Source organism: Oryx dammah, unplaced genomic scaffold (genome assembly GCF_014754425.2).
Source record: "Oryx dammah isolate SB20612 unplaced genomic scaffold, SCBI_Odam_1.1 HiC_scaffold_16, whole genome shotgun sequence".
NCBI lineage: Eukaryota > Metazoa > Chordata > Mammalia > Artiodactyla > Bovidae > Oryx > Oryx dammah.
Window position 1 is genome coordinate 44099829 of NW_024070200.1, and position 107948 is coordinate 44207776.

The following is a 107948-nucleotide window of genomic DNA, read 5'->3' on the forward strand; positions in this document are numbered from 1 at the left end:
CAGACAAGGGAACCCTCCTCCATGGATGCTTGGGATACAAATGGGGAACACCCACTCGGGAGGATACCGTGAGGATTTCTTCAGCCATGAAAATGAGAATGAAATTAGAAAACATCCTAACACCAAACACAAAATAAACACCAGAGAGCATAAATATCTAAATGTAATGATGGAAACTATGAAATCCTTGAGAAAAATATAAACAGGACACAATCTGACATAGAATGCAGCAAGTTCTTTATGGGTCCATCTCCTAGAATAATGAAAAATAAACCACAAATCAGAAAGTGGGACTGAATTAACCTTAAAAGCATTTGCATACCTAAAGGAAATCCTCAAGGAAAGGCAAGGATAATCCTCAAAATCAGTTCAGTTCATTTGCTCAGTCATGTCCAACTCTTTGTGACCCCATGGACTGCAGCATGCCAGGTCTCCCCATCCATCACCAACTCCTGGAGCTTACTCAAACTCATGTCCATCAAGTTGGTGATGCCATCCAACCATCTCATCCTCTGTCGTCCCCTTCTCTTCCCGCCTTCAATCTTTCCTAGCATCAGGGTCTTTTCAAATGAGTCAGTTCTTCGCATCAGGTGGCCAAAGTATTGGAGTTTCAGCTTCAGCATCAGTCCTTCCAATGAATATTCAGGACTGATCTCCGTTAGGATGGATTGGTTGGATCCCCTTGCAGTCCAAGGGACTCTCAAGAGTCTTCTCCAACACCACAGTTCAAAAGCATCAATTCTTCTTCACTCAGCTTTCTTCACAGTCCAACTCTCACATCCATACATGACCATTGAAAAACCATAGCTTTGATTAGACCGACCTTTGTTGGCAAAGTAATGTCTCTGCTTTTTAATATGCTGTCTTGGTTGGTCATAGCTTCCAAGGAGCAAGCATCTTTCAATTTCATGGCTGCAGTCACATCACATCTGCAGTGATTTTGGAGCTCCCCAAAATAAAATCTCTGTTTCCATTGTCTCCCCAAGTATTTGCCATGAAGTGACAGGACCAGATGCCATGATCTTCGTTTTTTGAATGTTGAGCTTTAAGCCAACTTTTTCACTCTCCTCTTTCCCTTTCATCAAGAGGCTCTTTAGTTCTTCTTCACTTTCTGCCATAAGGGTGGTATCATCTGCTTATCTGAGGTTATTGATATTTCTCCCAGGAATCTTGATTCCAGCCTGTGCTTCATCCAGCCCAGCGTTTCTCATGGTGTACTCTGCATATAAGTTAAAGAAGCAGGGTGGTGTACTCTTTTCCCAATTTGGAACCGGTCTGTTGTTTCATTCCATTTCTAACTGTTGCTTCTTGACCTGCATACAGATTTCTCAGGAGCCAGGTCAGGTGGTCTGGTATTCCCTTCTCTTTAAGGATTTTCCACAGTTTGTTTTGATCCACACAGTCAAAGGCTTTGGCTTTGTAGTCAATAAAGCAGAAGTAGATGTTTTTGTGGAACTCTCTTGCTTTTTTAATGATCCAGCAGATGTTGGCAATTTGATCTCTGGTTCCTCTGCCTTTTCTAAATCCAGCTGGAACAACTGGAAGTTCACTGTTCATGTACTGTTGAAGCCTCACGTGGAGAATTTTGAGCATTACTTTGCTAGCGTGTGAGATGAGTGCGATTGTGCGGTAGTTTGAGCATTCTTTGGCATTGCCTTTCTTTGGGATTGGAATGAAAACTGACCTTTTCCAGTCCTGTGGCCACTGCTGAGTTTTCCAAATGTGCTGGCATACTGAGTGCAGCACTTTCACAGTATTGTCTTTCAGGATTTGAAATAGTTCAACTGGAATTCCATCACCTCCACTAGCTTTGTTGATAGCAATGCTTCCTAAGGCCCACCTGACTTCGCATTCCGGGATGTCTGGCTCTGGGTGAATGATCACACCATCGTGATTATCTGGGTCATGAACATCTTTTTTGTATAGTTCTTCTGTGTATTCTTGCCACCTCCTCTTATTATCTTCTGCTTCTGTTAGGTCCATACCATTTCTGTCCTTTATTGTGCCCATCTTTGCATGAAATGTTCCCTTGGTGTGTCTAGTTTTCTTGAAGAGATCTCTAGTCTTTCCCTTCTATTGTTTTCCTCTATTTCTTTGCATTGATCACTGAGGAATGCTTTCTTCTCTCTCCTTGCTATTCTTTGGATCTCTGCATTCAAATGGGTATATCTTTCCTTTTCTCCTTTGCCTTTCACTTCTCTCCTTTTCTCAGCTGTTTATAAGGCCCCCTCAGGCAACCATTTTGCCTTTTTTGCAAAGGTTTCTTTTTCTTGGCAATGAACTGCCTCTTGTACAATGTCATGAACCTCCGTCCATAGTTCATCAGGCACTCTATCGATCAGATCTAGTCCCTTGAATCTATTTCTCACTTCCACTGTATAATCATAAGGGATTTGATTTAGGTCATACCTGTATGGTCTAGTGGTTTTCCCTACTTTCTTCAATTTAAGTCTGAATGTAGCACTAGGGAGTTCATGATCTGAGCTGACTGGGAGTCAGCTCCCAGTCTTGTTTTTGCTGACAGTATAGTGCTTCTCCATCTTTGGCTGCAAAGAATATAATCAATCTGATTTCAGTGTTGAACATCTGGTGATGTCCATATGTAGAGTCTTCTCTTGTGTTGTTGGAAGAGGGTGTTTGTTATGACCTGGGTGTTCTCTTGGCAAAACTCTGTTAGCTTTTTACCTGTTTCATTCATTCCAAGCCCAAACTTGCCTGTTACTCCCGGTATCTGTGGACTTCCTACTTTTTCATTCCAGTCTCCTGTAATGAAAAGGACATCTTTTTTGGGTGTTAGTTCTAGAAGGTCTTGTAGGTCTTCATAGAAATGTTCAACTTCAGCTTCTTCAGCATTACTGGTTGGAGCATAGACTTGGATTACTGTGATATGGAATGATTTGTCTTGGAAACAGAGATTATTCTATTTTTGAGATCAGGAATAAATTTTTGAAATAGGAAAAAATATTTGCCAAGGAAGATACCCAGAAGGGATTCATCTCCAAATCATAGGAACAGCTTGTGCAACTTAATATCAACAATACATACAACCAAGAACAAAATGGGGCAAAGATCCAAATGGTGATTTATCTCAGGAAGACCCACAGATTGCACTTAGGCACGTGAAACTATTCTCAGCATCACTAATTATGAGAAAAACACACATCCACGTCCAAGGAGCTAAGCACTCACATTGGTCAGAATGGTCATCTTAAAACATCTTGAAGAATAAATGCTAGGACGTCCCTGGTGGTGCAGTGTGAAGAATGTGCCTGGCGATGCAGGAGACGCGGATTGGAACCTTGGTCTCAGGAGATTCCACATCAGTGGGGCCACTAAGCCCACATGTGCCACAGCTGCGGACCCTGTGCTCTAGAGCCCTGGACTACAACTACTGAGGCCTCCCGCCGCGACTCCTGAAGCCTGGTGCTCTAGAGCCCGTGTTCTGCCGCCAGAAGCCACCACAATGAGGAGCCTCATTCTGACAGTGAAACTAGAGCGTAGCCCCGCTCACTGCAGATAGAGAGAGCTGGATTTCTGCAACCGAGGCCCAGTGCAACCAAAGACAAATGAATAAGTAAAATTATTTAGAAAAGAATAAATGCTGGAGAGGGTGTAGAGACAAGGAAGCCCTACTGCACTGTTGATCACAATGTACATAGGTCCCTTCAGTAGGGAGAACAGTATGGAGGGTCATTTGAAAAATAACATAGAAGTACTTTAGGACCCAGGAATCTAAATCCAGAGAAAATAAAAAAATGTAAAGGACACTCCTGCAATCATAGCCCAAAGATGCAACAGCCAAGTCTGGGAAGCGAGCTAACTGTAGAAATTTCAGATGAATGGATACAGATGATAGGGTACCTATACACAATGCAATATTTCTCAGCTATGAAGAGGTAGGAAACAATGCCAAGTCCAGTCACAGAAAAAGAAATTAGAGATGATCATTCAAAGTGAGGTAAGGGAGACAGGGACAGACAAGCATCATATGCGATCACTTCTAGGTGTAATCTAAAAATGGATGGAAATGAACTGCTTTTTCAAATAGACACAACCTCATAGACTTAGAAAAGAAACAACTGCTCCCCAACATAGAAGGCTATCGGTGAGGGAGAAACGAGCTGCTTGAGACTAATATATGCACACTGCCATTTATAAAGTCACCAGGACCTACTGTGTAACACAAGGAAACATATGCAACACTCTGTGGTTACCTACACATAAAAAACCGAAAAATAATGCATATCCATCTGTGTAGAAGTGAATCAAGTTATCCTAGACAACAACCCACTTGATTGTAATTCACCTATTTACTCCAGTTCAAATTATAGGATAAAAACATTAAAAAGAAAAATAAAAAGAAATGCTGACTCTATTCCCCTCAGGCCATAGTGACCTAGGCTGCTGTCACATCCCTGGAGCCTGACTGGCTTGGGTCCCAAGGCTGAGTGTCCTGGGGCTGAGGGAGCTGGGAGCATGTGGCAGGCAGTGTGCCTCCACAAAGAACCTAGAGTGCCTTGCCCTCTGCAGAGCCTCCAGATACAGGCATGAGAAATTAGGAGTTTGGAGTTAACATATACATATTAATATATAATCAAAAAGATGATCAAAAATTAATTGCTGAAAAGCAGAGGGAAGTTTATTGAACACACTGTAATCACCTATATGCAAAAAAGAACCTGAAAGAGAATGAATAAATATCCATATATCACTAAATTGAATTCCTGTACATCGGAAACAAATACCACATCAGAAAACGACTCTATTCCAATATAAAATAGCAACGAAATTACAGGTTAAAAAAAAAAAAATTGTGGCCTGAAGAAGTGCTGCCACCTTGTGGCCATTTTCTGTGATTACACGATGAAAAGTTAGGCCTTTGGGCATTTAACATTCACAAGGATTCAAGCTCTGTAAGGAAAAAACACACACATTTGAGGTCTTAGGACTGGACATCCAAAAAGAATTCAAAACAAAGCAGGTGTTCAAGTGGCCAATTTCAGGTAGTAAGTTTAACTCACACCCTTTAAAAAAATCACATTAAAATATGTCACCGTCACTAAATATTAGAGCAATGCAAATCAAAACTCCAATGAGGTATTTCCTCATATGATTCACAATTGCCATTGTCCAAAAGTCGACAAACCATAAATGCTAGAAAAAGTGTGGAAAAAGGAAACCCTCCTACACTGTTAGTGAAAATATAATTAAATTAGTAATAGACTATGGAGAATGGTGTGCAGGTTTTTAGAGATGATAATGAGAATGTAATTAGAATACCCCCTGGTGCATGCATAAAAATAAACTCCAAATAGATTAAAGACCTAAATAAAAGGACGGATATAATGACACTCTTGAGGAAAGGAGCAGAACACACTTTGACATAAAATGCAGCAAGTCCTTTTCCAACCCACGTCTTAAAATCATGAAGAATAAAACAGAAATAAATTAATGGGACCTGCTGCTGCTGCTAAGTCGCTTCAGTCGTGTCCGACTCCGTGCGACCCCAGAGATGGCAGCCCACCAGGCTCCGCCATCCCTGGAATTCTCCAGGCAAGAACACTGGAGTGGGTTGCCATTTCCTTCTCCAATGCATGAAAGTGAAAAGTGAAAGTGAAGTCCCTCAGCTGTGTCAGACTCTTTGCGACCCCATGGACTGCAGCCCACCAGGCTCCTCCACCCATGGGATTTTCCAGGCAAGAGTACTGGAGTGGTGTGCCACTGCCTTCTCTGTGTGTGTGTGTATGTGTTATAAACACTAATATTTATCAAACTGAAAATCAAATAGGCCCTACTGAATAGAACAGGGAACTCTACTGAAAAACTGTAATAACCTATATAAGGAAAAAACTGGATCAAGAATAGATATACTTCTATGTAGAATCAAATCAAGTTCCTGTACCAACAAGACAGTGGAAATCAACTCTACTCCACTGTAAAATAAATAAAAATTAAATTACCTGAGATTGGTGAAGGGGAAACCAGACAGTGGTGACCTATGAATTAGCATGTGATATGCTATGATATTAATATGACACCTCCAAACGTTTTCACTCAGCAGAACACAGAGCAGCAATCCACTCAAAGGTGCCTGACCTCAAGTGAATGCGACAGGGTGCAGAGAAGAAAAAGGACCACAGGTTAATCAGGGCAACACCCTCAATTCAGAAACTGGGAATCTCTGAGGAGACAGGACACACTGCAGGTAAAGAGCAGACATGGGGTCTCCGGGTACAGGAACCTGACCCATGTGGATGGGGGTGAACCCACACAATCCCCAGACCTGGGGTGCCATGACCCTTGGTTAGGTCACCAGGTCTCTGCCAATTGGGCCCCTAAAGTGGAAGCAAGTGTGTTCCTATAGCCCCCTGGGATGGTAGGAAGAAGTGTAAGGTCAGTCTCCTCTCTTCATACTTGTCCCAGAGAAGTCCTCCTCTTTTCCCTTTGGTTCTGTGTGATATTAACTGTTTCTACAGCTGTCATGATAATGTTGAACACACTACCTTGGTTCTGGCAGGCTCGGTCCTTTCTTGTTCCACTGAGGTGTTGAGAAAACATGCCAGACGCAGGGCTGGGAGACGAGGGGCAGGTCTGGTCTGTCCTGAGTAGGGATAGTTGACTGGAAGGAGAGCACAGCAGCAACCTCACCTGCTGCCCATTGGCCTTTTGTCTGATCTATGTGCCCTGCAATCAATTCACCAGGTGAACCTCCCTCCTCACTCCTGCCATGCTTGTGCTGGTGAATTGGAATAATTACCAGGTAGCCACCTGAGGAGTCTCCAGGAGCCCCAGGGAGGGTAAACCTCGCGGGGGTAAAGAGGCAGACAGGCACAGGCCTGTATAAAGTGAACACCGTAAAGCATGAATTCCTAAACACAAGTGAAGTGCCCCTGTATCCTTCCCTTTTTCCTAGTTGTCTGTGTGTGGTCTCTCTCTACACGTGATCCTGACCCATGCAGATGGGGTGAGACTCACACAGTCCCCAGACCTCCCACCTGGGGTCACACATCCCCTCTGTCAGGACAAGGACCCCATGGCTGCGGTTGGCGGGTTCCCAATGTGTAAACAAGCCAGGTTCCTGCGACCTCCAGGGACCCTAGAAAGAAGTCTAGGGTCAGTCTCCTCTCCCCTCAACTGTCCCTGAGAAGTCAGGCCCCTCCTGTTTTCACTTTGGATCTGTGTGATTTTTGCGGCTTTGAAAGCTCATGCTAGAGGTGAACACACTACCTTGGTTCTGGCAGGCTCTTTCTTGTCCCGCTGAGATGTTGAGAAAACAGGAGAGCTGGGCAGCTCTGTTTTCTTCAGAGGAGAGAGTCGACGGGAAGGAGAGCACACCCACAACCTCACCTGCTGCCCATTGACTTTATGCCCGATTCCTGTGCCCTGGAACCAATTCACCAGGTGAACCTGCCTCCCTACTCAACCTGAATGTGCTGGAACTTTGAAATGATTACCAGGTAGCCCACCTGAGGGGTCTCCAGGAGCCCCAGGGAAGGTGAATCTGGCGGGGGACAGACTAGGAGCCCAACCGCAGCACTGACCCCAGGAGGGCCAGGGAAGCCCACTCAGAGGAGAGCACGGTTCCCAGAGAAGCCCACCCAGCCCCAGAGCCCAGACACTTGAGCACTGACGCTCAGACGCAGGCACGGAGTTTCCAGACAGAGGCCAGGCCAGGCCTCCACCCGGGTCTCCACGTCCCAGTGCAGAGAGTACAAGGTCAGGGCTAAATCCCACTGCAGAAAGCGCACAGTCTTATCTAAACATAATCAGTGTGGACAGGACTTGGAGAGGTCTAAACCTACAATGTAGATGGAACTTGGTCAGGTTTAAACTAGTTTAAGGCTGGTCTCCCAGCAGGCACAGGTCACACACATGCAGGGTCTCTCATTGTTGGACGGGGGCTCACCCTCTTGTGGGAACTAGGATGTACATTTCTTGAAGAAAGCGTCACCAGGCTCCACACTTCACCCACATCAGGAACCTGAAAGGATCTGTGTCATTACACATTTCAGCAGGCAAAACAACAGTGTTATCAGTTTCTCTGGCCGCGTGATCATCAGGATGGAAGGGAGACCCAGGAATTGTTTAGAGTGCAGTCCAGTGTCCTATAAAGATACACTGGAAGTGGCCCGATCCCAGCATTCCAGGTCTCAAGCAGGAGGCGGCCACACTGGAAGTCTTCTGGAAAAGTACCTTCTTTATCAGAATAGAAATATGTTGTTGAAATTGCAAGCATTCTAGTTATTATTTGCAAACCTAAAATATTCTTAAAATCTTGGCACTCTGATCATTGTGTTTCCCATTGGTTCCTTTGTATTCAGATTTTCTGGGTAGAAATAAGCCATCATTTCAAATTAGTTTCTTCTAATTCTGTTTTGTTGTTATGTGAATGAAAGATCATATTTGAAAAAATATATAAAAATTTTCCCACAAACAATAGTGACTCAAAGAGCCCATAAGGGGCATGTACTTTATTTTCTAAGAGTTTCATTTTTCTCCTTGAAGATACCGAACAAATAGGCCTCCTGGTTTTTTTTGCTTCTCTGTTCCAACTGAGCTGAAAAAAATTAATATATCAAGATATAACAGTTTTTGAGTTTTGAAATATCATACCAGGGTAACAGGGGTTCAAGGAAGTGGAATGCTCCTATGCTATTGGCAGGGAAACCACATCCTTAAAATAAAGCTTTTGGATGTTGGTTCAAGTACATGCCAGAATATTGTGTGAAGTGTTAGTTACTCAGTCTGTCTCTTTGCAACCCCATGGACTGTATCCTGCCAGGGTCCTATGTTCATGGGATTCTCCAGGCAAGGATACTGGAGTGGGTAGCCATTCCCTTCTCCAGGGGATCGTCCCAACCCAGGGATCGAGCCCAGGTCTCCCATATTGCAGGCAGATTTTTTACCATCTGAGCCACCAAGGAAGCCCAGAATATTGTACAGACCCAAATTAAAACTATCTAAAATCATTGGCAGGGTCACCACCTTTGGGCATGAGGATGCCTTGTGGCAAATTCCCCCCAACAGCAGCCTTAAAGGTTTTGCTTTTGAGTACTTAATACTCACAAAAATTGCTGGGCTCTAAATGACAATCTCAAGAAATCTCCAGAGTTAAAGAATAAAAAATGCAGGGAAGATCCCACATGCCATGGAACAACTAAGCCTGTGTGCCACAACTACTGAGCTTGTACTCTAGAGCCTGCAAAACACAAGCACACAGCCCAGGCCCTGCAACTCCTGAAGCTCATGTGCGCTACAGCCTGTGCTCCGCAGCAACAAAAGCCACTGCATGAGCCCACCCGCTGCAATGAAGACCCTGCACAGCCCAAAATAAACAAATAAATTTCTTGTGAATTATTCATCAGGCTTGTTCCAATTCCACAAGGACTTCACCACAGTCACTAGGAGGAGAAAGATCACTGGTTTTCCATGTGCTCCTGTTTTGGCCTCTTCACGCAGAATATGAATCTTTTCTTTCAAATCCATCACAGCTGCATTTATATTATCTACCTTGAGAAAAGGAAATAAGCAAGAGCACATCTAAGATCATAAAAATACCAAATTATAGTATCATAAGACTTTGAAGAAACTTTGCGAACTCATGTGTCTAACGCCTATGCGTTTGTGCAGAACCATTCTTTAACCATCACAAAAATCAGCTTAATACTTCTAGAGACCAAAAAGGAGGTTGCTAAATTTTCCTAGGTGAAGAACGACATGCTTAAGAATTTTCTCCATTAGTCAACATTTCTCCTTATGACCTAAATGATGTCTGCTCCACTTCCTAGCGTGTTCTTGTGGCAGCATTATTGATGATTCTTCACAAATTCTTCTTCCTAAGAGCCTTGGGAGGAGGTCTGCCATATAAATGGCCAAGAGATCAAAACGAGATAACAGATAAGAAGCTCTTAGCACAGTTGATAGAAGGTACTCGACAAATGTGAGTGGTTCCCTGATCTCCAAACCTCCTTTCTGCTAAACTCTCTGGTTATTACTTTTATTTTGGCCATTCAGTGCGGCATGTGGGATCTTAGTTCTCCGACCAGGGAACTGTGAGCATTTCTAGGGAGTTACTGAGCATGAGGGTGGGTTTGTGCTCTGCTGTGCTTAGTCACTGAGTCATGTCTGACTCTTTGTGACCCTATGGGCTGCAGCACGCCGCTTCCCTGTCCTTCACTATCTCCCAGAGTTTGCTCAAACTCATGTTCATTGGGTCATTTCATCCAACCATCCCATCCTCTGTTGTCCCCTTCTCCTCCCACCTTCAGTCTTTCCCAGCATCAGGGTCTTTTCTAATGAGCTAGTTCTTCACATCAGGTGGTCAAAGTATTGGAGCTTCACCTTCAGCATCAGTCCTTCCAGTGAATATTCAGAGTTGATTTCCTTTAAGATTGACTGGTTTGATCTCATTTCAGCCCAACAGAATCTCAAGAGTCTTCTCCAGCACCACAATTTGAAAGCATCAATTTTCAGTGATGACTGTCTCTAAACTTTGCAGTCTGACTGATAGGTATATCAGTTAAAGTTTATATATAAATATATGCATGCATGTTAAGACACTTCAGTTGTGTCTGACTCTTTGTGACCCTAGGGACCATAGCCTGCCAGGCTCCTCAGTCCATGGGATTCTCCAGGCAAGAGTTATTGTAGGCGTGTATAGGTGCACATTTTGTCTGCTGTATGCATTATTTGCTTTTTTATTTAAGATGTCTTAGCAATTTTTCCATGTCAGTAAATAGAAGTCAACTTTTAACCTAGTACATAGTACCCTAAATAATTATTTCATAGAAATAAACAAGGTAATCTAATCATTCCCATAGTAATAAACATTTGGATTATAAGAAGGGAAGCGTGCTCTTCTCAATGGTTCAGTGATAAACTATGCTTCCCTGGTGTTGCTTGTTGAACAAGAGTTTTGTGTGAGTTTGTCGAAAACACTCCACTGGCATCTGAGGCCACATGCACACAGCAGGGATTGGCGGAGACAGATGTAAATATACTAGAGTGAAATTAAGAGATATGGAGGACTGCTTCAGATATTCTAACAAACCTGAGCTAAAGAAAAAGAGACCAGTGGGAGTAAGAGTAGAAATATTTGAAGAGATATCTGATAATCTTACATAACTGAAGAGAAATATGAGTTCTCAGATTAAAAGTACACTTGAGAATGAAGCAGGATTAAGATAAACCAATACTGATACATGTAATAGGAAAACTGAGTAACATCAAAGATACAAAGACTTATCTTAAGAGCTTTGCAAGGCAGGAACAGAGGCCGAGACATAGAGAATGGGCTTGTGGACACAGTTGGGGGAGGGGAGGGTGGGACGAACTGAGAGAGTAGCATTGACATATATACACTATCATGTGTCAAATAAATAGCCAGTGCAAAGCCGCTGTATGATACAAGGAACTCAGCTCGGTGCTCTGTGATGATCTAGAGGGGTGGGATGGGTGTGGAGGGTGAGAGGGAGGCTCAAGAGGGAGGGGATATATGTATGCATACAGCTGATTCGCATTGTTGTACAGCAGAGATTAACACAGCATTGTAAAGCAATTACATTCCAATAAAAAAAGAAAAACTATAAAGCAAACATTTTCCCAGTTGCTGATGATAAAATATAGCATGAACTTGTGGTTCTGTCACTCAGTCATGTCTGACTCTTTGCGACTCCACAGACTGCAGCACGCCAGGCTTCCCTGTCCTTCACTATCTCCTGGAATTGCTCAAACTCATGTCTGTTGAATTGATGACACCATCCAGCCATCTCATCCTCTGTCGCCCCCTTCTCCTCCTGCCCTCCATCTTTCCCAGCATCAGGGTCTTTGCCAATGAGTTGGCTCTTTGCATCAGGTAGCCAAAGTAGTGGAGCTCCAGCTTTGGCATCAGTCCTTCCAATGAATATTCAGGATTGATGTCCTTTAGGATTGACTGGTTTGATCTCCTTGCAGTACAATTTAGAAGCATCAGTTCTTTGGTGCTCAGCTTTCTTTACAGTCCAACTCTCACATCCATACGTGACTACTGGATAGCTTGAGCTGGCCCAACCAAATCTTTGTGTATCACTTCATGTCATTCATATGTGTACCTGATCTCAAGGCCATCTTCAATATGCTTAATCATATGCTCTGTACAACAGTAAAATGCCTTTAAAACTTTATTTTTAAAAATATTTAAATAATGTCATTGTACTTATGGGGACATAATACATGATTACTAATTGGATTGGTGTCTAATTATTCTCATTTTAAAGATGTAGAGTCTGATGCACAGAGTGATTAATTTTCTTGAGGTCATATGGAATCCATGAGTATAATTGGTGAGATATTTTGAGTTTCTCAGATAAGTAATATCATGGAAAAAAAGACCCCTGCTTATACTCCTCCCCCCGCCTCCCCGAACATAACTAAATGACAACAAAATACTCAAAGGAGATACAGCAACCAATGGCAATATGTGCCTACTATTGGGATTTTAATTCAAACAAAGACACTATAACAAATTTTACTATTAGATATTTCATGATATTAGAGGATTACCATTAATTTTGTCTTAGGAGCCATTATGATTTTGTATAAATATGTAAAAAATGCAATAAACACAAACATACAACTTAACTATAGATGAAATTACATAAGGTCTAGAAATGGCTTCACAGTAACATAAGGAGGAGGAAATGTGATGTGATGGAGAGAGTGTATATCAAAAGCAATAACCCTAGTATAATCATGAGAAAAATCGCAGACAAATCTCAGCTGAGGGACATTCTACAAAAAACCAACTAGTAATCCTGAAACATCAAGGCCATTCCAAACAAGCAATGCCAAGAAATCATCACAGTCAAGAACAGCCTCAGGAGACAAGGTAACTAAACCTAATGTGGTAGCTGGATGGGATCCAGGGCAGAAACTAAGAAAACCTGAATAAAGTATGTTTTAGTTGATAATGGAGTATCAATTTGGCTCATTTACTGTGACATAGGTACCATACTATTAATAGTAAAACATTAATATTAATAATATGTATTTTTAAAAGAACCTAAAGAGATTAACAACCATTTGTAATAAGTGAACCTTGTTTGGGTCTTAATTAGAACACATCACCTACAAGGACATTCGTGAATCAATCTAGTAAGCTTGATAAATTTGTGTATGATGCTGAAGCTGAAGCTCCAATACTTTGGCCATCTGATGTGAAGAGCTGACTCACTGGAAAAGACCCTAATTCAGGGAAATACCGAAGGCAAAAGGACAAAGGGGCAATGGAGGATGAGATGGTTAGATAGCATTACTGACTCAGTAGACACGAATATAAGCAAACCCTGGGAGATAGCGGAGGACGGGGTACCCTGGTGTGCTGCAATCCATGGGGTTGCAAAGAGTTGGACACAATTTTTCGACTGAAGAACAGTGGGCTCCAGCAAGTTTCTGTTGAATGCACTTCCACTTTCCTATGAACAAGAGTTTTAAAGTGGTCATCAGAGCATTCCTTAATCTTCTTCCATTTTACCTTATCTTCTAGAAACTTCTTAAAGCATTTAGTGTGTAGAAGGCTCTCTTTCTCAGTTCCCAGTGCTCCTGTAGATTTCCCCTAATTAAAAAAAAAAAAATTATCTGCTTCTACTGGGTGGAATTCCTGCTTTCTTCCTTCAAATCTTTATTCAAAAGTTAGAAGCTTATGAGAGAATTCTCAACAGTCACTGATTATCCTTGAGCCTTTCTTACCTGCAAAGTGGAAATCACCCTCTAAACCTGTCGTCAAGGTGAAAGGGGGTGTGGCATGGATTGGGATATTAAGATTGACACGTATACATAAGTATGTATACAATAGACAACTAACGAGAACCTACTGTATGGCACAAGGAACCCTACTCAAGGCTCTCTGGTGGCCTAAATGGGAAGGAATTCCAAAAAAGAGGGGATATATGTATACACGTAGCTGATTCACATTGCTGTACAGCAGAAACTAATGCAACTCTGTAGAAGCAACTATATACTTTAATAAAAAGCAAAAAAAAAAAGATTTAGTAATAGCATGTATGTAGAGTTAACACAGAGCCTGGAACATGTTAGTCGCTCAGTCGTGTCTGACTCTTTGTGACTCTATGGACTGTAGCACGCCAGGCTCCTCTGTCCATGGAATTCTCCAGGCAAGAATACTGGAGTGTGTTGCCATTTCCTTCTCCAGGGGTCTTCCTGATCCAGGGATAAAGAGCACTAGTCTCCGTCATTGCAGGCGGTCTTTGCCATCTGAGCCACCAGGCAAACCCACCTGGAGCATAGTGGAAACCTAAGAAACGACAACGGTTTTATTGTTCTATCTCTAATGGCATTATTTAAACCTCACCACGGAAGCACGGCTAGAAAGGTAGGAGTTTAGCAATTATTTGTAAAGAAAGCATACTGCAAACTTGCTTACTATAGAACAGAATTATATAACAGATACGCAACGTGTGCTCTTTAATCTGGCTACAAATACAAATTAAATTGTGAAAATGCCTCCTGTTTCTAAAAAGCATACATATCTAATTAACATGCCACACTACTCAATCAACAGTGTAGAATTTAATTCTGGGTGTTTGCATTTATTGCAGTTGGCCATGGATGACGGAAGCAGCCTGCAAGGTCCAGAAACATCAGGAAGCAATATACTTTCTTTACAGATTCTCTACATGAATCAGGTCAGGTCTTGAAAAATAATTTCAAAACCATTCTAATCAAGCTTTCAGGCTGAAGTTGAAATAATGTTAGTAATGGTGATGATGGTCATAACAATAGTTCATATATAACTGCTAAACTCCAACCTTTCTAGCCATGTGTCCCTGATGAGGTTTTAATAATAATACCATCACAGACACAGTAAAACACAGTTGCCGTTTTCAGGTTCCCACAATGCTCCAGGCACTGTGTAAACTCAACATACAGTCACCAATTCTTTTGTTTTCATTTTTATTGGAGCTCCCTGGGAAGTAGGCTGACTGCTGAGGGAGACCGCTCTGTATGATTGAATGCATGATCCCAGCCTGATCACAGGAAGGATTAAATGTTAGCGCTATCTTTCTTGAGATTCAACAAGGAAGACAAACTAAAGCTAATTATGATCAGTCTTATTAAATTTCTACCTTGCCAATTTGGAAACTGTGATAATGCAGACCTGATGTATGTGAAAGACAATTAAGATATACGATTCAGTGCTGTCAAGTGGAAATTTTCTATTAACGGTGCACCATTGGATGATACAGACCAATCATTCACGTGTTTATTGTTTAGTTGCTAAGTTGTATCTCACTCTTTTGCAACCCCATGGACTGTAATCCGCCAGGCTCCTCTGTCCACAGGATTTCCCAGGCAAGGATTCTTTACCACCAAGCTACCAGGAAAGCCCCTTATGTGAGTTTATCATCTCTCAATTTTGTGCACTTATTTTTTACAGATTTTCTTTTTTTGGTATGGTTCATTGGTAAAGAATCCATCTGCCAATGCAGGAGACTTGGGTTCAATCCCTGGGTTGAGAAGAACCCATGGAGAAAAGAATGGCAACCCACTCCAGTATTCTTGGCTGGGAAATTCCATGGACAGAGGGTGGGAAATTCCATGGACAGAGGAGTCTGGCAGGCTACAGATTGAGGGGTCTCAAGAGTCAGGACACAACTTATCAACTAAAACCACCACCACCATTTTTAAAGTCTTCATTAGATTTGTTACAATACTGCTTCTGCTTTGTGTTTTGACTTTTTGGCCATGAGACATGTGGGATCTTAGCTCCCTGAACACGGATCGAGCCTGAACTTCCTGCAATGGAAGCTGAAGTCTTAACCACTGGTCCACCAGGGAAGCCCTGTGCACTTATTTTTGACTCCTAAGTGCCATGTGCTTCAGTGTTATAGAGGTTCACCTCAGGCTGAAGGAATAATATTCATGTGCCACAAAACATCTGAGTGGTTTTAAGATGGAGAGGTTCATGAGGGCACAAGCAAGGATGCAGCAGGGGTGGCTTACAGAAGGGGTGTCAGTCTGTGCTGCACACGTCTTGGGAAGATGACCAAAATTCCAGAGCAGAGAGCTGAGCTGGTGAAACTCAGAGTCCCTCTGTGGGGATGATGTGGAAGCAACTCTCAGAAGTATGGCTCTAGGGTGCATCTAGATGGCCAGGGTTTAAGTACATACACACTGCTGATATATGTATAAAACAGAGTGGCTCAGCTGGTAAAGAATCTGCCTGCAATGCAGCAGACCCAGGTTCCATCTCTGGGTCAGGAAAATCCCCTGGAGAAGGAAATGGCAATCCACTCCATATTCTTGCCTGGGAAACCCCATGAACAGAGGAGCCTGGTGGGCTATAGTACACTGGGTTGCAAGAGTTGGACACAACTAAAGCGACTGAACACCATATAAAATAGATAACAAATGAGATAAGCTGCTGAACAGCTCAGGGAACTCTACTCAATGTTCTGTGGTGAACTAAATGTTAAGGAAAATTTTTAAAAGGGCATATATATATATATACACACACACATACACACACATATATAAATAAATGGGCTTCCCTGATGGCTCAGACAGTAGAGTCTGCCTGCAATTCAGGAGACTGGGGTTCAATCCCTGGATTGGGAAGATGCCCTGGAGAAGGGAATGGCAACTCACTCAAGTATTCTTGCCTGGAGAATCACATGAACGAAGGAGCCTGACGTCCATGGGGTCGCAGAGTCGGACACGAATGAGCCACTAACACTTTCACGTATGTATAGGTACAGGTGATTGATTTTGCTGTACAACAGAAACTAGCCCAACACTGTAAAACAACTGTGCTCCAATAAAAATTAATTTTAAAAACTGTGAAGAAAACAAAAATAAAAACAAAAACAAAAAAAAACAGAGCACCTGTTGAGCTCACTGGGGCCCTGAGTATCATCTGCCTGTGACCTCGCAGGGCAGTGGTTTCAGTGCAGCATAGAGAAAGCCTCTGTTCTCCTTGTTGGTTTAGCCATACAATACACAATCCTGTAAACAAATTAATTTCCCTGGGGACTTTTGAAAGCATCCTAACTGTATTATCATTTTTCTGCATAAAGGAAACAATTATGAAATGATCTCCAAATGGCCATCAAATAGAGATGGCAGTCCACAGACATGCTGGGGCGGGGTTGCGGGGGGGAGTTTCTCTTGTTAAATCCAGATTTGTTTATTCTGAAAGCTCGGTTGACCCTCTCTTGTTCTTTTTTCCCTTTGGGCAGAAATTCTTTGGCACCAGCGTTTAAAAAAAATTAAATGTCCACAGCCTTTGTGCTCTGTCCCCTCACTCCAACCTATTATCAAGGCCAAGGAATTCTCAAATTTGGCCTATTCTGCAATGAGCTGACCAGGCTGGGGCGGGGAGGATGAGTGGACAAGCCACTCCAGTATTCTTGCCTGGAGAATCCCGTGGACACAGGAGCCTGGTGGGCTACAGTCTATGGGTCTGCAAGGAGTCAGATGCTGACTGAGCAACTGAGCACACGTACACACACATAAACAAAAATAATGCTAAACCTCAATTAACTAGAACTTTGATTCAAAAACAGTGCCTCTGGCAACCCATTCCAGTATTCTAGCCTGGAATCTCGGACAGAGCAGCCTGGTGGGCCACAGTCCATGGCGTCACAAAGAGTCAGACACAACTGAGCAGCAAACACTTTTAGAAAAAAAGACAAGTAACAAAAAATAAAAGGATAATAGATATTTATTTATAATTCCAGGGGATGTCCCATATCAGTAAACTGCTCCATTTCTTGTCCCTTCTATGACTACTTTCAGTTACAATCATTCAGTGTAACACACTGGAGGCAACTGAAATACCTCAAGTGTCAGAAAACATTAACTTACCTCTGGCATACTGTGCTTTTCAAGGCAGAAGTATTTTCTGCAGTTGTATTTTCTAGCAAAACTGAAGAGTTTTTGCTGGTTAATCTTCAGTTTACCAGACCACACATTTCAGAGTTATTCCAGTTAACTGAGGTTTACAGTCTTAAGATCATATTATCAGAGAGGGAAAAATTTCCCTTTTCCTCAAGCCATTTTAAGAGACCTCTGCTGCCAACCCACCTCCCTATCTTCATGAAAATATCAAGTGAAATACTACTTTAGATGGAAATTTTATCCTAATTACCATTTAGAAAAAATTCTTTTTAAGTTGATACTAAAAAGAATTATGATTTCTGTACATCTTCCACAACTATTTGATAGAGCTTAATTATACATACATTTTTAATGAGATAATCATTTTCAAGGGAAAGAAAAAGGTTATTTATATAAAAATTTTGCTTTATAAAAGTGTATAAATATATCCTGCCAATATACTTCCCATCCCCTCCTAAGGCAGCTGCACCTGTGACAGTGAGGTCATAAATATTAAATCTTATTTCTTGGATAGAACTGTGTAGGTGTTCAGAAAGTGTATTTTCTAGCAGGTGTGATTCTGTTGGATATCAAAGCAGTTGTTAGAGATGTTAGTATTTCATTCCGTTCCTCCCTTTGTAAGATTATCACCAAATGTCGAATTGATGATGTCTGTTTAGCCAGGCACCACCACCATCACCATCATCATTTCAATTTTGGGAATTCTCAACAGCATGCCTCATTCAGAGATGGGTATAGTTTATATATACTATAAACTTTTAAGTGATAAAGAATCCAGTCTTAAAGTACACCTTTAGATCCTCTGTTCATAACAGATTACTGTGAATTTGTACAAATTCAATTTTATCGATTAAAACTGTACTATGTAATATATTACTAGACTATTATGAAATATTTTTTCTATAAATGCACTCAAAATTTTCTGAGGCATTTGTTAAGCCTATTTCTAGCACTATGCCAAATACTAACAACCAGATATTTCAAAACTCCAAAGATGAAGTCAGCTTTCTTCATTTTCTGAAAATTAACTTGAGTTAGTAGGAATTCTGTGGAAATACTGACCTACCTCATCTTATGTAACCTTCAAAATAGTTCAAACAAAAACAAACAAAAAACACAAACAAGCTACATAAAACAAGAATCTTTCGATTATAAAACTGCTGAAATATCATGAGTCAGCTGATCTAAGAAATTATACAAGATAAAGCTGAAATAGCTGTTTTTTTAAAAACAATTAAACCCATTCTTTTTTCCCTTAAGGTTATAAGAAAATGGAAATCACCCGTTAAATCATGCAGATATTAAGTCACATTTATTTACCTAAGAAACCAAAATGTCTCTTATCTTACAGTTATAAATATTCATAACACTCAATCTCTTTTTTGTGACCAGTTCTTTATGCCGTTGAGACTAGACTGCATGGTACTGTTTAGCCAGGATGTAGTGTAACGCTGAATTAGGTATTGTTCAGCTGGATTATATAAAGGTGAATTATGTATAAAATATTATTTCTGGTATTTGCCCATCTTCTATTGAAGTGCCATTATTATTGCCAGGAGAACTAAAAAAGAAAAAGACAGTCTTGCTAGCAGTAGGTGTTTCATGCACCACTTTCTTCAGTCCTTTTGTGCCGTAGTGGGAATCTGGACCCTAAATGAGAGCAAACGGTGCATTAGTAATTTTATTTAATAAGCACTCAACTGGACGTGGCATTTCAATTAGATTAACGATCTACTTTATTTCTTTATAGCTCTTGTATAAAAATGTATGCCAAGTCATTTACTGAAAAATGTTGTTTCTGCTACAAGCTAATTAATGACTAAAAATACTGAACGCAGAGCTCAGGTATTAGAGAACAGTAAAATTGTTTTAAGAAAAACTGTTTTATCTTCTATTAAACTTGCAATCTCCTGCTCAAAGGGGCTACTAGATTCTTGTGGAGAACTAACCATTTCTTCCCAAGCAGAGCTGTGCTGAGAGGCACTGCTTTTCTCAAAGCTGTGGTACAATTTAGCTTCCAGCTTCCTGCCTTCCCTGCTTCCGCCAAGGATGTATTTTGAGTGATTCTCAGCTGCTATTGAAACACGTGCTCTGCAACATGAAGGATGAAACCCCGGGCCCCGCAGCTCACCAGGCAGAACATTCGGGAAGACTCTTACTTTGAGTGTTGCGCATGCCATGTAGCACAAGTTGGGCAGGATCTCTATGGGTTCTTTGAACATGACCCTGAATGTGTTAGCAGTTCCGTCACAACTGAATCCAGTATCGTTTTGTCCCAGTGTTTGTTTTTTTTCATATTCAATGATCTGTAATTTTTAAAAGAAAAGTTAAATTTAAGTTACATCAACTGAAACAAAGTTTCCTAGAAAATAATATGAAGCCCTTAGGAACAGCACAGCAGGCTTCTACTTCTTTCTGTTGTCATTTTTCTCTGCCATCTCTAACCACCAAAGATGGCTTGAAACACGTGGTCAGAAAATGCATTCACCACAGTGAGGGTGGGAGGATGTCAGGTAACTGGGCCTTGGCTGTAGAAGAGGAGCTTCTAAAAAGGACACATGGCTTGGGAACTGGTGTTAAAGAATGTGTGGATTTTAGAAACCTGAGGGGAATGAGCCTTTACTCCTTGCTAGCCTCTGTCTTGTTTTTGGGAAATTCCTGTAACATCCTATGTGGATATTTAAAATATGATAATTCTGTCTGTCCCATAATCTGTGCCAGGCACTGAGACACCCTCAAGGAGCTTCTAGTCATGAGAAGACAAGTAAACAGGGACAATTCAGAACAGCACCTGCAGTAGGAGAGTTGTGCTTGAGATGAAGTGGAGGAGGACAGGAAACACTGATTTTGTCAGGAAGTGGTGAGGCTACACAGAAGAGTTTCAAAAGCTCAAGTCAGAGGTCCAGGTTATAAGAGAAAAGTCTTCATGCAAAGGCAGTATGTGTGGAAGCCAAGGCTCACAAAGCCATCTTTTTGCATACTTCAGATAAAAAGAGTAATAGGAACATAGGCTGAACCAGTACAAGCAGTGGAAGATCAGGACAGTGGCCACCTTGGGGGGAGAGAGACCAGAAAAAATCACACCGGATGTCTGGGGTGCTGTAATGCACTGATCCTTTATCAGGCTGCTGGTTACACAACTGAGTTCACAGTATATGAAAAGGAAGTCATACACTTATAACTATGTGTACTTTTCTGTATATACAATTGGCCCCTGTGGACGTGGAGGGCTGACTGTATAACACCATTTTATATAAGGGGCTTGAGTATCTATGGATTCTCATAACCACGTGGGGTCCTGGAACCAACCCCTCGAGGATACGAAGGGACCACACTGTATCACAGCTCAGTAAAAAATTTAAAAGAAACAAAAGACATGCTGGCACCCGGGAATAAAGTAGTGGAGACACAAGATTTGGTTGTGGCAATGTAACCTAGAGCAAGTCACTTCACTTCTCTGAACCTCAGTTTTATCTTTTAATTTGGGAAAAAATTTGTTTGCCTTCTTCCTAAGGCTACTGTGAGAATCAAATTATAAAACTAGAGCAACAATGATAGCAACAGACTCTGTTTCAAACACTTTACAGGCATCGTCTCAACTGGTCCTCAGAACATTATAATGGAAGTACTATGCCTATCAAAGTAAACAAGGAAACTGAGGCTTACAGGGGTCACATAATCTGCCCACAGTCACACCGTGGAGATAGCAGAGTTGAAATTCAAACCAAGGGAGATCTATCTGGTGATGTATCTAGAGGGTGCATAAGACCAGTCACTCAGTGGAAGAACATAAAGAGAAGTCCTATTTCTATTCATTTTCTATTTTATCAGCTAAGTACACCTATAACCCTGATGCCCTCCCTCAGTTTGTAAACAAGGGCTCTGGAGTCTCATGTAACAGGTGACAGGCACTGAAGGAAGAGAGGGCTCTTCAGCCATAGAGAATGATCGTGGGACCCTCGCTCTCTCAGGCCTGCAGATTACACAGCCTGCCTAAGTGGGTTTACAGATCCTATTAGATAGGATCTCAACAATATATAGAGTAAAACCGGGAGTGACCATGAAAATCTTTATACCCCTCAGAGGTCTTCTGTGATTTTTTATTTTCTAACCTTTAAAATCTCTCAGATAAAATTCAGTGGCTATTGAACCTATTTGTTAAAAATATTAAAACTGTAACTTTCTGATTTATAAGAGCAATGAATTGATATGAATGATATAAATTTATAGCTGAATTTCACTAGATTTTAGTGGACAGGATTTAAAAATGAGCATGATTTCATTAGCCCAGCCAATAAAACAATTCTTCCATTTGGAATGAGGTGTCTTTTTGAGGGGGCTTTCCTGATAGCTTAGTTGGTAAAGAATCCAACTGCAATGCAGGAGACCCCAGATTGATTCCTGGGTGGGGAAGATCCACTGGAGAAGGGATAGGCTACCCACTCCAGTATTCTTGGGCTTCCCTTGTGGCCCAGCTGGTAAAGAATCCACCTGCAATGTGGAAGACCTGGGTTTGATCCCTGGGTTGGGAAGATTCCCGGGAGAAAAGAAAGGCTACCCATTCCAGTATTCTGGCCTGGAGAATTCCATGGACTGTATAGTCCACAGGTTCACAAAGAGTTGGACGTGACTGAGCTACTTTGTGAGTCTTTGTGAAGAAGTGAAGGATCTTTCCTGGGTGTCATCAGACAAGGTCTTTGAATTGTTGTGTGGTCCTGAAGACTAATGATGTATTTTGATCACAAAGTTCACTCATGTTTTCACTATTAAAAATAGAATATTAATAATATTTTGGAGAGGGCAGTTTTTTCTGTTGATGGAAGTCTGAAATATTGTTTACTTCCTTTTTTCCTTTGTTTTGTGTTTTTATTTATGTATAAAATTAGTATAGTACTGCATAGGTGTATGTATATAGTAGATAAAAGTACAATGTGGATGTGTTTCAAAAATAATTTTACTAACTAGGGCATGCAATTGAAAGTGTGGAGAACACTGGTGGACTGGGAGGGAAGGAGAGAGGCACTTCACTTTCCTCAAGGGTAAGTGATCATGTCTTATCTGAAAAAAACAGGTGGAGCAGACCTAAGAATGGGGCAGGGCACAGTCAGACCATCAGAGACCAGAGATGTCACCAGGAGTTACAGGCAGTTTCAAGCTCTAGAGTTCAAGTATCATGAAGAAAGCAGGTGGGTGTTTGCAGATAGCCAATGCAGATAAGAAGGGCTAACAGAAGGGGTTCCTGGACAAAGGAGAGCTCCTTATAGTGAATGGTTCTGTTAAGAGCCCCAGGATCCCAATTTTCTGAAACCACAAACTTTAGATCACTTGTAAAAAGGAACCCTCTAGGTTTAAAATGCTACTAGTAGGCTTTCTGGTACCTTTGATAATTATACTGAAACTTGGATTTCATCAAAACAATACCTTACTGCAAAATTACACTTGTTATATACTTCAGATGGTATAGAGTGGGTGAAAAAAGTGTACCTGTATATTCACTTGATAATCCGTGGGGCCATGAATAGACCCATATAAACCAAATCCAACTATAGAGATTCTTCTGTTAACTGTGAACCTGAGGGAATGAGAACAAATATCAAATAATATACAAAATTCAATAAGCATTCATGTTCTAAAGACTTATACATTTTTTAAGTGTTACTCAGCACATCTAGGCTTATACATTTTTTAAGTGTTACTCAGCACATCTAACTTTACTAATAAAGAAAACTTAAAAATTAAACATCCTTAGAAATGTCTTCTGCTTACCAAAAACCTCTAGCTAGAGTAACTTAATGGGAACTTAACTAGAATCTGTTGCTTGCACTGTACACCTTTGAGTCAAGCATTTCAGCCTACATGCCCACTTCTGTTGTGATAATTTTAGTCCACATCTGCCTGCACATTTCCTTCATGAACACAGATGTGTTAACCAGCAGCAGCCCAAACTCTGACAATTCCTCAGCTAGATGACTACTTCAGTTCAGTTCAGTTGCTCAGCTGTGTCCGACTCTTTGCAACCCCATGAACTGAAGCACGCCAGGCCTCCCTGTCCATCACCAACTCTCAGAGTTCACTCAAACTCACGTCCATCGAGTCAGTGATGCCATCCAGCCATCTCATCCTCTGTCGTCCCCTTCTCCTCCTGTCCCCAATCCCTCCCAGCATCAGTCTTCTCCAATGAGTCAACTCTTCGCATCAGATGGCCAAAGTATTGGAGTTTCAGCTTTAGCATCAGTCCTTCCAAAGAACACCCAGGACTGATCTTTAGAATGGACTGGTTGGATGTCCTTGCAGTCCAAGGGACTCTCAAGAGTCTTCTCCAACACCACAGTGCAAAAGCATCAATTCTTTGGTGCTCAGCTTTCTTCACAGTCCAACTCTCATATCCATGCATGACCACTGGAAAAACCGTAGCCTTGACTAGACGGACCTTTGTTGGCAAAGTAATATCTCTGCTTTTGAATATGCTATCTAGGTTGGTCTAGTGAGGGCATATTAGACGGAGGCACTGTGCCTGGCCCTGCGGAAATAATGGTCAACAAGACAGTCTCCAGCCCTACTGTACTTATGTGGAGGACACTGATTATAGATAAGTAAACAAAGAGTTAAATCATTAATTATAAATTGTGCTAAGAATTGTGAAGGAAGCAGGCTGCTGTAACAGCATAGGTGGTGGAGGACTTGGGCACAGGACCTGAGTTACACCGGCAGATCAGAATGGGATTCCACACTATAACAACGAGCAGGTCCAGTCTGGTCACTATAGTAAAGAAACAGACCCACCTTACTCCATTTATAAACGTATGAAAACTAGCATCAAGCACAAATGGCACAAATGATTGTATAATAAGAAAGAATCTATAACATAAAGGAGTTATCCTCAACATTTCATGTTTCAAGAACTGAAGTCACAAGTTTAATTTTACTATTACTACTACCACAGCATTACCACTTTATGAGCACTTCCTGTGTTAGGCACTGAGCCCAGTTCTTTATATGAATTATTTCCTTTAGTCATAATAGTTCTATAAACTAAGTAACAGTATTACTTTTATCACTGTCAGTTTTTATAGTTGAAGAAACTGAGGTTTAGAGAAATCAACCTGCCTGGATCAAAATTGCATACCTGAGCTGGGACACAACCCCAGGGCTGCATGAATCAAAAGGTCACGCTCTTAAACATCATGCTAAAACTCCCAGTATGAGACTCTCCTTAAAATTTTAAAAATTTATAATATAGCTTTTATTATAAAAAAGAAATATACTATTTTAAAGAGTTAGAAAATGTAGCTAAACAAATAAGAGGAAAAATTTAAAGCATCTCTAAATATACTATCTAGAGATAACTTCATTTTTAATTTGGTGCATTTCCCTTTCAGACTTTTATGTCTATTTTTAAAGAACAGAAAAATAGACTTTTTTTCTGTGAATATACATGTGCTATTTTAAAAACCATGTCAGTATATATTTTTATAACTTCATATAAAAAGGTGAAAGATTATTACCAATTCATTATATTTAACTAATTCCTATATGTTAATCAAGGTTGTTTGCAATTTTTGTTGTTATATAACAATGCCATGATGAACAATCTTATAGCTAAATCATTTCACAGTGCCTTGACTATTTCCTAGAATAAATTCCTGTAAGGAGATTTTCTGGGGAAAATAAAAGGTATATTCTTAAGGCATTAGATGAACTTTATCAAACTGCTTTCTGGGCAGATCATAAAACTTTACACCCAAGAAGGAATCAAAATCACTGCTATCTCACTCTCAACTACAAGTATCATCTTTTTACTGTTGAGAAACTGATGACTGACAAATTCTATTTATATTTGATTAATGAGTTTGGGCTTCCCTCTTAGCTCAGTCAGTAGAGAATCTGTCTGCAATGCAGGAGACCTGGGTTTGATTCCTGGATCAGGAAGATCCCCTGGAGAAGGAAATGGCTACCCACTCTAGTACTCTTTCCTAGAGAATACCATGGACAGAGGAACCTGGTAGGCTACAGTCCATGGTGTCGCGACAGTTGGACACGACTTAGTGACTAAACCACCACTACCACCATTAATGAGTCAGCACATTTGCTTATATGCATACGGTCTACTGTATTTTCTCTTTTAATAAAAATCCCACTCATTTCTTTCCCCTTTTTCTTGGCTGAGGAGTGTCTTTTTCATGTGGATTTGAAAGTTCATGCTTTGTCAATAATATCCATTTCAGAAAGTTTCATTTGTCATTTATCTTTCAATTTTATGGTGGTTTTGGACATAAACATTCTGACTTATTTGTAGTCTAATTATGATCTATGCCAAGCTTAGAAAGGCCTATCTCATCCTTATAATAAATATTCTGTTCCAACACTTTCTCAGTTTCGTTTTTTTAATGTTAAAATTTTAATTTATGCAAATGCTGGAAGACGGCATCAGTAAAGACTGAACTTTATTTTTCCAGTGGTTAATTCTTGCCTCACATTCTGAATGTTCATTTTACATTAGATTGGTTTCTGAACTCTTTATATACACTGTCTTATTATAGCTTTACAATATTTTTCATATTAACACCACTCTCTTAAAAGAAATATTTATTTTTGCAGATTAATTTTAGAATAGTTTTGCCAACCCACCCCTCCCTACCAAAAACATGTGACCTCTATAAGGAACTGCATAACACAGAGTTAGTTTGGAAAGACACTGTCTGATTTTAGTCAAAGTTCTCCAGTTCTTTAGGTGGTATACCACACTGTACATTTCCTACAGGATTTAATTGCTACTTTGTTATTTGTTACTATTGCAGGTGGGTCTGTTTTTACTATTATAAATGAAAATTCAAACATTAAATTTCGGGGGGAGGGCTGTGCTGTGTGGCTGGCAGGATCTTAGCTTCCCTGACCGAGGATTGAAGCTGGGCCTCTGCAGTGAAAGTGCTAAGTTCTAACCACTGGACTGCCAGGCAATTCCCTAAAAATTTTTATTGTGGCAAAATATATAACAAAATGTACAATTTTAAGTATTATAAAGTCCCTAGTTCAGTGGTATTAAGCACATTCACACTGCTGCTAACCACCAGCACCATCCATCCCTGTAATGGAATTTTAATGACATGAGAACATCACTGGCTTTTGCAAATACATTTTGTAATTGACCACTATTCTTTTTTATTGATTCTAACAGATTTTTACTGATCCTGAAGCTGTCTGGGTTGAATACTTGTTCTCAAAAGGCTTTCCACCCCAAGGAGGTATGTTCCGTTTTCATGAGGATTATGAAGCACTACTAGCAGGCAGCCAGGGCCACCAGGTTTACTGCAATGCTTGGGACAGGCTCCCGAAAAAAAAGAACCCCAGTTAGTTCAAGTGTCCGGTCAGAATGCATGCAGATAAAACACCTGTTTTTAACTATGAGCTTTGAACCTAATTAAAACTTATTTATAGACCAAAGATTTTTATGGTAATTTTAATATTCACGGACTTTTACAAGAGGTGACTACAATTCAAATCAAGGAAGTAGAATTTTGGTCAATTCTCATTGTTTGTGGTAGTTATATTTTATAGTTTTCACAAACACAGAATCAGCAAATACTAAACCACTGCTCTTGGGGGAATATGTATACACACCCTCGGCTTCCCTGGAGGCTCCTGCCAATGCAGGAAATGAGGGTTCAATCCCTGGTTGAGAACATCCTCTGGAGAAGGAAATGGCAACCCACTCCAGTATTCTTGTCTGGGAAATCCCATGGACAAAGGAGCATGGAGGGCCACAGTCCATGGGGTCGCAAACGAGTCAGACATGACTTCGTGACTAAACAACAACACACACACCCAACTTATGTGGAGTATAATCTTAAATTCTATGAATGATTCAAATCTATCCTGGGAATGACTGAGAACGCACTACCGGTGTTGATTTGGGGGTCATAAATAAATTCTAGTGAGTGGATGAATTCTCAAATATGGAAAAATAGGATGGACTGTAATGTGCTTTGCTTGAAAACCTTTAAAGAAAATGACAAAATTAGCAGCACTCTGCATCCTGTTCTCTGCACCTGCAGCTGTCTCAGTGTGCTGGTGTGCACAGGTACTATGTCTGATTGCTTCTTGTCTTTTGTTGCTGCCCAAGTGCCTACATGTTGAGGTATGCATTTTATTTTACTATCAGTTACATTTATTTTCCTTTACATTATAACTAAGCCATTATACCACTTAAAAAAAAAGAAACACAGGCTTCCCTGGTGGCTCAGTGATAAAGAATCCACAGGGAACACGCGTTCAATCCCTGATCCGGGAATATTTCACATGTGCAGAGCAACTAAGGCCGTGCACCACAACTACTGAGCCAGTGCTCCAGAGCCTGTGCTCTGCAACAAGAGAAGCCACTGCAATAAGCCCAGGCACTGCAACTAGAGAATAGCTCCCGCTCATTGCAACAAGAGAAAAAGCTAAAACTAAATAATTATACAAGAAAAAATTACTCTTAAAAGAAAAAAAGAAAAAGAAACACATTATAAATTTCATTTCAGGTTACGAAAGGGGGAATACAAAATATTTATTATAAAAGAAGGAGAAATAGATCTGATGGAGTGCAGAACTACTAACACAGATGTTATCTGCAAAAAATGAAAAAGACTCTTCCTTTCCAATATTTATTTTATTTATATTGAAGTATACTTGATTCACAATGCTGTGCTAATTACTATGTTTCTTTATCCTTTATGCCTACATCAATCAAGTGTTAAAAGAATACTGCTGAAATCAGCAATGTTACCAGGCACCCTTATCTTGAGGGTTCAATAGTCTATTGTGTTAAAATAAGTATTCCTCTAGACCCAGCCTATTAATAGTTATACCTGGATTGAAGGTGAAATTTTATCAAAAGTTTTGACATCTATCCAAATACACTGTTTATTTTTCTTTGATCTGCTACCATGGTGAGTTAAAGTAACACGTTTCCTAGTATTGAGCCATTCTTTCAAACTCCTAACAAACTTTCCCTTTTATGGTTTCTTTGCACTCCTTTTCCATTGATGGACTTTTTCAGGAATAGCCCTACAAAACTCACTGTTGGATGGATGTTAGTTTAAAAGATGTTCAATGTATCGCTCAGTGTCCTCTTTCTAAGAAACCACAGGAGGAACTTAAGTCTCTGTATCTGAAATGGTCACCCTTCTCCTGAGCAATATGTGTGCCTTTCTTGTTATAAACACTTCAATTTCTATAACTTTACAGCTTCAGAACCAAACTTAAGATGTCAGAACTTGGATCTTGCATATTTATCTCCACTGGATGTATTTTTCCAACTCTGATTTATCTTTTTTTAAAATTGGAGTATAGTTTAGTTGATGAACACCTATTTCTGATTTACATCTACTTGCTTTTATAGTATTATCCTTGTGAGGTACTGCTAGATTCAATAAGCTATTTTAGGTAGGATGTCTTTTCTATATCAGTGAGCTTGTTAGATTCCTGTATAAGGGTTAGGCTTCCTTCAATAATTAACCAAGAAGTATTTTCTTCTTTGAATGTTCAAGGAAACAATTTGTTCCCTGAAGGTCTGATCAAACTCACCTGTCAAAACCACCTTGTGAAGGGACAGTTCTTTGATAACTTTTAATTTCTTCCATGGTAACTGGTCTAGTCAGGCTTTCTTCTTCAGTCAATTTTGATTATTTATATTTGCCTATAAAATGATCCATTCCATGAAGATGTTCAATTTATTAGCACAGAGTAAACTCAGAATTAAAATTAAAACGTCCTCAGTATATGATTATATTCCATTATTTGTAGATGTAGTTTCTTTATTACCTTTGCTAGAGGTTTACTTTATTGGTCTTTTTCAGGAACCAGTTTATGGATTAGCAATTCTACTGTTTTTAATTCATTAATTTCTATGTTTATCTATTTCTTTTCTCTTTTCATATGTTTTTTTGCTATTCATTTTCTAGCTTTGTGGGTGAAATGGTTAAATCATTTATTTCTACTCTATTTAGTAAAAGTAGTTAATTATTGCTAATTCTCTCTGTGATGCTTTGGCCTCATCCCCTAAGTTTTCATATATAGTATTCTCACTATGTGAATTACTACTAAATAGGCCACAAATGCATTTTTATTTCTATTTTAAACCAATATTTATAGGTGTCCTCTCCCCCTTGGGAGTTCTAGTTTTAAACAAACTTGGTGTTAGTTTCTAGTTTTATACCAAAGTGCTATTAACATTCAATAAGTGAAAAATCCAAAAGGTAGGTTTATGAAAACAGATACATATCCTATTTTCACATTTAGCCTAAGAAACACGGTAGGGAAAATATAAATTCCAAAAGGATTACATGCATACATCTTTTAAGATTAAAAATTTTTTTCCCATTCAAAATTGTTATAAATGTATACTGAGATATTTTCCATGTAACATCTATGCAAAGAAAAAACTTACACTAAACTGAGTTAATGTTCAATGTATTAAACTGTAGCCCTAAGACTCTTAAAACAGTGTTTGATCAATTAAGGTCTAGATTTCAGCTCCCCACCAGAGACAATCCTTACAAAACTCATAGACCATCCTTACAAAACTCATAGACCCATTCAACCCTTCCTTACTTTACTTGTTTCCTAAAAGGTTCCCTCGTTCATAATTCAGTAAGGAGACCAGTAAGCCTCCCTTATTGCTGTATCAAGTTAGACATGTATTAAATAAAGTATAAAATAAAATGTGGTTAATCATCTCCCAGGATATGAACAGAGAGTCAAAGGCTACCCACTGCCCTGCCCACTCCTGAGACTCCAATATGGCTGATACCTGATCCGGTCACTTGTGCCACTGTAGCCCCACCGGCTCTCTACTTGCTGAAACCTATTGATGCAGCACTCCTTTCCTCTGAGGCAGCATCTTGGTCGATCAATGTACTCAACACGGGGTTTAGGATTGACAGTGAAATGAAGAAAGAGATTGACCACCTCCCGATCTGACAGAATTCCAGACTGAGCAGGACCTGTAGAAATAAAAGCATAAACCTCAATAAAACTAACTTCACTACAATTCCTAACTGTGTATTCCACATAAGGTGAATTCAAATGGGAAAGATGTAAAGTAAAAATGAGGTAAAAAAAATCTTAGCATATGTTCAGTTCAGTTGCTCAGTCATGCCCAGCTCTTTGCGACCCCATGGACTGCAGCACGCCAAGCTTCCCTGTCCATCACCAACTCCCGGAACTTGCTCAATATGTAATTTTGTAATTACGTATTACACTGCCTGGAGAATCCCAGGGACAGGGGAGCCTGGTGGGCTGCCGTCTATGGGGTCACAGAGTCGGAAACGACTGAAGTGACTTAGCAGCATTATAATATGTAATTTTAGCATATATTTAAAACTTTTACTAAATTCATCTGAGGTTAACCTAATATATAAGTGTGCAAATCACTGATAAATCCAAGCTTAGGTGAAACCCTGAGATCAGAGAAAGATCTCTGGACTTTGCTATCCATTTATCCTCTCTGAGGATTCTGTTTACCAGAAAGGAAAAGTGAAGAAATGCTTACAGTGGTAGACAAGAGTTATCCTGACCTTTCCATTCCTCACCTGTCTGAGGCTATAATTGAACAATGGAATATGTACAGGTGGAAACAGATGGCACAGTGCTCTTTCACTGTGGGATTTTGAAATTAGCAGAGGGCAGGAGTTAAGACTTGGAAGAGTTGTGAAAGCAGCCTATCACATGCTATACTTCTCTCACTCACTGCTTCGGAGAAAACTCCAAACTGCTTAAAGTTACCAAGGAAGAAATGCTATTCCTCATAAAAGATGCCCGGAGATCTCTTCCAAGGCTGGAAAAACAATTTAGATAAGAGACTGCAATATACTAGAAATATGGTTTTAGTTCAAGTTCAGTTGCGTCCAACTCTTTGAGACCCCATGAATCACAGCACGCCAGGCCTCCCTGTCCATCACCAACTCTTGGAGTTTATCCAAACTCACGTCCATTGAGTCGTTGATGCCATCCAGCCATCTCATCCTCTATCGTCTCCTCCTCCTGCCCCCAATCCCTCCCAGCATCAGGGTCTTTTCCAATGAGTCAACTCTTTGCATGAGGTGGCCAAAGTACTGGAGTTCCAGCTTCAGCATCAGTCCTTCCAATGAACACCCAGGACTGATCTCCTTTAGGATAGACTGGCTGGATGTCCTTGCAGTCCAAGGGACTCTCAAGAGTCTTTTCTAACACCACAGTTCAAAAGCATCAGTTCTTCGGCACTGAGCTTTCTCCACAGTCCAACTCTCACATCCATACAAGACCCCTGGAAAGACCAGAGCCTTGACTAGATGGACCTTTGTTGGCAAAGTAGTGTCTCTGCTTTATAATATGCTGTCTAGGTTGCTCATAACTTTCCTTCCAAGGAGTAAGCGTCTTTTAATTACACGGCTGCAATCACCATCTGCAGTGAAATTTGGTTTAGGAAGCTATATATCAGATTTTAACAGAAAACACCCTAATTTTTAATAAAAAATTTTAAAATATCACACACAAAATATATCAACCTGCCAGACCTAGCACTGTGGTTCATTTGGAATCTCTGGATAGGGAATAGTCTGAATAGAGCTGTAAAGAAGAAAAAATACAATTACAAACTTAAAACATGCATTTTAGAGGGGAAAAAAAACAACGGAACTAGAACTATATAAGATCAAAAGAGAGATGGAGGTGAAAACTCATGTAACTTTCTGAGAATAACAAGAGGTAAGACAAAAGAATTAAAATGTTAAAGGTGATTAAAATGGATGATAGAAAGCAGAGATCAACATACAGTAACTAGCATTCCTAAGAACTAACAAAAATAGGATGATGCAATAATTCAAGGTACTGGCACATCTCACTGGTTTCGCAGATACATTTTCATTTTTTTACACAAATTAAAGGTTTGTGGCACCAAACAAGTCTATTGCCATCATTTTTCCAACAGCATTTGTTCACTTTGTGCCTCCGTGTCACATTTTGGTAATTCTTACAACAGTTCAAACTTTTTCATTATATTTGTTATGATGATCTGTGATCAGTTACCTTTGATGTTACTACTGTAATAGTTTTGAATCACACCCATAATAATACTGTGAACTTGACGGATAAATGTGTGTGTTCTGAATGCTCCACTGATCAGCCATTCCCATCTCCTCCTGAGATACCACAATAATGAAATAAGGCCAATTAACAACCCTACAGTGTCCTCCTAAGTGTTTCAAGAAAAAGCAACAGTCACACATGTCTCCTTTAAATCAAAAGCTAGAAATGATTAAGTTGAATGAGGAAGGCATGTCAAAAGCTAGATCTCTGGCACCAAACATTAGCCAGGCTGTGGATGCAAAGGAAAAAGTCTTGAAGAAAATTAAGTGTTTCTCCACTGAACATATAAATAATAAGAAAGCGATATAGCCTTAAAGCTGATATGGAGGAAGTCTGAGTGGTTTGGATAGAAGATCAAACCAGCCACAACAGTCCCTTAAGCCAGAGTCTAATCCAGAGCAAGGCCTAACTCTCTTCAATTTTGTGAAGACTGAGAGGAGTGAGGAGGCTGCAGAAGAAACATCTGAAGCCAGCAGAGGTTAGTTCAGGAGGTGTAAGGAAAGAAGTCGCCTCCTGACATAGAAGGGCAGGGTGAAGTAGCTGATACAGAAGATGAAATGAGTTATTTAGAAGATCTAATTAAGATAATTAATGAAGGTGACTACACAAAACAACAGATTTTCAATGCAGACAAACAGCCTTCCATTGAAAGAAGATGTCATCTAGGACTTTGACAGCTAGAGAGGAGAAGTCAATGCATGCCTTCAAAGGACAGGTTGACTCTCTTGCTAGGGATCAATACAGCTGGTGACATTCAGCTGAAGTCAAGGCTCATTCACCATTCTGAAAATCTTAGGGTCGCAAATTTATGCTAAATTTGGATCAAAGAGTGTAGAGTTTCAAGCCTTACTATTTAAGAAGTACATCTTGTAAAGCTACAGACAGTGATTCCTTTGATGCATCTGGGCAAAGTAAATTGAAAATCTGGAAAGGAGTCACCATTTTAAATGCTACTAAGAACATTTATGATTCATGGGAAGAGGTCAAAATACCAAAACCAAACAAAGTTTGGAGGAAGTAAACTGCAACCCTAATGCATAACGTTGAGAGGTTCAAAGACTTCAGTGGAGAAAGTAACTGCAGATGTGGTACAAACAGGAAGACAACTAGAATTAGAAGTGGAGCCTGAAAATGTGACTAAACTGCTGCACTTTCATGGTAAAACTTGAACACATAAGGAGCTGCTTCTACAGATGAGAAAAGAGGTTTCTTGAGAAGGAATCTCCTCCTGGTGAAGATGCTGTGAAGACTGTTGACATGACAACAAAAGATTTACAGTATTACATAAACGTGGTTGATAAAGCAATGGCAGAGTGTGAGAGGGTTGTCTCCAATTTTGAAAGAAGTTCTACTGTGGGTAAAATGCTATCCAACAGCACTGCCTACTACAGAGAAATCATCTGTGAAAGGAAACAATCTGTGAAAGGAATCAATGTGGCAGATTTCACTGCTGTCTTATTTTAAGAAATTGCCAAGGCCACCTTGATCTTCAGCAACCACCACCCTGATTAGCAAGCATCCATTAACATCAAGGCAAGACCCTCCACCAGCAAAAAAATTATGACTTGCTAAATGCTCTAGTGTTCTTTGGCAATAGTCTTTTTAAATGTAGTTATGCATTTGTTTTTTTAAGACATAATACTACTGCACACTTAATAGACAACCATATAGTGTAAATATAACTTTATATGCACTTGGAAACCAAACAATTTGTGTGACTCCCTCTATTGTGATATTCAATTTATTGCAGTGGTCTGGAATCTAACCCACACTATCTCCAAGGAATGCCTGTATAATAAAATTTCCTTAGTTGAAAAAAGAAGTCTTCAGATCATGAAAAACACTCTCAGATACATACCATATACCTATCTAAAGAAAGTAATCAGGAATACACTTGGGATGAGCTCTAAAACCAATACAACCTATAGTTAAGTCTAAGAGAGTTGTATTTTTGTAGCATGTTGTGTGGGTGTACAATCTACCTATAGTAGTCAAAGGGTGAAAGGATGAAACATCATACTAACATTCATATCTGAAATAGGGAAGGCAAATAAATACTGCTTTATTATGAAATGGAGAATTAAGAAAATTGAAGGGGAAAAAATTAAATGCACAATTTATTACTTCCTAATCTCTAGAAGGAAAAAAAAAGTGTTAAACACACAACAGCAAAATAGAGAATATAAAGGGAATTCTCTCCAAAACATTTTTGAAAAATATAATACAGAATAATATGCACAACAGAAAATAGCATGCATAACAGCAAAAGAATAAATGTTATTTGACTACATAAAATATTAAGAAGTCTGCAGGACGGAATAGCCTACGTTTGAGAACAACTACGGGCTTCGCTGGTGGCTCAGATGGTAAAGAATCCGACTGCAATGCAGGAGACCCAGTTTCGATCCCTGGGCCGGGAAGATACCCTGGAGAAGGGAATGGCTACCCACTCCAGTATTCTTGCCTGGAAAAATTACAGATGAAACAGTACATAAAACAGTTATTTCACATTAACAGTGAACAACTGAGACAGTAAACTGAGATTATGCCCTATATTTGTCATCACTTTCCCCTTGGAATATTTGCTGATCTGCTCCACAGAGCTTTAATGTCACACAGAAACGGGCAATCTAGAAACTACAGTAGTCCTCACTCAACTGAAGAGACAAAAAGCCACCAAGGCAGCCAGACAATGATCTGGAAAAGAATACTTAATAGACAAACAAGATCAACATCTTGTGCATCACTTCTCCTTGAAGTATTGGTCAATTTCTAAGCTATGTGCAAGCAAGAGAAAACCATGACACCAAGAAACCAAGCAGAATGGAGCTGCTAAGGTATAAACACTTAAACAGAAATTTCTGTCTTAATGTTGGGAAGAAAAATGCCCAAATATTTGAAAATTAAGCTATGTATTTATAGCCCTTGGATCAAGAAAAAAAATACCATGAAAATAATTTGTATTGAATGGCAATGAAAATACAACATATCAAAATTTCTGGGGGAAAAATGGATGTTTAGACAGAAAACTAGACATGAAAATAATAAAGTTGAAACCCATTGTTTGAGTATATCTCAAAAAGTCATAATGACTAAGTAAATAATTCCCAGCAAATTAAAATTAAAAGAAATAATAAATAAAAAAGCATAAATTAGTGAAATGGAAAACATATATACAATAAAGAAAATTAATAAAGCCAGACGTCAGTTCTTAGAAAAAATTAACAAAATGGATAAACTCCTAGGCAAGGCTGATTAAAGATACAATAAATCAGTATCAGAAATGAAATAGGGGACATAATTTAGATTTCACAGAGATAATAAAAGGATATTATGAAATTCACATTAATAAATTAAAGGTCTAGATGAAACTGTTACAAAAATAGGAAACCTGAAAAGTCCTACTCTATTCAAGAAATTGAATCTCTAATGAAAATACTTCCACAAAGAAAACACTAGATCCAGATAGCTTCACTGATGAGTTCCCCTAAACATTTAAAGAAAAATAGCATCATTTTTACATAAACTCTTGAATACTGAAAAAAGAAATATTCCTAAGTTTTGTATGAGTTCAGCGTAAACTTGATAATAAAAAATCTGATCATTTCATTACAAGAAAGGAAAATTATAGACTAATTTCTCTCATGAAGCAGTCCTAAAAATATTTTTTAAATTTAGTAAAGAGCATCTAGTGATATATAAAAAGAATAATGCATGACAACCAAGTCTGGTCTATGTAAGGAATCCAAAGGTTTAACTTGGAAAATCAAACAATGCATATTAAGAAAATTAAAGGGGAAAACTGCATCACTATCTCAACAGAGGAGAAACATTTGATAAAATTCATGATAAAACTCTTAGTAGAGTAGTAATAGTAGGAAACTTTCTTAATCCAATAAAGGCTATCTGCAAAAAATTTACAGCAAGCATAAATTCCTCTGTTGGGAAATACTGAAAACTTTCTGCCTAAGATGAAATAATACAAGATATTCACTTATCTGTACCTCTTAGCATGCTCAAGCTTCTAAGTCATACAGTAAGGCAAGAAAAAGAAATATCTAAGGATTAGAAGGGAAGAACAGAATTTTCATTGTTTGCAGATCACATAACTGTACATGTAGACTATGCACAATGAACTACAAATGAATTATTAGAATTTGTGAATTTAGCAAGGTCAATATAGGATACAAAGTCAATACAAGAAAACCAACTGCACTTCTACTGGCAAACAATTAATTAGGACATGAAAATTTAAAAACCAATCACTGTAATAACATTTAGCAAGTCAAACAGGTACAGAATAAACCTACCAAAAAAAAAATATGCAAGACCGCTACCAGAAAACTCAAAATATTAATACTACTAAGAGAAATTTTTAAAGACTTAAATCAAAGTTTACGGAATAGAAAACAGAGTATCATAAAAATATCAATTATCCCCACACCAATCAATGGATTCTATGCAACTCGAATCAGAAACCCATGGCTGTTTTTGGGTGGAAACTAACAAGCTGCTTAAAATGTTTATATGAAAATACTTAAGACCAAGAATAGCCAAGATAATCCAGAAGAACAAAGCTACAGGATTTTCACTATCAGATTTCAAGATTCACTTTAAAACTACAGAAATGAAAACTCCACAGATTTGGTTCAAGTATAAACAATACAACAGCAGAGTAAACATTACAGAAATAGATTCATTCATATATACTGAGATGATTTACAAAAGTTAGCATTGCCATAGCCCAGTTGGTAAAGAATCCGTCTGCAATGCAGGGGACCCCGGATTCATTCTTGGGTCGGGAATATCCGCTGGAGAAGGGATAGGTTACCCACTCCAGTATTCTTGGACTTCCCTTGTGGCTCAGCTGGTAAAGAATCCACCTGCAATGCAGGAGACTTGGGTTTGATCTCTGGGTTGGGAAGATCCGCTGGAGAAGGGAAAGGCTACCCAGTCCAGTATTCTGGCCTGGAGAATTAGTCCATGGGGTCACAAACAGTTGGATACTGAGCAAGTTTCACTTTCACTATCGCCACGTTTCACTTTCACTATTATTGTTGCTGGCTCAGACAGTAAAGAATCAGCCTGCAATGTGGGAGACGTAGGTTAGATCCCTGGATCAGGAAGATCCTCTGAAGGAAGAAATGGCAGCCCACTCCAGTATTCTTGCCTGGAAAATTCCATTGACAGAGGAACCTGGAGGGCTAAAGTCCATGGGGTTGCAAAGAGTCATACATAACTGAGCAACTAATACTTTCACTTTAGCACTGCTGGGCATGGGGGCAAGGATAGTTTTTAATATATACACACATGGGGAAAAAATGAATCTTGACCCCTAACCTCACACCACACACGTGTGGGAAAAAAACCACAAAAAACAAAAACCCAACTGGATTACAGACTGAAAAGTTAAATGAAAAACAATAAACTTCCTAGAAGAAAACCTAAGAGAATATCTTTTATCACCTTGAGGCAGGTAAAATTTCTTAAGGAAGACATAAAAAGCCTTGACCTTAAACAAAAAGACTGATAAATTAATTCATTAAAATTAAGATCTTCTATTTATAAAAAGACAACATTAACATAATGAAAAGACAATTCACAGACTGGGGGATATTAGCTGTATATACACACATTATATATGTGTCTAACATATTCTGGATACAAGTCTTTTGTCAGATTATATACATCGAACAAAGCTAGTGGAGGTGATGAAATTCCAGTTGAGCTATTTCAAATCGTGAAAGATGATACTGTGAAAGTGCTGCACTCAATATGCCAGCACATTTGGAAAACTCAGCAGTGGCCACAGGACTGGAAAAGGTCAGTTTTCATTCCAATCCCAAAGAAAGGCAATGTCAAAAAATGCTCAAACTACCGCACAATTGCACTCATCTCACATGCTAGCAAAGTAATCCTCAAAATTCTCCAAGCCAGGCTTCAACAATACGTGAACCGTGAACTTCCAGATGTTCAAGCTGGTCTTAGAAAAGGCAGAGGAACCAGAGATCAAACTGCCAACATCCACTGGATCATGGAAAAAGCAAGAGAGTTCCAGAAAAACATCTACTTCTGCTTTATTGAATATACCAAAGACTTTGACTGTGTGGATCACAAGGAACTGTGGAAAATTCAAAAAGAGCTGTGAATACCAGACCACCTGACCTGCCTCTTGAGAAACCTACATGCAGGTCAGGAAGCAACAGTTCAAACTGGACATGGAACAACAGACTGGTTCCAAATAGGAAAAGCAGTACGTCAAAGCTGTATATTGTCACCCTGCTTATTTAACTTATATGCACAGTACATCATGAGAAACGCTAGGCTGGAAGAAGCACAGGCTAGAATCAAGACTGCCAGGAGAAATATCAATAACCTCAGATATGCAGATGACACCACCCTTGTGGCAGAAAGTAAAGAGGAACTAAAAAGCCTCTTGATGAAAGTGAAAGAGGAGAGTGCAAAAGTTGGCTTAAATCTCAACATTCAGAAAACGAAGATCGTGGCATCTGGTCCCATCACTTCATGGCAAGTAGATGGGGAAACAGTGGAAACAGTGTCAGACTTTATTTTGGGGGGCTCCAAAATCACTGCAGATGGTGACTGCAGCCATGGAATTAAAAGACGCTTACTCCTTGGAAAGAAAGTTATGACCAACCTAGACAACATATTAAAAAGCAGAGACATTACTTTACCAACAAAGGTCCATCTAGTCAAGGCTATGGTTTTTCCAGTGTTCATGTATAGATGTGAGAGTTGGACTGTGAAGAAAGCTGAGCACTGAAGAATTGATGCTTTTGAACTGTGGTGTTGGAGAAGACTCTTGAGGGTCTCTTGGACTGCAAGGAGATCCAATAAGTCCATCCTAAAAGAAATCAGTCCTTGGTGTTCATTGGAAGGACTGATGCTGAGGCTGAAACTCCAATACTTTGGCCACCTCATGCGAAGAGTTGACTCATTGGAAAAGACCCTGATGCTGGGATGGATTGGGGGCAGGAGGAGAAGGGGACGACAGAGGATGAGATGGCATCACTGACTCAATGACATGAGTCTGGGTGAACTCCGGGAGTTGGTGATAGACAGGGAGGCCTGGTGTGCTGTGATTCATGGGGTCGCAAAGAGTCAGACACGACTGAGTGACTGAACTGAACTGAACTGAATGGAGAGGATATGAGACAACTGGAATGAACTCTTGACTAAGTTTGGTATTTGGCTGTGAACTGTTACAACTACTTTGGACCACTGTTTGGTAGGATCTACCAATGCCAACATATGTGCACTCTGCAACTTTGCAACTGTACTGCTCCCACTCAATAGAAATGTTCACATATAGACACCAAGCCACAGGTATAAGAATGTTCTCACTGGTGCCATAGAGAAACAACACAAATGTCCAACAGTAAAGTGGGTAAATAAACCATGGTCCATCCATACAGAGGATGCAGCAATGAAACAGTGTGTGACTTCATACACAGCCACAGAGATGAATCCAACAGACACAGTGTCAAGAGAAAGAGGCCACACACAAAGAATGCATGCTAAATGCATGGCTTCCTTTACAGTAAGTTTAAAAACAGACAAAACTCATTTATAGAAGCCAGAAAGAGTCATCTCTGGGAGGGAGATAAAAGACTAGGAGAGACATGCATGATGGAGACTGGAGGGATATGATAATGTATTATAAAGAGGTATGTGTGGTCACATAGATGTGTTCACAGTATTTATCCATTTTACTATGTAGATGTTATAAACAATTTACAGAAAGAAAAAAAAACAAATTATTCCAACCAGCAGAAACAACTTGGGAGAATACTGGAACATAATAAGAAAAATTTGAATACCTCAATAGAATAAAAGTCATGAATGTTAAGAAAAAAAATACAAATGGCCAATGAACATAAAGAAGTATAACTGTAAACAGTAATGAGTTTTTTTCTTTTAAATCAATCTGGCCATGACTTAGAAGCAGAAGATACTCAGTGTTGATATGGGAAATAAGAACTGGTCACAGAACTAAGAAGCATCACCCCTAAGAGTCAGAAAGATCTGTCATTGTAACTCTGGGTAAGGTGCTTAACCCCTCCCAATCTTAAACCTATAAGATACCGTTTAACTTCTATGTATTTATAATATTTTTTAAAGATATAAAATATATAATTTAAAAAATGCAAATATATAACCTACAATTTTATCTTCAAGGGCTACCAGGAGAACTGGAGGAAATTACACACACAAATGTATACACATAAATAGCTTCTTTCTCTCTCTCACACAGGGAGACTGACTGCCCACTGTAATAGTTTCAAGTAGATTTTGGACAAGTTATAGCCTTACCTGCCGCAAACTCCTCAATGGTCATCAGTGGGAAGCGGATCAAGGACAGTGCTTTCCCCAGCACTTTCTGCTTGTTTCCAAAGGTCATAGGCAATTGTTGTCTTTGACATTCTGCTTCTGCCCATCGTACAACAGCGCCAAAAAGTCGACATTCTCTAATACTAAGAGTGTCTCTTTCTAGAACTGCACAGAGTGTGTCTACAAGTAATTTACAAAAATAAGTCAAATTAGGAATATTTTGCTATTTAACAAAATACTGACAAATATACTTATATTAAAATTTCAACTCTCAATAAAAAATAGGTTACTTAAAAGCTATAGATTCTATATTTTAAAATATTAAAGAATTACAGGAACTGCAAAGAATTCTTTAAAAAATTACAATAAGGTTAATATTGAACTTACTGTCATATATGAAAGCCTACATACAGTATCTCCTTATATATTCATGCCATTTATAAGCAAACTCAAATATCCAAGATAAGAATAATAAGTCAGATAAAAAGGCTCCCAATCAGTAATAAGCAAATTCATAGATTTGAATTCATAGTTGAACAAGTTCAACTACAGATTACAGTTAATTAATTCATTCAGCAAATACTTCTGATTAATCACTCACAATGTGTCAGGTACTATTTTAGACACCAAGGATACATCATTAAACAAAAAAGTTTAAAAATTCTTTCCTTCATGGAGCTTACATTCTAATGGGGGAAACATTAAATAAACATAAGTAAGTTATAATGTGTCACATAATAAATGTAGGAAAAAATAGCAGGGTAAGTGGAATAATCAGAAATGTAGCTTAAAACAGGATAGTTTGGATTGGCCTCATTTGAGCTAAGATCTGAAGGAGGCTTTGGGTCAGGGTTGGTAGGCCAGATAGACATCTCGAGAGAAGCAGCACTCCAGGACCAGCCAGTGCGAAGGGTCTCTTATGAGGCTGTGCCTGGCGTGTCTGAGGAAGAACCAGGAGGCCAGTGTGGCGGGAAGTGAGTGAGCAAGAAGGGAAAGTAGGAGGTGAGGAAGCTATAACTCGGGGGAAGCACGATGCATTCAGAAGGCATCCTGCAGATCATTTGGCTTTGGAATGAAAAAGGGAACCTCTGGAGGGTATTGGGCTGTGACATTTTATGCTCTACAAGGACCACCCTGGAAGCTGTGATAAGACGAGATGGTAACAGAGGCAAGAGTGGAAACACTATCAGTAGGGAGGTGCTTGTGGGGTTCCAGGTGAGAGGTGATGGTGGCTTGGACCAGGCAGAAAGTGGTGAAAAATGATAGGATTCAGGGTATATTCTGACAGGAGACAGGAGACTTCCTAACAGATTGGATAAAGGGGTGACAGGAAGCCTAAGTCCAGGGTAACTCTCAGATTAATGGTAAGCAATGGTGGGCTGACAGTGGCACCAAGTGAGATGAGAGCAACTATGCAGAAGTGGGGTGGGGAGAGGAAGTGGCGAGAGGCTGAAGTTTAATTTTGGACATACTAAGTTTGAAGCCCTATTTGACATCTGAGTATAAATGTCATGACCGCAACTCAGGCCCTCACTCAGAATCCTTTTCCTCTTATCATGGGCAAAATTAAAACAGGCTGAGTTATTTTTAAGCTACAGTAGATCAGAAGCAGTAAGTTCAGAGAAAAGGGCTTTAGAGGTTAACTTATTAACATGAGATGACATGCTGCAATCTAACAGGGAGAAGAAGAGAGGAAAACTCTGAAAAGTAGACAGAAGTACTTGAAAAGAACAGTGTGGAGTCTTTTACACAAAGAGAAAGAGATGTTAAAAAAACTTCAGAGACCTGGCGGTTTCAGTTTACAATAACTGATACTGATAATAATGAGTACTAATAACCACAAGATTCCTAAATTATAGTCAATATGTATTGTTCAATAAGGACAAGCAAAATAAAACATTTTTTAGGTATCTTTCTCAAATGGCCAAAATGAAAGTCTTGTTTCTTTAAAAAAAAAAAAAAAAAAGATTGTTCAAGATGTACAGAAAAATTTCTTAGAGAACCTTTTTTTCTAAAGACCCTCAATATAGTAGGCACTATTATAAAATATCTAACAATTGTATTTTAAGTTTAAATAAAAACAAGGATACTATATTGCAGAAATCAATGAAATACAGTTAAATTGCCCAGAAACACACACCTCAGAAAAATTTTAAAAACAAAATTTTATTCTGCAGTGACCTACACATTCATACCAGAATCAAATATTGATTTAATAACAAACACAGGTATCATTCCAGCAAAGACGTCACAGTCCTTAGAACAGAGAAGGGGCTCAACAGTATGTTAAAAATGAAAAGGTTAAGCATAACCCTTTGATTTTTAAAAACTCAAGCTTTTTTCTTCTCTAACAGCTGAGTAGATGTGTATAAACTAAGGCCCCAGGAAAACCCAGAAAATGAATGTAAATCAATTAAATTAATATACCTCAACAGTTGTAGATTTAGGAAAACATCATTACCATAATATTTAATCATTCGATAGAAAAACAGACAACTTTCAACATACATGTTTCTACCCTGTATGCTAGTAACTGCAGTAAAGATAAACACAGAAACTTAAAGACTTGGAAAAAAAGGCACATTATACTGCCCCTGGCATAATGTAAATTGATTCTGTTCAACCAAAGGATGTATTATCTTTTTCCTTTGACAGAATGCTGTGAGAGAAACAGTATCTCACTACTTGTAAAAAGGTAAGCATATCCCTCTAGAGCACATATTCAAATGCCAAAGGAGAAAAAGCACCCCCAGAATGTAAAACAGCTGTTGAAAAAAAGCTCCTGAAGCCAGGGCTTGCTTCCTCTCAGCTCCTAGACTGCTCTTTCATTCCCAAGTCTTAACAAGTACACTTGAGACAAACTAGACTATGAGGTGAGAACACATAGGTTTTCTATTGACAGATGTGTTGTAATAAGAAATGACAGCTGAGAGCCTAATAAAGATCATGAAAGCACATAAGATTATATTTATATACATAATACAATACTGGGTTTAATATAAACCACTGCAAGTCAAATTCAATCAACAAATATTTATGGGGTTTTCATCCTGTGCAAGGAGCCTACTTCAAGACTTCCAGGACCCAATGGCATGACTAACGTAGAAGCTATTTACAAAACAGCTTCTTGGAGTGAGTCACCCTGATGCCGGCAGCATCATTTCACTTGAGAGTGGACTGAAGTGGAGCACCTGACGCCCCTTCAAAGGAAAGAAACTGGGATTGAGTCATGCTTCCTTGCCAATGGGTGGAGTGCTCAGGGCTCTCAAACATCCAGTAACTCAACAAAAACTCAAGAGCACACAATGTGCAGGTGCTGGGGAGGAACCTAATGTAGTGCCTGCCCGTCAGGATAATGTAGAAGAGTATAAATCTTTCCCATGATAATATGCAAGAGACAGGGAAACCGAGACAGAGATGTTACTGTAAACAGGAATATATTAAATTTCATGGAAGGGGGAGGGTAGCAGCTTTTAAGAAAGGAGTCTCTGCAGAGTTATAATCTGAGCCAAGACATGAAGACTGAGTAAGAACCAGCCAAGATGGGAAGGAACAGCAACATTCTAGACACAGCCAATCAGTCTAACAAATATTTACTGAACATGTATTGTGTTCTACTGCTTTCAGTGTTGGAGGTACAGTGGTAAATAAGACAAAGAAGTTTAGAGTTTAAGAAGTTTACAATCTAGAAGGGGAAGGTCGACAATCAACATATACATAAACAAAGCCCCAGACAAGATGTTCAGAGAGTGATACATATTAAGAGAAAAAGAAATCTGAGTAATGGAACAGGGATTGTTTAGGGGAATGTGGTATCTACTTTAAGTAGGTGTGAGATGGCACATCTCAGGTCTCCTTTAACCTAAGATCTGAATGATTAGAAAGAACGAGCCATATAAAGAAGCTCCAATACTCGGTCATCTGATGCGAAGAGCCAACTCATTGGAAAAGACCCTAATGCTGGGAAAAACTGAGGGCATGAGAAGGGGGTGACAGAGGATGAGATGGCTGGATGGCATCACTTACTCAATGGACAAGAGTCTGAGCAAACTTTGGGAAATAGTGAAGGACAGGGAAGCCCGGCATGCTGCAGTCCATGGGGTTGCAGAGTAAGACACGACTGAGTGACTGAACAACAATAATACAAAGATTTAGAGTGGGGAAAAGGATTCCAATCAAAAGGAATAGCAAATACAAAGGCTCAAAAAATAAAAATAACTGGCCAGGGTATATGGAACACAGCGAATGAGGAACAGAATGGCAGGGGACAGGTCAGAGAGAGAGAGTTAAGTAATGATTGCCAGCTCTTTACAAAACTTCTGTTTTCTCTTCTTCCTGGGATGTGGATCATCTGCATCTCCTCGCTTCCCCGAAGTGAGGAGGGGTCTGGTGACTGAATTCTGTCCAGCGAAGTAAGAGCCAAAACAAGGGTGCCATTTCAAGGCCAAAGCTCATAAAACGTTGGTGTTTTCCCATCTGTCAGCAAGGTACAGATAATAATTCAGCCTTGGGAAGTAGCAGAAAGCTAATCACCAGCCAGGGATACTGCCTCAGACTGCTGTGTGAGTGTGAAATCAATTTCTTTGTGTTGGAGTTTATCTGTGCAAATATGTTGAGCTTGCATTTTGGGGTATATCTGTTATCAACACCATGGCCAAGCGTAGCCTACCCTAATAAAAGGCCTAATCATGTAGGATCTTGTAAGCTTTGTAAGCGATTTGAACCTTACTCTAATTGCAATGGGAAGACACTGGAAGCCAAGGAGGTGATACAATTTGCTGCTATGTAGAGAATGGACAGGATGAAAGGAGGAGTGAGTGGACAAGATGAAAAGACAACCCTCAGGATGGGAGAAAATAACTGCAAATGAAGCAACAGACAGAGGATTAATTCCCAAAACTTAAGCAGCTCTTGCAGCTCATTATCAGAAACACAAACAACTCAATCAAAAAGTGGGCAGAAGACCTCAACAGACATTTCTCCGAAGAAGACATACAGATGGCCAACAAACACACAAAAAGATGCTCAAAATTGCTCATTATTAGACAAATGCAAATCAAAACCACAATGAGGTATCATCTCACACTGGTCAAAATGACCATCATCAAAAAATCTACAAACAATAAATGCTGGAGAGGGTGTGGAGAAAAGGGAACACTCTTGCATTGTTGGTGGGAATGTAAATTGATACAGCCACTATGGAGAACAGTGTGGAGATTCCTTTAAAAATTAGGAATAAAGCTATCCTATGACCCAGCTGGAGAAGGCTCTAAAAAGTTCCTTGAATAGCAAGGAGATCAAACCAGTCAATCCTAAACAAAATCAACCCTGAATATTCAATCCTGGAAGAACTGATGCTGAAGCTCCAATACTTTGGCCACTTGATGTGAAGAGCCAACTCACTGGAAAAGACCCTGATGCTGGGAGAGACTGAGGGCAGGAGGAGAAGGGGGTGACAGAGGATGAGATGGTTGCATGGCATCACTGACTCCATGGACATGAGTCTGAGCAAACTCCAGGAGACAGTGAAGGACAGGAAGCCTAGTGTGCTGCAGTTCATGGGGTCACAGTTGGATACAACTGAGCGACTGAACAACATGACCCAGCAATCCGACTACTGGGCATATACCATAAGAAAACCATAATTCAGAAATACTCCTGTACCCCAATGTTCACTGCAGCACTATTTATAACAGCCAGGACATGGATGCAACCTAGATGTCCACTGACAGATGAATGGATAAAGAAGCTGCAGTACCCATATACAATGGAATACTGCTCAGCCATAAAAAGGAAGAAACCTGAGTCAGTTGATCTGAGGTGGATGAACCCAGAGCCTGTTATACAGAGTGAAATGTCAGAAAGAGAAAAATAAATATTCATACATTAATGTATATATATGGACTGTAGAAAAATGGTATTGATGAACCTATCTGCAGGGCGGGAATCAGACAGATGTAGAGAACGAATTGTGGACACAATAGGGGAAGGAGAGGGTGGGATGGATTCAAAAAGTAGCACTGAAACATACACCTTATCATATGCAAAACAGATAGCCAGTGGGAAGATGCTGTATCGCACAGGGAGCACAGCTAGGTGCTCTGTGATGACCTAAAGGGGTAGGATGGGGGAGTGAGGGGTGGGAGGGAGGCACAAGAGGGAGGACACACACACACACACTGATAGCTGATTCACAATGTCATATGGTAGAAACCAATACAACATTGTAAAGCAATTATACTCTAATAAAAAATAAAAATAAAGTAAAAAAAAAAAAAAAAAAGTGAGTGGCAGCAGAGAGACAACAGGAGAGCACAGAGCTTACCCAGGTGAATGAGAGCAGTGACTTAGACCAGATGGGAGCAACAGACAAAGTAAGACATAGTCAGAACTAGGGATACTATTTTTTAGGGAGGTGGTGGGGTGTGGGCTGCACCATACAGCTTCTCATATTTTAGTTCTCCAACCAGGGACCGAACATGGGCCCAGCAATGAAAGCACCAATTCCTAGCCACTGGATCACCAGGAATTTCTCCAGCATACATTTTGACTAGAGAGCAGAGAACATATGCTGATAAAACTGCATGTGGGGTATGAAAGAGTAGTTAAAAATAACTTCTAGGTTTTTAGTTATGCATGGTGGTGCAATTAAGGAAGAGAAAAAAAAAAAAAACTGGAAAGGAACAGAAAAGATAATGGGGAGTATGGGACAATCACTGGCTTTCTTTTAGCTGTGCTATTGGAAATGCCTATAAGAGCTCCAAACGCAGATGTCAAGTAAATAGTTGGCTACACAAAATTTGGAGCCCAGAATAAGATAAAAGATATTCTGGGCTTATTAGATGACCATGATATTTAGAGTTATAGACTGGATCCGCTCTTTCTGCTACCCTACATGACAAAATTCAAACTCCTGAGCCTATGACTGCATGGCCCCCACACCCTGGATTTCACTTGCCCTGCACTGCCCATCCTCTACACACGCTTTCTTCATGTGGTTCTACCTGCCTCTAATGCCCTCCCCTCTTCATTACCCAAATACTATCCATTCCCTAAGGCCCATGTCAAAACTTCCTGTGCCAAGATTCTCCTAACATCCCATTATGAGGAGCTCTCTCCACATTTTGGATTTGCATAGTAATTATTTTCTATGTATCTAGTTCCAAAAAGGCAAAAAGACATTTTGCCATATGTCATCTTTTCTATGTAATGTCTTAATATTAATTTTCACATATTTCTTCCCTGATTCTCCAAATAGATGACAGTTTCCTAAAGAAAAAAAAAATCAAATCTTACCCTTCTTTGTATTTCTTATAGGGCCCTGATATAATGCTATGCATATGGTGAGCATGAAAATTTGTTTGATCTGATATCTTTTAAAAGGCAACGAGGTAGTTATTTTAGGACTATTTCAGCAAAATAAAGAAAGCAAAACTCTTAAAGAGGCAAACTTAAAATCACTTGGAAAAACCACTGATTTAAAAACAGCTCCTCTGCCAACAAGGCTCACTAGTAATGCACTACTGTACTTAAAAGGTTAACATTTTAATTCACAGTGAACTTACCTATGTCAATATCAGTAAACCCTTCTGCACTTATTGCATCCATTGTGTTTTTGTCTATTGTGTCTAGACAAAGACTAGCAAGCTGAGGTTCATCAAATAAACGAGCCTAAACATATAAAAAGATAGTTATTTTCACAGTTATTCTAACTTCAGGCTGTCCATATTCAAAGGTAATACTGTAAACAGTTATAACTGACAATTATATAAAAACTCATACTTAAAATACAATTATAATATGCTTAAAACTTTTCATTCCACAATCAGAAATAAAAGAGAAAAGCACAAATGTCCAAAAGATAACAATTCAATTACCATTAACAACTGTTATTTTTATATGCATATATATTACATATTTTGATCCTTAATGAAGCACTCTAGGGTAGATAAGGCAGACATCTTCCCATTATACAGATGAGAAAAGACAGGCTCAGAGAGGTGCACTGACTCTAGCCAGCTATGTTCCAAAGTGAAAGTGAAAATTGCTCGGCTGTGCCTGACTCTTTGCAACCCCATGGACTATACAGTCCATGGAATTCTCCAGGCCAGAATACTGGAGTGGGTAGCCTTTCCCTTCTCCAGGGGATCTTCCCAATCCAGGGATCGAACCCAGGTCGCCCGCATTGCAGGCGGATTCTTAACCAACTGAGCCACAGGAGAAGCCAGCCCTTAAATCCCAGTCTTAGGATCATTTCACTAAATGATAACATCAATTGTCAAGCATACCAGTACAAACAGATTTTCCCCCCATTTCCTGTTTGATTGGGGGGAAGAGAATAAAGTACAAAAATTTTAGAGCATTAAAGTTCTGGGAACCTAAGCAAAAACCAGGCCTAACAACAGAAAAGCAAATAAGTAAATCCACATGATAGAATATTATACAATGAGAACGAACAATCTACAACTACACACAGCAATAGGAATGAATCCCTAATGGTAAGCATAAGGAAGTACTGTATATGTTGAGCAAGAGAGTATACAGCTGACCCTTGAACAACTTGCAGGTTGGGGGCACTGACCTCTGTGCAGTTGAAATCCACACAGAACTTACAGTTGGACCTTTGCATCTGAGGTTCTTCCATATCCGCGGATTCAACCACAAATCATCTACTATTTACTACTGAAAAAATTACATATAGAAGTGGACCCACTAAGTTCAAGGCCATGTTGGTCGAGAGTCAACTGCTATATGATTTCAGCAAAGCTGAGCTTTAAGAAGTCAGAAGTCAAACTTATAATATGTGTTTTATCAGGATGTACATTATAATTCAAAAAACAAGTTTAAAAGTAAGTAAAATTCTAATGTTGGCAGATATTCTAGCTGGCCAACTCAGTGTTTATAGTTGAGTTAGTATTTATGCAGAAAAATGGATTGTTTTACTTTCAGGAAAAATAATTTTTGGCAAGTTATTTTATTCAGAGTAGGAATATTTTCAGTCATTCAATACGATATCATATTTACCTGGGAATCTACTGCTGCTACTTAGGAGTAAAATTAATTTTCTCTAAATTTGAGCACGGCGCCCCAGAGTGTTTTCCCTCTGTAATCCACGCTGGGACAGCACACTGGTTCTTTGTTTTAGAGGGACGCTGGCATAGGTCCTCTCAAGTAAATGAACATTCTCAGTTCAAATGATTCACTTGGCAGGAACAAGACATTCACATGACAATTCATGGGCTAACTCACATGACCCCACCAAAGAAAAATCTGGAGTAATGTTGAGTTCTAAGACCAACAAAGCACTGAAAAGTTCCTTTTTTCCTCAGTAACATATGTTAAGCCTTGCTACTCAAAATGTGGTTTAGAAGCACCAGCATCATCTAAAAGTCTGTTAGAAATGCAGACTTTCAGGCCCATATTGCTGTGTGTAGATCTAGAACAACAGGAATGAATCCCAGAAACTTAATGGTAAGCAAAAGAAAGTAAGATACATGTTGAGCAAAAGTATACAGCTGACTTTGGCTTACTGAACTAGAAAGTGGATTTTCATTGTCAAAGTTTAATTTATTGGCTTCTAATTTTTCTTTTTTTGGTCACGTCATGTAGCACATGGGATCCTAGTTTCCCAACCAGGAATCTATCTGACCCAAGCCCCCTGCAGTGGAAGCTCGGAGTCTTAACCACTGGACAGCTAGGGAAGCCCTACTGGTTTCTAAATTTTATGACTGAATTTAAAAAAATCAATGTGGTTAAGTGACCCTCTTCACACACAATAAAATTCTTCAGACAACAAAGAATCATGATTATCAACTTCTTTATTAGATTTTCATCACAAGTTCAGAAAAGGAAAAAGAAAATGCAAGTGGTAAAGAATCCACCTGCCAATGCAGGAGATGCAGGTTTGATTCCCCGGTCAGGAAGATGCCCTGGAGAAGGAAATGGCAACCCACTCCAGTATTTTTGCCTGGGAAATCCCATGGACAGAGGAGCCTGGAGGGCTTCACTCCATGGGGTCGCAAAAGAGTCGGACATTACTTAGCAACTGAACAACAGATATCGCTTGTTAGTTATATAATCTTTATTGAGTTATTTCACCTCTCTGTGCTTCTATATAAAAAGTGGATGATAAGAAAATCTTCACCGAGGATAGCTACAACTCCTAAAGTTATTGTAAAGATTAAATGAATTAATGCATACAAAGTAATTAGAATGGGACCTGGCATACACTAAGTCACTCAATACATTTTGCAGTTATTATCAATATCACCATACTCTATTGGTTTAAGGTTGAGACCTTTTACCACTTGCTATCTTACATTACGTTAGATATTTACCTCTTTTAGCTTCCATTTCATCTTTGAAAGGGGGATGATAATAATAATAAATAACATCACAGCTTAAAGAAGGAGTAAATGTGATAATATATACCAATGGAATAGCCTGTGTCTGGTGTACAATACACACAGACATGGAGTTCTGTGATTATGTCCAAGAAGAGGTGACATCAGCATGTTCTTTCTTCTGTAACTATAAATACTCAATGACCAAAGATTTACAAAAAGACGTATCATTAATCATTTGTGATGTGACAGAATGCATGCACAATGGGAAACAAGTCTGACTCCACCCAGCCTGTTGTGAGACTCTGGGCAGGTAGTTAACTAGTCAGGTTTTAGTTTTTTCATTTGGAAAATGAGAGGGTTAAGCTAAGGAATATTCATGATTATTTCCACTACTAGTATTCAACAGGATTACATATTATCAGCTTAGACATTCCCCACCCCCCTCATTTTACTCTCTCACCTCTGTAAAGACCCTATCTCCAAGTAAGGTCACATTCTGAGGGTCCTGGGGATTAAAATTTCAACACGTGAGAATTCACCCCCTGGCACTGAGTTATAGGCTAGCTTAGGATTTTTTTAAACAATTCGTAAAAGGGTATCATTACATTGTCTAAGAAGAAAAAAATCGATTTACTTATATCTCAAGTATGAAGCTCAGATTATAGGCATTAAACAAGTGCTAAATAGTGTATGTTGAGGACTGCTTAATGGTTCCATAAATGTGTTCAGTATGTAAACATTCAGACTATATACATATGACATGTGCATTTTTCTGTATTTATAGTATACATGTTGAAAACTTTTGTAAGTGTCAAAGAAAGAATATTCTTAAATTTTAATTCCTCCAAAATATCATATGACATCCCTTACATGTAGAATCAAGAAAAATGATACAAATGAACTTACTTTCAAAACAGAAAGAGACTCACAGAAAGATTTAGAAAATGAACTCATGGTTGCCTGGGGGAAGGTACAATTAAGGACTCTGGAAAAGTCATGTACACACTGCTATATTAAAAATGGATAACCAACAAAAACCTATTATATAGCACATGGAACTCTGCTCAATGTTATGTGCTAGTGTGGATGGGAGGGGAGTTTGAAGGAGGATGGATACATGTATATCTACAGCTGGGCCCCTTCACTGCTCACCTGAAGGTATCACAACACTGTTAACCGGCTATACCCCAATACAAAATGTTTTTGGTGTTCAAAAATAAAAATAAATTCTAAACCCTTCAGAAGTAGGTCACCAAGCTGACAGAATACAGTAAATCTTACAACTGCTCTGGACTTGAAATACTCAATGTTAATTTCGGACCCAACAAAAATAGAGCACTAAGGTCCAGAAAGCGTCATACTCTCTCAATCACAGCATCAACAATGCTGGACACTACTCTCAACTCCAATCCTAAACAGCTATATAACTTTACAGAGATGAAACACCTTATTTACATAAGGTTTGGCTCAGACGGTAAAGAACCTGTCTGTGATGCCTGCAATGCAGGAAACCTGGGTTTGATCCTTGGGGTCAGGAAGATCCCCTGCAGAAGGGAATGGCAACGCACTCCAGTATCCTTGCCTGGAGAATTCCAAGGACAGAGGAGCCTAACGGGCTACAGTCTGTGGGGTCTCAAAGAGTCGGACACAACTGAATGACTAACACTTTCTTCAGTTTCTTCACCTACATGATACATTAACTCTAATTTGTTTTTCTATTCTAAAATCACATGAACCTGATATATTTCCCTCAATGAAATCAAAAGATTTCATATGCTTTAAAAATAATGATCTTGGACTAATTCTCCAGGAAATACTAAATATTCATATACAGTTAAACCCAATTTTTAAAGTTAAAAGATACATACCTTAGCTACATCAACTTACCTGCGTAAGTAACATAAAGGCATTATCTGCCCTGAGATGTTTGGTGAGAAATTCCACACAATGCGCTTCCAAGGCTGGGACTGCATACTTCTTAGCCGTATAAAGAGTCGTCATAACTGTTTCTGGGCCGATTTGAACTTCATCTGAATACAGAAATCTGGGAAGCAAGTGGAAATTGCAGAGACGGTCAGGAGGGTTTTAGACAAGCAATCCATTGGAATTAAGTCTCTGAGGAATATTTGAAAAGATAATTAGCAAAGTGAAAAATAACTTGAAAAGCACATCAGACTTTCCAGGATTATTTGCACATACATCACCTCATTTTACTCTGACTCAATCCTGAGAGGTAGGCAGTCTCCATTTATAGAGGAGACTAAAGTTAAGTCTTCAAGCCAAATTTTTAAAGGCCTTTTAGCGCTCCATAGCAGCTTTCTCTCTTCTTCATCAAAAAATGTTCACTTAAGCAAACTTACAGACAGCTTAACTTCACATCTCTGAATATCAAAACATCCATTTATTTCCTGATGATGGTATCTTCTTATTCTGGGCATCTTTTAACCTTTCCTTATTATCCCAGAATTAGCATTATGACCAAAGACTAGAGTACGGGGGTTCAGAAGAATAAAACTGTTTAATGATATCTTAAATGGCCCCATATTGCTATGCACTTTTGAGTATATAGGTCCAATTTTCTCTCAAAATACTACCAGACCAATACCACCTTACCCATCACCTCAGGAGCTGATTCTGTTACTAGATAAGTCAGATTCCTACAAGTGCACATAGAGGATAAGAATCTCAGAGAGGGCCTGGGCAGTTCCTGCTGAATTATACTGAAGCTACTGCATATTCATTTTAGTTCCTCTGTGGTTCCTCAGAAACCCTTGAGCTTACTGCCCAATGCTCAGTTACACTCAGAGCAGCTGAGGGTGCTAGAGAAATAAGGCATTGAGAACAAGTATTTAATTTTAGCAATACGAATTAAGACTTAGAAACTTGAAAGCCCACGAATATCTTTCAGAACACTATAAAGTAGAGTGAGTGAGAAAGGAGGTTCTAGTTCACGTCCCTTCCCTCTGCTTTTCAATTTCTCTATTCTGGTGGCCAGAATCACCGTCCAGGATCAAATTCTAGCTGGTTACATCCCCCAACTTCCCACTTTAACCAAATGCTGGCATCCCTCTAATAAGATCATTATCCCTACAACTACTTCCAGTGGAAGCTGTTCACTTCCATCCTTCCCTGGTGGCTCAGATGGTAAAGAATCTGCCTGCAATGCAGGAGACCGGAATTTGATCCCTGGGTCGGGAAGACCCCCTGGAGAAGGGAATGGCTACCCACTCCAGTATTCTTGCCTGGAGAATCCCATGGACAGAGAAGCCTGGTGGGCTACAGTCCATCGGCTCACAAAAAGTCGGACATGACTGAGTGACTCCCTTACAACTCAGGTGCAAAAGTGAAGGTTGCTGTTTTTCAAGATTACACTGTTTTCAAACATTTTCCCAAAACCTTTCAAGCCAGCCATCTGTATCACCCTCGTAATACTCACTTAACGATACGTGCCATTTAGGGATGAGTGCACGGAATTAAGAAAAACCTTAAGTCTCTTATAGTCAGGGGTAGGGGGATGAATAAAAAGAGGAGGGAAAATTAGCATTTGTTGAGTTTCTATCATGTGACAGACGCCAATTCATTTAATCCTCTCACAAGGAAGGGAGGTGCTGCTACCTGTATTTTAAAGATGGGGAAACAGGCTGAAGAAACACAAGAGCTGTCTACCATAACACACCATTTCTGGGCTCCTGACTACTTTCAGTGTTAGACTCTCAGACCAGTCAGGTGGGAGCCCTCTTAATTTGTCTGGACTCAAGAAGAGATCCCTTGAGTTTGAATCTGTTCTATCATTGCTAGCTACATGACTTAGTTATCATTGTGCTCCTCTGTTAAGAGATGTGAACAACAGTACCTTCTACGTAATGCTCTGGTGAGGATTAGCATCAGTTAAAATACACACGAATAGTTAGTAAACATTAGCTATTTATTTTTTATACTGCTTCATTTTTTATCTCTGCTATTTTCCTCTGTATTTCACAAGATTTCAAGTGTTCCAGCCCTTCTATTTTTCCCCCAGCAATCATACAGTTAAATTTCTAAGAATTCTTGCTTCTTGAGTATTATTTTTAACTCCACAGTACCATGTCTCATTTTTACGGATGCGAAAAATGTTCTCAGTCTCCAAGTTTTAAAAGTTCCTTTCTGTTCCCTGGATTACCTACTTCCTCAAGGACCAGCTGTTCTTGGTCTTTATCATTCATATTCTGCCTTTCCTTATACGTCAAAAGTTTAATGATTATCTCCAGTGACCATTCCAGTAGCTGGTGTGTTTTCTTTGCTGTTGTGTAAGCAGGACTGCTTTCCAGCTAAAACCTTCTCCAAAATGGAGAGGTGGGTGGGGAGCTGTGTATGTGGGGAGCCCGTTGACTGACACCTGACCTGAGAGTGGGAAGCAGCCTTTAGGTCAGATTCCACACCTCCTCCACCCCTTGCAATGCCATTACCCTCAATTCCCTAAGATAAGCCAGCATCCTAGTTCTCCCCAGGTGGTTTGTCTAGTTTAAGTAAAGAGGAGTCTGTCAGCTATTGCGGAGGGGGGTGGGAGTGGGGAGTGGTGGCAGTGTGCAATGGTTAGCATACAAGAGCTGGTTGAGGGGATGACCTTCTCATTTCACCTTGCTCACCACCACCTCTCAACCGAGAGCCATGCTGGGGCTCAGCCAGGAAAGACAGCCCCCATCTCCACCACAGCTCCTCCTTCTCTGGATTCTGGGCTCCAGTCACTTCACTTCATTATCAACACACTTCCAACTGCCTTGTCCCTTTTCTACACTGGCTTCCAACCTCTCTCCCTTTTTTGTCTTCACTGTAATGCGTTTATTTCTTTTGTATTTCTCTATATAGTCATTTTAACTGGAACAGACAGAAGGCTAACAACATGCTCAATTCCCTTCTTAAACGAGAAACCGATTAAATTTTTAAGGAAGAGATAGGAAGAAGTCTTCATATATGTCTTAGTTTGTTTTCAGGCAAAAATTACTAGAGTTATAAACTATAGAGCTGAGATGCGGGGCCTTTATTACCATTGTTTGAATAGATTCAAGCATATGGTTCTGTAACAATCTATAATTGGTGTCCTTGACAAAAAGAGCTGGAAAAGGTTCCCACAAGAACTTCTACTTGAGATCCAAAACATGGAAAGAGGGCAGGAAGAACATCCCAGGAAGCAAAGAGTTGTGCTTTCAGACTGTACTACATGGCCCGCAGGGCTTCCCTGGTGGCTCAGTGGTGAGGAACCTGCCTGCAAGGCAGGAGGCCTGGCTTTGATCCCAAGGTCGGGAAGATTCCCTGGAGAAGGAAATGGCAAGGTACTTCAGTATTCTTGCCTGGGAAATCCCACAGACAGAGGAGCCTGGTGGGCTGCAGTCCACGGGGTCGCAGAGTTCGACATGACTGAGTCACTAACATATGGCCCACAACTCCATTCAAGTTGCCTTTCATGACCCAGATTAACCACAATGGTGTGATCACTCACCTAAAGCCAGACATCCTGGAATGCAAAGTCAAGTGGGCCTTAGGAAGCATCACTATGAACAAAGCTAGTGAAGGTGATGGAATTCCAGTTGAGCTATTTCAAATCCTAAAAGATGATGCTGTGAAAGTGCTGCACTCAATATGCCAAATTTGGAAAACTAAGCAGTGGCCACAGGACTAGAAAAGGTCAGTTTTCATTCCAATTCCAAAGAAAGGCAACACCAAAGAATGCTCAAACTACCACACAATTGCACTCATTTCATAGGCTAGCAAAGTACCGCTCAAAATTCTCCAAGCCAGGCTTCAGCAGTATGTGAACCGTGAATTGAACTTCCAGATGTTCAAGCTGGATTTAGAAAAGGCAGAGGAACCAGAGATCAAATTGCCAACATCCACTGGATCATCGAAAAAGCAAGAGAGTTCCAGAAAAACAACTTCTGCTTTATTGACTCTGCCAAAGCCTCTGACTGTGTGGATCACAACAAAGTACAGAAAATTCTGAAAGAGATGGGAATACCAGACCACCTTACTTGCCTCCTGAGAAATCTGTATGCAGGTCAAGAAGCAAGTTAGAACTGGACATGAACAACAGACTGGTTCCAAATCGGGAAAGGAGTACGTCAAGGCTGTATACTGTCACCCTGTTTATTTCACTTATATGCAGAGTACCTCATGCAAAATGCTGGGCTGGATGAAGCACAAGCTGTAATCAAGATTGCAGGGAGGAATATCAATAACCTCAGATAAGCAGATGATACTACCCTTATGGCAGAAAGCCAAGAACTAAAGAGCTTGATGAAACTGAAAGAGCAGAGTAGAAATGCTGGTTTAAAATTCAACATCCGGTCCCGTCACTTCATGGGAAATAGACAGGGAAATAGTGAGAGACTTTCATTTTGGGGGGCTTCACAATCACGGCAGATGGTAACTGTAGCCATGAAATTAAAAGATGCTTGCTCCTTGGAAGAAAAGCTATGACCAACCTAGACAGTATATTAAAAAGCAGAGACATTACTTTGCCAACAAAGGTCCGTCTAGTCAAAGCTATGGTTTTTCCAGTAGTCATGTATGGATGTGAGAGTTGGACTATAAAGAAAGCTGAGCGCCAAAGAATCGATGCTTTTGAACTGTGATGTTGGAGAAGACTCTTGAGAGTCCCTTGAACTGCAAGGACATCCAACCAGTCCATCCTAAAGGAGATCAGTCCTGAATATTCATTGGAAGGACTGATGCTGAAACTCCAATACTTTGGCCACCTGATGCAAAGAACTGACTCACTGGAAAAGACCCTGATGCTGGGAAAGATTGAGGGCAGGAGGAGAAGGGGATGACAGGATGAGATGGTTGGATGGCATCACCGACTCACTGGACATGAGTTTGGGTAAACTCCGGGAGTTGGTGATGGACAGGGAAGCCTGGCGTGCTGCAGTCCATGGGGTCGCAAAGAGTCGGACGTGACTGAGCGACTGAACTGAACTGAAACTATACCTTGGTAATATACCTTTGGCTTGAATATATTTAAGAAACATCTATATTATATCTAAAGATGTAGATTAAGGACACTATTCATCTCAGTAATGCCTTCTTTATGACGGGACGGCATCAGGAATTTTTTTTAACTGATCTTAGTATCAGATAAGAGTTGTGCATCTCTTAAGCAGTTGGCCTGTTTTTAACTGACAAACACTGTGAACTGTAACTGACTGGCCAGCTTTCCCTTTTTGTAATAGTTGCTAAAATGATCAAAATTAAGTCTATAGAGTATGCATAGCATGCATTTTTATATTAGCTTCATTTGACTGCTTTATTTCTTACCTCTGTGTTTCTTGTTAGACATTTTAAATTGTTTTTGGAGCAATGGAAGTTATAAATAAATACCAGACTATAAACTGTAAGAAAGGGAACTCTGTGTTTCTTATATTTTTTCCCATATCTTTCCCACAGCACCAGGCTCAGTTTGGGCACCTGGCAAAGATTTAATAAATACACGTTAGCCAACTACACAGCTCAGTACAAGTTTCTAGCTATTGATAGGGAAACCATTTTCATTTCTAGTAAGAAAAAAGGCTACTTAAAAATCCAAGAATCACCTTGATTCATATTTTACATACATGTTTTCCCCACATTTTATTTAATTACTAACACTGCTGCAAGTCAAAAAAACTCTGTAAGCCAATATTTACAAATTATAACTTAAAATTAAACATAATATTACCACAGTACTTTGCATTTTAAAATTAAAGTTCCTAATACACTACCTCTAAGAACCAGAGCACAGAGAAATAATTACAGGTCATCAAACTATTTCTGATTTTTTCCTGAAGATGAACGGCTTTCCAAAATATAAAACTCAGGTTACATTTAATCCAATTTAAAAATTAAACGACTAAGGTACAAACTTCATTGTAAATTAGAAAAATCATAAGATTATGTACAGGAAACTGTCACTATTGATTCATTCATTTTACTCAAAAACATTTACTGAGGGCTATATAATAATAGACAGGTCCTAGAAATACAAACACAGACAACACTGCTCATAAAAAGCTCATGGTCTGGTAATAAAATGATTAAAAAGTAATGTCATAATTATAACAGCATTATACATTAAGCATGATTTGATAACTATCTCTAAAGATGGCCCTAGTAAATCACGCTTTCAACGGTCCAGACCTTTACACAGAGGTGTCCCATAATGAATCTGGGCTCATCCTGTTCGATTCCCTTTAATCAACAGAACGTGGCAGAAGTAACACTATGCCAGCCTGGGGCCTAAACTCTGAGGATGCAGAAGCTCCTACTTTTGTGCTTTCAGGAGCCATGGCCTGCTGCTCGCCAGGAAGTCAGGCTAACCTTACAAAGATCAGCTGGAGGAGCTTTGGAGAGAGAGAGAGAGAGGCTCAGCCAAACCATAATCTGAGTCAAACCCCCAGATGACCCTTGCCCCAACTGCTATCAGACTGACTGCATGGGAGACCTGAAGAATATGCTAGAAGAACCTCTCACACAGCTGTGAAAGATAATAAGACTATGTTTAAGCCACTAAGTGTTGGAGTGGCTTGTTCTACAGCAACAGATAAAAAACGATACAAGACATTACATGAGGCAGCAAATCTGCCGGCAGCGATGTTTCATAAAGAGATAAAGCCTCAAGTATACCTGAAGGGTAATTATTAAGTCTGTAAACCTTCTAGGCAGACAAAGAAGTACAAAGGCAAGGAGGCATTAGAAAGCAAGTATTAAAATAAGAAAAAGACCATCAGCAGAACTGGGGTACTCAGTAGATGGGAGAGGAAGAGCAAGAGATATCAAATCATAAAGGTCTTGCATATCGGTTAAAATGTTTAAATGCATCCCATACGCAAAAAGAAGTCATTAAGAGATTCAGGGGAGTCCTGTAATAATGTCTAGATATCAGAGAGATAACTGTTAACAGCGTGAAGAATGAAGCGAGCTGAGTCTAAAGGCAGTGTGATCTGTTTGAAAAAATGCAAAAAAAAAAAAAAAAAATTGAGAGAATTGAGCAGAACCTTTAAGATTGGTCCAAACAGGATGAGAAACAAATGGAACATAATGGAACCAAACTACAGCCTGGAGCCAAGCCCACCTGAGTCATCCCCAACTGACCCACATAACAAGAATATTCAGAGGAAGAATACACGATTGCTTTTCTAAGCCCCTGATTTTTGGGGTGCTTTATAGCATTGTTATGACAAAAGCTGTCTGAGACAGGACATATGAAGTATGCCTGCCTCAAAGACTGTTCTGAAATTTGGGTTCACACAAGGTGCTCAGGAGCAACAGTAAGGAGAACATGGCAAGCACTCATTAAGTGTTAAGATATTTTTATTGTTGACAGGCCATCTGCATGTGTACTAAACAGACACTCATTTGTGATTGTCCAGCTGGAAACGGGGTTTGGGTTGAGCACAAGTTTCACGGTACCGCTGGGGCAGTATGTAGCGCCACAGGTTAATGGGAGAAAGGAAGACAACAGCTAAAGACAACCTGTGGAACAGCTGTCGCCTGCTCCTTTTACTCCTTCCACAGTCTAATCTCCAAACAACTGCCAGGAGTTTTTAAACCAGATCACAGCAACCCCTGATTCCATGGAGAGACAAGCTTGGCGGGCTATGCAGTCCTAGTAGGGCCACAAAGAATGGGACACTACTGGGTGACTAACACTCACTTTTCCTATCAACTCCCTGTTCAAAACCCTTCAAAGGATTCCCACTATAGACAGGGGAATCCAAGTCCTTCCATGGGCTCTACAGCTGTGCACAATCCCGGCCAGCCTATCTTGTTGACCTCATCTTCTACCACTTTGCCCCTTATTCTATCTGTTCAGATCACACTGGTTTACTCTTGCAGTTTGTCTAACAGGAGAAATTTGGGGCCTTAAACACGTTTTTCTTGCGATGAATGGTCCTTCTCCCACAGGTTGATCATCTTTCCTTAAAACACTTATTTGTACCTGACATTTTGTCTTTGTTTCTCCCTACTAGATGATTAACTCTGTGAGGGTAGGGACTTCCTCTTGTTCACTGCTATATCCGATATCTAAAACAGTACAAGGAAGGCAGTGTTTCTCAAATGAACAACTAAGAACATCACTTAAAGGTCTGGCAGATCAAAATGAGCAGTTTCTTAAAGTGCTTCAAAAGCCTTTAAGTAATGTTTAATTCAAGTTGTAAACATAAAAGTATGCCCAAGCTAACCTGCTTTTCAACCTCAGTAAGTACCATGACACATCTTTTTGTCACACAATAATAGGTAAATACACCATCTTTGCTTCACAACCAGCCAATAACCTAAGTTTAAAAATCAGTCCAGAGATCACTTTCAGAATAAAACAATGACTAGAGCCTGAAGAAGTATAAATACCATGACCACATTGAAACTAGAAAAATTTCAAGGACTCAGATGAATCCACTTATTTTCTATTCATGGGAAACAACAGACTGATTAACAGTTTCAGTGAAAACATGAAACCAGCATTTTCTCTCTACATTCTTATCCTAGCAATCTCTGTACTTTTTAAGAGAAAAAGTTACCCAACAATATTTAGATCAGTGGCTCTCAAACGTAGCCAATATCAGATTCAGGGAAAGAATTAAATACACTCTCAAGGTCCCACTGGCAAACATTACAATACTGTAAGGAGGAAGGAAGATAATTAAAAATTTAACAGGTGATTACAATGAAGGTGAACCAACAATTCATGAAAAAGTACTTCCAATTTAGAAAATCTAAAGAAGTAAAACCAATGCTCCCAGTCAACTTCAAACCAAATCCCAAAATGATCTAGATATTAGCTTTTGAGTTGTTGTTTTTCCTTTTATAAATGTAACTGAACTAAATTACAAAACATATGAGAAACAAATGAAAAACAAGTCAACACCATCTTGCCACTCCAACACAACTTTGGTTAGCATTTAGGTATATTTCCTCTCTCCCTTTCTCTAAGTATATCTTTGCTGTTTCTTGTCTCAGTTTTTAACTACTGTGAGAAATGTTTCAAATGCTAATTATACACACTTTTTTTTCCCACAATAATGTTATTATCTAGTCTTCATGACTATCATACTTAGCAGCTGCTGCTAAGCCACTTCAGTCAACTCTCTGCAACCCTATGGACCACAGCCCGCCAAACTCCTCTGTCCATGGGATTCTCCAGGCAAGAACACTGGAGTGGGTTTCAGTGCCCTGCTTAGCAGCTGCACCACATGCCATCAGATGGACCTACCACTGTTAAAACCATTCCCTCTGCTACACTACTTCCTCACTACTATAAATAGTCCCGCTTAAATATTTCTGTGTGGAACATTTTCAGTACTTGACTACTTCCTACCTGTGGGGAAAATAATTTACAATGCCAAACTGTTTTCCTACCACCTTTGTTGGAAAGGTCTTGCCAGATGTTAGCTTCACCAAAAAAAAAAAAAAAAACCCACACCAAAAAACTGGAGGGTTTGTAAGAAGAGGAAAAGTACTATACTTTTAATTTGCACTTCTTTAATTGTTAATGAGGTTAAACACTGGCTGCTAATTATACTTTTTCTTCCCTAAATGATCTATCCTGTCCTTTATTCATTTTTTAATGGGATTGTGGTATTACTTTCTACCTGTGTTAACTTTGTATACATTTCCTACTGATCTCACTGCGCTGTGAGCCTTTGTGGAGAACTTATCTGTTCCCTGACCTACCTGTTATGCCTCAGTACCATCCAAGCCTGTTGTTTTAACAATACATTCTATTCAGGCAGCTAAAACCATCTCATAATGAAACACACATGGTCTCTGGTATGGGCTGGCTCTGTTACCTCCGTCAAGTTACTTGACTTCTCTGGGCCTCAGTCTCATTATCAAAACTGTATAAAACAATACTTCAGTTCAGTTCAGTTCAGTGGCTCAGTCGTGTCCGACTCTTTGCGACCGCATGAATTGCAGCACGCCAGGCCTCCCTGTCCATCACCAACTCCCGGAGTTCACTCAAACTCACGTCCATCGAGTCGGCGATGCCATCCAGCCATCTCATCCTCTGTCGTCCCCTTCTCCTCCTGCCCCCAATCCCTCCCAGCATCAGGGTCTTTTCCAATGAGTCAACTCTTCGCATGAGGTGGCCAAGGTACTAGAGTTTCAGCTTTAGCATCATTCCTTCCAAAGAATACCCAGGACTGATCTCCTTCAGAACGGACTGGTTGGATGTCCTTGCAGTCCAAGGGACTCTCAAGAGTCTTCTCCAACACCACAGTTCAAAAGCATCAATTCTTCAGCGCTCAGCTTTCTTCACAATACTTACACCTTTCTAAAAGGACTTTTGTGAATAACCAGGTGATAATGCCAGACTATTAGCTCCCTCCATTAAATAATATTAATCAGAAGTCAATCTTCTATCCTCACATAATCAAAAAGCCAATTCTAACACTGATAGGAAGATTGTTTTTTTTAGCAAACATAATCTTGTCTGCTGGAAAGCAAGCTAGCTAGAACCAAACTTACTTGTTTAGGTGTTTACTTTCCTGGATCATGACAACTAACATTAATGAAAAAGGAGTAACAATTTAAAAAATAATAAAATTAAAAGGGCATCGGTCTTCCAAGATTCCGCAACTACCCCTCTCCCCCAACAAAACCCTAAAACGTAGCAAATAGGCCATCAGGGCGATCTGACCCAAACTCTGTTCTCATCACGTCCCTAATTCCCTAAAATCCCCGCTACTGGAAACGGGAAAACGCAGGCTCCTGGGCCCCAGACACTAGTGTTTACCCTAACGACAGGCAGGCAGCCGTCCCGGCTGACGAATGTCGGTTTCGACCTCCCCGAGCATCACCGACGCGGGAGGAAACTGAGGCCGGGGGTAAGCAGAGCCTCGCCCAAAGTCACGGCTGGGCGGCCGCCCTCACCTCAGCAGCGCCAGGAAGGCGGCGGGCTCCACGTCGGGCAGCTCGATCTCGGCCGACGTCGTGGCCATGCCGCCGTTGAACATGGCGTCGAAGACGGCGCTGCCGGCCGCCAGGACGAAGCGGTGGGCCGGGATGCGCTGCGGGCCCCCGGCAGCGCCGCCGCCGCGGCCCTTGCCCAGCACGAAGCGCACATCGCTCAGGAGCTCCGAGTTGAAGAGGAAGGCGAAACGCTCCTTCAGCGACGCCTTGGTCGCCTGCCAGTTGTACAGCGGCTCCCGCTTCAGGGGGAGCAGGGGCCCTAGAGAGGAAGTCGACGGCGGCGGCGGCCCCGCGGCGCCCGGCTCCGCTTCAGCCCCCGGGACCTGCTCGCCTGTAACTGCTGGTCCGAGCGAGGCCATCCTCCAGCGGCGCGGCTCCGCGGGCTAGAGAAAGCGGTGCCGCCGCCCAACCGCCATCGCCGAGGCCGGCGCCGCCTCCCTACCTTCCGGGAAAGGCGCTTCCGGAGGCCGCGCGCCTCCGCCGGCCCCTCCCCGAGCTGTCCGGCGCCCGTCCCCGCGCGGAGGCGCGTCCCCGCCGCGGGGCCGGAGGTGGGAGTTCTACCGGGCCTGAAACGCTGGCCCCTTCCTTCCCTTAGGCCCCTCCTCACCAACTGCAGCGCCTCCCACCTGTATCCAGGGCGAGTTCCTAGGCTCGCCTTCTGGGAGTTTCACGTCTGGAAGAGGAGGCGGAGGGCATGGCCAAGAAAGGTCGTGAGAGGAGAGAAGGTGATTTCACGTGGCCCCCTCCTCTAGGAATCCTCAAAGTCACCCCTCCAGAGGGGCACTGTTCCTGTGGTAATACTGGGAGCAAGCGTGGAGCCCTTCTACGTCTAACAGCCTCCCCCTATCCTCCTCCCTCTTTTGCCTCTATTTTTGGTATCTATATAGATCAGGGATTCTTTTTTCTTTCCTTTTCTTCTTCTTTTAAAAATGTGTTTGAATTACCAAAAATTGACCGTATTCTAAATCTCAAAAAACAAACAAAATCCCTCAAAGGTACCAAAGTAAATTAGAGCTCCCCTGGTGGCTCGTGGTAAAGAATCTGTCTGCAAAACAGGAGACCCAGGTTCGATCCCTGGGCCGGGAAGATCCCTTGCAGAAGGATTCTTGCCTGGGAAATGCCATGGACAGAGGAGTCTGGCAGGGCTACAGTCCACGGGGTCACAAAGAGTCAGGACTGAGCAACTGACACTTGTATCTGGTAAAGGACAATAAAATCATAATAGAAAAAATAAAGACACTGCATTATTAAAGCTTGTGGAATGTGATAAAAAATTGAGTGCAAAGAATAGCCAAAAGCACTTCTTGGCCAAGCTGAAAATAAAAATAAGTGAATTCGAGGATTCTGGGAAGATAGCAGAGTTTGGATCACCAGGAGTCTGTCTTCCTACGTAAACAATTTCACTAGCAGAATCTGTTTCTGTACTTATTTTAGAACTATGGACTCTGTTGAAGGCTGGTAACTTCTAGGGGAAGACTTGGAAAGCAAATTGCTGTTGATTTTGATCAGCTTCAGCTCTTTGCACAGCAGCTACATGTCCTCCACCACCAGCCACATGGTGGTACACAGCTCTGTCGCCTACAAATGGCACTTACCATCTACCTCTGCAAGGATCAAATTATGAGCCACTGCAGCTGCTGATGTTCAACACCCACTGAAAGGAGTTCAGGGTGGAGATCAGGAATGAGGCCCTCTGTGCTCTGGGAGAAACTGGCCGAACAGGTCTTCAGATAGATATTTTCAGGAGATGATTTTATGACCCCAATCCTTCCCTCTCCTTGTATCTAGAAAAGCACTAAAATCCTTCATGGTGACGCCTGCTCCTCGTGACTAACAGTAACCTTCTGCAAAATATATGTCCTTGATTGCATGTATTCCTCCCTTCACCAAAATCACATCTATATTGACTGTCCCTCCACTGCCCCCCCACCCCCCACCATGTCTCTTTGGAGCAGTTTCTCAAAGCTCTCTGAAATGCTGTCTCCCGGGCTATAGCCCTCATTTTGCCCCAAATAAAACAACTCACAACTCTCACACTGTGGATTTTTTTTTCAGTCGACAGCTTGTAGGAGCCAAGGAGGGCAAAAAGGCACCTATCCTCCAAATACTGGGGGTCTGTACTCAAGAGGATTTCTGCTTCTGAACACAAAGGCACAGACAAAGAGGGCGAGCTATTGTTGTTGGGGTACCTCTCTCCACTGCTGCAGGATGCTTAAGCTGAAGTGACTTCTAGGGGTTTTAAAGGACCAGCACCCTTCCCTATCCCTCCTTCATTTTCACTTTTTCCCTTTTGTGGAACCAGATAGTAAAGACTAGTGTATTAAAAAGCAACTGTACACATGGGAAAAATTAGAGTGACCATACATACCCAGGGAACGGCAGAGAAAATGCCTGAGAAGACCTTAAGTTTACATCTCAGGCAGGTCCTTGGCAAAGAGATAGATTTTAAAACAATCAATGCAGGAGACACAGGTTTGATCCCTGCTCCGGGAAGGTTCCACATGCCGCAGGGAAGTTAGGCCCAGGTGTGACAACTGCTGAAGCCCAAGTATCTAGAGCCCAGGCTCCACAACAATAGAAACCATGGCAATGAGAAGCCTGCGCACTGCAACTAGAGAGTAGCCCCCACTTGTCTCAGCTAGAGAAAGACTCTTTGCAGCAACAAAGACCCAGTGCAGGCAAAAATAAAATCAATAAATAAGATTAATAAAAAATTACTTAAAAAAATAGAAAACCCTGGGGGAAAGGAGAATCTGATTTCCAAAGTCACCATATTACTAGACTTGAATGTCCAATGTTCAACAACAACAAAATCACAAGTCATACAAAGAAATAAATGTTTGTTTGACCCATGCAAACAAAAAAATAAATCAGTAGAAAGAAACCACTTCTACAAAAGACCTAATGGCAAATATACTAGACAGACTTTAAAACAACTATTTTAAAGATGGTCAAAGAACTTAAGAAAATATGGATAAAATCAAGAAAATGATGTGTGAACAAAATGGAAGTATCAATAAAGAGATAGGAAACCTGAAAAGAAACCAAAAAGAAATTCCAGAGCAGAAAAGTACAACTCAAATAAAAAATTCACTAAAGGAATTTAAAGGTACATTTGAGCAAGCAGAAAAAAAAAAAAGAATCAGCAAACTTTAAGATAAGACAACAGAAATTATCAAGCAGAGAACAGAAATCAAAAAGCTTGAAGAAAAGCAGAGAAAAGAAAAGCAAACACCCTAAGGGAACTAGGGACTTGCCTGGAAGCTCAGATGGTAAAGAATCTGCCTGCAATGCAGGGCACCTTGGTTTGATCTCTGGTTGGGAAGATTCCCTGGAGAAGGAAATGGCAACCCACTCCAGTATCCTTGCCTGGAGAGACCCATGGACAGAGGAGCTTGGAGGGCTACAGTCCATGAGATCGCAAAAAGTCAGACACTACTGAACGACTAACACTTTCACTTTAAGAGAACTATGGCCCCTCATTGACTTCCCTGGTGGCTCAGACTGTAAAGCATCTGCCTGCGGTACAGGAGACCTAGGTTCGATCCCTGGGTTGGGAAGATCCCCTGGAGAAGGAAATGGCAACTGACTCCAGTACTCTTGCCTGGAAAATTCCATGGACTGAGGAGCCTGGTAGGCTACAGTCCATGGGATCTCAAAAAGAGTCGGACATGACTGAGCAACTTCACTTTCACTTTCATGGCCCCTCATTAAACAGACAATGTTGTGGGATTCCTAAAGGGAGAAAAGAGAGCAAAAGTGGCAGAGAGAACACTTGAAGAAATAATGGCTGAAAACTTAGGAAGCAAAAACTGAAAGAATTGAAGGGAGAAATAGATGGCTTTACAGTAATAGTTGGAGCCATCAATATCCCACTCACAGTAATGGACAGAGCAACCAGACAGAAGATAAGTAAGGAAATAGAGGACTTAACAAAATAAACCAACTAGATCTGACAGACATATACAGAACACTTCATTCAACAACAGCAGCACGCACATTCTTCCCAGGTGCACGTGGACTACGTCTTCTCCGACCACAGAGAGATGCAGTTAGAAGTTAATAACAAAGGGAAAACTGGGAAATTCATAAAATTGTGGAAATTAAGCAACATACTTTTAAAATATTTATTTTTATTTTTTAAATTTACTTGGCTGCACAGGGTCTTAGTTGCAGCATTCGGGATCTAGTTTCCTGACCAGGAATCAAACCCAGGCCCCTTGCATTGGGAGTTCAGAGTCTTTGCCACTGGACCACCAGGGAAGACCCTGATATTCTCACTAAGTTATTTATAACTTAGAGAATTCTTGCTAAGACTGAGTTAGGCAGGCCAAAGACAGGCCTGGGACCACAGCTGAGGCACAGTTGAGAAGCAGGCTCAGAGGAGCCTGACTGAGTTTGGTCAAAGAGACTTTGTCAGCAGTAAATAATAAATATTGCAGATAAGACTTGAGGGACTAGGGTCCTAAAGAGAAGGGAAGCACATGAGATTTACTCCTGCTTTTTCCCTGAGGGTATTTTCTAATTTATTGCTTGTTTCTTAAGCAGAAACATCTTTCCCAGTGACTCAGACGATAAAGAATCTGCCTGCAATGTTGGAGACCCAGGTTCAATCCCTGGATCCAGAAGATTTCCTGGAGAAGGAAATGGCAACCCACTCCAGTATTCTTGCCTGGAGAATTCCATGGACAGATGAACCTGGAGGGCTATAGTCCATGGCGTTGCAAAGAGTTAGACACAACTGAGCGACTAACACTTTCACTTTCTTAAGCAGAAAGAATTCAAGAGACAGACTATGAAACTGCCAAAGTTGGAGCAGAGTCCTCGAAAAGAGGGAACTATGAAGATTTTCCCTTCCTAAAAGGGAACCCCAAAATCGTCATATAAATTAACTTCATGCTATTGGATAATTTCTAAGTTGTGCATGTACAAGGAGAAACAATAGCAGCTGAGAGAATAGAGATAAGTAGAGGCTTCACATGTGCTACAGTGTTAGGGAGACAGAAGTTTTAGTTCAAGCTCCACTAAAATGAAAGTCTTAGTAATTAGATTGAGATCTCATAAGGACATGCCCTAGAAGAAAGGGTTACATGCTAGCAATATGAAAAAAATTAGCTAGTGTGAAATCAGTCTTTTGACAGGGTCAAGGTGATATGTAGGAGCTGCTGCAAGGAAATTCAATTCTATTTGAAGAAAGATATGCCTGGAGAACCCCAGGGACAGGGGAGCCTGGTGGGCTGCCATCTATGGGGTCGCACAGAGTTGGACACGGCTGAAGCGACTTAGCAGCAGCAGCAGCAGCAGCATACCATCCAGAGAGTCAACTTTTTTTTTTCTACAATGTTGTCAGGAAAAAAATGAAAATTATGAGGCATGTTAAAAAACAGAGAGAGAGAAGGAGAAAGAAGAAATAACAGAAATCAGTTTTATGGATGATTAAGTTCTATGGACAACAGAATCAGTTCTATGGATAAATCCAATCAGTTCTATTGGATTTATCAGACAAGGACTGTGAAATAGCTATGATTAATATGATGAGGAAAACAGAAGTTGGAGAATAATTTCACCAGAAAGTTAGAATCCATGAAAAAAGAGTCAGAGATTCTTGATTGGAAAGGCACTATAACAAATTGTGTTTAACAGCAAAACAGATGACTAGTATAACTAGAAGGCAAGTCAGTAGAAGATGTACAAATTGAAACAGAGAGAAAAAAGGACAGAAAATACAGAAAAGAGTATGTATCTATTAATCATCTGAGACAGAATGAAAAAATGGACTATTACAAGGAGAATGAGAATGAGGCAGAACAGTATTTAGAGAAATTCTGGTTGGAAATTTCCCAGAGGTACTGTCCCAAGAAAACCAGGTGGAGATGCATAATTTTTTTAGACCTAGCCTCAAAAGTCACGCAAATGAAGGGCCATATCCATTATATTCAACTGATTACAAATGATTCGCTAAGACCAGTCCAAATTCAAGGAGGGGGCACACATACCCTTCCTTTATGGAGTAGTATCAAAGAATTCATGGGCATATTTGAAAACCACCACCCTACTGATGGACCTATTTGTAGGACAGGAATAGTGATGCAAATGTAGGGAATGGACATGTGGGCACAGCGGGGGGAAGGAAAGGGTGGGACAAACGGAGAGAGTAGCATTGACGTATACACACAACTGTGTGTACCAGGGCTTCCCGGGCGGCTCAATGGCTAACAACCTGTCTGCCAACGCAGGAGACGCTAGAGATGCGAGTCTGATACCCTGGAGTAGGAAGCGGCACCCTACTCCACTATTCTTGCCTAGAAAATTCCATGGACAGAGGAGCCTGCCAGGCTACAGTCCCTGGAGCTGCAAAGAGTCGGACATAACTGAGTGACTGAGCACACTGGGAAGCTGCTGCATGGCACAGGGAGCTCAGCTTGGTGCTCTGTGATGAGCTAGAGGGGTGGGATGGGGGGAGGGGGGAAGGGGATGCAAGAGAGAGCGGATATATGTATACTTATAGCTCATTCACATTGTTGTACAGCAGAAACTATCACCACGTTGTAAAGCAATTACACTTCAATTAAAAAAAAATAAAACCACCACCCTACTAAAACTAAACATACCTATATCCTGTGACTTAGCCATTCCACTCCTAGGTATATATCCAACAGAAACGAGTACTTATGCCTACCAAAAGAAGTACATGAATGTGCATAGCTGCTTTATTCATAATAAATGAACAAATGATGACCAGTGCTAGAATGGATAAATGGTGGTATATTTCTACAATGGATGAAAAAGAACAAACCCAAATACTGAAATAATATGAATTTCATGTTGAGCAGAAGAAGCCAGCCATATCATGATTCTAATTATATCAAACTTCACCATAGCAAAACTAATGTGGTGCTAGTGGTCAGAATAGCACTTAAGCTTTTGGACGGTTGTTGAATGGAAGGGTGCATGAGGGAACCTTCTAGGGTAACAGAAATGTTATGTATACAGTGGTAGTTACATGGGTGTTGTTCTGGCTCTTAATTACTGTGTAACAAACCTGTCCAAAACCTAGTGGCTTAAAACAACAATTATTGGGGTCTTCCCTGGTGACTCAATAATAAAGAATCTACCTGTCAATGCAGGAGACAAGGGTTTGATACCTTGTTTGGGAAGATCCCACATGCCGTGGAGCAACTAAGCCCATGTGTCACAACTATGAAGCCCGTGCTCTAGAGCCTGGAAGCCACAACTACTGAGCTCATATGGTGCAACTATGGAAGCCTATGTGCCCCAAAGCCCATGCTCTGCAACAAGAGAAGCCACGGCAATGAGAACCCTGTGTCCCTTAACCAGAAAAAAGCCCGAGCAGCAGTGAAGACCCAGCACAGCCCCCGTTTTAAAAACAAATAGCATTTTTAAAAAAATGAGTTATGAAGCTGAAATAATACAAAATCTACTAGGCACTATAGTATATAGCAAAAAGACAATGTGACAGTGTATTGTCCAACTGTTGGCCTTGACCTCTCTCTACTTTAGTCTCCTTTCAATTCAGTTCAGTTCAGTCGCTCAGTCGTGTCTGACTCTTTGTGACCCCATGAATCACAGCACCCCAGGCCTCCCTGTCCATCACCAGCTCCAGGAATTTACTGAGACTCATGTCTGTCAAGTTGGTGATGCCATTCAGCCATCTCATCCTCTGTTGTCCCCTTCTCCTCCTGCCCCCAATCCCTCTCAGCATCAGAGACTTTTCCAATGAGTCAACTCTTCGCATCAGGTGGCCAAAGTATTGGAGTTTCAGCTTTAGCATCAGTCCTTCCAATGAACACCCAGGACTGATCTCCTTTAGGATGGACTGGTTGGATCTCCTTGCAGTCCAAGGGACTCTCAAGAGTCTTCTCCAACATCACAGTTCAAAAGCATCAAGTCTTTGGTGCTCAGCTTTCTTTATAGTCCGACTCTCACATCCATACATGACTACTGGAAAAACCATAGCCTTGACTAGATGGACCTTTGTTGGCAAAGTAATGTCTCTGCTTTTTAATATGCTGTCTAGGTTGGTCATAACTTTCCTTCCAAGGAGTAAGTGTCTTTTAATTTCATGGCTGCAGTCACCATGTGCAGTGACTGTGGAGCCCAGACAAATAAAGTCAGCCACTGTTTCCACTGTTTCCCCATCTATTTCCCATGAAGTGATGGGACCAGATGCCATGAACTTAGTTTTCTGAATGTTGAGTTTTAAGCCAACTTTTTCACTCTCCTCTTTCACCTTCATCAAGAGGCTCTTTAGTTCCTCTTCACTTTCTGCCATAAGGGTGGTGTCATCTGCATATCTGAGGTTATTGATATTTCTCCAGGCAATCTTGATTCTAGCCTGTGCTTCCTCCAGCCCAGCGTTTCTCATGATGTACTCTGCATATGAGTTAAATAAGCAGGGTGACAATATACAGCCTTGACGTACTCCTTTTCCTATTTGGAACCAGTCTGTTGTTCCATGTCCAGTTCGAACTGTTGCTTCCTGACCTGCATGTAGGTTTCTCAAGAGGCAGGTCAGGTGGTCTGGTATTCCCATCTCTTTCAGATTTTTTCACAGTTTATTGTGATCCACATAGTCAAAGGCTTTGGCATAGTCAATAAAGCAGAAATAGATGTCTTTCTGGAACTCTCTTGCTTTTTCCATGATCCAGCGGATGTTGGCAATTTGATCTCTGGTTCCTCTGCCTTTTCTAAAACCAGCTTGAACATCTGGAAGTTCATGGTTCACGTATTGCTGAAGCCTGGCTTGGAGAATTTTAAGCATTACTTTACTAGCATGTGAGATGAGTGCAATTGTGCGGTAGTTTGAGCATTTTTTGGCATTGCCTTTCTTTGGGATTGGGATGAAAACTGACCTTTTCCAGTCCTGTGGCCACTGCTGAGTTTTCCAAATGTGCTGGCATATTGAGTGCAGCACTTTCACAGCATCGTCTTTCAAGATTTGAAACAGCTCAACTGGAATTCCATCACCTCCACTAGCTTTGTTCATAGTGATGCTTCCTAAGGCCCACTTGACTTCACATTCCAGGATGTCTGGCTCTAGATGAGTGATCACACCATTGTGATTATCTGGGTCATGAAGATCTTTTTTGTACAGTTCTTCTGTGTATTCTTGCCACCTCTTCTTAATATCTTCTGCTTCTGTTAGATCCATACCATTTCTGTCCTTTATCGAGCCCATCTTTGCATGAAATGTTCCCTTGGTATCTCTGATTTTCTTGAAGAGATCTCTAGTCTTTCCCATTCTGTTGTTTTCCTCTATTTCTTTGCATTGATTCCTGAGGAAGGCTTTCTTATCTCTCCTTGCTATTCTTTGAAACTCTGCATTCAGATGCTTGTATCTTTCCTTTCCTCCTTTGCTTTTCGCTTCTCTTCTTTTCACTGCCATTTGTAAGGCCTCCTTAGACAGCCATTTTGCTTTTTTGCATTTCTTTTTCTTGGGGATGGTCTTGACCCCTGTCTCCTGTACAATGTCATGAACCTCTGTCCATAGTTCATCAGGCACTTTGTCTATCAGATCTAGTTACTTAAGTCTATTTCTCACTTCCACCCTAGTCCCTTAAATCTATTTCTCACTTCCATTGTATAATCATAAGTGATTTGATTTAGGTCATACCTGAATGGTCTAGTGGTTTTCCCTACTTTCTTCAATTTCAGTCTGAATTTGGCAATAAGGAGTTCATCATCCAAGCCACAGTCAGCTCCTGGTCTTGTTTTTGCTGACTGTATAGAGCTTCTCCATCTCTGGCTGCAAAGAATATAATCAATCTGATTTTGGTGTTGACCATCTGGTGATGTCCATGTGTAGAGTCTTCTCTTGTGTTGTTGGAAGACGGTGTTTGCTATGACCAGTGCGTTCTCTTGGCAAAACTCTATTAGTCTTTGCCCTGCTTCATTCCGCATTCCAAGGCGAAATTTGCCTGTTACTCCAGGTGTTTCTTGACTTCCTACTTTTGCTTTCCAGTCCCCTATAATGAAAAGGACATCGTTTTGGGGTGTTAGTTCTAAAAGGTCTATGTAGGTCTTCATAGAACCGTTCAACTTCAGCTTCTTCAGCATTACTGGTTGGGGCATAGGCTTGGATTACCGTGATATTGAATGGTTTGCCTTGGAAATGAACAGAGATCATTCTGTCGTTTTTGAGATTGCATCCAAGTACTGCATTTCAGACTCTTTTGTTGACCATGATGGCTACTCCATTTCTTCTGAGGGATTCCTGCCCGCAGTAGTAGATATAATGGTCATCTGAGTTAAATTCACCCATTCCAGTCCATTTTAGTTTGCTGATTCCTAGAATGTCGAAGTTCAGTCTTGCCATCTCCAATTTGCCTTGATTCATGGACCTGACATTCCAGGTTCCTATGCAATATTCCTCTTTACAGCATTGGACCTTGCTTCTATCACCAGTCACATCTACAACTGGGTATTGTTTTTGCTTTGGCTACATCCCTTCATTCTTTCTGGAGTTATTTCTCCACTGATCTCCAGTAGCCAGGCCGCCCTGTCCATCACGAACCCCTGGAGTTCACCCAAACCCATGTTCATTGAGTCAGTGATACCATACAACCATCTCATCCTCTGTCGTCCCCTTCCCCTCATGCCCTCAATCTTTTCCAGCATCAGGGTCTTTTCAGATGAGTCAACTCTTTGCATCAGGTGGCCAAAGTATTGGAGTTTCAGCTTTAGCATCAGTCCTTCCAATGAACACCCAGGACTGATCTCCTTTAGGATGGACTGGTTGGATCTCCGTGCAGTCCAAGGGACTCTCAAGAGTCTTCTCCAACATCACAGTTGAAAAGCATCAAGTCTTTGGTGCCCAGCTTTCTTTATAGTCCGACTCTCACATCCATACATGACTACTGGAAAAACCATAGCCTTGACTAGACGGACCTTTGTTGGCAAAGTAATGTCTCTGCTTTTTAATATGCTGTCTAGATTGGTCATAACTTTCCTTCCAAGGAGTAAGTGTCTTTTAATTTCATGGCTGCAATCACCATCTGCAGTGATTGTGGAGCCCAGACAAATAAAGTCAGCCACTGTTTCCACTGTTTCCACTGTTTCCCCATCTATTTCCCATGAAGTGATGGGACCAGATGTCATGATCTTAGTTTTCTGTTGAGTTTTAAGTCAACTTTTTCACTCTCCTCTTTCACTTTCATCAAAAGGCTTTTTAGTTCCTCTTCACTTTCTGCCATAAGGGTGGTGTCATCTGCATATCTGAGGTTATTGATATTTCTCCAGGCAATCTTGATTCTAGCCTGTGCTTCCTCCAGCCCAGCATTTCTCATGATGTACTCTGCATATAAGTTAAATAAGCAGGGTGACCATATACAGCTTTGACATACTCCTTTTCCTATTTGGAACCAGTCTGTTGTTCCATGTCCAGTTCGAACTGTTGCTTCCTGACCTGCATACAGGTTTCTCAAGAGGCCTATTTAGACAAGATTTTGCATTTTCAGAACTTGTTGATAATAACATGCATATTTTAAGCATTATTGTGAAACCTTGGAACCTATCTCTAATGTTTCCCTTCTGTCTGAGGTGTAATAGACATTTACAGTACTGCTAGAGGTCTGTGCCCTGCTGCTGCTGCTGCTGCTAAGCTGCTTTAGTCGTGTCTGACTCTGTGCGATCCCATAGACAGCAGCCCACCAGGATTCTCCAGGCAAGAACATTAGAGTGGGTGAGGTCTGTGCCCAACAAATGGGAATTCTGATAAACTCTATTTTGTGTGATTCCTGTTACAAAAGGCTATGATTAGCTATCATTGTAACCAATGAGTTATCAAGAATATTCCCCCTACCAAAGAAAGGACTTCTTTTTTGACCAGATGTTGATAAAAACCAAACCCTCCTCAATTTGCAATTTTACATTTTGATAGGTTGGAACAATTTCCCATAGAAATCTGTTGTTATTTATTTTTAACCTTGTTTTTTTCCACTGCCCACATACCGCTGGGACTGGGTCCCAGAGGACCCATTTATGTTGTAATAAGAGTGCTGGCTTGTACCTTTGTGTCATGATGCCAGGTAAGTTGCCACAAAGGCAGTACAAGTATTCCTGGAAGCTGTTCCTACAGGAGGCATCCAGCAAAAGTGACTGATGACCACATTAGTCTATCCTGCTAAACCTAAACAAATGTATCCCTGACTCAGCTTCTTCTTAAGGCCAGAGGCCATTCCAGTGCCTCCCAGTGACACAGGAAATTGTGATGGAAGATTCATCAGAACCTCTAGTCTTAACCAACCATCATTAAAATACTTTGATTTGCAAATTTTATAAAAACATAAAATAATGTGAATAACTAAGGCCTCTCCCAGACTCTTGGATGAAGTCTGTGCAAGTGAGGGATCTTGAAGCTTAAACTTCATTAGTTTCATGATAAATTTGCTGCTGCATAGAGTTGCTGTAAGGTTTAACTAAATTAATATGTGGAAGCATTTAGAATAGCCCCATTAAGCGCTCAATAAATATATTTATTATACATTACTGATATGGAAATAGATAAATATAGCAGACTAGCCAATCTAGAAAGAGACTCAATTACATATATACATTTATTTATTGAAGGTAGATTATATTGTACTCTCCAAAATATATACCTGAAAGAATAAATCTATGTAGTAAAGAAGGCAATGATAACAAAGAAGAAAAGAAGAACAATAAGAAGACAAAAGAACCAAAATAAAGTGCAAGTGAAATGATCTGGTTTTGAGGTGGGGAATTTCTTTCTAAGCATAACACTAGAATTAAATCCATAAAATAAAAATAGGAGCAGATTTGACTACAAAAAATGTTAACTTCTGTCCATCTACAAATAAAGCATATTAATATTAAAAGTAAAGAGACAGGGACTTCTCTGGTGGTCCAGGGATTAAAACTCTGTGCTCCCATTTCCAGGGGCCTGAGCTTGATTCCTGTTCAGGGAACTAGATCCTGCATGCTGCAACTAAAGATACCACATGCCACCATGAAGACTGAAGTTCCCATGTGTTGCAACTAAGACCTAGTGCCAACAAATGAATAAGTAAATAAAAATAAATGTTTTTTAAAAAAGTAAAGAGACAAAGTAGAAAAAAAGTTTGTGTATCTTTTATGACAAAAGAACAACATCCTTAATATGCAAAGAGCCCTTGTAAATCAGTAAGATAAATACCCACTTACACCCTTTTAAAATGGACACAGGACATGAACAGAGAATGCATAGAAGTATAACCTTTCTGAAGAGTGACTCAGAAATGTGTGTTCCATAGTTAAAAATATATGTATCTTTTGTCCCAGCAAGTCAACCTATGTTAGTAATTTATCCTGAGGAAGAAGATCAAAGTATAGAATAAAATCGGAGAAGGAAATGCAATCCACTCCAGTATTCTTGCTTGGGAAATCCCATGGACAGAGGAGCCTGCTGGCTAAGGCCATAGGGTTGCAAAGAGTTGGACACGACTGAAGCGATTTAGCATGCATAAAATAAAACCACCACCACCATGGATGTCAAAGCATGATAATAAGTTTAAAAAATGGTAACAGCCTAGACAGATGATAGGTTAGGTAAATTATGGTACAACCAATCATATCCCAGAATAATAAATACCTACTGAGGAATGTTTATTGGTATAAGAACGTGTTCTCAACTCATAAAGCTGAGTGAAAGAGGAGGCTACAGAACAAAATACAGAGCATACCATTTTTTCCTATGGGCTCAAGAGGACATCATTTTGTTTTAAATGTCTATATTATATGTTTAAAAAGATGAAGTTTATAACCACTGTTGTTAATTTGCAGTATTGCAGGATGATGGGATTGTGAGTGATTCCACTCACTTTAAATTACTCTTCTCATTTGAGGTTAAGAGGTAGGGGACTTCCCTGGTGGTCCAATGGTTAAGACTTAGCTTCCAATGCGGGAGTGCAGGTTTGACCCCTGGGTGGGCAGCTAAGACCCCACATGCATCACAGCCATAATACCAAAACGTAAAAAAAAAATGAAGAAATATTGTAACAAATTCAATAAAGACTTTAAAAATGGTCCGCATCAAAACAACCTTTTAAAAAATTATATTAAAAAATAAAAAGGTAAAAATATTGTGAGATTTGACTACAACTGACTACAATACAATAATTGAATTGGCTAACTGGTAAGTAAGCAAGGACACCTGCATGTCTGTCATAAGATGTGGTTTATTTCTTTGTCTTCCCCTGAAATGCTGTGAGGTATCACCTCTCGTTTGACAAAATAAAATTTAATTCCATTCAACACTCATTTCCTACTCCTAGTGCAAGGCACTGGAGATGACATTACAAAGATGACTAGAACATACTACTTTCCTCAAAGAAGCTAATAATTTAGCAGGGGGGGAAACCCGCTGGGACCTGCTTCAGCTAGAAATAAAATTTCTTTTTGGATTAAAAAAAAAAAAAAAACAGCAGCAAAGGCAATTTGCCATCCTCTAAATTCAGCTTACTTATGGAGCTCTTCTTTCTCTGCTTGTCATCACTTTCTGGAATTCAGCCTAGGAAAGTAATATATGTCACCATGTGTGCTAGTTTATAATTAGAACAAATGTGAGGATTTATAAGAAAAAGACCTATTGGCAGAAAAAACATCTCGTGAAATTCTAGAAAAGGCAGTCAGGAGAATGAGGAAAACATCTATTTTGGAAATTAATGCTAAAGAAAGAAAAGACATTTGAAAAATATAAAATGCACTTACTATGTCCTTATGATTTTTTTCTTTTTTTTAACTTAATGCAAGTTTGTACTTAGATTTTTTTAAAAAACAACAAACCTATAATTCATTTACAGCAAAATTAAACTTTTACAGAAAGATAATATAACAATACAGTTAAGTTGGGGCAACAGCATCATAAATTTATCCATAATTTCACCACATTAATAACTTTTATGTTTTCCAGTATGATGTTTTCCTGTGTATTTTAACAAGGTTGTATTTATATTTTGTAATCTATATGCAATTTTTGTATCCTGTTTTTAACATTTAACATTATATATGAAAATTTTTCCAAGGTCATTACACAGTTTTGTAATTGTCATTCTCATGACTGCATTCTCACACTGCATCAAGTGTACAAAGCCTTAATGTATTTCTTGTTGCTGGAAGTTTCCACTGCTTCCAGCTTTGGTGATTACAATACTGCTGCAGTGAAGACCTGACTGCTTCTGTCTTTAGGGTTTTTCTGTTTCAGGAGCATGTGAAAAAGTAGCTGCTATTGGATTACCCTCTATTTGAAAGGATGAGGATTGTGGGTATAAATAGAAGCTAAGGTCAAGAAGCTAAAGGCAGAAAAAGACTCACGTGTCCAGCAGAAACTGATAAGCCTGTGAAATAATATCCTTGACTCATAAGGCTGCAATGATGCCTGTGACCTGAGTGTGAGCTCCAGGGAAGAGGGGAGGGGTGAAAGTCAGAATGGCCCAAGATTGCCCGTATAAATCTTTTAAACCACTCCAAGTCTTCGCCAGACTTCACTACGATAATATTAACACACAGCAGAGGCTTATTCCTAAGACCTCTGAGCCTATAGAGTAATTTTCTCCCCACACTTTACCTGTTTACAAGTGAGCATAAACACTTTTTGGAAATATGCGGCAGACGTTAGCCCTAAAAACCGTCACCTCCTCTCTCTTCAGGGTCAAGAGTTTCTGAGAAGGCTTTCCTAGAGGCATGGCCCCAGGAATTTAAAAGCAGCTTGATTTCCCACCATCTCTCCATCTCCCTACTGACCTCCTTGATCTCAGAATTCCACCTTCTGCTTTCCTGCTCCAGACAGAACAGCTCAGCTTCCATCCTTCTCTAGTGTTCTGTCAGCTTTCATGTCTGCGTGGGCTCTTGTAGGGCATGTTTCCCTGAACACTACCCCACCTCCTCCTGCCTTGACTGTCCCCTCCCTTTTCTTGGGCTCTTGTCCCAGCTGCCGAAGCTGGACTCGTTCACCAAGGGCTCGACCACTGTGCTCCACTGTGAATGGTTGCCAGGGTCTCTGCTGAGTGGTGGTGGATTACCTGAATGCTCAGTCAATCAGCTGCCTCTTCTTGGTCCTTCTCTGAGAGGTCTCTTCTCTTCACTTGACTCCCATCCCTTGAGGCTCTTCAAGAGCAGGGGAGACAATCTCTAGTTTCATCCATTATGCTGCAAATACCATTACTTCATTCTTTTTAATGGCTGAGAAATATTCCACTGTATATATGTACCACATCTTCTTTATCCATTCCTCTGTAAATGGACATTTAGGTTGCTTCCATGTCCTGGCTATTGTCAGTACTGCTGCAATGAACACTGGGGTACGTGTATCCTTTTGGGCCATGTCTTACTGAGTGAAGTAAGTCAGACAGAGAAAGAGAAATATCCTATGACATCCAGAATCTAAAAAGAAATGATATAAATAAGCTTATTTATAAAACAGATACAGACTCACAGACTTAGAGAAGGAACTTATGGTTGCCGGGGGAAAGATGGGGGAATGGGATAGTTAGGGAGTTTGGGATGGACAGGTACACACTTCTATATTTAAAATGGATAACCAACAAGGACCTACTGTCTAGCACAGGTAACTCTGCTCAATATTATGTGGCAGCCTGGATGGGAGCGGAGTTTGGGGAAGAATGGATACATGTTTATGTATGGCTGGGTGCTCTGCTGTCCACCTGAAACTACCAAAAGATTGTTAATTGGCTATACCCCAATACAAAATAAAAAATTAAAAAAAAAAAACAAGGGAGAGGATGGCTTTTTATTTCACCAAGTCAGCACAAGCTCTCTAAGTCCCCAGGTCTGAGAGAGATGGACATGCCTCATCTCCATGAGGAATATCTCTCTTCTGCTTCCACCCGAGAACCACCCTTACTGACTTTAATGAGAATGTAATGGCTGAAACACAATTTTAGTCTGCGACCCACCTGAGGGATAGGGGGGACATGTCTACTCATCCCAAAGAGATTCGTGGCATCTTTTTGCTGAGGTGCTGGGACTTGTGTGTGGGAAGAAGAGGTATTTATTGTCTGTGTCCTTTATCTTTTGAGCTCTATTTCTTAAGTTCCCTCAGGCAATAACATTCCTTCTGATCTAGCTTTCTGGGAGATGAATAAGGGAAAGTCAAGGTTTGTAATGTCAAATAGCCCTGGTTTCTTAACCCAAACATTTGTCCACTGGCAGGCCCTGGGGCCCTATGTGTGGTTTATTGCCTTCTCACTATTTTTCTTCCAAATACCAGATACCATAAAATTCTCATGGATTCCCAGAATTTGTCATCTTCTGTCAAAATTTCACCTCCTGGGATTTCCCTGTTGGTCCAGAGGCTAAGACTCCACACTCTCAGTACAGGGAACCCAGGTTCTATTCCTGGTCAGCGAACTAGATCCCACATGCTGCAACTAAGACCTAGCTCAGCCAAATAAATCATGGGCCAGGACAACTGGCACAAATGTTGGGTTTTTAGTTAATTAAATTTACATAAAGACGAGTGTGTAGAGAAACTAGACTTGTCAATCAAGTAGAAGTCAGGGCACTCTGAGGATAGTTTACTTAGATGCCACAACAATACCAATAAGCACATTCACATAAGTGTATGTTATTGTTTTTGGTAATTACTTTTCTCCTTCCTCCCTCCCTCTCCTTCTGACACTGAGATATAGGTCTGGGACATGGGATCTTCTGCTGCAATGCTTGCAACTGGACACACCTCTCCATGAGCAACAAAATATGAAGAAACTGTATGGGACTAAAAATAAGTGCATACCTGCAGTAGTTGGGGCAAACTCTGGACCCAAAAGATAAAAAGAGACCCAAAAATCCAACTGCCACTTCTGAAGAGCCTGGAGCAAAAACAGGGGTTTGAGAGACAATTTTGAGTGTCCTCTGCACACAGCATCACCTAGGGGTGGGCAAACCACCTAAGCCATCCCTCCAGCCTGACCCCTGGACACATTCGTTCAGTTCACTTGGGCCATTCAGTCGTGTCCGACGTTTTGCGACCCCACGGACTGCAGCACGCCAAGCTTCTCTGTCTATCATCAACTCCCAGAACTTACTGAAACTCATGTCCATTGAGTCGGTAATGCCATCCAACCATCTCATTTTCTGTCAGTCCCTTCTCCTCTCGCCTTCAATCTTTCCCAGCATCAGGGTCTTTTTTAGTGAGTCAGTTCTTCACATCAGGTGGCCAAAGTATTGGAGTTTCAGCTTCAGCATCAGTCCTTCCAATGAATATTCAGGACTGATTTCCTTTAGGATAGACTGGTTGGATCTCCTTGCAGTCCAAGGGACTCCCAAGAGTCTTCTCCAACACCACAGTTCAAAAACATCAATTCTTTGGCGCTCAGCTTTCTTTATAGTCCAACTCTCACATTCATATATGACTACTGGAAAAACCATAGCTTGACTAGAGATAACTTTGTTGGCAAAGTAATGAATCTGCACACCCGTAACCCCACCCCAAATAAGGAGCAAGCTTGCCCCCCTTCCCTGCGGAGCAAGCAAGGGAACCTGTTTCTTGTTCTTGCTCCCTGATACTGCAGCAGGGACCCCAATAAAGCCTTGCCTGAATCTCTTGTCTGGCCTTTGATCAACTTCTGTTGATTGGGGAAGGCCAAGAATCCTGGTCAGTACACAACACTATCTCATCACTTATTTTTAACAATTTTCTCATTCAAAAATTCCATTTCTGATTCACCCTGGTTGCACCCAATAATTTGAAGTTGAATAGCACAAAGTATCAGAGAAGGCAATGGGAGCCCACTCCAGTACTCTTGCCTGGAAAATCCCATGGATGGAGGAGCCTGGTAGACTGCAGTCCATGGGATTGCGGACTGGGACATGACTGAGCATGTTCACTTTCATTTTTCACTTTCATCCATTGGAGAAGGAAATGGCAACCCACTCCAGTGTTCTTGCCTGGAGAATCCCAGGGACGGTGGAGCCTCGTGGGCTGCTGTCTATGGGGTCACACAGAGTTGGACACGACTGGAGCAACTTAGCAGCAGCAGCAGCAGCAGCACAAAGTATCATATGGTAAAGAATCTGCCTGCAATGTGTGAGACCCAGGTTTGATCCTTGGGTCAGGAAGATCCTCTGGAGAAGGGAATGGCAACCCACTCCAATATTCTTGCCTGGAGAACCCCATGGATGAAGGAGCCTGGGGGGCTACAGTCCATAGTGTCACAAAGAGTCAGACACAACTGAGTGACCAACACCACACTAGCACAAAGTGCAGAGCACACAGTCTAGAGCCACACTGCCTGGGTTCAACTCTGGTTCTGCCCCTCAGTGATTGTTCAACCTATGGTAAGTTGCTAACTGTCTATATGCCTCAGTCTCCTTATCTATAAACTGGGGATCATGACGTCTACAGAGTTGCCATGAAGATAATGTAATAAAGCCTGACATGATAGAATACTGCCTGACATGTGGTAAGAGCTATATTTAAGTGTTTTAAAATAAATATATGTCTTTGAGCAAATTAGGCAGTATAAGCATTTGATTACTAAGATTGTTTTTTTATTTTTAAAAATTTTTATTTTTACTTTATTTTGCTTTACAATACTGTATTGGTTTTGCCATACATTGACATGAATCAGCCACGGGTGTACATGAGTTCCCAATCCTGGACCCCCCTCCCACCTCCCACCCCATATCATCTCTCTGGATCATCCCCGTGCACCAGCCCCAAGCATCCTATATCCTGTATTGATTACTAAGATTTTTAAAAGCAGAGATACCACTTTGCTGATGAAGGTCTGTATAGTCAAAGCTATAGTTTTCCCAGTAGTCATGCATGGATGTGAGAGTTGGACAATAAAGAAGACTGAGTGCCAAAGAACTGATGCTTTTGAACTGTGGTGTTGGAGAATATTCTTGAAAGCCCCTTGGACTGCAAGGAGACCAAACTAGTCACTCCTATCAGAAATCAACCCTGAATATTCATTAGAAGGACTTATGCTGAAGCTCCAATAATTTGGCCACCTGATGTGAAGAGCCAACTCACTGGAAAAGACCTTGATGCTTGGAATGATTGAGGGCAGGAGAAGAGGGAGGCAGAGGATGAGATGGTTGGATGGCATCATCGACTCAATGGACATGAGTTTGAGCAAACTCCAGGAGATGGTGAAAGACAAGGAAGCCTGTTATGCTGCAGTCCATGGGGTCACAAAGAGTTGGGCGCGACTTAGCGACTGAACGATAACAACAGAAAGTACCCAACTGTTGATCTTTAACAGATAGAGATGTAAATTGTCTCATATTATCACAATGGAAATCTACACAAAATGAACTGATATAATAGCATAGATGAATCATTCTCCAACCTAACATTGAATAAAGGGAGTCTGACCCGAAAGAGTATGTGATTCTGCTTATGTAAAGTTCAAAAACAAGAAACCGATCTGCGGTGCTAGGTCAAGACGTGGAAATGACAGGAGGCAGACTTTGGGGTGTCATTAATGTTCTGTTTCTAGATCTGGGTGCTGTAGAAGTGTAGACTGACTTCTGAAAATTCACTGAAGGGATAAGAAAGCCTTCCTCAGCAATCAATGCAAAGAAATAGAGGAAAACAACAGAATGGGAAAGACTAGAGATCTCTTCAAGAAAATCAGAGATACCAAGGGAACATTTCATGCAAAGATGGGCTCAATAAAGGACAGAAATGGTACAGACCTAACAGAAGCAGAAGATATTAAGAAGAGGTGGCAAGAATACACAGAAGAACTGTACAAAAAAGATCTTCACGACCCAGATAATCACAATGGTGTGATCACTCATCTAGAGCCAGACATCCTGGAATGTGAAGTCAGGTGGGCCTTAGGAAGCATCACTATGAACAAAGCTAGTGGAGGTGATGGAATTCCAGTTGAGCTGTTTCAAATCTTAAAAGACGATGCTGTGAAAGTGCTGCACTCAATATGCCAGCACATTTGGAAAACTCAGCAGTGGCCACAGGACTGGAAAAGGTCAGTTTTCATCCCAATCCCAAAGAAAGGCAATGCCAAAAAATGCTCAAACTACCACACAATTGCACTCATCTCACACGCTAGTAAAGTAATGCTTAAAATTCTCCAAGCCAGGCTTCAGCAATACATGAACCATGAATTTCCAGATGTTTAAGCTGGTTTTAGGAAAGGCAGAGGAACCAGATATCAAATTGCCAACATCCGCTGGATCATGGAAAAAGCAAGAGAGTTCCAGAAAAACATCTATTTCTGCTTTATTGACTATGCCAAAGCCTTTGACTATGTGGATCACAATAAACTGTGAAAAAATCTGAAAGAGATGGGAATACCAGACCACCTGACCTGCCTCTTGAGAAACCTACATGCAGGTCAGGAAGCAACAGTTCGAACTGGACATGGAACAACAGACTGGTTCCAAATAGGAAAAGGAGTACGTCAAGGCTGTATATTGTCACCCTGCTTATTTAACTTATATGCAGAGTACATCATGAGAAATGCTGGGCTGGAGGAAGCACAAGCTGCAATCAAGATTGCCAGGAGAAATAACAATAACCTCAGATATGCAGATGACACCACCCTTATGGCAGAAAGTGAAGAACTAAAGAGCCTCTTGATGAAGGTGAAAGAGGAGAGTGAAAAAACTGGCCTAAAGCTCAACATTCAGAAAACTTAGATCATGACATCTGGTCCTATCACTTCATGGTAAATAGACGGGGAAACAGTGGAAACAGTGGCTGACTTTATTTTTCTGGGCTCCAAAATGACTGCAGATGGTGATTGCAGCCATGAAATTAAGAGACACTTACCCCTTGGAAGGAAAGTTATGACCAACCTAGACAGCATATTAAAAAGGAGAGACATTATTTTGCCAACAAAGGTCCATCTAGTCAAGCTACGGTTTTTCCAGTGGTCATGTATGGATGTGAGAGTTGGACTATAAAGAAGGCTGAGTGCCGAAGAGCTGATGCTTTTGAACTGTGGTGTTGGAGAAGACTCTTGAGAGTCCCTTGGACTGCAGGGAGATCCAGCCAGTCCATCCTAAAGGAGATCAGTCCTGGCTGTTCATTGGAAGGACTGATGTTGAAGCTGAAACTCCAATACTTTGGCTACCTGATGCAAAGAACTGACTCATTGGAAAAGACCCTGATGCTGGGAGGGATTGGGGGCAGGAGGAGAAGGGGACGACAAAGAATGAGATGGTTGGATGGCATCACCGACTCGATGGACATGGGTTTGGGTGGACTCTGGGAGTCAGTGATGGACAGGGAGGCCTGGCGTGCTGCGGTTTATGAGGTCGCAAAGAGTCAGACATGACTGAGCGACTTAACTGAACTGAACTGAATACTCTTAGGATTTGTGCACCTTTTGGGGTGTGTGTTAGACTTATATTAGAATTGCCAGAAAAAATTTGAAGATTTTTTTCTCCAAATTCTTACATTTCTTCTGGATGATTTAGTAGAGAAGTTTTCCTTAAGCTATTACTGCAGTTTTACTATTAACATCCTTAGATTACTTTTTGCTTGCTTTAAGTATTGGTGACAAAATTTCTGCACACAATAAACAGATGTATTTTATTTCCTTCTAAGAATTGTTCCCATGCAGCCTTCCCTAAGACCTTCCCAGAAGAGGAAAGAGTGAATTTGGCCTCCTTCTCAAGGGGACTGGTCTAAAATTAAGGCCGCCAGGGAAAAGATGCAGTGTTCATTCCTGAGCCTTTTTGTGCCTCCACCTGCTGCCTCCCTGCCCCACACACAGTTAGTTGCTCAGTTGTGTTCGACTCTTTTTCGACCCCATAGACTATAGCCTTCCAGGCTCCCCTATCTATGGAATTCTCCAGGCAAGAATCCTGGAGTGGGTAGCGGTTCCCTTCTCCAGGCGATCTTCCCAACCTAGGGATCAAACCCAGGTCTCCTGCACTGTAGGAAGATTCTTTACTGTCTGAGCCACCAGGGAAGCCCCTTTTAGCCCCAGAAAAGTAGAATAAGAATCATGATCTGGTGGGTGGGAGTGAGGCAAACCCACTGCCCGGACCTCCTGTTCAGGGGCCAGATTGACAATGTGGTAGCGATTCAGTGGAGCCCAGGGATCACTGCAAGCTACAGTGAGGACATGCCAACTGGAGCACAGTCCTCAAGCTCTGACCAAGACAAATAAAACTGGGTTGCAAGTTAGAGCAGGATCAGCTGTGGACACTAAAAGCCAGGCCAAGACAAGCTGAGTCTCAGTGGTCACCAGCTCCCACAGAGCAGAAGAGCACCATGAGACCAGGGTATCTTGAAGTCACCAGGGTCCCTTTTCTGTATGCAAATGCTTACCTTGGAGATAAGCTGGAGAAACAAAGTGGAATCGGACAGACTGAGTTGTTTTGCCCTTGAAGCAACCTTACTAAAAGGGATTGGTCTCATTCCTTACTTGGATTAACTGTAATCAAATGGACTAAAATACATGTTTCCATGTCACCTAATCAGTGGGACCCAGTAAGGTCAGATTGTAGTATAGCCCGCCAGGCTCCTCTGTCCATGGGATTCTCCAGGCAAGAATACAGGAGTGGGTTAGCATTTCCTTCTCCAGGGATCTTCCCAGCCCAGGGATCGAGCCCACATCTCCTGCAGTGGGGAGGATTCTTTACCAACTCAACTATCAGGGGTATAGTGCAACTAAATTTGCAGCTGTCTTTCTTTGGTTTATTTTTCCTTGATTTTACCAACTTGTAAACTTTTGTTGCTGAAAACTGTTCATTTTAGGAATTTTTCTGAATAGAAAGCTCCTGGCATTGCTACTCTCCACAACCATCCCTTTATGAGTAAAACAATTTTATAGTTTTATAGTTTCTCTAACTTTTCCATTCTGTTCATCATCCAGCCATCTATCTACCCACCCAAACAGTAACCATCTCTTTGGAGTCATGTGCCAGGAATTGAGCTAGAAGGTTTGATGACAGTCCTTGACACTGAGACTTCCCTGGAAGTCCAGCAGTTAAGACTCTGTGCTTCCAATGCAGGGGGCGAGAGTTCAATCCCTGGTTGGGGATAAAGGATCCCACATGCCATGGGGCATGGTCAAAAAAACTAAGTAAATGAAAAGTTTTGAATACAGAGGGTGAACAGATAACCAACACTGTTCTAGCTTCACCTTTCCAAACATCCACAGAGGCTTGCTTTCACTTTTCGTGTCTAGGCACATTAATTGCCAAGTTTTGCTAAGAGTACCAGGTTTCTGAGCCTTACGATCTGATGGCAATAATCTTTAAGAGTTCCCTTGCTTTGTATGTCAAGCTGTATGTCTGCTGTCCTAGACCTGGAATTAGCCATTTCTCTAAGGAGCCTCAATTATCTTTAATAGGAAATATATTTAGAAACCAAAATGTGGCCTCTAATGAAGCTCATTTTTTCTGGCTTGGTCATGATTTCTAGTTCTTTTCAATGGACAGAGATGAGATGAAGGATATTAGGGGATGAATAGATTTTAGAGGATGAAGGAAGACATTTTTCTCATTTTTCTATTATGAGTTATAGATTACTTTTGACTGTAAATACATAAATCTAAGTACATTTATTTTTAGTTCCCCCCCCCTTTTAGGTTTTTTTTTCCCCTTTTTGAATCCATTCATTTAGGATAAATTACCCTTGTTGGTTTATTATATTAGGACCAAGGGCAGGAACACTCAAGTGTCTTTATTTTTTTAGAATATATATAGATACAAAATTTTAATTTTGGCTGCACTGGGTCTTCGTTGCCATGCAGGCTTTTCTCCAGTTGCAGTGAGCGAGCGCTACTCTAGTTGTGCTCAGGCTTCTCATTGCGGTGGCTTCTGTTGTTGCAGAGCATGGACTTTAGAGCGAGTGGGCTTCACTATTTGTGGTGGGTGGGCTTAGTTGCTCCACGGTAAGTGGGATCTTCCTGGACCAGGGATCAAACGGATGTCCCCTGAGTTGCAAGGCAGATTTCTTAACCAATGGACCATGAGGGAAATCTCACTCAAGTGTCTTGATTATTCCCTAAGTCTGTATACAGTCTTAATTATTTCCTGACCAGCTACTTAAAATGAACATGGGGGCCCTGGTTCAAACAGCAGTAAACAAATTCCACTAAGATACTAAAATAAAAAGCTTTTTTCTTTTTTCACTTTCTCTCCCTCTCTACTCCTCTCCCTCCACCTGTCCTGGTGTTTCTTATTTGCTATTATTAAATAGCAATGTCAAATTCCCCTGGGTACAGGGATGCTGGCAGGCTGAGTGCAGACTCACAGGCCCCCTAGGGGTCAGTCCCCTGGTGTCAGGCAAGCACTGGGCTCAATAGCTGCTGGGTTCCCTTCTCTGGCCAGCCCAGAGCTGTCCTCCTCCCATAGGCCAGTTGCTCCGACTCACAGGAATGGGTAAACCTCAAAGGTATTACAACCTTTGTGCCAGGACGTGGTGAGTATCTAGATTTGGGGACAGGTGAGAGGTTTGCCCTGAGGTCAGGGTATTTCTACTATGGAGTGAAGTCAGCTGCCTGAGTCACCACCGAATGAATGGTGCTCAACTCTGATCCTTCCCCTGCCCTAGCTAAGGCACCCACCAGGAATGAGGGTGCCAGTGTGTGCTGGGCAGGAAGGCAGGCCAGGTGGAGGCTCAGGGTACCCTGGGTGGAGTGGGTGGCTTAAGCTGGTTCCTGGGAGGCAGGGAATCAACAGAAATGGGGGACAGTGCATGAGCCAAGGCTCCAGGCCCTGGGTGCCTGCTCCATCGTCCCACTGGACTTTACTGACAAAGTGAAAGTGTGAAAGTGTTAGTCCCTCAGTAATGTCTGACTCTTTGCAACCCTATGGACTGTAGTCTGCCAGGCTCCTCTGTCCATGGGATTCTCTAGGCAAGAATACTGGAGTGGGTTGCCATTTCTTTCTCCAGGGGAATCTTCCCAACCCAGGGATCAAACCCTCATCTCCTGCATCGCAGGCAGATTCTTTACTGTCTAACCCACCTTACAAAACAATCATTCAAATATTAGATTCTTAAGAATTTTAAGATGGGGACTACAGAGCATTAACCCCAAATGTGAGGCCTGTCAGAGCACAGGGCTCTGTGTGCCTACACTGGTCTTGTGTCCACAAAGCTGTCCCTCTCTGTTTTCAGCCACAGTTTTATAAATATGCCTGGGGCCCCTGGGGTTCTTGGAGACCCTTTCAGGGGGTCTGTGAGGTCAAAACTATTTTCATAATAACAATGAAGACAATATTTGCTTCTTTCATTCTCTTAGGCATGTACAGTGACATTTTTCCCAAGGCTGCCTGACAGTGTGATACTGTAACAGGTTTAATTCAGAAGCAGAAAATTTAGCTGTCTTCTAATAAGCCAGATATTAAAGAGATTTTTTTTTTAACGTAAAACAATACTATTCTTCTAACTATTTTCTGCTGTGGAAAATACGGTTATTTTTTAATAGAAATACCTTATTTGTCATCATTTAAAATTTTTTAATATTATCTCTCTCTATCTTTTTTCATTGTAATTTTTAGGTGAATAAAGATAAATTTTTAACACAAGAAATGTTGATAAATAAACCCACATAGACAAAAGCTCTTGGGGTCCTCAGTGCTTTTTTTATGAATAAATTTTAAAAGTTGAGGTAAAATTCATATGACATAAAATTAAATATTTAGGGACTTCCCCGATGGTCCAGTGGCTAAGATTCTGTGCTTCCAATGTAGGGCACCCTGGTTCAAACCCTGGTCAGGGAACTAGATCCTACATACTGGAACTAAGAACCTGTGCACCCAGCTAAGACTGGGTGCAGCCAAATAAATAGATAAATATTTTTGAAGTTATTAGAAAATAAAAGGTAAAATATTAATATATTTGTAAAATATTAAATATTTTAAATAAAAATATTAGCAATATTTAAATTAAAACTTGAAAATGTTTTTAAGCTAAAATATGAAAATGTTTTAAAATTAAAATATGAAAAAATTTAGTAAAATATTGTATTATTTTTTAATTAAAATCTTTATATTTTTAAATTAAAATATTTTTTAAAAGATAACAGTAAAACAGTGTCTGATGTGGAGTACATGATCAATAAATGTTGGCAGCTATTCAAAGGACTGAACCAATTTCAGTGCTCACTGGCAGTCTCTATTTTTCTAAAGTCTACACCACATAGATTTAATATTTGACTTTGCTTTTGATCATTGAATAGCTGGTGCCTCATTTTTCAAATTTACCTTTCTGTAACTACTGTGGAAGCTGAATAGTTTTCACATTTTTGTCACAGCTGTGACTTTTCCCTTTTTCAATCTATTTTAAATCTCATTGTACTGATGCAATCATGTATAAAATAAATAACTAAAATTAGTCTAGTTTATACCACATTATCAAGGCTGTTGTCATGCTCATAAAAATAATGTTAGGGCTCCAAGGGCATTGAAGAGCTGGAAATAAGCATCTGAGGCAGATGGAAAGACCTACTTATCACCAGGTTGATCCAGTTGCTGGATCAACATATTTTGAATATGTCCCACATATTTTGAATCTTTGAAATGAGCCACAGAGACCAAGCAGAGTTGCTGTGATTCCGCCGCAGTGATATAAATATGACCTTCCACGAAAAGGCGTGTCATGGCCAGCAGTGAAATTCAAAGCCACAGGCTGGGTTTCAGAGTCCACATCATTAGAACATGTTGCCCCTCTGGTTACAGCAAAGTAAATATAGACCAGGGTGATTATGTGAACACATTGCATTTAACTTTGCCTGTCTCTATTGATTTCCCACTTCATTTCAACAGCAACTGGATCAACCTGCTGATAAGTAGGTCTTTCCATCTGCCTCAGATACTTATTTCCTTTCTTTCCAAGACTGTTTTCCACCTTCTATCTTCAGTTCATTCCCTTACCATCTTGCTGCGCTGTCTCTTGCTTTTCTTCCAGGTGACTTCAAACTCTCCTTTCTTCCTACTGGCATCTTTTCCTGGTACTCACAAATATTCCAGATGTTATGGAAAAACCTGAACAAACTTTTTGACCAACCCAATATGTAACTATTTCCCCTAACAGGAAAACGTTCCTCAACCCTGTGTCAGCCTCAAAGTATCCCCTTTTTCATCTTCTTTCCTATAACAGGATTCACTCTGCATCCTCATCTCCTGCCAGTCCTCAAGCAATGAGAGGATGGCTCTGGCTACCTCTCCACTGAGCACCTCGAAGGCTGCTCAGGGTCTCCTAACCGCCAAAGCTGGCATTTCATTTTCATTGGGTGTGATGGTTGACTACTTACTCTTTGACTGTTTGATTACATTTACTCTCCTTGCCTGGGTTCATAAGTTTTTATAATTTTTCATAGCTGTAGTTTTTTTTTTTTTTTTGGCCACATGGCATGTGGAATCTTAGTTCCCCAAGCAGAGATTGAACACAAGCCCCTACACTGGACAGCACAGAGCCTTAACCACTGGACCACCTGGGAAGTCCCACGTCTCTTACTTTTCGTTTTCCGTTTCCTACACAACAAGTTCCTCCCAGCCTTACCGTTGGTTTACTCAGGCTTCCATCCTTGGCACCCTTGTTTTTTCCCCTTCTACCACGTTTTTCTGTGTGATCTCTTCTATTCCCATGATTTCAGCTAATGCTGCTGCTACTGCTAAGACATGTCAGTCGTGTCTGACTCTCGCGACCCCACAGACGGCAGCCCACCAGGCTCCCATCCCTGGCTGGTGATTCCCAAATCTGTATCTTCATCTCTGATCATTCTTATAAGCATAATACTTGCTTTTACTTTTTAACTTTTATTTATGTATTTATTTTATTTTGGTTGCTCTGGGTTTTCTTTGTGGTGCATGGGCTCTTTAGTTGTGGCACGTGGGCTAGTTGACCCGAAATATGTGGGATCTTAATTCCCCAGCCAGGGATAGAACTTGTGTCCCCAGCATTGGAAGGCGGATTCTTAACCACTGGACCACCAGGTAAGTCCCATGATACTTGCTTTATTAATAGATATCCAAACACCTACAAGCAATCTTCCTGGAGCTCCACAAACACATCAAGCTGAGTTGACATCTTTCCTGGAAGCTCCTTCAGCTCCTTATGAGGTAAACTGCTGCTACCTTAAAAAAAAACCTAGCTGAGATCCTGACACTCAGATGGAAAGAATGTCTTGCTCTCTGATTTCAGCCTCTGGTTTCAACAGATCACAAAGACTATGCAACACAATTGTGTTCAGTCTTCACTAGTTTATAAAAGTTGATTTTATTTGGGCAGCCACAAGCACAAGGAAGGAAGCTCTGTCTTCAGAGTTCTGAGAAAAACCACAGTCTGGGAACTTCCCTGGTGGTCCAGAGGCTAAGACTCTGAGCTTCCAATGCAGGGGACCAGGGCTCATTTCTTGGTCAGAGAACTAGATCCCAACTAAAAGTTCACATGTTGCAGTGAAGACCTGGTGCAGCCAAATAAAGAAATATAAAAATGAAAGATCACAATAGGTTTCCATAAATTTCAGTGTATCTTTGTCCTCTTGGTTCCCTTTCCTTCTCCCCAGAAAGCTGCCACTACTAAGTTCTTCTCTGTATCATGCCTCTCACATCCAGTTAATGACCAAGATCTGTATATTCTATTCTTAAGTAGCGTCTCCTTTCCACCCTCACTGAAGCTGCCCTGGTAGAAGAGGCCTTCATTCTTCTTGCTTGGATTACTGCTCCTCTCAACCTTTTGCCTCCTGTTTCATTCCCTTTCACCTCAAAGTCAGCCCACCTACTAGAATAATCTATAATGGTCAACATAAAAGTGCCCCTCTCCATTTAAAAAATTTCACTAGTTCCTCTACCCTAGTGTTGGCTGGCAGTTCCCAGACTGTGCTATAGCATTTCCACTTCCATTTCATTCTGGTGGCTCAGACGGCTAAAGAGGAGACCTGGATTTGACCCCTGGGTCGGGAAGATCCCCTGGAGAAAGGAATGGCTACTCACTCCAGTATTCTTGCCTAGAAAATCCTATGATCAGAGGAGCCTGGCAGGGTACAGTCCATGGGGGCACAGAGTTGGACACGACTGAGCAACTAACACTTCATTCCATACGTTGCAGATAACTTCTTTCTGAAATGCCCTCTCTGGGTTAGTCCTCAGCGCTGAGAAGCGCGGGCTGAATTAATCATTCTCTTCCCTGGGACTTCCCTGGTGGTGCAGCGGCTAAGATTTCACTCTTTGAATGTAAGGGGGCACAGGTTCCATCTCTGGTCGGGGAACTAGCTCCCACATGCTGCAACTAAGAATTCAAAAGCCACAGCTAAAGATCCTGCATACTTCAGCTAAGACTCAGTCCAGCCGAATAAATACATATTTTAAAAAATCATTCCCTCCCCGCGTACCTTTAATCTGTATGATTATTGTCCTTCTCAAGTACACCTGTCATTTTTGTTTTTATAGATCTGAGTCCTCTGCAGATTGTGAAGGGGTTGGTCACTTTTTCACACTTTCCTTTTTTATAACCACAGTGCCTGGTTGAGCATGTGGCATATTGTGGCACACTCAATAAATAAACGTGTAGTGAATGAATGTTTTAAATGTGATTGTTTAGATAGGGAATCAGTGAGCACTCCAGCACCCAGAGGCTGGTTATAAAGTATATCGTGTACTGAGTCCTCATTCTGCATCTCCTTCCACTTCTCCTTTCTGCTTCCTGCCTTTATGCCATTTCCCTTCTGCACCAGACATCTAGCAGGTGGGGAACCATCGAGTGAGGAGTGAGTGTGGCAGTTGGGAAAGACAGTCAGTTTTACCATAAACAAAATTCTTACTGTCTGAATATTTATTAGTCAGGACCCCACAGTTTGGGACTCCCCTGGTGGTCCAGGGGTTAAGATACCATGCTGCCACCACACCAGTTTGACTGGGAAACTAAGATCCTGCATGCCTCGTGACAGGGCCAAAAGATCTCTCTTGGTAAATGTCACACTGCACTTCAAAATATGTGAGCTATTTTCAAATATCTTGTGATATTGATTTCTAATATAATTCCACCATGATAAGAGAACAGACTATGTATGATTTCAATATCGTTAGACCATGAAATTTTTGCACCTTGTTTTATTGGTTCATAGAGCTTTTTAGGTCTACTACATATCCTTCTATCTTTCTATTCATTCTATTAATTTTTGAGAGTTTTATATTGAAACTCCAGCTAAAAATCTTAATTTACCTACTTAAAAAAATAATTGTAATATATAGTGGAAATATGTGTGAGCTTCCCAGGTGTCACTTGTGGTAAAGAACCCACTTGCCAATGCAGGAGATGTTAAGAGAAGCAGGTTCTCTCTCTGGGTCAGGAAGATCCCCTGGAGGAGGGCATGTCAACCCACTCCAGTATTCTTGTCTGGAGAATCCCATGGACAAAGGAGCCTGGCAGGCTATAGTCCACGGGGTTGCAAAGAGTCAGACACAACTGAGGCAACTTAGATCGGTAGAACTATATGTATCTTTGTTCTGTATTATCCAAGTTTCCTATAAATGTTATCATACTTTCATATTTTAAAAAGAAAAAAATGAAAAAAAAAGTTGAAAAAAAAAGATCCCATAATTGGAGTTTATGTAAAGTAGTAGAAGTCAACACCCCTCCAACGTGTTCACTAACAAACCAGTCAGTTACGAAATCAGTCCCCACTGGATCAGCCACAGTTCACCTCTGCAATGGAGTAAATGACATTTTTGGATTAGTCTGTCGGTCTCTTCAGGATTGTGGAATTGTAGGATTTCAACTTGAGGTTAGTTAACCTGATGTTGGAGAATGGCTTATTCAGAAATGAAAATTTGAGTATAAAACCAGTTCACAAATGAAGAAGATAAGCAATAGGGATTAAAATGTGATAAGTGCTTCAAAGACAGTGGTTTGTACATCAAAGGATTAAGAAAAACTAATTGTTTGAATACTTATGCAAAGACATCTGCCTTGGATCTTGCTGCGAAACTCAAAAATGATACGAATGTTGTGTATTATGCCATCATCCTTATTTTATTTACTTATTTATTTTTACCTAAGTTATACATCTATTGGAGAAGGCAATGGCACCCCACTCCAGTACTCTTGCCTGGAAAATCCCATGGACGGAGGAGCCTGGTAGGCTACAGTCCATGGGATCGCTAAGAGTGGGACACAACTGAGCGTCTTCACTTTCACTTTTCACTTTCATGCATTGGAGAAGGAAATGGCAACCCACTCCAGTGTTCTTGCCTGGAGAATCCAGGGGACGGGGAAGCCTGGTGGGCTGCCATCTATGGGGTCACACGGAGTCGGACACGACTGAAGTGACTTAGCAGCAGCAGCAGCAGCAGCATACATCTATTTAATAAAAGTAGATTTCTATGGCTGAAAGGAAAACTAGAATCCTTTGTTCTACTTTTCCCCATCCCTGAATTCTGTCCCGGAAAGAAGTGTCTTGTAATGCCTGCTTTGGGCCCATATTTCTAAATAACATGTTTACATTGCATTTCTTGATTTTTTTCAGGATGTTATCTATTAACTTTCTACTATAGAAGATGAGACCATTTGCTTAGTTTCCTATTTCCTCTCACTATTTAGCCTCAGGGTTTCTGGAATTTTTCATATCTTGATACCTTCAAACTAGGTAACCTAGCAATTACATTTTTTTTCTAGAGACAGTTCTCCTGCGGTTGCCTCTCTCTTGCCCTAATCTGGATTTCTTGTTCTCCAGACTGGCTCCTGAAAAGCTGTCCCCTTATTCTCCTGGGGGATCTTTCAGTCGTGTTCACGGATTGGAGGTCCTGTTTCCCAAATCCCACATCACCTTCTACATTGTATACTGCCTTGTTTTGGTGGAGCATGTCCTCCAGTAGCTTCCTGAGAAAAGGCTCAAGGGAGGTAGATTTTTTGAGACTGTGCATTTCTGAAAATGCCCTTTTATTTTCACCTCTCACTTAGAGCTTCATTTTTTCACGTTAAAGTCCTGAAAACCTGGACTAGATAATCTGAAATCTCTACCGCTTCAAATAACTAAATGCTGGGTACAAGGTAACAAGATCACTTAAATACATAGCCTAGACTGCAATAAAGTTAAGTGAAATTCCCAGAGGCTAAAGCTAAAGACTGGTGCCTGGAATTTGTGAGCAATGCAGTGCCCACAGCTCTAGGGAGGCTGTTGTTTCAATAAGTTGGAAACTTGGTTTTTATGTCTACATTAAGCTAGGAGACCTGGCTTTGAGTTCGCTGGATGCAGAACATTGAAACTGACATTTGCAGAGGGTTGGGACCTTGCAAGGAGACACACACTGGTGATGAAAGAGCAAACTAGCAAAAAAAAAAAAAATTGTCCCACTGCACAAGGAGCTAAAAACAAAGACCATATGTCATGTTCTGAGCTCAGAGTAGGGGAGGAACTCTCCCTTGTAAAACTGTAGCCTGAAATCTGAATCAGGCTGAATCTGAATCTGAAAACTAGCCTGAAGTCATTGTCTGAAATCTGAATTTCTGCTACCAGCATATTCTGGGGGAAATTATTAACCCTCCCCATCTGATTCTTCTTAGGATCAACTGCATCTTTTCCTGATGTGTGATATAGGCTTGAAGATTATATCTGTCTCCAGCCATGGATTAGGACCGTGGTTCTCAGAGGGTAGACTGGAGACACCTTTTGAGAACTTCTTGATTAAGCCAAGCTAACTGACTCTTGGGAAGGATTCTTTGCTTTTAAAGCTCATCAGGTGAGTGAAGAAGCTTGCAGGAAGCTCGCCTGGACTGAACAAATGTAAAGCTCCAACAACGTGCACAACTTGCCTGCTATTCCGTGTTTAGACATTGTCACCTGGAGAAACTGTTGTCATGTGCACAGGAGAGAATTATAGGATGTTCACTACAACTGTTTATAGAAGCGAAAAGTTAAAACCAACTCTGAGATCTATTAGTAGAGGAATGAAAAATAAATCGTAGTATGGTCATATGGTAGAATGCTCTAGCAGTGAAAATGAATGAATAAGTGTACAGAAATCAGTGGATTTCAAAAAGTCCATGTTAAGTGAAAAAATATATGAGGATATTATAATTTATGTATATTTTATGAAATAACTACATATTGTTTCTTGTTGTTGTTGTCTAGTTGCTAAGTCGTGTCCAACTCTTTTTGCATCCCTGTGGACTATAGTCTTCCAGGCTCCTCCATCCATGGGGATTTCCAGGCAAGAATATTAGAGTGGTTGCCATTTCCTTTTCCAGGGTATCTTCCCAGACCAGGGGCTTGTCTCCTGCATTGGCAGGCAAATTCGTTACAGCTGAGTGACCAGGGAAGTCCCATATTTTGTTTATATGTATATAAATGTATATAAATGTGGGCTGGGTATGCCCCCAGTTTCAAGGTAGTGATTGCTTCTAGAGACGAAGGGAGAGGAATGGGACTGAGGAGGGGATTTCAATTTCAATTTTCTTTGAAAAAAAGAATTTGAGGTACACGCGTCTCTTTCAATTCTGGTTTCCTCGGTGTGTATGCCCAGCAGTGGGATTGCTGGGTCATAAGGCAGTTCTATTTCCAGTTGTTTAAGGAATCTCCACACTGTTTTCCATAGTGGCTGTACTAGTTTGCATTCCCACCAACAGTGTAAGAGGGTTCCCTTTTCTCCACACCCTTTCCAGCATTTACTGCTTGTAGACTTTTGGATCGCAGTCATTCTGACTGGTGTGAAATGGTACCTCATTGTGGTTTTCATTTGCATTTCTCTGATAATGAGTGATGTTGAGCATCTTTTCATGTGTTTATTAGCCATCTATATGTCTTCTTTGGAGAAATGTTTCTTTAGTTCTTTGGCCCATTTTTTGATTCGGTCGTTTATTTTTCTGGAATTGAGCTGCAGGAGTTGCTTGTATATTTTTGAGATTGTTTGTCAGTTGCGTCATTTCCTATTATTTTCTCCCATTCTGAAGGCTGTCTTTTCACCTTGCTTATAGTTTCCTTTGTTGTGCAGAAGCTTTTAAGTTTAACTAAGTCCCATTTGTTTATTTTTGCTTTTATTTCCAATATTCTGGGAGGTGGGTCATAGAGGATCCTGCTGTGATTTATGTTGGAGAGTGTTTTGCCTATGTTCTCCTCTAGGAGTTTTATAGTTTCTGGCATTACATTTAGATCTTTAATCCATTTTGAGTTTATTTTTTTGTATGGTGTTAGAAAGTGTTCTAGTTTCATTCTTTTACAAGTGGTTGACCAGTTTTCCCAGCACCATTTGTTAAAGAGATTATCTTTAATCCATTGTGTATTCTTGCCTCTTTTGTCAAAGATAAGGTGTCCATAGTTGTGTGGATTTATCTCTGGGCTTTCTATTTTGTTCAATTGATCTATATTTCTGTCTTTGTGCCAATACCATACTGTCTTGATGACTGTGGCTTTGTAGTAGAGCCTGAAGTCAGGCAGGTTGATTCCTCCAGTTCCATTCTTCTTTCTCAAGATTGCTTTGGCTATTCATCGCAGCACTGTTTATAATAGCCAGGACATGGAAGCAACCTAGATGTCCATCAGCAGACGAATGGATAAGAAAGCTGTGGTACATATACACAATGGAGTATTACTCAGGCATTAAAAAGAATACATTTGAATCAGTTCTAATGAGGTGGATGAAACTGGAGCCTATTATACAGAGTGAAGTAAGCCAGAAAGAAAAACACCAATACAGTATACTAACACATATATATGGAATTTAGAAAGCTGGTAATGATAACCTTGTATGCGAGACAGCAAAAGAGACACAGATGCATAGAACAGTCTTTTGAACTCTGTGGGAGAGGCGAGGGTGGGATGATTTGGGCAAATGGCACTGAAACATGTATAATATCATATATGAAACGAATCGCCAGTCCAGGTTCGATGCATGATACTGGATGCTTGGGGCTGGTGCACTGGGACAACCCAGAGGGATGGTACGGGGAGGGAGGAGGGAGGGGGGTTCAGAATGGGAAACACATGTATACCTGAATCAACATGAACCAATACAATATTGTAAAGTAATTAACTTCCAATTAAAATAAATTTATATTAAAAAAAGAAAAAAAGAATTTGAAACACTTTCTTCTCTGTCAATACCCCTTAATTTTTGCAGTTATGATCCTTACAGGGTATGTGTTTATAATATTTACATTTTATTTTGTAACTCTGTTTTCCACATTTTGCCTACAGTTGTCTTGAAAATAGAAAAAATGGTTTTTTTCATCATGCAATTTGGCATGAGGGATCTTAGGTCCCTAACCAGGGATTGAACTCATACCCTCTGCAATGGAAGCACACAGCTGTAGTCACTGAATCACCAGAAAAATCCCTATGTTAACTATTTTTATGTTAATTCTTTAGTCAGAGGATGGCAAGGTATCTTGAGAGGAAAAGTAAATGTCAAGGAAGTCCCTCAATCTTCTTTCCATTTAGCTCTTTCTGACCTACACCCTGACATGTGAGGTCTTCTGTTATACCTGGGAACCAGTCTGAACAAGGCAGCAATCTTGGGTTTGATTGTCCCATGCTCATCTTTCTCATGAAAAAATGTCAAACTACCTTCCATGTGTTTGCCTGTCAAACCATAATGCTCTGTCCTTACTAATCCACTTAGAATGCTTCCTCTCTCGCCAGTCACTATAATTTCAAACTTTCCATTAACTCATTTGTGTGAAAATGTTATTACATGGAATTAATACTCACAGAACATTGTCTGAAGGATAGTCATGAATACCGTTTGATCAGAGCTGGCAGACTGATTTCATTTGGCAGGAAAGAAGAAGCCTGTTGGTGATGTCTTCACAAGAGTTTCAGTGATCACTGGTGATATCTGCTCTGGGCTTAAACTGGAAGGGACAGTGTGCTTGCCAGGAAGGTATTTCCACTCCTGCCCCCACATACTGTAAAATGTATCACTGAACCAAGTCAAGCCTTCTGAGAGTTGCTTGTCTGCAAGGAATGATTTTTGGCTCCTTTGCAGTGAGTGGCTCTTGGCAGTATGCCAGCCACCTGCACTAAAGATATACTGAGAGACAACTGTGTGGAATTAGATTCTATATTTATTGTAGGAATGCTGCTGAGGGCATACTATATAACACGCTTTCCTTTAAGAGGAGCCATGAGAGAGTTCTTTGGAACAAGTGATCTGTTTTTACCTTATGGACACTGTGAATGTTATAAGGTTTTCTTCTTTGCTTTGGTTGCTAGGAAACTCAGGGCAATGGTACAGTCTCTAGCAGGAGACTTTTGGACAAACATTTTACATACTAACTTCACCTCTCCCTTCAGTTAGTACTTATTGCACCTGCTCTATGCCTGTTAGGGACCCAAAATATCCACGGAGGGACTTCTCTGGTGGTACAGTGGCTAAGACTCTGCACTCCCCATGCAGAGGTCAGGGGGTTTAATCCCTGGTTGGGGAACTAGATCCCACATGCAACTAAGAGTTTCCATGCTGCAGCTAATACCCATGCAGTCAAATAAATAATAAATTTAAAAATTTAAAAATAATCAATGTTAATCACTATAAGATATTAAAGAAATCATAAGAGCACTCACTTAAGGCTGAAGACAAACCCAAGGTTTAAGGTGACTTAAGGGCTTGTTGTTGCTGTTGCTGTTTAGTCACTAAGCCATGTCCAACTCTTTGCGACCCCATGGACTGTAGCCTGCCAGGCTCCTCTGTTCATGGGATTTCCGAGGCAAGAATACTGGAATGGGTTGCCGTTTCCTCTTCAGGATATCTTCCTAATTCAGGGATCAAACCCATGTCTCCTGCATTGGCAGGTGGATTCTTTAACACTGAACCACCTAGGAAGCCCATCCCAACTCAGTGTTGAGGATCATTTTAATGTTTGTTTGAGTGGACTCTCGGGTCATTTTATTCTGTCTCTATATAACCCACAGAGCAATCTGTTTGATTGCCCCTTGCACGTTCATCTAGAGTGTTCAGGCTTTCCAAAGATCACAATCATAACTTTTATCAGAAGGATAAAAAATGAAAAAAAGAAGGATAAAAAATGGAAGAAAAGGGAAGAGGAAGAATGAGAGGGACAAATTAGAGGTATGGTATTAATAGATAAAACTACTATATAAAATAGATAAGCAACAAGGATATACTATATAGCACAGTGAATTATACCCAGCATCTTGTAATAACCTATAATGGCATATAATCTGCAAAAAGTATTGAATCCCTATGCTGTACACCTGAAAGTAACACAATGTTGTATTTAAATCAAATATACATCAATAAGAACAGAAAAGGAAGAAAGTAAGGAAAAAAGTGGAAAACTGAACAAGAGGAAGAGGCGCTGGGATGGGAGCTAAAGCATGGACACAGGGCTGATTCTTTGCTCCCTCAGTCCCTGGCCAGCAGCCTTCTCCCTAGTTTCTCCTCACATGGCCAAGTTCTCTAATAAGCTGCTCTCACTTTCCTCCATGGCAGAAGCAGGCACTGTCAGGGGCTCTTCAGTGTCATTCCTGATTAGTCAATTATTTTGAATCAACACGCACAAAACTGTCTTTCTCATCAGGGAATGGGCAGAGGACAGACCTTAGTGTGTCTATTTTTGCTTGCAGAAAGCTTGGAGTCCAATTTCACGGCTCTACAATATCAGCCTTCATGGCTTGCAAGATGGATGGTCCTAAAAAACAAACAAACAAACTGAATACCAAAAACTAAACAACTTTATTCTTTGAATGTCTTTTAAGTCATATCCAACCGTTTTTCAAGAGAAGGGCTACTTCGTGGTGGTCCAGTGGTTAAGATTCCACCTTCCTATGCAGAGAGTGTGGGCCCCATCCTTGGTCTGGGAACCAAGATCCCACATGCCACAGGGTGCAGCCAAAAATTTAAAAATGAAGAAATAAACAAGTTGTTTAAAAAGACATCTGCATGAAAACAATATTTTATTTATTTGTATGATAACTGCTTAATTTTTAAATATTGTTTAATTTTAAATTTTTATTTATTTACTTTTGACTGCACTGGGTCTTTGTTGCTGCTCTCTGGCTTTGTCTAGCTGTGGCGAGCAGGTGCTACTCTTCGTTCTTCCCTCTCGTTGCCAACACTTTGGTTCAAATCTTCAGCATCTCTTGCTAGAATAAGCCTCTTACGTGGACTTCCTGCCTCCTACTTCTCTTTCTAAACCTTGTTCCACATCAGCTGCCAGGGAGAGCTTTAAAGATGTTACTCTGGGAGATTTCCAGGATGTCCAGTGGTTAGGACTCCGCACTTTCACTATCTTGGCCCCAGGTTAAAAAAAAGTAAGAGTTACTCTGATGAAGTCAGCCTCTCCTCCTACTCAAATCTTTTTTTTTTTTTAATATTTATTTATTTGGTGGTGCTGGGTCTTTAATTTTTTTTTTTACTTTATTTTTAATTGGAGGATAATTGCTTTACAATATTGCATTGGTTTCTGCCATATCTCTGTGCTGGGTCTGAGCTGCACATTTTTGAGATGTTTAGTTGCAGCATTCAGGACCCAGTCATAAATCTTACATGCTCCCTGCCCTTAAGGTCTTCTAAGACTGAGCCTCTGATCAGCTCTCCATCTTCACTTCCTACCAGCCCCATCTCATGCACGAGTACTTCCCACCAGAGCAAACAGCTTGAAGCTCAACGAGTGACATGGTCTCTCATACATTTCTGCCTTTAACGTGTGTTATTTCCCTTTCCTGGAAAACCCCATTATTCCTCGTCAGATTGGCCAGCTTCTACTTGTTTAGCAAGGCTGGTCTAAAGCCTCACCTCCTCCCTGAAGCTCTTCTTAACTCCTCTAGAGAGACTGGTGATGCCTACAGCAATTTGTACATGAATCTTTTGCATGCTACTTGTTTACATGTGCTTTTCTCACACTAGACTATGGTCTTCTTGGGCAAGATGTAATTATAATCATCTTTGTGTGACCATTTCTTACAATAATGCTGGAAACACGGTAGACTCTCTGAAGATGCTTGAATAAGTTTATTAGGGACTTAATTTTCATATCTATTCTTAAAGAAACAGAGAGCATAACTGAAGTCAGCTTGATCTGACAGGAGGAACAAGTCTAGAGCTATGAAGTTCAATACAGAAACACTGGCCACATGTGGCTATTGAACACTTGAAATGTGACTAGCCTGAAATGAGATGTATTCTAAGTATAAAATACATACACAATTTCAAAGACTTAATATTAAAAAAAAGAATGTAGTGGTGCTCCAGTGGCTAAGAATGCCCCTGCCAATGCAGGGGGCACAAAGTTCGGTTCAATCTCTGGTCTGAGAAGATCCCACGTGTGGCAGGGCGACTAAACCTATGCAGCACAACTACAGATCCCAAGCTCTAGAGCCGGTGCTCTGCAACAAGAGAAGCCACTGCAATGAGAAGCCCGTGTACTGTAACTAGAGAAAGCCCACAGGCAGACAAAGATCCAACGCAGCCAAAAATAAATAAATAAAATTTTAAGTTCTTCTTTTAAAAAAAAAAGGACTGTAAAATTTCCCATTGATATTTTTTACATTGATGACCATTTAAACAATAATCTTTTGGACATATCATGTTAGATAAAATATACTGTTAGAACTAATTTCACCTCTGTCTTTTACTTTTCTAATGTGGCTACGAGAAAATTTAAAACTACACATAAGGTTCACGTTTGTGGCTTGTGTTATAGTTCTGTCAGAAAATGATGTTCCAGAATGTTCATTCTGTGAACAAATACCTCTTGAGCACCAGCTCTAGACAGCTATTAGTCCAAGTGATGGGAACAGAATAGTAAAGAAAGTAGATAACGTTCCTGACCACAGGGTGCTTACATCGTAATGGAGAGAGGGACACAGAACAGGAGGCAGATGTGTAAACAAGATGGTTTTGGATGGCATAAATAAAGTACTATGAAGAAAGCAAAGAGGGTGGGAGGGCGGTCTTTCAGAGCAGGTGAGGACAGAGGAGGGAGATGAGGCAGGAGGCTAGAACCTGGATGATGGTAGAGACCTGCAATGCTACAGCAATGGCATGGATAGGGAGGTGCAAACAGACTTGAGAGATATTTGGAAAGTAACATTAGGAGGACTGCAGTAAGTATAGATATTTGGGATTGGCCAGAGCAGATGCAGATTCCCAGGATTCTGGATGACCAGGTGAATGGTGGCACCACTGGATGAGATAAGGCTGGAGTGGACTTGAGGCAGATGGGGAATTCCAGTTTGGCTATGCTGAGCATGAGGTGCCTGTGGAAGGCCAGAGGGCAGTGCTGTGGGGAGATGTCAGTGCTAGGAACAATCATTTGGGGTCTACTAGCACAGACACAGTCATTCAGACGCAGCACAGATGGGAAAGGAAAGAGAGAAGATGGCGAATGAAGATGCCACACAGGTCCAGGTTTTACTGACCAGGGTTCTTCGCCTTGCCTATTCAATAGAAATTGACTAGAGGCCAGACCCTCCAGTATTCTTGCCTGGAGAATTTCATGGACAGAGGAGCCTGACATGCTAGTCCACGGGGTTGCAAAGAGTCAGACATGACTGAGCGACTAACAACATGCCAAAAAGAGGCCAAACATTCATTGGGACCTCTCTGCAGCTAGGAGGAGTGAAAACAAACAACAGGTTCCCCTTCTTGATCCCTGAGGTGGGGGCTGAGCTTTTTTCTTCTATGGGTGAGGGTAGCTGTGTGTGCATGGTTTGGGCCAGAGGGCTGGCTTGGGTGTTTTGCCCACCCCTTAGGTGGTGTATGTGAAAGGGGCACGCACAGTATCCTATTTTGCTCCTGACACCGTTTTTGGTCCAGGCTCTTCAAAAGTGACAGTTGGGCTTTTCAGTCTTTGTATCTTTTGGGTCCAGAATTTGCTCCAACTGCTCATGGTCACAGTTATTTTTAGTCCCATACAGTTTCCCTATATTTTGTTGCTGGAGGAGAGGTGTGTCCAGGTACAAGCACTGTAGTAGCAGAAGGTCTCAGGTCGTAGCCTGTCACCGAGGGAGCACTTTCTAAACTGATTCATACATGAACATGTGTCTAGACTGCAGGGGGGAGGAACCAGGGTAGCTAAAGGGGTTCACGGTATAAGAGAGAAGGCAAGACTGATTCCGCAAGGTTTGGGTGGTGATGGAGGGGCTGGGCTGGCCTAGGAGACTGGCTGGGAGGAGAGAAGGGGTCTCGGAGGAGATATTTGGTGTCAGGGAGGAGGAAGGAGGCTAAGCAGCTGGTAAAGGAGTCATTGTGGAAGACAGTGATGTCCAGGTAAGGACATCACTTGGGGAAGCTCTGGATATGTTACAGTTTGGGCCAAGGCTTTATCACGATGACCTCAGAGTTTGAGAAGTCCTCCAAGAAGCAGTGGATGGAGGGAATAGGGAGAGCTGGCTTTTGAAAAGTTGAGTGGCCCAGGCTCTAAGTCTCTTTGCCACTCTCTTCTCTCCTCTCTAAAATGAGCCTCTTCCACACGCTGCGGTTGTTATAAGGTCACCAAGTACAGGTGCTTCCCTTGGTTGCCTGAGCTGTTCTCTGTCTGAACCACACTTACCTTCCATTTCCCAGTAGCAGAGGAATCCAGGCTCTGTCCCAGGGGGTGCTTTCTGAGGCCGCCCCCTAACACAGTCAAGCAGCCAGGGCAGACTAGGCACAAGGTGTTGGGCCCACTATGGTGGGCGACTGTGGGGAAGCCAGTTGTGCACGCTGGCTGGTGGTAAGCTGGCTTCCAGGAACGCGACCTGGAATGGAAATAAATAGGCCTTCTAGTCTCTTCCATCATCGTATTCCTCCGAGTCTCAGTTCCAATTAAAAAATGGGAATTGCAGGTGATAGCAGTGGACTGAGGAGTACTGGGCAAGCACTTCGTGTCCATTAACTCCGTGAATCCCACAGTCACATTGACGCGGGTGACCTCCGTTTGGTAGGGAAGGGGAAAGACAGGTTAAGTTTCTTGATCAAGGTCAACAGCTGGCGAGTGCGTAGCCGGGGTTTAAACCCGTACTCAAACTCGGGGTTCAAACGGGACTCACTGACGACTGCCGATGGAGAGGTTCCAAGGTTTCGGTATCATTTATCCCTTCCTATCCCAGCCCGAGGGTTCCCCACGTGGATGATCTCGCGGGCTCTTCCCGCTCCGACACCCCCGGGTGTGGCTCCACCCTATGCTGGCCCACAGCTCGGCCCAGAACCTCTACCGGTCGTCGATGACAAGCTCCCGGCGGCGCCCCGAGCCCGCCTCCCGGGCGGCCACCTTCCCTCAGAGCGCGCGCCTCGGGGTACACCTGTTCCCGGGCAGGGGGCTTTGGCCACTCCTCGGCGCCGCCCCACGCTCGCGGTGGAGCCCCAGCGCCGCTGGGCGGGAGGACGGCAGGACGCCTCCCGGGACTGCGCCGCGGCCCTGCGCACGGGGCGGCTGCGGGCGGGCGCGCAGAGGGGGCGCTGCTGAGGGCGCGGCAC

The 107948-nt window shown here is 40.9% G+C and overlaps 2 protein-coding genes and 1 long non-coding RNA gene across 6 annotated transcripts in view; 1 reads left to right on the top strand and 2 right to left on the bottom strand.

The window, feature by feature from the left end:
- Window positions 1-17701: 17701 nt before the first annotated feature.
- On the bottom strand, window positions 17702-65117 carry BTBD1 (BTB domain containing 1). 3 transcript variants are annotated; one of them, XM_040257445.1, is made up of 8 exons: window positions 64581-65117; window positions 53586-53742; window positions 48918-49023; window positions 41335-41532; window positions 30686-30878; window positions 23380-23467; window positions 20055-20201; window positions 17702-19545 (listed from the first exon to the last, which is right to left on the bottom strand). In XM_040257445.1, the coding sequence occupies exons 1-8, from the start codon at window positions 64976-64978 to the stop codon at window positions 19387-19389; spliced, it is 1446 nt and encodes a 481-aa protein (XP_040113379.1). In that variant the 5' UTR covers window positions 64979-65117; the 3' UTR covers window positions 17702-19386. The 3 variants fall into 3 exon arrangements, with proteins under 3 accessions (XP_040113379.1, XP_040113380.1, XP_040113381.1); XM_040257446.1 differs by having other exon boundaries at window positions 20027-20201; window positions 64581-65070; XM_040257447.1 differs by lacking the exons at window positions 17702-19545; window positions 23380-23467 and having other exon boundaries at window positions 20099-20201; window positions 64581-65070.
- Window positions 65118-93463: 28346 nt separating this feature from the next.
- On the bottom strand, window positions 93464-107911 carry LOC120875567. Its single transcript, XR_005723989.1, has 3 exons — window positions 107044-107911; window positions 103089-103179; window positions 93464-93997 (listed from the first exon to the last, which is right to left on the bottom strand). It is a non-coding gene; the product is annotated as an uncharacterized LOC120875567 (long non-coding RNA).
- Window positions 105462-107948, top strand: part of TM6SF1 (transmembrane 6 superfamily member 1) — a 32771-nt gene continuing 30284 nt past the window's right edge. The window contains exon 1 of one of the 2 annotated variants that reach the window (XM_040257453.1): window positions 105462-106148. Coding sequence is in view for 1 of the 2 variants with exons in the window: in XM_040257449.1 (XP_040113383.1) it covers window positions 106753-106760 (8 nt within the window). In the remaining variant the exon portion in view is untranslated. Of the gene's footprint in view, window positions 106149-106743; window positions 106761-107948 lie in introns of those variants that run through there. The other variant, XM_040257449.1, reaches the window with a different exon arrangement.

Coding starts and splice junctions, on each gene's coding strand:
- BTBD1 (XM_040257445.1), bottom strand. CDS start 64,978: ATGGCCTCGCTCGGACCAGCAGTTACAGGCGAGCAGGTCCCGGGGGCT. Junction 30,879..41,334: donor CATTGAGGAGTTTGCGGCAG/GTAAGGCTATAA, acceptor TTATTTCTACAG/GTCCTGCTCAGTCTGGAATT. Junction 19,546..20,054: donor TGGCATGCGCAACACTCAAA/GTAAGAGTCTTC, acceptor GCTCTCATTTAG/GGTCCAGATTCCCACTACGG.